General features: G+C 49.0%; 1 protein-coding gene across 2 annotated transcripts; it reads right to left on the bottom strand.

The window, feature by feature from the left end:
- Positions 1–40,950: 40,950 nt before the first annotated feature.
- Positions 40,951–116,413, bottom strand: LOC134521085 (gamma-aminobutyric acid receptor subunit beta-4). 2 transcript variants are annotated; one of them, XM_063347181.1, is made up of 9 exons: positions 116,097–116,413; positions 111,979–112,067; positions 89,032–89,099; positions 64,501–64,721; positions 51,236–51,318; positions 46,814–46,951; positions 45,026–45,178; positions 42,017–42,273; positions 40,951–41,525 (listed from the first exon to the last, which is right to left on the bottom strand). In XM_063347181.1, exons 1-9 carry the CDS (start codon positions 116,174–116,176, stop codon positions 41,148–41,150), a joined length of 1,467 nt encoding a protein of 488 aa, XP_063203251.1. In that variant the 5' UTR covers positions 116,177–116,413; the 3' UTR covers positions 40,951–41,147. The 2 variants fall into 2 exon arrangements, with proteins under 2 accessions (XP_063203251.1, XP_063203252.1); XM_063347182.1 differs by having other exon boundaries at positions 42,029–42,273.
- Between the last annotated feature and the right edge of the window lie 26,995 nt (positions 116,414–143,408).

The raw sequence follows: 143,408 nt of genomic DNA, 5'->3' as shown, positions 1-143,408 counted from the left end.
CTTTTTTTTTTTTTAAAAATTGTGACAATCATTAACTGTCAACAGACCATCAGATAATCAAACTGCCACCAGCAGAGATCACTCTATAGGAGGGAAAAGACCACAAGCTCCATAGGCACTCTCAGGCCAGGCTCAGGCAGAGCCAGTACTCAGTGAACACAGCAAAAACCAGACAGCTTTCCCACTTCTAGCCACACACAACCATGAAGAGCCAGTTTTCCTCTACGAAAAGAGGCATTACAGACGCATAAGGCTGCAACACATCCTTGCACCTCTGGGAGGGTGCAGGCACACACAAGACATAGTTCTGAGCCTGACCTTCCCCTGCAGAGCTCAAAACCTGCTTGGTCAAATCCTGTACCCAGGCATGCAGCAAACTGTCTGCCAACTTGTAGATCACCTTTTGGTACCACTCTGCATCCCCTCAGTATCACATCCCTGAGGGCTGGCGGGGAAAATTAAAGCCAACCCCAGCGCTGAGCTAAGACACAGCCAAAGCCAACTTTTCAGTTCCCCAAGCCACTCCTTACTTGCCTTTTCTTCTCTGATTTTTCTTGCTCCTCCTCTTCCTCACCACCTACCCAACATCTCAGGCGACTCTGTAGCAGCAGCTCCACACCTTGACACCGAGCACTCCTGCTTCAGCCAGCCCCTAGCCAATAACACAACACAGTACACCCCAAGGCTTACCTAAAAGCTTACATCAAAAAACTACTCTCCAACCTCCACCACCAGCCCAGCCCTCCTCCTAAAGCAGCCCCGTCCTGCTGGGCTTTGCCCTTTTTAGCTCTAACTCAGTACAGCTGTGGCAGGCAGGGCTGACTGAACAGGGCTGGTGAACAGCAGGCTGGTAGGCAGCGCTGTTGTATGTGAACAGCAGTTCTGAGATGAGGCACTCCATAAGCATAGAGGGTGCGCAACCAAATACTACCTCTTTTTCCCTTCCAAACTTAAGATTCCAGAAAGTCAGGGAGAAGTATACCTCCTGTTTAGAAAGCATTATTCATGTAGCAGTACGACAGGGCTTGATGCTCCTCTACAAAGTATCTGCAGGTACCATAAAACAAAGCTCCTACTGCTGCTTGCTCCCAGGATTAAAATCGTTTGGGGACTGGGACATAGTTCTCCTAGCAACAAAGATCCTTCTTCTTACAGTTCCTATTTCGTGAGATGTCAGAGCTGTCTATCTGCCACCTCCCAACCTTAAGAAGCACTCCACCCTCCATTTCACTCCAGCCAATCTGGCCAATTCATGGCTCAGAACAGCACACATCCCTTCACTTACTGTTGCCATCTGCAGCACTGCTGCACCAGGGGCAACACTCTTAGTTTCCCAGAAGATTATATAAGTCTTTAACCAGGCTAAATACTTTAAGTAAACATTTGAAGACATTTTCCCATTCTGGGAATTCTTTAACACAAACAGATGGATTGATAGATGCAGTAGATTAGTTTGGGTACAATATGATCCAACATGATACTCAAGTGATTCAAGCAGGGGAACCACATACAATGCACTGCTTAAAGAAAAATAATGTGTTTTCTTATCAAGATGTTCTGATACTAACCCTCTCCTGGCATACACTTCCCATACAACTATACCCTGCTAACATCTTGGCTAACTTGTGGCCAGATGGCCACAAGTCCCTCCATGTTTCTCTAAGTGAGCATCATAGGGCAAATTTTGTTCCCACACACCCTGGGTTACAACGACTCCAGGGGAGACTCTAGTAGAGCATTTCCAGTTGAGGCCAGGGCAAGACTGATGGCACAACCAGCTTTGTCCAAGGAGAGATTTGGACACCAGGCAGGGAGGAGAAGCAGCAAACACAGGCTTAATTTTATATTCAGTCAGGCCTTCACATCTCCTTCTCATTTAGCTCCATATAATAGGCTACCCTTTTCCTAGATACTTTTTTAGACAACAGCTCCTGAGTTTATCCTGGAAGCTGGAAAGAGAAACTCTGAGGTTTCTGCGTCCAGCAAAGCTGCCTGTGCTACCCTAGCCTGGCTCTGCCTGAAGGCAGCATCTCTCTCCCTAGGCAGGCTTTTGAAGAGCTGTCATACCGTGACGTCTAAAGTCCAGCTCATGTGCCTCATTCTTGTATGCCAGCCTTTCACCCTTCGCACTCAGTTTCACTTCACTGTCAGAGCAAGAATAGCTGCTGCAGAAACTGCAGCAGTTGCAGCTGCTAGGGCTGGGGGTGGTGTGACCTCCATGCAAAGGGGAATGATGGTATGGTGGCAGCCAGGTGACCACTGATGACTTTGATCTCCTTCTTCCTGGCATAAGGGTCACGTTTTGGCTGAGGGCTGACACTACCACCTCTTTTTACCTCCTTCACAGCCATTTCACCAAGCCTTCCCCTTACTGAGTGGTTCCTGGAGTGTTTTGGGGGAAGGGGTAGGGCATGCTTCACCCAAATGCCTGCATGGCTTTCCCCACCTGGGGCACTATCAGCATCCTCACTTTTCCCTTGGAACTGCATCTTTTTTGTAGCACTTAGCTCTCTTGGGAAAGCGACTAGTGTACATGATGGTCAGACAGTTTGATAAAGGAAAAATTGCACGTATTGCACCAGAAAGGGAGATGAAAGATATTTTTCAGGCCTCTGGGTGTACTAATAGGCTTTAGTTGCCTGAACCAGCCTCATCTGGGACCCCCACCCATCACCCATGGGTATACTATATATTAAGCTATACTTAATCTCTGACAGAGTTTCTAGCTTTGTCTTCAACTACTCCTGACAGAACGACTACATGGACAATACCTTCCCTTGCCTGATGGTGACCAACAGGCTCAGAGAGCCTCTTACTGTCACCAGTCTGCCTTGTTCAAGGTGGTGAGTTTGCACCCCGGCTGGTGAGGGTACTGCTGGTACCCTCTGCCCCCAGCTTGGTTTTCCTTTGCTTGGTTTTCCTTTCCTGCCAGATTTCATGGGTAGACAAGACGGTAAAGGAAAGATGGAAGGAGAAAAACATGCCCCTGTCCTCACACTGTCACTGGATAAACAGCAAAGGCTGAGCCAGGATGTGACAGTTGTTTGCAGCAGCCAAATCTAGCAATTAAAGAAATAAGTCACCTGGTGGGTTGGGAATACAATGAACCACACTTTCTACTGGTCTGTGCACAGCCCTTTTACTGACCTCAGAAAGATGGAGAGGATAAGACCACGGAGCTCACGTGCTTGACTGTGAGCATATGATCAGCTCGTGGAAAGCTCCATTTCCAGGGTGCAGCTCAGCTCTGGTGAAAGCCTCTGGCAAACTCCTACTGCTTTCAATAGCATGCATGGAGAAATCCAGAAACACCAGGCGCTCTGTTGATGTAACTTGATGGATTTGTCAAACACATTTTTGCAATTTTACCGTGTTTTTATACGGTGCAGAATCATAAGCTTTTTCTGCATTTGGTACAGCTTAAATGCCTTGAATTGCTTATAATGGAAAGCTGACCTTTTGCGTGCTGGTGCTGTACCACATCATGTTGCGGTGGGGATTTTGGAGGCAGCATGTGCCAAGGTTAGGAAGACAGCAGTTTGCCATGGTGGGACTATACTATAGATATGAGTCTTGACTTAGGAAAGTGGGAGGTGAGCTGTAGAGGTGCTGTTGCCGGCTTTGGGAGGATGGGAGCGTGTCCCTGGGATCAGCAGAGCTCCCTTGCATCGAGTTTGCCAGATGGCAAAGGAGAAGTGTTCCCAACCCTTGTCAGATGGCGCAGGACCCATGCAAAAGGCAGCAGGGAGGAGAGGACACCTGCGTGGTGGGGGGAGACTGTGGCAAGTAGATGGCTGCCTGCATACTGTAGGGGATAAATGTGCCTTGCTCTGCCAGGTGGTGTGGCCTTGGGGTCTGAAGAGAGGGTAAGTGCCCCAGAAGCTATGGGGAAGGAAGTGTCAGATCTTGCTAACTGTCGCGTGGGCAAGGGAAGGGAGAACAGCCATGCTCTGCAATATACAAATGCTCCTGTGAAGTCGGATGCATGCTGGGGCAGGAAGAGATGTATTTGCAGTTCCATAGGTGAGATGCTGACCTCTGGGGTCCATTAGTTAAGGCTTTTCACAGCCCAGCTCTGTCTCTAGCCCTCCCCATCCCTGCTGGTGAGGGTGGCCCTGCACAGATCAGGTCCTCAGGGCTCCCTGGTTACTGCTGTACTTGATGACTTCCTTGAAGAAACTCACTTTGTTTAAGCCAATCTTCAGAAGAGTCCCTCTTGGAGCAATTAAAACTTTTTTTCCCTTAAGTAAGGCTTTGGTTGACAGCAGCTGTTCCACTGTCGGTGATGACAAGCGGATAGGAGTGTGGAGCTGAACATGAAGGAGGAGCAGAAGGAAGAGCAATGGAAAGCAGCAGCATTGCAGTGGCTCGTTAGTTTTGGCATCAGCCAAATTGGAAAGGAGGACATGTGGGAAGCAGGGTTAGGCGAAAGTGAACAGCAAAGAAGCTGCTGAACATCTCAGCAAAGACTTTGTACGGTTGCTCAGCACTAGCACCGCTGGTGCTGTTGTGAGGTTATTTCAAGCTGTTATTAGTCCCTGATCCTTGGAAGCCTGGCTGTATCAGCGGAAACAGGGTGGGAGCAGGGTCTCCCGAAACAAGAGTCAGAGCCTCTAACTGCTGCTTTCAGAAGCTGGTGGTGGGTGGTGCTGGGGTTCACCATGCCTGTGACTGAGGTCAGAGCCTGACTGAGCTCCTTTACAGGCCACAGGTAAGACCGGCTATGCTGCATTGCACCTCTTGTCTCCACAGATGTGACAAGGATGTATAGGCTGATGGGGCATGGCGTTATTTTCTAAGCCATGCCTACAGTCCTCTTGGACAAAACAGTGCTCTGCCTTCTTGTTAGGGAACAAATGAGGACTCTTCTGAACACACGTGGGGTCCATACTTACCACACAAGCCAACCCTGTGAAGTACAGGGAGATATTGCCCGTGTTCACATGGACAGGAACTGTTAACTGGGGACAGGCAGTGGCACTCCAGAAGACATTATAGCTTTCTGCTGGAGACTCCTTCCCCATCACATACACATCGTCCTTGTTGGTCCCAGCCAGAGACCATCTGTGGCCTTGCTAATGCTCAGTGGAAAGCAGAAGAGGTGGAGGTGGCGTGGGTGCTCCTTGGACAGCAGCATAGGCGTTGGGTGCTGTAGGAGCTCACTCGTGCTCGTTTCCAAGACTAACCCTGGCTCTTGGACTCAGTGCAGCGAGCCTCCAACATCAGGTACATTAACAAGTAGGCTTTAATGGTCCTCAGCAGGCAACCTTGGGCCTGCCATGCTTCCTGCAGCACAGTTGGGAAGATCAAAGCTGTCATGCTTGAGTGCCAACCTGACTGACGGTGACATGGGGAACAAATACGATTAGGCAGGAGGGCTAAGGCTCTGCCCAGGTCCTCCCTGACAGCGGTGGGAAACTGGAGAGCAGACGGTGTTGATCTGATGTCCTGTCCTGGGTCGAGAAGGATGAGGTGCAGGTAGGGGAGGAACTGGTCCCCAGTCTGGTTTCACACAGTGCTATGTGGGAGTAACTCAGCTCCTGGCACTGCAGTTTTCAGCCCTTCCCGTTGCTCTGAGCACGTGGGGATGGTCTCTTCTCCTCCCTCCCAGACCTCCACTCCGTAATCGGAGAGGCTCTGTGGCACCCTGAGCTTGGTTCTTTTCAAACCCTTCACTGGGAGCCCAAGAGGAGGATAGGGAATTCCCCTGCGGTGATCCCACTTCTGATGCTGACTTTGTAACAGACACTTACTATGAATTAATTATGCATTATTAGCATCCATTATTCATTCCTATTATGTGTACATACATGTGTGGCGCTGAATAAAAAGGGAATTATGCCAAACAATTAAATGGCCCTCCACCGAGAAACAGCCTTGAGAGGAGGGAGTATATCACAAACAGAGGTGGTTTAGTGAGAACTATCATCAAACTGGACGGGGGAAGGAGGAAAACAGACCATGCAGGAGGAAGGCCAGGACAGAAAGCAAAAAACTGGAAGAGACGTATGAATTACAGCTGGCTGAACAGACTATTTTTCATGCGAGTGACTGAACCTAAAGCAAACAGAGGAAATTTGGGTCAACCGTTTTGGCAAAACAAAAGAAGACCCTTAAGATCATTAAAGTCAAGCCTAAGTGGTTCCTTCAACAGGAAGAGAAGAATTTCCTCTGTTGTCTAGTCTGGTTTTTAATGTTAGGGTAAACAAAATTTGCATCAGTTTTGAAATTTTAAAAAAGGCCATTTCAAAACATTTCAGTTTGATGTCAAAACAAAAATATTTCAATATGTCCTGCATGCTTTTGGCTGAAGCTCTTTGTGGAATTTGACCTAAATTTGCACATAGGTTGGGTCTACCTCAACAAGGAAATTTTTCAGTAATTTGGCATATTTGTTTTGATTATTCATGGCACGGTGGGAAGGGAGAGGAAGGAATCACCCAGTGCTCAGAGGAGAAAAAGCAGATCAACCAGCACGTCTCAGAGATGCAGGTTGTGTGCAAAACACCGGAGCTCCAGCAAAGCCAGAGAAGGGAAGCTCAGGTTTTCAGAATCCATCTCAATTGATGGAGATAATTAAAAGTGCCACATTCCCAATTTCTTCTTCCGGGAATTCTCTTCTTTAATAAACTCATTCTAACAAATTGATCACAGCCTCTCCGGTACTCAGCACATATCAAAGCCATTTTTAAGATTGAAGAGAACACTTTGGGTGAAAAATAGGAACCAGTGCCAGACTTTGTAGAGATCTAAATCTACCTCAGCTGTAATACAATTGAATTAACTTGCTCTCTTCACCTGCCCACTACTTAATACGTTCATGGATGTCTGCTTCTGAGCTCTGGTCAGTGGTGAAACCAGAGTCCAAAAACCTCAGGAGAGGCAAGGACCAGTGGGATTTGCCCATGGTGTTCCCTGTAGGCTGCCCCTGAGCTGGGGCGTCCCCGGCAAGCTCAGATGAGTAACACACTGCAGCCACCTATCCAGTGCAGCTTGGAAGCAACTTGTCGCTGTGCTGTTTTGGGATGACTTCAGGCTGAGCCCAGCAGGACAAATACATTCATGTAAACCTTCTGAATGTTTGGGTTCAGGTAGACGACTGCTTGGTTGGGTCTAATTACTTCTCTTGGTCCTTTCCAGTTCTTTTTTCTATATTCTCGGTGAAGTGTTTGTACTAGCATAATTCTAATGAAATAACTAGACAAAGAGCAACTTTTTCACAGGAGCATCCAACATGCCGAAGACCTTGTTTTCTAAACCGATATAATTAAACCAGCTCCAAAAAGAAAATCAGCAAATGCCTAGGTGAGCTTTAACTCCAGGCTTTTAAGTGCATTTCATTAGACCTATGCAGATGCTGGGAGGAGGCCCTAATTTCCTACTGCAATTTAGTCTGAGCCCACAAGGAAAACATTACAGTTAACTCCTTTGCCTCCAAAATAAACACTTAACCCAAACTGAGAGCACCCAGATTGGCATTGTTCACTTGCATCAGCTACCAGTTCAGGCAGCTACCAGGTGAAGGCAGAACCTGAACTACGTGGAGATGGTTTCCTCTCCACAGAGAGCAATGACCCACCCAGCTCTTTCATCTGGCCCATATTCTTGCAACAGTCCAGGTTGTCAGCTGTTTACAGGAAGCAGAAATACAGGGATAGGGCTTATCCTGGACTATTTTCCTGGTGTCCAGTTTAAACAGCACTCAATTTAATGTGGGCTTCTCCTTCTGCTCTGTAAGTAAAGCTGGAGGTGAGAAAATGGTTTGATTTCCTCAAGGAGGCTGGGAAGGAGCAGCTGAGGTTTGCATTATGAGTAACACATCTCAAGGGGGAGAGAGGTCCAAGGCTCAGAATGGCACACTTTGCTGCAGCTACAGCTGGGCTTTGTCATAGTCAGGTCCTGTGGGTAGTTGCAAGTGACTTTTCCCCAAGCTGCAGGAGGTTTTTTTGCAGCTGCTGAAATTCCCAGAGTGATGAGGGCTGAATCAGAGATCCCCACCCTCCCCTTTCTATTCCTTGTGCTCTCCCAAACTTGCATCTCTCATATAACCTTTCTACCCAAGAGAGGCTTTGTCTGCACAGAAAAACTGCATCAGTTTTATATAACACAGAGTTGAAGCCAAGACAGACACCTGCACAAACCCTCTTCTTGGCACCCCTTGTGCAAGCTTTCAGTGCCAGAAGCACCTCCTCCTGCTCCTCAGCGACAGCAATGCTAGTCTCAGGGCTTCATAGCCAGCCCCAAGAAAGGGAACGGCTGCTCCATATCTCTCCTTTGCACTCCTACCTCCTTTGGTCAGCAAGACTCAGGCACCGTCTGGCTTCATTTCCTTTCAGACTCAGGAGAAGGGTGCCAGGGACAACCCCCAGTGTCCTCTGCTAGCTAGCTAAAACAGTGCTGCTGGCCTTGCAAGGGGCTGTGCAAACTCCCATCATGGCCACAACTGTGACAACAACGTTAATAGCCTCGAGAAGGATGCGGAGAGCAAGGCACAAAGCCAAGCACCGGCACCACCTGCCTTTGGCTGGTGGGAGCTCAGCACCGCAGGCGGGTGCAGGCAGACCAGGGGCATGGGAACAGTGTGCATGGAGCAGCCAACGGTGGCTTATCAGCAAGATGCTTCTTGGGGCATCCCACTGAGAGATGAAGCCTTTGTGGAAACAGCAGCAGCATTTTGCAGGCCTGGGACTGCAGAAATGAGCTGTTGGCAGACTGCTCGTGCCCAAAGGGACTTTGCAAAGAGCTGGGTGGGTGGCTGACAGCCCGGGAAAGGAGCCATTCAAAAGCAGAGGGAAATAATTTTTCCAGTTCAGGTGTGGTTTTGATGTTTCATATGCATTTTTTCAGCCTAAATGAGGATGAAAATTTCAAATGGAAAAATAAGTTCTAAAATGGACCAAATAAGCACATTTGAACTCCTGAAATATTGTCCTGGTAATTTTTGTGTTTCACTTCCTTGTTGATCTTTTAAATGCCATGGATTTTGAGCTATGAGTGGATATAAATTTATGGAAAAAAGATTGATCTTTTTGTTTAGAGCACGTTTATATTTTTTTGAAAATGTATAATTTATTGAGACCTTCTCTGTCCCACATCTACTTCTGTCTTTACAGAATTGTTCTTTGATTACTAAAAAAGAAAAGAATTCACCAAGATACCCACAACCCCTCCGTGGCTTCCTACAAGGACTATATAAGGCAAGGCCATGACTACATTCATACACTCGAGGAACTAGAGGACTAGGACTAGTTCCTCTAGACTCCCAGAGGAAATGAAAAAGTTTAGCCTGTGACCTGAGGCTCATCCTTGGTTAGTTCAAAAGCACTTGGTGAACTAAGGCTAAATAGCCTTAGTTCAAGACAGGGCTGGATGAGGCTTTGAGCAACCTGGTCTAGTAGGAGGTATCCCTGCCCATGGCAGGGGGGTTGGAAATAGATGATCTTTAAGGTTCCTTCCAACCTAAACCATTCTATGATTCTAAATTTCGGCTTCATAATAAAAAGTGAAGGAGGGCAGACATCATTTACTCTGTGGGTTTTACCCAGTGGCAGGGATCAAAGGTAAGAAGAAAGCCACGAGTGGGTTAAAAGCAAAGTTCTGAAATTCAGGAAAGCATGGATTTGGCTTATAATAGTTGAGGAGGAAGCTGGTGGAAGACCAGACAACACATTTCCTACAGGGAACCAGTCTACTTTTACCTTCTTGCCCACCTGAAGCTCCACAAAAAGCATTAGGGCAGCACCAAGAAATCATGACACAAACCCCAAACATTCTCAGTGTTGCACAAATACAAAGGAAGAGACTGCCTTGCTCCAAAAGGCTTGCAGCTGCCCATCACCCATCTACAGCAGCCACTGCTGTGCTGGGCTGCCCTCTGGGGGACACCACATCCCCCTGATCCAACCCCAACGTGGTGGCAGTCATCTCCCACTCCTGGTGAGGACACCAGGGGCAGGGCAGGCACCATGAGCAGTGCCACAGCAGTGTTTGGGGAGAAAAGGACTTTTCTGCTTTGCAGAGCAGTCTCCATCTTTAGTATTAGGTGCCTCCAGCAAGCTGGGGAACTGGGAGCTTTTTGCTGTGTATTTATGGAAATGCAATATGGCCATTGCTCTGGAGCCTTTCTTTGCTATTGACCTCATACAGGCCCTCAGCCCTCTGCTTATACTCCCTCCTCTGTGTCCTTGCCACTGCCCTGCTGCCAGTGCCCCCGTGACCACCAGCACCCCTTCCCAGCCCTGGGGCGTGGGGCTCGGCTGTCTGGGGAGGAACGCTTTTCTGAGAATATCCATGAGGTACGGGCAGCTCACGCCTCTGGTGAGGATGAGCACACAGGACAACCAGCCGTGCCATCTCCCCTCCAACCTTGCTGTACTTTTCATTTTTGTCTGGGGAGGGGGGCCAGGGGGAATTTCGTTTTGCTGTTTTAAACACATGCAGGCTCACCTGCAATGAGAACATTGCTGTGGTCATTAAAAGCAAACAGAACACACTGACTCCCAGCATCAACACTGCCTTAGAGGCAGAAGGTGAGAGCTGGCAGCCCTCCAGGGAGTCCATGACTTTTCTGAGATGGGGAAAACTGGCCTATTTGACCGAGGTGAAGACATTCTCCAGACCAGCCTCCAGATAAGGAGCCCAGCCATCTGCTGGGGAAAGCCCAGCCATCACAGGGGAAAGACCAAACCATCTATCCCCAAGACATAAATAACCAGTGCAAGATCCTCAGCTGGAATAAAAGCACCGTTATTCCCTTGGCTTCACATCACCACTGCTGTTTCATCAGTTTTTCACAAGACAAAGCCACATTACCCTGGTCTAATGATGGTGGCAGCCCTATGTTGAGGTTGTCCTGGATAGCCCCTACCACCAGTACCTAAGGCCAACTGAAAGGGACCCCTCACCAGACCCCAGCACGACTGGCCAGGTGTCCTCAGCACTGCTAACAGCAGAGAGACAGAGCTGGAGCTGGTGGGCTCTTCTGCACCCCCAGCTTGGCTCGCAACCCTTTTGGCAGAGGATATGTTATGTCTGAGATACAATGAGGTTGGACTGGGGTGTGGTAAGGCCCCAGATTAGCAGTGTGTTAGCAAAAGAGCACCAGCACCGTGCAAGATCAAGCAAAAAAGGTCAAACCTATTACATCAACTTCCATTTTCACTGAAAATGCATTTACTTTTAGCATTAAAAAAGAGTTTCTCCTGGGGTTAGCATTTTTCTGGCATTTATAGGAAAAGCAGACCACTGCTGTCTTGCTTTTCAGGAATATTTTTGGATTTGTTAAGGCTCCTGAGGTGTCCAAAGCTAAAAATATTATTTGGGTTTTGGTTGTTACTGTTGCCAAAAATAAATCAAAACCAAAGCCCTAAACAGAATCTCATTAGGGGCTGTTTAAAGGTCAATTTAAAGAGTCCCTGCAAGGGCAACCTGGCCTGGAGTTTGGCACGGGTCTGGAGAGGTGCAAGTTCCCCTCCTCTTTGAAGGCACGTTCCCTTCCCTTGCCCTGGTGCCCACCAGAGCCAAGAGCCATTCATCACGGGGACAGAGCAGCAGTGACAGCAAATAACAAAATAACTAAGTCAGAAATCTTGGTCCCCCACAGGGTCTGAAGCTGCTGCACCCCCAGGGCGTGTGTCAGCGCTGGCATTTGGGAATGAGATGAGCACATGGAGAGGGAGCTGGGGGAAGGGAGGGAAGAGACGCAACGGTGCAGATGAGCTGCAGAAGCCATGGTGGGACATCACAAGTTCCCCCGAACAATCTGGTGTATGCAAAGAAACTCATTATAATGGATTCCAAGTCCCGAATTTACATCTTTGAAACTATCATCGTGAGTGAAAAGGTTAGACTATTTTTTTGTTTGTTTGTTCGTTTTCTTAAGTGGCAGCTCAGATTAGAGCTGACACCAGAAGGATAAGCACTGAATTCTGGGCTAAATATTTCATTTCCACAGATGCTGGCATCAACTTGGTTACAAAGAAACTTTTTTTGCATTTTTTTTGTTTGTTTGTTTGTGTTGTGTTGTTTACAGGCCTTCACAGATTTTTTTTTTTTTTTAAATGCAACCTACTGCTAAATTTTGCGGTGTACAAGGGAAAAGATAATTGAGCTCAAAAAAAATCGACTTGGAACTGGAACGAGGCAAGTTACAAGAAAAAAAAATAGGCTGAAGAACTAAAACCACATTACCTCTGCCTTTCTGACAGTTTTCGTGTGCTCAGCTGATCTGCCTCGTGCAAAGATCAAGGAGGGCTTTGCCCTAATTCATGGCAAAGAAGAGATTTTTCTCGAGTATCACCAGAGATGGGGTTCAAGTTTAGGTAGAAGAGACTGCAGCCAGGGTCACGGTAGGTCTTTCAGCTTGCCGTTCCCTGTGCCGTAACAGGCATCACTGACGTCAGGGAGCCCACCTGGGACATGCTTAGCTTTAACAGTCCCAAAGAAATGCTCCTCTGTGGCACCGTGCCTCGGACACGCAGGTAGCATATTGCTTCTGGCACAATCAGCAAAGGGCAGCTAAAGAAAGAAATGATGCTGAGGAGCCACAGCTTCCTTTTGTTATATTTCAGAGAATCACTATAAAACTTCACAAGGGAAATTATGTTTATGCTTCAATGCAGTGAGCAAAAGCATCCCATTTCCCTCCTCTGCCATTCAGGCTAAATTTGGCTCTCCCTGACACTGGTGTCTTTGGAATACATCCACTGAACTTATTCTGGATTTCCACAGCAGCATCTGGGAGCAGAACATGGATCCTTATTTATTCATTAAGGCTACACGGGTTTGAGATTTGCTATTGCAGGAGGAAACTTCCTCAACATTTTTTATGCTCAGTTGTGCAGGATTCAGTGCTACATCCAGGGGAACAGAGCCAATTAGCAGAGACAGGGCTGCAGCCGTCTGCGCATTGCAATCCTCCCGTGCTGCTGCTGAGAGTGCCAGCTTCCAGGAGATCCGACCAGGGTCTTTCCTGGCTGAGGAGCCTTTGACGTCGGCGCTGATGCTGAGGCAAGGGAGACACGGATGGATTAAAATAGCACAGCTATTACCAGCTTCACTCAAAATTCTGGTTCAATTTAAATTCATTTGTCAGGAGAACAAGAAAACTGACTTTTTCTTTGAGCGGCTGTTCTCCCTGCTGGCTCCAGAAGCATCTCAGTGCCAGGAACAGCAGAGTCCAAGGCCTCATGACAGGCACCATTTGGGTCCCGGTGATGGTCCCAAATTCTTTCCAAAAAACCCCAAGTGCTGGTGGCTCAAGTTGCATGTCCCATTGGACAGCAGAGAGATACAAGAGGCCAACCCTGTCCTACTGCCCCAATTACTTTCGAGGTAAGGAACCAGCCCACACAAGGAGAAGTCCCATGGGCCTACTGTGGTCAGAAGACATTCTCTGAGTCAGGAACTGGAGTCCCAGTTTCACCACTTTGGGACAAGTGGCTCGCTCTCTTCCACTCTGTTGGAATTAGAAAACAGCCATTAACAGTACTTTCCACTTTGCAAAAAGTGTCATCTCTGAATGCAATTCTCTCTGCATTTGTGCAGGTTGGGATGTTCTCAGATTGATCTTTAGGAGCTGGTACTTTTTCCCTTACAGGCGCTTTTACATACTCAGTGCTGCAGAGCTTGGGGACATCCAGTAGAACAGCTCAGTTCATTGCTCTAGCCCATGAGAGTGACCCCAGTGTCTCCTCCTCATCCCAGCCTCTGCCCTCCTGCCTCCCCACGTTACATTACTGCAAGGAGACTATTTTGCTCCTTTCCTTTGCTGCTCAAAAAAAATGAGACTAGCATCAGTCCAGGGAGTCTCAATACAAACAAGCTTCTGAGGAAGTGGTTGGCATTTTTATTGCTCCTTCTGAAGGGAAGATATCTCTACAGTGCCCAGCGTGATCCTAGAACTGGGTGGGTTACCTAAGCTCCCTGTGGTTTTTGGAAAGTCCCTTTGCTACCCAAGGCTGCTCTCAAGCAGGGGACTTGGTAATGCTGCTGACGTATCTTTCTGTGCTTCCACTTAGGTGTTTGAAGGGGGAAAAAGACAATTCCAGGACTTCTAGGCAAGAAGAGTTCGCTTCTCTGTGTCTCTGAGTTTCCCTTCAAGAGGACAGGTTGAAAACCCTCATGCCCTTTAGTTTAGAGCTTGCCTCAGCAAAACTTGTTTTTGCAGCAATTTGACTTGGAACATTAAAAAAAAAAATTCCTTCCCTGCCATTCCAGCACATTTCCATTAAATATCTCCCTCCTGCTTTGGAGGCCATAGAAAAGTGAGAGCTGTGTGTAAAGTTATCTCTCCCCCACGCCACGTTGCATGTGGGTCTTGCTCTAGTCCTCCCCACTTGCTCTGCCTGGCTGTTTGCAGCATCACCCCAAACACACCTGCACCCCCAAAGGGAGCCAGTCCTGGGCACAGACAGCTGAGACACGCACCCAAGTGGAAATATGGATGCTGTCTGCAGTTGCTGCATGCCTGTTTGACTGCAGGACATCCAGTGGGGGCTTGGCAGGGCCTGGAAGGAAGACAGTGACAGAACTGCAGGGCAGCTGAAGGATCTGGGGTCCACCAGCCAACCCTGATGCTTGGGTCACACCTTCAGTGCAGCAGAAAGCACAGGAGGTGGCTTGTGGACTTCTCAATGAGGGCAACCTCCTCCCAGGACTTAGATCTCAAACTTTGGCTCTTGTTTCAAGCTAAATTCCCAGCTCTTTGGGAAGCTTATGTAGGAACAGAAGAAAACCTCTCCCTGGCCTCACACAGCCTGCCTCCAAATCTGAAGTAGGATAGGATCTGCTGAGTAACAGCAGCAAGGAATAAGCTAGGACTCAATTCATCTTTGCACTGCTCCCTGGGTGCTCAGGTACCACAAAGGATGGAGAATGCTTCCAAATCTGAAACCAACTACGAGTTGTCAGTGTGCACATGCCAGAGACAGTTTCTACAGCTAGATTTTGGCCATCCTGCCCACCAACAGGAACAGACTCGATGCTGCTCCCGCTGGAGTGGCATGGCCCCTTTGCTTGGGTACCTCAGGCCCCAGGGTGCCAGCTGCTAAACTACAGACAAATACAGAAAGTCTGGTGTCAGTGCCTACCATCTTGCTTCCTGAACATGAAAGTACTTGTTCCCCACCACCCCCAAGCAAGGAAAATAACAGGAATATGATGACACGACTCAGAGGCAACTGCTCCTCCTTTCAGCATGAGGCACATTAATGCCCTGTGCTCAGCAGGGGCTGTCTCCAGCATGTGGGCAGTACGGGGATGTGCTGACAGGCAGAAACCCAGCCAAGTAACGGGTAGAGACACTGCTGGACCTGTTTCTGAATGGGGTCCATCTGTGGCTAACCCATGCCACACACACACATCACAGCCCACTCAGGGGAGCTTCATGCACACAGCCATCCCCTGCCACAGCCAAAGCTCAGCTCAGGATTTGTGGTGGTGGGCTCCTGTATCCCATGTGTGAGACAAGCTCTGCCTGTGGGGAAACAGGGAGAAGCCTGGGCAATGGAGGAGGAAAAAAACATCATAGAGAACAGCCCGTGGGTTCACAGTACCTCTGCTCTAACAGCTACAGGCCCCGTCAATTGGCCTCCTCCCTCCTCAACTCTGCTCTCCCCCTCACCCCAACCTCCGGATCATAAGATATTTTCCTTTCTCCCTCCTCCCTTCCCGATGGTAATTCTTGCTGAACTCATGAAAAAAAGATGAACATGTTTCACACACAGCTGCCCATCTCCGGAGACCACTGGAGCGAGAGCAGGAGCTGCATCGCTGGGTACGCTGCGGCGGAGCCCCCGGGACCCGTCCTCCCCTTCCCTGGGGATGGGGCTGCTCTGACAATGTGCTCGGCTGGGCATGAGAAGGGCTCGTTAGGGTTGAAGGACTCCTGGGGGCCCTGTCCATGGCGCAGGCAGTGCAGCCCCAGTGCACACCTCACTCTCTGAGGAGGGACCCACCTCCTCTCAGTCCTTTCGGAGCCATCCCTGGTCTCCAGCTGCAGAGGGACACTTCTCAGGCATCCACCCCAGCCCTGCAGCACACAGGCAGCCTGTCCAGGGAAAATGAATTTAAAATAGGGAGCTTGGGTTTTTATTTAATTTAAGTGCTGCAGCTACTTCCTGTTACGGAGCTACCTAGCATGTGAAACGCATGCCCTCCTCTAGAGCCTGTCATGAAGTTTGCAGAGGATCATTATTACCCTCCTCTGAGGAGGGGCTCTCCGGGACGATTTTCCCTCCTGAGCGGCTGATGGAGCAGCCTGTGACTCGCTGCATCCCCGGCTCTTGCTCTGACGGTCCTTGCTGCGCTCTGTAAACCTCTTGCCTGTAGAATCATAGAATCATAGGGTTGGAAGGGACCTCTGGAGATCATCTAGTCCAACCCCCCTGCCAGAGCAGGGTCACCTAGAGCAGGTTACACAGGAACACGTCCAGGTGGGTTTTGAATGTCTCCAGAGATGGAGACTCCACCACCTCTCTGGGCAGCCTGTTCCAGTGCTCTGCCACCCTCAGGGTAAAGAAGTTCCTCCTCATGTTTAGGTGGAACTTCCTATGTTCCAGTTTGTGCCCATTGCCTCTTGTCCTGTCCCCGGGCACCACTGAAAAGAGCCTCGCTCATCTGTAACATGATGTTTATCAAGGCTTTTGCTAACTCTGCTCCCTGCCATGCTGGAGTCACATTATTGGATTTCAGATGTGCTCTGGGCCTCAGCTCTCCATTAAAAAGGAGAGGGTAACATATCACCGCGTCAATGGCTGGCGACGAGCACAAGCAGGTGGCTACCAAGGAGCATTCAGCTATCTAAAAGATGAATTCAGCAGATGGCAGTGATTTTGCCTGGCTCCCTATCACTGCTGACCACAGCTTGCTGTGGAGCAGAGCTGACAATGCAAATTTTGAGTGGGAGTAGCTGCATTTGCCCATAATGTCACTTGACGCTATTCTTTTTGTGACAACAGTGCCTCAATGCTCATGAATCCTGACCCCACCACAGGGCTGCTCCCTGCCAGGTGCTTCAGTGTGGCCCAAAGTAGAGCTGGCATCAGGAACAGAAGTGCACCAGCAGGACTTGTGGATTAGCTCCATCACTAACTGCAGTGACACTGCCTTCAAGACTCCTCCCCAGACACCACCTTGTGCGTGAAGAAGTCTCCACTCTGTGCTCTCTTGCATGTCAGACACCTTAGATTGTTCCCTTTCACTGTTCACTCAGGTAACCCAAGCAGGATTTCCCCCTTCCAGGTACAAGAAGCATCATGCTGATGTGGGGGAGCTACGTTGGTGTGCTAATTGCTTCCCACAACTACCTCATGAATGCAAGCCATGGGCAGCTAGTTGCTCGTATGATAGTATATGAAGAGACCTGTGTGATAGCTCTTCAGCTGCTCTCTCCCAAAACCAGGGACCTCACCCTTGAAAAGCACCCATTGGTGAAGAAAAGGCCCTGGCTGCTCTTTCTGAGGAACAGTGCTTTGCCCCAGCCCGCACACTAGCTGCAAAAACATGCAAACTCTTGACCAACCCACCTCATTCAATTAAGTCCCAGAGCTATTGGACCAGAGCTTAAAAAGTAACCAGAGGAGAGAAAAGCAGGATTATTGCATCCCTTTGGAAAGATGTGTTCCCTATGCAGGGAAAGCCTTTTGTTTCCCTCCCTCCTCAGCTTTGGAGGAATTGCCCACAGAGTTTTGATTTGGTATTTCCAACCTCTCTCCCTGATTTAAAATTCTTGGGCCTGCCACACCTTCTGCACTGGAAACAAAGCCTTAAAATAAATTAGAGGAGAAAGGGAAAAGAAAGCACACTGATCCCCCAATTAGCATGAAGCACTTAAGCAGTCAGATCTTTGCATTTTAATTGAAATCACTCCAAACACAAAAAGCTGAAGTGACAAACCCCACAGCTAATTCTGGCTGATTAACTCACCCCGCCATCCCTACACTTGTGTACGTTTCTGGTTTAATTCCTTGGCCTCTGGACACAGCCCGCTGATAAAGGCAATGCTTTATTTTTACTCTCCTCCACCCAAATCTGTTTGCTTCCCTGAACCCTATTCCAGAGTCACATCTGCACACACAAGCTCTTTCCCCCTGGTCTGCACCATGCCCTTGCATTTTGTGGTGTCAGGGACGTACCCCACACTGAAGGCTGGTGGTGTGGGACAAGGAGCAGGTGAAAGCAAGGCAAGACCAACAGAGAGTTCACAACATCTCAGAATAACTCAGATGGGAAGGGAGATCTGCAGGTATCTGGCCTAACCCCCAGCAAAAGCAGGACTGCTTTTGAAGTTAACTTAGGTCCTCAGGTCTGTCCAGGGAAATAATGACTATCTCCAAGTACAGAGATCCCACAGCCTACCCGGGCCTGTGTTTTGATAACTAACTTCCTTCCCCATGGAAATTTTTCCCTTTTATCTAATAGGATTTCCTCTGTTGCAATTCTACCTCTCATCCTATTACTGTGAAAATTAATTAAGACCAAATTAAATCAGAAAGGAGTATGCAGACAGAAGAAGAGCTCTTGATCCTCTGTGAAAAGCAGGGTGCACAACACAGCCTCAGCTTTGAGCACAGTAGACTCAAACAAAGCTGTAAATTCAGACTTCCTGGGTATTTAGCTCCAGATCAAGATGTGTGTAGCTATGTACACCAATAGATACGACTCTCAACAAGCAGCCTCTCCACAGTCTTATTCAAAATGGTCTCCTCTCTTGAGTATTCAGCATACTGTGTTGGATCTTCTGAGATGGCCAGTCTACTCTTCCCACTCCCTACACAACCTAGTGCCACCAGTTACCCCTTTAACCACAGGGACTCTCTATTTGAACCTGAGGTACTCTCCTTCCAGCCACAGACGCCTAACGTAAAATCAGGATGGTGATCAAAAATGATGGTGTTTGTCGCTGCTTGAATCAACATCACCAAAACAACACTGTGTGTGGAAGGGCATGTAGCAGGGGATTGCATATATACCAGAACAGTGCAGAAGGAGGAACCCAAGACTAGAACTGCACATGCTGTGTCAGACTCCTTGTATTATTGCCCCTGTATTAAGTCCTAAAGATGCCATGAGATGTCACATATCAGAGCAGGATCAAGGTGTGGACCTTTGATTGTGATACTGGCAATTCTTTTTTAAGGTCCTGACTGAGAAAGCTGGGACAAAAATAAAGAAGAAAAAGTACTAGAAAAACTGTGTGAGTCTAGGACAGAGCTCTGCAACACATTTATTAAAGAAGACAGTAGAGAAGCAGATAAGGAGTGTTAATCTACTGTGACATTATATAGGAAACTCCCTCTGAAGAGGAATCTGAAGGGCAGAATGACTGGCACCCCACTGCTTCCTGACAAGATGTTGTTCTGGGGTAATCATGGCCCTACTCAGGAGGAGCTGGCTATTGAAGCACCCAGAGGACCGAAGGTTTGCATGACCTCTCTGGTCCACATTATTCCTGTTGCTTCAGCACAGGAGCCAGCATGAAATGTCAAGTTGGTCTTTTGAGCTTAGAAGCAATGAGGTGCTGCAACTGTTGTACCAAGCTCACAGAAGGCTTTTCTTTGCTTATTGTTGCTTTGTAAATTAGTTTTTAATCAAAGTGTTCTTTACTTAAGAGCAATTCTTGGAAGCAAAAGTGTGAGTAGATGTGAGGGCTCAGCTCTCCCCTAGCACGCATCCCTCTCAGGTCCTGCAGCTATCTGCAGAGGGTCTGGTGCAGTACAGCTCACCCCAACAAGCAAGGGAGAAGCAGGTTCCTGGTCATCACCATTCCATAGGACAAGGGATGCACAGTGTCACCTCGGCTCTGCCGCTTCCCATTCTGCAAGTGCTCAACCACACTCCATGCAAGACTATGCAGTCTTGCATAGTCAAACATGCACTTCAAACATATCCCCTTTCTGTAGAAGGGACAGCTCCGACTCTTTATGTTTAGTATATTGTGTTCAAGAATACCGAAGCCCAAAACTGTGGACAAAGCTAAACTTTCATTTCCTCCTGTAGGTAGGGCTCTGCTCACACAAACACACTATTTTTTGTGAGTCAAAGTAAAGAAGCAATTCTCACAGAAGAGTGGGAGATGAAGAGTGTATGGCTTTACACTGAATCAGGCATTTCATACAAAAGGCTTAATCCTTTTTTTTTAGCCCCATAGGAAGAAAAGAAATGAAGAAACTAAGCACTCTCACAGAACTGGGGCATGAGGAAAAATCCTGATCCCAACATAGACTCAGCAGTTACAGTCACAATGTGGGTGGACTCAGCTCCCTCCTCTGCCCAAAGGGGTTGGAAGCAGCAAGTCCCATATCTCTGGGGTGGGGAAGGCATACCAGGCTCCTTCCCCCCGTCCCATTTTGATGGCTTTCCAGTTTACATGAGTAACAAAATGTCCACTGTTGCAGCAGGTAGAGGCCATGGACTGCATCCCCAGAGCACGTTCTCCAACAGCAGGTAGAGAGTGGGTTTGACCTTGGTGCCTAGGAAAGAATCAGGAAATGGTAAGAAGCAGGCTGGCTCAATATCCCCTCTGAGAGCCCACTGCCTGCCTTTAAGGCTTTTTTGGCTGTGTGTTCAGGGAAATTCCTCACCTGTGGGAATATCGTGAGATAGCCCCATGCACCATATAGAAAAGGTCCTGACCAAAGGACCTTGCTGACCAAAGAGAAAAGAAAAGCACCTGCACACATACCCCCCCCTCCCCATTAAGTGTAGTGAGGGACTTAGCAGGGTAAATGCCAAGATGCTCAGGAAAAGGCCACATTTACTTCCCAGATTTCTCACTCCACAGACCAGCCAGAGCAGCAAGTCATGCAGACTTCCACCATGCACGCTACAAAGTAACCACATCCAGGAGACAACTCCTCAAGCCTTTCTGCCAAGGTCCCCAAAAAGGGCTATTTCGTCTATGAAGAACTGAGAACCAACCCAGACACTTGGCAACATTGATCCCTCGCCTCCCAATTAGGCAGGAGGACTGGACTCCCCTGCCAGCACAGCTGGGCCAAGGGAATCAGGCATCCTTCAGCGATCGAAGGGAGACCACTCTGTTTACTCCAGTCCCTCTCAGCCACCTTCCTTCCCTCTTGCTACATGCTGTCGTGGTTTGGGCTGCATTAGCCAACGACAAGATCATAGATGGTCTCCCCCACCTCTCACTCCAAGGAGAGAATGAAGAGAAATAAAGAGAGTCAGCAGTCTTCCAGTACCTAAAGGGGGCTTACAGGAAAGCTGGGGACGGACTCTTTATCAGAGAGTGTAACAATAGGATGAAGGGTAACAGTTTTAAACTGAAAGAGGGGAGATTTAGGTTAGATATTAGGAAGAAGTTCTTTGCTGTGAGGGTGGTGAGGCACTGCAACAAGTTGCCCTGAGAAGTTATGGATGCCCCATCCCTGGAGGCGTTCAAGGCCAGGCTGGATGAGGCTTTGAACAGCCTGGTCTGGTGGGAGGTGTCCCTGCCCAGGGCAGGGGGGTTGGAACTGGATGACCTTTAACATCCCTTCCAACCCAAACCATTCTATGAGTTTAGAAAAAACTAAACTGCTTTAATGAAATACTAATAATAAAATAAAAGAGAAAATAATGAAATAGATACAATATATACAAATATAAACAGAACCATACCAAGCTCCCAGGGACATGTCACCGGCAGACACTGGGGAAGTTCTAGACTGGACTCAATGATAAATGCAAACTGGACACACTCACCATTATCAAAAGGCAAATGAGCTGCTGGTATCCTCCTCAGACATCAGTCATTGAAGAAAGAGAACCACCAACAAAGCAAACCACTGGAGACCAGCCAACCAGGCCCCTTTGCTCCCTCAGCTTTTCTACTGAACATGGCGGATGGGACGGAACACCCCATTGGTCAGTTCGGGTCACCTGACCTGTCCCCCCATCCCCACAGGTGAGACCCCTCCCTGGGGCAACCACCCGGGTCAGCTGACCCTGGTTGCCATGGCAACGAGTGTGGGCCCGGGCCTCTCCGTGCGCAGAGCTGGCTCTGCTTCACCCCAAAGTGGGACACGTACTTACAAAAATAAATAATTTAATTAATCCGCCTCAAAGGAGAAATACAAACCCCGCGTAGGCAATGGATTTTAACACTAGTTGTGTTTCTAAGGACAGAAAACCAAATCAATTACTGGAGCTAAAAATTCATTCATCTACATTAGGAAGTGCATTTGCTTGCTGTTCCAGGCTCTGACCACCCAGGTGCAGTGCCTGCAGGATTTATTTGTGGCATTTAAGAAAGTCCACTGCCTCCACATTCCCCACCACTTCATGAGCAAGAAGACAACAGATCTCAACAGTTTCAATATCAAGAAACACCGTGCGCAAACCTGAACTCTGAAGTGCTGGACACCATGGAGGACATTTAACACACCTCAGGAAGTCCCTTGCATGTGTCAAGACTTCCTTAGAGAACTTCTGCCACCCCACCCCTTCTAGAGCTCAGGGCCTCTTGCATCCCAGCCTTGGAGGGCAGGGCTTTCATCAGATGTGCTTTGGCTGTCTCAGATTTTACCTTTTTAAAGCAAGGAGTTGCCCTAGGAGTCCTGCTACCAAATGCCACTAGATCTGCAATGACGGAAAGCAGAAAGAGCAGAGCTGCTCCAGGAGTTGCGACAATGGCAATCGCAGTACTTAACCAGAGCGGGGCTGGCAATGAGATCAACTGACAGCCCAGTAACTGTGGGACAAACGCGAGGTGAAGACACAAATCCAATACCAATCCCACCAGCAAGCCAGGACAGACCTGAGCACAGACCCTTTAACAGCGAAGCTCATACCCAGACTACGTCCCAGCTGAGGCGGTTCAGGCTAATTAAAGCCGGTTAGGGCAGGCAGGGCCCTGACACAGGGTAGAAAACAGCATGACTTAGGTCTGCATCCCTCGCAGGTAGGTGGTTTGCTTCAGCAGGTTTACCTGCTGGCCTCCAGCACCCAGCCTGCTGCAGGAGGGAGGCCCTGCACCTTCTGCGGCTCACTGGGGTAGCACAGCAGCTTCAAATACCTGCCAAGGAAGAGAGAAAAGCCGTCCTTCTTCCTTTTTCTCTTTGGCTTTGAAGTCCCCCATGCCAAGGTCTGGTGGAAATGAAAGTGTGCTGGTAAAAGCAGTGTAGAAAAGACAGAGCACAATAATGAGCTCTGTCCCTACGTTTTAGTCCCTACAGCTGAAATGGGGAGATGTAGGGCTGAGTTCACAAGAAGCTTCCACATTCCTGAGATAAAAAAGAGAGTAAAGACAAATCTCCATGGGCAAACTTGGCGTGCATGTGAGTCCACCATGGTATTGAAAAATTCACAAGCACATAAACCAAAACAAAGTTATTCAACCTGCCAAGGGACTCTGGCCCCTATGACCTGGTTAGCTGTCACTGGTATCAAGTTCTTCCAGCCCCAGTCTTACTCCTTATTTCTGTCTTTTCTAAGTATAACTGACAACTATGCTTCTCCTTCTTTGCTTCATTCATGCTCTTAGGAACCTTTCTCCTCTCTCATTTTTTTTTCTGCTCTGTGTTTTGCCTTTGTATAATGCATCCTGTCTTCTCCATTTGCCTTCTGGCTGAAACACTTAACCAGCTGAGGTTTCACTCTCCTAAGATTTCCCCTCCTCCTGGAAAGCTTACAGAAGTGCTGAGGCTGCAAGCTTTGTCCCTCCCAGGAAGATGCATGGAGCAGGTAGGGTTGCTGTCCTGGGACTGTGGCGTACTCTCAGGTTAATTTGTGAAATTAACTTCAGACTCAGCAGCTGCTGCGGCTGCTAGTACTTCAAGGGAGAAGGAAAATGCTGATGGTAATAGCTGCCTCTATGATTTATGAGCCATATAGGAACATCTAGCAAGCTCCGGAGAGCTGCATATGGAAGGGGATTTTCCTGTGAATGACCTTCTTTAAGAAAAGGTACTGAGCACATGTTTGAGGGGAAATTGCAAAAAGACTCTCAGTGATGAGCAGTTTCATCTTCCTTCTGCCTGTCTACGCGTCAACCCCCTTGCTGTCGTAAAGAATGATGACAAAGTAGTGATCTGAAGACACTTTCAGGGAAAGGATCCTCTTCTGTAAAACATTGTCCGCTCGCCTCTAAGGGCTGTGAAGATCCTGCTTTTCACTATCCCAATACCTCAACAGGACTTTGTCTATGAACTTTGTGTAATGGCAAGTAGGTCAATATGTGTGCAAATACATAGGGTGGTGAGAAGATGGGTGAAACATCCTCCTCTGTTTTATCCTTCTTGACACCCTTCTGTGCACAACCTTTTCATAAAATTAGAGTGACCCAGGATGGAGAACAGCTTCTGCCAATGCAGCAATCACGTTGTCATAATAGGTTGTAGGCATTTCTCCCTAAGTTTCACAGCAGATACCTTATCCTGCCTCCAAGGACAGTGCAATGCTTCGCCCACTCCAGCTGGACAGTTCTAGCAGTAAATAAAGTCAGCTTATTGGGATGGCAGTCCTATCTCCTCTTTCTGAACCATCACTGGAGGGGAGGCAAGCTCTTTCCTTCATCATGAATCCTTGTAAATTCCCCATGAAGACCACAAATGCTCTCTGATTCTGCCATGCTCCAGTGGATAGGGTACTGCACCAGGGGATCTGGAAACCTCAACTCCACGTTTCTGGGTTTTTTTTTGTTTATACCATTCTTGGGTGCTCCCTCTTGCTCTGCTTACATACCTCCTGGGGCATTCATGTGCTCCTGTAGTGTGAATCATCATCGCTGGTTCATAACATGAAGCCAGGTGGAAACTTTATCCAACAAAAATGTAAAAATGAGCAGTTCTGCACTTCTATGCCATCCTTGCTTCCGCTGCATAAATTATGGTTATTTCTATGTCCAGCAAAGCTGATCAAAAGCACTGTTGTGAGAGAGCCCCAGATAAGAAAGTTAAATTCATCTGTGGGGGTGTGGGTGGTGTGCGCATATATGTATGTTGCAGGGGAAAGTAGCTCAGGAGATCTTGGGCTGGGTACAGAAATACCGTTAGACACAAATATTCAATAATCATTAATTATTTACCTTTTCACTTCTCAAAAATCTCAATTTGGACTTGAAACCTATTAGCTGATAAATAAACATTTAGTGGAAGATTCCTTTTATTTATCTTCTGATAGCAGGCTCCAGCAGTCACACTTAAGAGAGCTTGTCTCCGTGACAGAAACTTACTTTTTGTTTTTAAATGCAAACACAGCCCTGGATGTATTCCCGTGAATCGAAGAACATGTTGTTGTTTTTTTGAAGAAGGACTTAGAACTAGGCTCATGATTAATTCACCAAATTAAATTAAACCAGTTGGCAACTCTGATTTAAAGTTGGCTCATTTTCACCCATCTGACTTCAAAATGGCAGAATGGATTTTGCTCAAACTTTGGGAAAAAAAAAAAAAGAGAGCTTGCCTTTGGGAAAAGGAACAGGGACTAGAAATAGAAATATGAAATAGTAATAGTGTTTGTGTATCCTCCTTGGTCATCCAATGTTAAGCAGAAGAACCGGCTTGCCAGTGGCTCTGCCTGCAGGTGCACGGCTGGGGAGGGATGTCTGTGTCAGACGATGGTGACGTCCAAGTGCAGAATCGAGATGCCGCAGCGGTTCCTGCTCCAGCAGGAGTGTGACCGGCGGTGCTCAGCAGAGTGCTGACTTTACGCCCCTCTTCTAAAAGGAGGCTCCAGCTGTACCTGCAGCACCTGCCTTTAAACTCAGTATTTTAACAAACTGGGCAGCAGCTCCTGTTGCGATCTTCACAGCTCCCTGAGGAGGGTGCATCTCCGCATAGCAACTGAAAGATGAATCCAGTTGAAAATGTACTCATCATTCACCAATAAACCCACAGAGTGAAAGAATATACAGTGTGAGGATGTGGGTGGGTGAGGATGGATCTAGCCTGTGGGATCGGGTACGTGGTAGATGGGCCATCTCAAAACAGTACCGCTATGAGCTCTGTATCATGCCACCAAAATGCTGGTGTTTTCTGCACGGGGAGCGTTCTTGCCTGAGGGCTTGTACAACAGAGATGTTAGACATGGAGCACGAAGAACACAAACTTATATTTGCCATATCTGGTGATACCACTCATTAATTCAACAACTTATACTTCCTAATTGGCCTTGCTTGTTTACCTGACAACATCTCCAAAGAGAGTAGCGTGAGTGCTAATGCTGAACTCTTCTGTTGACACATGAGTGTAAGTACAGGGGAAAGGGATGGGTAGATCTTTTTTCCATATAATGGATACAGGCTGAAGTCAGACCCTTCCTTGACACAGTATAGTGAGCTTTAGGGACCTCTTCTAAATCCTGATTTAGGACCTGACCTGTAAATACACAACACAAATGAGAGTGATATTTAACATATCAGAGGTGAATTTTCCTTCACTGGGCTTAGTATGATGTCAAACCACTAACCAAAGCTGGTGCAGACCCTGACATGATGCTTGTCAGCACTATCCATTGACGGGTGGTTTGGCCCCAAGCATGCTAGCTTCCTGGTGGTTTGTAGGAAGCAGGTTTTACGGTTTAGGTTATTTTTGGCCAAGTAGCCAAAGGCCTCAAACCCAGCTGTTTTGGAGGTAATAGGTCCTCAGTTTCAAGGAGAAGGAGCCTTCGTCCCTTCAGCAGACATGTCCGGGGATGCTGAGTTACTTTTGCCTTGTGGTCGCAGCAGCCTGCCCAAACAGGCCCTGCAGTGGTGGAAAAGCCCTGTCTTCCTACATAGGCCTTTTGGTGTAAGAAACGGAGTGACAGAGCTGGCTGTTGGAAGGGAATGTGGGCTATCTCGAGGCTGTTCGTGACTGAACAGCTCTGTTTGGGGGAAAAAGTCCATGAGGGGGATTCAAGGTTGAATCCTCTGGCTGATACTGCATTTCCCACGGGCTGGTGAGAACACATGGAACAGTTAATATTTAAACTGTTGACACAGTGCCCGATTTAGACAGCTGCTTCAGCGTCACCCTCATTTGGAGAAGTGTATTGTCTGGGGGAAAGCCTCATGATCTAAACAGCAAGCACAAAATGTCTAGGCTCCCTCAAACCACGTGTTTGAGTTGCAGCTGAGTCGGCTCCGCTCCTTCTTCTCTCCAGGCAGAGTGTGACTTACAAGGGCTTTTCAGCACAGAGTCTATTAGATGAGACTTCATGAGACAACCGGCTGGAAAATACGCGTTATTCTTATTTTTTCCTTCAAAAAATCTGCATTTTTTCAAAAACTGTAAAAAAAAAAAAGTTAAATCATGGTGATTCAAATGCAATGCTTTTCAGCTGCCTTGAAATAAAATACTTTATTTCATTTAAGTTTTAGTACCCATTTTGCTCTCATTTTTTGTTTTTCTGAATTTTTCTCCTTCTGCCTATGCCTGCCTGAAATTAGTCAATGAAAATGGTGTTGATACAGGTCAAAACATAATTTATTCTTGGACACAAAATGCTCCAAAGATATATGAACAAAAAATGAAACCTTTTTGACACTGAAGATTTCACATGCATTAAAGACATTAGTTTGAAATTTCCAAAACAAATCTTTTTTTCAGAATATCTCTTTTTTTCTCAAATTTAAAATGCTCTATATTCACTTTAATGCATGATAGTTAGCAGAGCAATGCACTAAACTCTGCCTTGCTGCTACCTTCCAAATTTTTGGAGGTTGATTTGCAGTGGTATTTCCTGCAAATAGAGTAGGACGGAGTGTATTGAAATTCTGGCATGCTGTTATAAAAACTGATCTTGAGGATTTCTTCTTTCCAACAGCAAGAGAATTTCCAGAATAAACCAACCTGAACATGCTATTTATTATTTTACAAACTTAGCATATTACTTTGGATATTACTATTATGCAACTTAAATGCCCAAGCCATTGAAAAGTCAGAGGAACTGGGATGCTTTAATCACTTAAGGGCTTTTGAAAATGTGGAACTCTATCGTTATTTGAATATTCAATAAGTTTTCTAGCACCATTATTGATAACAATATCCCTGCTGTTATTAACAAAAAGTCCTTTCAGTACCCCATAACAGAGGTGGGCAGGTGTTGAATTTAGTGGGGCGTTTTCTTGCTGCAAACAGTGTAGACCTGCCCTGTCTGGGTTTCCAGGATATTTGGGTATATACCGCTTACTAAAGACATGGATCAATATAGCAAAATTGATGAAATTCTAATCTAGACAAAATATTCTTCATAAAAGGACAGAGGGTAGTTATCTCGGGCAAGTGTGGCCCCTGAAGATTGTCTATGGATGTGAAGCGGTTATTAGCACCTTGTCCTGAACTACGACTAGAAGAAACCATTAAAGCTTTTTTCCCCTGTTGCAGTATGATATCTTGCCATGGAAACCCAGGGGACAATAGATTAAACAAGAGAGAACAGGAAGGTAAAGTGAGATTAACAGGGCTAAAATCTCACTTTAAATTAAATGAGACAGCAAGATGAGGAGTTCTTCCAGCAGCTAAACATACACATAGTTATCTGTTTAATAAAATGAAGGTAGGAGGAAAAAGAGCATCACAGAAGGTCTCCGGAGTGGCAGGTTAGCAGGAACTGTAGCTCACCATCACAGCTTGAAAATATTTCTGTTGTGCTGCTCTCCTCTGCTCTACTCTCCTGGTATTTAAGCATAAAAGTGGCAGACACTATCCACTTGCCATTTCTCTTTTAAAGCTACTAAATAATTGGCTTTTACTGTTTCTATTAGGGATCAAAGCCTCTTTAGCTTTCATCTATGATTTTGGTGTGGCTAAGACCCTCAAAAGTTTGGACATCTGAGACCGAGGACCAGACGTCTAGCTCACATGTTAGGTTTTGCAAAGCTTCAGCTTTAAGCAAATATGGGGTCAGTGGGAAGGGAGTCCAAGAGGAGCAGGCAGCGATGGTCCCAGGGCCTCCCCACCGCTGTGGCTGTGCCAGGAAAGGGCAACCTCTCAGCTCAGCAGGACTTTGGGGCTTTTAAAGACAAGATCTATCCTAATGGCTGGTGAAAAGAGCTAAAAGTTGAATCGTCATATTTGAGGAAAGCAAGGTAATGGTTTTATATTATATATAGGCTTCAGTGAAAAAAAAATCCAAAGGCAAAAAAGAACCCTTCCTCCCCATCACCTGCTAAATATCATACAATCGGTTTGCTGAATGGGCTGTGGCTTTGGTCGGTGTTGGAGAGGGGAACAAGAACTGGATTTCACATGTTGAGTGCTGAATGCAGTTCATGGTACAATTTCTTTTCCTGACTTTTGATCCCAGCACCCACACTGATCCCACTGGCAGTAAGTCCCAGCTGACAAGAGATACGGGTACCTGAATGCCCAGCTGGACCATATCAGACAGTGTAAATTTTCCTATTTGCCTGCTTGAACGGCAAGGGAGACAGCATCTCTGTTTCACGAATGCAAGAATGGTCCCATCAGTGGCAAAAGCAAGCTTCCAGCGTCCCTGTACCACTCACTATCCCTATACTTTTAATCCTTATATGTATGCTTACAGAGCAAAGCCACAGAGATGTGGAGCAGACCACATTGTGAAGAACACGGCCTGGATGGAGCATGGACACCCAGGGCAGCTGTAGTGAGGGTCTTTGCAGGGGGTAACGTCACTTTGCACTATAGAGAAGTGCCCCACAGCCCCTCGCCGTGCTGACACACTGCAGCACCCCAGCCGCCCAAAGCACTCACCCACTCTGAAAGAGCTGTCCAGACAACCTTACTTGCACATCCAAAAAACTTCTAGATGCCCTCAAAAGGCCAAGCCTTTTAAACTTTTTAAAAGAAATTTGGGAGCTCAAGACTCAGCCTATTAGCATGAAATAAATACCTCAATGCCTTACTCATTTCTGAAAATGGTCCTGTCTACTCCACTTTCGGCAAGCATGACAAAGTCTAAAAGTGCTTGAGTACTTTATTTGCTGGTGGAAATAGGACTCAAGAGCCTTTGAGAATATAATCTCTCCTCTGTTCCTCAAGTTAGGGTAAGTTACTCACCTTAAAGTGGAAAACAAGACTGAGGATTTATTCTAATTTTCCCCTCTGCTTGAGGCAGTGTCATAGACCTTGTGCATATCCCAGCTCTTGGTTCAACCCAGCAGAACACTTGGACATGCAGAAAACTTTGCTTAAGTCTTAGCAAAGTCCTTTGGACACACATTTCAAACGGCATCACTACAGTTATGTTTAAAGTTAAGGACAAGTTTGAGTCCTCTGGATGGTAAGGTTGGTTTGCTTTTCAGAGGCCAATAATACAGATTTGGCCTAAAGACAGTGCCTTGAAAATGGAAACGTGTAAGAACATTCAAACCACCAGAGAAAAAGTTGACTTTCTCCTTTAAAGGTTGTATTTTATAAGTGTTACTTTTGTTCTGGGAAGGAAAAAAAAAGCAAACCCAAAAGCCCAAGAAAGATTCCTAACCAATTAATAATTAACAGTGTTCAAGTACATTTATGTCCACATACAGCATTTGTTAAAAAAGAAATATTTTTTGTGTTTTAACACCTGTTTTCAAAAAAAAAAAAAAGAAGAGAAGAAAGTAATGTACACGTTACATTATTTTGGCACTGGTATGGACCATTTTTAAAAACACTTGTTGTTAGTATTTATAATGGTTTGTACAAAATTGTAAACTATTTTCAAGTTTGTTTGTTTTTACTTTTGTTCATCCTCACCTTTCAAAAACTGTCACTGCAGGAACAAAAATACCCCAAACAAAACCCCAAAATAAAATCAAGGCAACTCTCCGTGCCCCTTCCCCCTGCCCTCCTGCCCACTCTCCCTAAAAGAAGACGAAGGAGACAGTTTTTGAAAGCACCCGGCAGTAATTGGTGAGCACGACCTTCCTGGGAGCCCTCCCGCGGCACCGCGTGGGCTCCGGTGCCTCTCCGACTGACACAGGACAGCTCTGAGAGCAGAAAGTGCCACCCACCAATCACACCTTCCCACCTCTAGAGTAGACAAAGATGGCTCTTCAGGTCATTTTATTTTATTTCTTTGTTGTTTTTCCCTTTTTTTTTTCTTTTTCCCCCCCTTGTTTTTTTTTACAAAAATTTCTACATCTAAATCACTTTGCTAGAAACATTATTTTTCTTTCCTTTTTTTTTTTACATTAGTTAAAGCAGAATCTGCTTTTGTGAAAAAAGACAAGGATCAAGGTCTTATTTCATGCAGAAAATGCAAATTAAAGATCATAAAAATGGGTGTTTTGTTCTTTTTGTTGTTGTTTTTGTTTTTTTTTTTTTTTTTTGTAACGCTGTACAGGATGCAATGCAGCCACTCAGAGTATGTTAAGATGGTTCACAGCAGTCCCTTTGATAGCACACATTGACATTGCTGTTGATCTCCCTGTCCCGTTGTCATTGTTCAGTTAGTTGTTTGTCTGAATTTCAGGCCACATAAGATGTCCCCACTTAGAGAAAACGTTGCAGCTTCTTCGTCTTTGAGAGGAAGATGTATGGGTGCAGTTTCAGAGGATGGCACATTGGCATAAATGGTCTAGATTTTCCTGGGAAGGTTGCTCCAGCCTTGGAAGCCTAATCTTGTTTGCCTTCATACCTCTTGGCATAACTTCCCTGTAGTGAGCACATCGCAAGTGGGCATTCATCCTTCAAAAACTGGTTTCTCTTCTGAAAGAGGACGCGATTTCATACAAAGACACAATATTATGACATGCCAGGCGATGGAAAGAAAAAATACCGCAGATCAGACAACTGTCCTGCCACCAGGGTCATGTGTACTTGCCAATGAACGGGATGTTACCGGGTAACTCTTGAGGCCCTCCTTTATTCACAGTTTTTCCATTTTCTTCTTCAGCACCTAGCTATTAATCTTTCCAGGTGTTAGAAACTCTTCTCTGTGACAACTGCTGAGCCTTTCTAGGGGGTTGCTCACTACGAATCTTCCCTTTTGGTCTGCCAAGCACATTGGCCCCAACCTAGTGAAGCTGTCAAATCCAGACATGGTTATAAGCAGATGCAAAGTCATCAGGCCTGCTCCTGTGCTCAGAGTTGAGCAAGGTTTTGCTGGACTGGGGCACTGTGTGGGTTTAATCCCATCGTGTTTCTCTGCTTTACCCATCTCCTTCTATCTTCAGTGCAATTGAAATGGGTGAATGGAAGGTTGGGGTAACTTCACCTCCCTTGCTAACCTCTTCCTTCATCATCGCTTAGCCTTCTCAGGGTCTGAAACTCAAGGATTTCTGCCCAGTCTCTGCCTGTAAGAGGCTCTGGAACACATCTCCTTTCTCTTTGCCTCCAAATTCATAGGGCACAAGGCTGGTGAGATCTCTAACCACAGCCTGGAAGCTGCACTAGCAAAAGATATGTTCCTGTTCAAAACACCCCTGATGAGTTGCCAGATGTCCCTGAGGCAGGTGGCACAGTGGTCCCCAGAACTTCAGGTCCTGTGGGCCACTGTTTCTGGAGAAACAAGGTTAAGCATCACCAGCTATGTCAGTGCCAGCTCTCTCACAAGGTGCGCCTCCTCTTTGGCCTCCCACCTGACATCATGATATTGTGCAACAGCCGCCATTGCAGTGAGGAGTTACCTGCTCGCCTCCTGCACTCACCCCTAAGACCCTCTGGTCTTGTTGGGAATGCCCATTGCCTCGACAAGGCTTGGTGCTGCAGCAGCACAGGATCCATGGCCCTGGGCACAGCCAGGGGATGGTAATGAGAAAGAAGAGACCAAACAATTGCACCATCCGCTCCTACAGGTAAAAATAAAGAGGACCTGCGCAAGGACTGAGTGGGGTCAAGTGAGTCCATCCCACCGCGGGGCAGAGCATCTTGTCAGCGAAGAGGCAGTGCCGGTTTCTTTCTCTGCAGAGAAGAGTTGAGATCAGCCACAGAGAGAAATGCCTCTGCTAACCTGAGGCAGGGCATTCCTGATGCTGAAAAACAGGCCATTGCCCCTTGTCTGAGTCCCCAAGAGGCATAGGCATCACGACAAAGGCAATGACGTTTTCCTTCCTTGTTGGCCTGGCTTCTCTCAGCCTGTTGGTCCCCAAGCGCCCCCCACTGGGTTCAGCAGTGCCAGGGCTATCTGTGCAGCTGGGCAGCGTAAGCCACATGACGGCATATCCAGGGAAGGACACTGTGGTCAAAGACATGTCCAGAGGGTTGCGAAAGTCAGGGAAAAGATCTTTGACCCTCCTGCCTGGACGCTCTGTCCAATGGTCGAGTCACCAAATATGACCTGTACCCAGCATCTGAGTATGGCAAATAACCCTGGAGCTGCCCCACGTCATTCAGCTGGCATAGCACTGAGAGCTGGGAGGCGTTAGCCTTTAAAGAAGGCAAACCAATACTGATCTACTGTTTGAAACACATACTGGAGGAGGAATTATCACCCTCTTAAAAAAAAATAATGTTATTTACTCACCACTGTGCTATATCTCATCCTTTCTCGGGGCAAAGCCTACCAGTGTAAATGCAATGATCAGCCTGTGCAAATGACAAAACGTGCATCCCTGTATCATAAATGGGTCTGCCACCTCTCATCTCCCCACTTTGTCATATACATATTTAATACTACTCTGTAAGTGATTTCTGCCTGTGGCACTGGCAAGTTCTGGTTTAGATGGGAGCAGGCAGCCCACAGTATGGAGCTGAGAACAGGAGGTTTGGGATGGTTTGAGTCCATTGTATCTCGGGTGGGATGACCATCACAGCATAAGGTTCTTGGAGTAAGGGATCGCTTTTTGTTCCAGGGTTTTCTAGTCTACAGCCCAATGGGGTGCAGGAGCTCAGGCTTACACAGCTCCTCCTTGTTTTGTCTCTTCAAAACACCTGTACTTGCTCGCCCACCAGTCTTGCTTGGCTTGCCCATCAGCAGAAATGGCTGAGTGAGGGCCATGTGGCTCCACCATACTGATGCCAGGCATTGAAGGCCAGGCTTGATGAAGCTCTGAGCAACCTGGTCTAGTTAAAGATGTCCCTGCTTACCACAGGGGGGTTGGACTAGATGACCTTTAAAGGTCCCTTCCAACCCAACACACTCTATGATCCTATGATTCTATGCACTCTAGCTGGAGTTGGCAGCTGCGGTGGAGAGAAGCCTTACTGCTGAAGAATGGCCTTTCCTAAGAGGATTGAGACTTCCCTCTGGTCTGACTTCCACATAAAGTTTTTTTTTCTTTTAGCCTCACTGCAGTAACACAAATAATACAGCATTCATTGGCCCAGCTACAGAAAGAAGCCACGCTTCTGCCCTATGGAGGCAAGACTGTCATAGAATCATAGAACCGTCAAGGTTGGAAGTGACTGTCCTCTGCTTTTCCAAAGCACTAAACATAAGACAGACGTGCCATTTCTCATATTACGTTTTACCCTTGACACTCCTCCAAGTCCAGACAGAGATGGATTGTAACACAGAGGGTTACCCATGTCTCAGACCCACTACCATCATCATCCTTGGCATTCCCTATCATTCATTTCTGCTAACTGGAAGCTGCATGGGAACCAGGTGTCCCTCAGTCCAAATTCAATCAGTGCCCTACACTTGGGCCCACTCATTTGTACTTCTGACCTTCTGTACTTATGCTGAAGAATTTGTCTCTGCAAGGCCAATGGCCACTAAAACAGATAACTAAGCTTAACACAAGGACCCTGCTTTGCACTCATTTTCAAACCCATCCGTTACGAACAGCCAGAAACCTGCAGGCAAGGTTCTACTGAATTGCAAAGGGTCTCAAGATAAATCTTCTCACATGGAGGGCTTGCTTTGTACCTCTTCTGAGCAGCTGTGCATTTCCTAGCACTTGTCACCTTAGACTAAGTCACAGGGCGGAAAGCAGCAGCAACAACAGGTTCTCAAAGAAAGTTCAGGCTCATACTGCCTTTACTCCATCTGCATTACTTCACTTATGCAAGTGATACCTGGTATCATCCCCTTCACTATATCCCAAGATACAGTAAGGTATAGTGCTGGTTGGCTCTCCAGGCAGAGACCACGTGCACAAACACTGAAAATTTACTTACATACCATGACTTCCACCTCTACTGCCCACCTCTTCTTTACTGCTCTTGGAGGTGGAATGGGGAGCCAGCCCTAAGGTCACCATCCTGGTGGGCTGCGCCTCCGTGCAGGCACAGGCACAGGCACAGGCACAGGTTTGCCCTCTAACCCCTGTGGGAAAAGTCTGGGGAAATGTGTTATAGTATCAGCCTGGAGGACAGTGCTTCTTTATTACACTTGTCACCTTTCAGCTGTTCTTTACTTCTGAATGTACAGAACCATTTTTATTTGGTTTACATCAAGACATTAGAAATCAAACATCTTTTTTTTTTTTTTCAAAAAAAAGAACAAAACAAATGAAAAATAAAACCCAAGCCCCAACACTATATACATCTTCTCCTCCCCAGTCTCCGCTTCCCTCCCTCCCACCCTTCCTCCCTCCCTCCCAGCATCTGTGTTAGGTCCTGCTTCCAACACATAGGTTTCATATCTCTCACCCGACCCATGCCCCCAACCCAATTTCCATGTCTACTGTAAAGACATCCCACCCTGCTTGGTAAGCCCAGTCTCATCTCCAAGAAAGCATTTGGTAACCTGCATGGCGTTTCTTGCCCAGTTGGCTCTGATCTCTGACACCAGGGTAGAGCTCAGCTTGGCATGGTGGTTTCTCCCCTGCGCATCCCAGCCCAGCTCCTGCAACATTGTCCAGGTGCAAATGATTGTCCCTGCCTAAAGGGACTGAGCTCATACTGATGGTAGAGCACTGCCGCCTCCCTCTATTTTCTCCGTTCCTGACCTCACCATCTCTCAGAGACCATGGTCTCTGCCTGCCAGGGACTGCTGCAATGGCTGGGTTTCCTTGAGCGCTGACTGCAGCTGCACCCAGCCTGTCTGACTCAGTGGAGGTCCCTGGTTTTCAGTGCTCTAGTCCCTTCAAACCTATTGTATTGCACATATATTTTCACTACCTCTCTCCTATTTGCTCTGCTTCTGAAGTTACAGCTCTCTCCCACCAACCACCTCTTCCTCATCCCATCTTCTCCATTAGGATTTTGGTAACCACCTTCCCTAAAGCCACTTCCCTAAAGCCTCTGGAGTCTGCAGCTCCAGAGGTTTCTCTTCTGCCTGATAACAGCTCAGAGATTTAAAACCCCTTTGTCCTTCCGACAAAAAAGAAAACAAAACCAACTCCCTCCCCCACCCCTTATCTCCTCCTGCCAGAGCCTCTGGAGCAGATCTGGTCAAACAGACTGGCCGGATCAGTTCTTTGCATGGCTCTGTTTCTGGGAAGTGGATGTCCTGTCCATCGGACAGAGGAAGTGCCAAGCCTTGGCAGGTTCCCTACTTATTTGCAAGACATAAGCTGCTGGCGTGGTGTCAGATGTGCATGCAAGAAAGCTGGATGCCAGTTAAGACCTACAGTCCTGTTTGTTTCATGCACTGTAAACTTATCCTATATACACTATGGGCTGGTTTACGCTTGAGGACATAAAGGTATACCTTTTCCTTTTACCTTAGTAACCAAAGCTTTACTTTCATCCATGGAATAGCGTGGGTTTGCTACTAGGGCTCTTATTTTCTTCTTTTGCTCTTTCTCTCATTCTCTCTTCAATTCTTAATACTCAAGGTGAAGGGAGGGATAGGAGGGGGACAGGTAGGATTACAGTCCCAAGGTCCTAGTTCCTAAAGGTCCCTGAGTGACAGCACTATACAGTATCAGAAAATGAAGCGATAGAGTTGTGTTGGCCATGTATATCCTGAGAGAGATTTCATTTCTATTTCTCCTTTTTGTTCTTCTCCTCCACCTGCCTGCCTTAGGCTGTTATGCATGGGAAAAGTGCAAAACATTCTCCCCTAGCCCAGCGCCCTCAGGCAGCCTGGAGCGTCCCTCATGCTACTGTTACAGTCTCTGCTAAAAACCATGACCCAGCAAGCAGCAGTCCTGCCCCAAGCTGCAAACAAACCAAGCCCCGATCAGAATTGCCTCCTGCACCACTGCAGCGGAAGTCAGAAGAAGCTCCACTCTGGAACAGCACTCACTCTTCCCTCCCCCTTTCCCCGCTGCTCCCCCTTCATGAAGAAAAGGTGGTCATCAGCGGGCACACAAGCTGCAGCGTAGAAATCTCCTCCACCTTTCCAAAAACTGGAGCTTTGTACCCACGGCATGAGAGGTTCATGCCTGTCCTCATGGCTGTGATGGCTTGAAACCTCTGAGCCTTGACTATGATTAAAATGCCTTTTTCTCCTTACTATCTCCTTTCTGGATCACTGGACCTCAAAACAAGACATGGGTTTGTTGCCTTTCTTAGGGGTGGACACAGACAGCTATGGAGGGGGAAAATGGAGGTGTCACCTCGGTTCTGGAGGAGGGCGTTTCTAAAGGCATTCAGCGTTCTTCCCTCATCCCTGTACGGGAACACATTTTCTATTACTCATCCGACTCACAGGACACTCAGTTGTTCTCCAGCATTCTGCCCTGTCACCAGAAATTATAAGGCAGTTCCTGAACTGTGAAAAGTCCTGACCGCACACTCTTTGGCAAAGATTATTGTGTAGGACCAAATAGTCCAGATGTCTGGATACACTAAGAGTGACTCTATGAAGTAAAACTCACCTGGTAATACCAGGTCAGAAACATTCAAAGAGAGAAACTAGGATGACTCCTGATAAGAAAGAGAACCCAGCCAACAGAGAACCGAGGCAATAGCAAAGGAGGCTGGCTCCCAGTCCCAGCAGGTGCAGAAATCAGCTGAGCAGTGCTTTTTCCCTGGAAAGCTTTTGGATTGTCGCTATGAAATTCTGGGCTCAATCTCTGATTGATGCCTCAAATATTAAATACTGTCCCCCTCCCCCCGTGCCTAATCTCTAGCCACTGGAGGTCTTGGGCTGTACATGCAGGGTATCGGATGGGGTCAGTCAGGACCCCAGTCCATGTGGGGCTCAGCACCCAAGCAGCAAAGAACATCGGTGGGTCATGCATCATCTGATCTTTGGCACCAGCTAAGAGAGTTCTCAGGTGCCTAAATCCTGCCACACATTTGTCAGGCTTTTACTACAACTAGCAAATTATTGGAGTTCCTGAGTCAACTCCCTCAGCTTCAGAATTTCTTACCACGTGGCCATTTGTTCTCCCTCCAATCTTAATAGGCTTCTTATAACTGCCTCTTTTTTCCCCTTCTATCGTTCTGACCACCCTTTACATTGCAATCACATATATAAAGGGTAAGTATTTAGAGATTATATTTAATCATCAATCAGCTGGTTAGACTCCCCTTAAAAACTGAACCTGCTGATAGGCAGCCTCCATCTGGGAACTGCAGTCATCTGACATGCACATATGCACCTACGTTATACTGCTGGTGTCATAAAACACAACTTTATGACTTCCATTAAAACATTTAAAAGCCATTTCCAAATAGCATCCCACTAGAAAGTGTAACTTTCTCCCTTGGCCAAGCTTTAACTTCCTGCATATCGGGTAGATAAAACCACCCGATCCAGCCCTAGCCTGATTGTCCAGCTCCATTCACTCTTGAAACTCTTATTCCTATACAGACCCATCTAGATCATAAACTGCAATAACACTGGGCAAACCCATTTTCTACAGCATCACTCTTGAATGTAGAAACCAGCAAGAGATTGCTCTGCAGGGCAGCTGGGAATCTAAGTCTGATTTAACGATTGTGCTAAAACCTTGGTGGGTCCAGGGAGGCCTGGACTGAATGTGTGCATGCATGAACATGAGAGAGGGAGACAGAGATTGGGGGCGACTGAGAAGGATGGAGGCTCTACTTTTATCCTTAGGATTCTATTAGTAGAAAATGCATAAGACACATTACTGATATAAAAATAACAATACTTATAAGCCCTGACCCTGCTTCATCCAAGTCAAGGCAAAACCTTCCATGACTTAAGTGTTACTAGGTCAGGCCTATAGTGATTCACATTTTCATAGTACTGTACAGACATAAATTAGTGAATGAAAAGATGTGCATTAGATGCATCTGTCATCTGAAAAACAGGAATTTCCCTGGTCTCAGAGGATCACTCTGCTCTCCCAAGCAATGGGAATCAAGGAAAAAGGAAGAGAATGCTAGCAGGAAAATAAAAGGATGGTTGAATTCAAGACAATGCGTGTGTGTCTGGAGCGTAAAAAGCTCCATCAGGTAAGAACAAGGTTCTCATCATTATTCCAGGAATGGCAGAATGACCCTAAGGTTAAAGTTTTGCACTTGTGAATTTATTATTTTCATGGCTTTTATTAATATTATAAGGGAGATAATAAATCATCAGTGATTGCCAAAGTGGCCAATAATTCAGTGATATTCCTGAAAGTCACTGGCTCCTTTGGAAAAAGTTGACCTTGCTGTCCAAGGCCAAGTTACCCTTCTGTACCTTTATAATGAGTGCCTGTGGATGGAAGCTGCTACAGACTTAGGGGCTTCCATAAGCACTGACAAGCTCAGCGTTCTCATTGCAACCTTCACCCTGCCCAATCTCTGAAGACCATCGTCTTCCAGTGGGATGATGCTCCATGGAACTCTACTGCATCCTTAGTTGCATCTTCTGCAAGAAGGGACACAGGCTGCTCTTCTCTACGCTCTGCATGTATTAACAGACATAAAGCAAGGCCTGATAGAAGCAGTACAGGTCAGAGGGTGCCAGCCCACCATTTGGTTTGGAACTTCTTAGGAAAAGGGATAATTATCATTTCCTGATTTTTTCATCCTGAAGCACAACGAAGTTAAATGACAGTCACCCTTTCCTGCACCTTGCCATAGGCTCCGGTCACTCAGTGTGAAGTCCCTTGTCTGGCACAAAGAACAGGTAGAGGTGGGGAAGGGTTGAGTTTTCAGAGACCTGCAACTGCTTTTCTCCCCAACCTCAGTAAGAAAGATGCAGGGTGGGAATGATTAGGAACAGCCCCTCCTTTCAGGACTGAATCAGCTCAGTCTACTAGAGATCAGATGCCAGTGGTGGACAGCAGCACTGTCCCGTTGCTGATCCCCAAAGCCCTCTCTTTCCTCAGCCAGTATCTATTTGCACAATCTATGTCCCCAGCTCTGTCTCTCCAATACAAGCTGGGACTCCGATCTCCAACCTCGCCAAGCTGCAATGAGCAAACAAAACCCTGCTATTTCCCCCCAGAACACTGCCGGTTAAATGTCATCTGTTGTTCTCTTCCTACAAAAGACATTACAAAACCCCCCTCCCCGGCTCCCCTCCCCAGAAAACATGCTTGCACACACACGTCCGTACCTGCATACACACGCACATACACACACGCAGATGCGCCGCACGCACACGCACACACTCATACAGGAAAAACAGCTTGCAAACTCCTGAAGGTGGAAAAAGGCAACTTGCAAATGTGCCTTTGTTTTTGATAAGCTCCCTCCTCCCCCCCCTCCCACAACCCCACATTGCCCCTTCCCTCCCAAATAATTGCCTCGTCCTCCCCCCTTCCCAGCTCTTCCAAAATAAATATTCTTTTTATTTGTTGGTTTAAAAGATTCTTTTAGGCTTGTAAGCAAGAGAGAGGGAGAGAGAAAAAGAAAAGAGAAATCTCATAGCATGAGAATGAAACCTCATCATCTCATGAATCCATGAAAGAATAAACATGAAGGGGTTAAGAGCAGTGACAGAAGAAAGATTAAAAAAAAGGAATAATACTGAGAAGAGAAAGATGAAATTCAGTAGTGAAATGGAAGTGAGGATAGCGCATTAGTGAGCACAGCCAAAGATAACCTATCCTCCCCACCAGTTTTTGATTCAATTTCTTTAAATCTCCCTCCCCCCCCCATTTTTTAAACTTTTCCTGGTTTTTTTTTGTTGGTTTTTTTTTGTCTTTTTTTTTCTGTCATTTTTTCTTTTTTTTTTCTTTCTTTTTTGGTTTTTGGTGTTTTTTGGTTTTTTGTCTTTTTTTTTTTTTTTTTTTTTTTTACAATGGTTTAAGTCCTTCAGCAGGAAACCAAAATTGAGACAAACACATCCCTCCCTGAAACCAAACCCCCTCCCTTAGACCCTTCTCTCCCTTACCCCCCCAACACTCCGTGGTTCTACATGTGCTGAAAAGAGAAGAGTAAGCTTAGAATAAATCTAATGAACCAAAGGAATAAATGATAATGATAGTAAAGAGTAAAACCCAAACCCAAAAGACCACAACACTCCTGTGTTGTCATTGTCTGAGTGTCTGTCCCTATCTCTCTCGGAGGCTGCAGGCATCAATTTACATAGTACAACCAGTAAACAAGGTTGAAGAATCCAAAGGTGATTGGAAAAATGATTCGTGACCACTTGTCAATGGTGCTGACGTCTGTCAGGTCTGGGATTTTGAGCTTCAGCTTAGATGACCGCCGGCGGAGACGGCAGTTGGCACGGTTGCGGGCCGCGGCATGGTGGGTCAGCGGGACGTGGCGGTCCAGGGTTGGGTGGTGACCAAATCCATCCCGAGAGGCCAGCTGCTTGCGGAACTGGATTCCTGAGCCTTCAAAGGACATGACAGAGTTTCGAGAGTCGCCAACACTGCTCATCATGTCTGTGGCCAGCAGCTCGTTGTTCATCTCCAGAGTGCTGAGGAGGATGTTACCATAAGGGTCAACCTAGAACATGGAAGACAGAGAGAAAGGTAGCAGGGATGTCCTGTGCACGACACACACAGGGGCACACCATCAGGTGTAATTTTGAACTGCTTTCTGTGTAACACCACCACTGATTGGGTCATTTGTGAGCTCTGAACCTGGACTTCTGCATTTTAAAATGTTATCCACTGATGCTGGAATTGAAGGACTAGCCACATGTGCTTGCAGCAAACTTTTGAGCAGGGTAGTGTGATTCTGCCAACACAGTAGGACCAAAAGCCACAGGGGTACTTTTGGGTACACCTGCCCCATGCAAGAGGATGGTCCTGAAGAGACTGGCTTGAGGATGATGACAAAATGATCAAGGAGAAAAGATTCCCAGTAATCACCAGACAGGGGAACTGGAGTTCATCTCTCATGATGAGGAGAAAGGCTGCTCCACAGCTCACCCAGGACTGAATGAACAGTGGAGAGTCTGAATTCTCCTGCCACAATGAAAGAAGGGGACAAACCTGCTCTCTCACCCTCTTCTCCTCATAACGGTGGCGCTCATTGTTGGCCTTGCTGATCCGTTCACTCTGTTTCTTTTGCTGCCGGGGGCCTCGCCCGAAGAATATGTAGTTGACAAAAGCATACTCTAGGAGTGCCAGGAACACGAAGACGAAGCAGCCCATGAGATAAACATCGATAGCCTTGACGTAAGGGATCTTGGGGAGAGTCTCCCGGAGATGGGTGTTGATGGTAGTCATTGTAAGTACCGTGGTGACCCCTGTAAGGAGAGGGTAGGTGCTCTGTTACCGAGGTGGGATGGTTTCCTGAAATGCCACTCTCAGCTTCCCCATCCCTTCTCCCAGCTGGACAACCTCAAGAGGGATGGGAGCAGTGCAACTGGGAAGAAAATTGTCATTATTCTAAGCCCAGTTGCCCAGTACAAATCACTGCAGAAAATAAACCAGCTGCCAACACTGGGAGAAAATGTCAAAGCTGAGTATCATCAGGATGATGGGGATCAACATCCTGTGGACCTTGGTTCTTTAAGTCCTCCCTGATCCTCCGTGTTTCCCTCAGTGTGGTAGGAAGCATTCAGTTTTGCTCTCAGTTTCTCAACCTCTTCTCCCTTTTTTCCACGTCATGAACTCATCAGGCTACCCTGGGCACTACTTAATGCCTTAGTATCCTTGACATGAATTTGTAATCTGCTGTGTCTTTCCAGTGTCATGAATAGGAGAAAGAGTGAAGAGATTCCCTCTTCATGGTGCTCGCTCTTTTTGCCTGCCTCATAGGCTTCTGTCTACATCCTTGACCCCACCAATTCCCACCTTCCTCTCACCAGCTTTACCACTCACTACTTCAATTATAATCTCCAAACACCCCTCCCATGGTTCTCACACTCTCCTTTTTAGGCCTACTCATATTTCCTGCATCTTAAATAAATATTTCTTGGCCTCATTGAACACTTTTTTCCCCATCTACTCAGTGTCCAAGAGCCTGGTGCACCATGATTACTCTCACAGCTTCAGTCCTCTTCTGTGGTTTCTTCTCAGCCTCTTCCCTTCTCTGGACTGTCAGAGTGGCCTCAGATCTGTCTCTTTGACAGTCTTCTGCCAGCTTCAAAGAGATGGCAACGAGCCTTCATGCTTCTTTTGTGGGCAGTAACTTTTCCTCTTCAACCTGTTCGTTTTTTTCCCCACTTCTCTAGCTCAGCTGTGCTGCTTTTCTTACTACCTTGCTGATCTCCTTTTCTTCTAGCATCCCTCCTCCTCATATTTCTGTTGGGAGCTCTCTTAGTCTCCACGACCTCAATTTGCTCTTCTGGTTTCAGCCCTGCCTCTACTGTGATGGCTCTCAAATCTCTCTGGGCATCCTGGACACAGCCCTTTTCACCCTCATCATGTCTTTAGTGTCGTTCCTCATAAAAGATTTAAAGAACTAATTGTCTTCAGTTCACAGAAGACTAAACAGAAGGGGGATATATTTATATACATACAATATATTATATTGTCTATAGTCAGACAGTAGTCTAAAAATCCAGAAATCTGGGGCAAAGAAAGGGGGAATAGAACGTTCTCCATGTCTCCATTAAGAACTGGACAAATTGCAATGGAGACTTAGGACAGAGGCAAAGAAGAGCTTTTTGACTGTATGAGCAGGTAAATCTGGAGATAAAGGTCCCAGAGGAGGCTGTGGATTCTCCTTCCTTGAAGCTTTTTAAGGACAAGTTAGGTAGAGAGCTGTCAGGAACTGTTTAGGGAGAGCTATTCCAGTTCTGATCTACAATGTTTTTCTTCTGTCTTCTCCTTTGAATCCAGATGTCAGCAGATATTCAACAGCTGTGCATCTCATGTCCACCCTTCTGCTTGTACTTTCCCTGTGCCAGAAATGTCTGCCATGGGCTCTTTTTCTTCTCTCACTGATTGTACTCTTGTCAATGCAACTTACCTTTTTAATTTACCATGTTCTTCTTGTTCCCTCCCTGTGTCCCTGCTCCAGAATGTCCAAGCAAGCACAGCCAAATCATCTATTTTATATCTTTGTACAAACCATCCCTCCTCTGAATCTTCTCAAACTCTGTCTTCTCCTAGAGCTAATTTAAACCCCCAAGGTTTTCTGTAAGACCCAGCCTCTACCTATGCTTCATTGCCTCTCTGAGACTTTTCCCACTCACAGATGAAATCCTTCTCCTTCCTTGGCTCTCCAATTTCCTCTGAACTTTCTGTCATGTTGCACAGCCCCATTCTCATATGCCAGCCATCCCCCCTTTCTCCTGTTCCTTCTTCAAAATCCTCATCTGCAGTCCACCCCCACTTCCCTTCTGTTGCTTAAAAGCATTTTTTTCCTCTTACAGGAAAACATTCCTATTTAGGGGAGCATGTGCCTAAGAAGAACTTGGACTTTAACTACTGTTCCACATTTGCATTGGTTATGAAGGTGTTCAGCTACAAAAAGTGTCTGTACGGGGCCTAAACTATCATGAAAATGTGTAATGGCACTTCCTTTTTTTTTTTTCATCTTTTAGCCGTTCATTCACCATTCTTACTACCCTTTGGCCACCCATCCTCAGCATTTATCATCCAACTAACTGGTCCTGGCACACCTGTTGGCTAAGAGGTGCCCAGACTTCTCTTCTTAAGAAAAGAAGTACAAACCAGAGTGAAGGAACTGGCGGGCTCATGGCATGTCAGTCTCATGTCTGAGATTCTGTGACCATTTATGCTTTTGTTGCAGAGCTTAAACTTGCACCCACAGAAATTTATGGTAGAACTTTTACTGATTCAAATAATACATAGTCAAGCTTGGGAAGTACTGATACTTCTGAACAAAAAAAGTAGCTCTTCTGTCTGAAAATTTGAAGTTTGTTCTCAGAAAAAACATCCTTCCTTTGGAACGACAAGTTTGACAGACCTATGCGGCTCGCTTAGCTGATACCTCATAAAGAAAACGGTATTTTCTTTCTTACATCTGTCCTAGCTGATCCCCCTCAAAAAGCCACCTTCTTCAACATATAACGAGAAGGTACATACCCAGTGCCACTCGTGCAGCAGAAGCATCGTAATTGATCCAGAAGGAGACCCAGGACAGGATGGTGATGAGAATAGATGGCATGTAAGTCTGCAGGATGAAGTAACCAATGTTCCTCTTAATCCGGAAACTCAAGGATAAGCGTAGATATGAACCTGTCAATGAGATATTAAAGGGAGATGTTGTTTGAGAGGAGGGCAAAGATGTATTTATGGTAAGAGCTTAGGTTAGGAATTGGAATTTTATTTGGAAAGTGTTCTCAAGAGGCAGGGATAATGAGAAATCTCTCTTTTATTCTTCTTTTGGTTTTGCAGACTCATCAGTTTTCGGAAGGGTGCTCTTCAGTGTCTGCTCACTTGGCGCAGGATATTAAGAAGAAAGGAAACTCTACATAAGTTACGTTATTATATCAGACATCACGGGAGAATGTCTTTTCACTGCTGAAATTGCTATTGTGGTACGTGCCAGTTTGATACAGGCTTACACAGGAGACTTTAACACTATATCTGGATGCAGTGAGATGATTTTCCAATGTTTCATGTGCTAGCTTTTCCTCCAAACAGCAATGAAGATCTGAATCGTATTTTTCCCATGCTGTTCTAAAAATGGGTTATGGTCAGACTGGGCAAATTCATATGCAAATAGACTACTGTTAGTTAATCTAATTTTTTTTTTTTTCCCCCAAGTTGTTGCAACTTCCTCCTAGTCTTTTAGCAAACCTAACGGGGATAGTGATGACAGTAAGTATTTTACAGTCCTTCCACTGGAGCAGGGTCATTTCGACAGGGACAAAGCAGGGCCTCTCTCATTGCTGTGAAACAGTCCAAGTCATTCCTCCTTCCCACCTCTGTCCCTTAGGCAACACAGCAGCCTGAAATATGGGTGTAATCGTGGGCTGGCGGCTAAAGTAACAGGAGAACAACAGTCTTTAATGATCAAGGAGGTATACTGGGAAAAAGGAGGTTATGTTGTCTCACCATTACGTGCCATTTGCATAGCGTGAACACAGTATTCCACCAATCTTTTTTTTGAAGGTCTTTCTTACCTATTTAGACTGCAAACTTCTTTTGGAGGAATACCGCCTCTTGTTGTGGGTCTCTAGATTACCATTGCAATGGGACCCTGCTCCCAGCGCGCCCCCGAGGCACTGTTGTAACAACATCACCATCTGCCACTGCCACTCATAGACTCTAGCTGTGATTTCATGGCATTTCAAAAATTGTCCTATTTAACAGGTGTGTGGCATGCTGTTTCGGCAGTGAACTCCATGCCAGATCAAAGTGAAGACAGAAACCAAAATCCAAACCCCTACAATTTTCCAACTGGCAATATCTGAATCTTCCAAAATATTCCCTCCAGATCTCTTTGTTGCCATGGACAGGTGGGGTTGCATCATTTCATAGACCACTTTCTTTTCAACTCATCCATTCTTCTACTCACTATTGCACCTACATTATCTTCGAGAGCCCATTGCAAACCACATCAAAATAAGGTCGGGCTGAGAACCTTCTAAAGAGGTTCTGTTTTGATCTCAGTTGGTGTTTTGACTAAGAAATGAGAAAAACTGCAGCAAAAAAACCAAGATCCCAGTAAGTCTCTGAAGAGAAGTAGCCAAATAAAAAACTGAACTTGGTGGGCATAGAAGACGTCTCTTTTCCAAAGGAACAGTCCCCTAAGTTGAAGCCTAGATCCTGTTAGTTTCTCAGCAACTGAATCAAAGGAACAACCACATTGATGTTGATCAGCAGAAGGTTTGCAGATTCCTATGCATCCCTTCAGCAGAGACTCACCGGTGGTGAAGACCACTTCCCTGCTGACCAGCCTCTGCTCAATAATGGTGAACTGGGGCAGTTCTAGCACCTCCATCCCCGTGACAGCAGAATCATTTCCTTGCCAGAAGAAGACAATGTCATCAACCGTGTAACCATCTGCAGAGATGAAGAAGCACAGAGAGAGAACTAAGCTGACAAGCTGGAGCAGATGACACCCCCATTTTCGCTAAGGTGGTATGGAAGAGGATCCAAAGGAAAGCCCACACCATCAGATAGCAAGCATAGCCCCTCCCTGCTGACGTGCTTTTCTTTTCTTCAGCTGAGCTTGGCAGTACAGTCCCCAGGAGAAGGCGAAAAAAACGGTCAGAACTCCCAATTCTGTCTAGAATTCAGCAGAAAAAGGTGAGAAGCAGCCCATCAGACCTTGACTCGCACTACATGATCTCCATGGCTGACATGACAGGGACTTGTGCATCAGAAGCCTCTGTCAAATGCACCAAACACGGCATTTCGCTTTCCAAAAACTGCCTCCTTTAACCAGAAGGGGGAGACCACACAATATATTCTGATGGGGAACAGGTAAACAGAGCATCCAAGTATTAAAAATTCCCAGAGAGAAAAAGATTTACAACAGCAGCTGAAAAGAAATTTGAACATCAGAGCATCTCCCTCTTCTTAGTACTCTCAGTCAAAATTTGGAGCCGGGAAGTGGATGGAGTCTCTGAGATGGGGCTTTTACCAAGTGCTGGCTGAAAAGAGCAGTAATGGGAAAAGAGAGGAAGGGGGGTCAGGCTGGTAACAAATTCTCATGCCTTGCATTTCTGGGTAATGGATTTATTACCTCAGCCAAGGGTACAGCCTCTTACTTCAACCCCAAACCATACATGCCAGACAGGGCTGCACGGGCTGGAGGCGCTGAGGAGCCCAAAGCCACAGTCCCGGGAGACTCCCCAGATGCTCTGGACTCATGGGGAATGAGGCTCAGGGGACAAAATCATGCAGCTCATCATGTGTGATGTTCACAGCCCTGCCCGTTGCCCCTGTGGGCAAGGATTCATCTCCGCTTGAAAATTAATGCCACTTGTGGCAAGCTGGGTTTTGAAGCACTGTGGCTCTTGCTGCACAAGGGGTGGCCTCTTATTCTAAGCAAAGTGCAGAGCTGCATGGGATCACCTCTGCGCGCAAAGGAACAGTAAGATACGTACAGGTTTTGGCACGGCATGGTGCAAGGCTTCCTTTAGAGCATGAACTTCACCTATGCCCACAGACAGCTTTTACTCACAACCTGCTCTGCAGCACAACAGCCTGCCTTATCCACAAGCCCTGGCAGCAGAGAGGCAGTTGGCTAGCGATACCCAGCAAGGCAAACACCCGCTAGGGAGGGCTGCCACCAAACCCAGCACCAGTGTATTAGTGGGATCAGGGGAGTGAAGAGCTGTTGAACGTGCCGTGGAGGAAAGGTTCTCCTACCTAGCCTTAGGGACCAAGGGTTACCCCAGATCCGAGGTGAACCTTCGAGAATGGTGTCATCCTGCAGCTCCTGAGTGGTCAAAGAGCTGAGCAATGTGGTCTCATCTCATAGCTGACCCTGCTTGGAGCTGGGGGCTGGACTAGAGACACCCTGAGGTCTCTTCCCAAACTGAATTATTTGATGACTGCGTAGTCTCCAAGCCCACATCCTGCACTCTCAGTCATTTCTGCGCTTATTCATGGGTGCTAAAAAATAATAACAATCTTCCAAATGGCATGCCAGATCTGCTTCTGATGTAAATCAGCTAAGCCACCGCTCCACCTCCTCCTGCCATGGCATGCTCCTGCTCCCAAGGCAGTAAGTGGTAAAGCACCCACAAGCCCACGGAGACTCAGGACCCTTATGTTATCATCTCATCTTCTGCAGACGCTGGGGTGTCACAGGCTATTGCACTGTACCCCAGCTTCGTGCAGAGGAACTGGTGTTTGCATCTGGCTGCAGCATCTCTCCCAGAGCACTGAGACCAAGTGTGGAAAGCAGCAAGAAACAGCCAAGCCCCCCACTCCTCCCGGTGGTTGATTCCAGCGGCTCAAACGCTCTCGCAGCTAAAAACATCGTGTATGATTTTACATTTGAATTCATCTGGCTCAGGCTTTGAGACTCTGTTGGTTACTCTGAATTTTCCTAGGAGGTTACCGAGCCCTTTCCACCCAGCGCTCCCCTTCTGCAGAGGTGCACCCAGCCTGTAAACAAGTCACCTCGCCACCTCCTTTGCAGTAAACAAACCAGATTGAGCTATTGAGGTTTCTCGCTGCAAAACATCTGCTCTAGCCCTTGAACCACTTTTTAGCGTCTTTTCTCAACCTCTTCCGATTTCTCAACTTCCTCTCTACATTTTGGCAACCAAATATAGACAGAGCCCCTTTCCCCGTCTCACCAGCGACATGTTCAGAGGCCAATCGATTCCCTGCTCTGACTCACGGCTCCCCTGGTTTATATAACCAAGGCTCACTCCAGCCCTTTATGACAGAGCCCCGCTACGAAACCTCCAGCAGCGATGCTCGGGGCTGCCAGCCCTTCTTCCTTTCCCCCTGGTCGATACCCGTGCGGGTACCAGTCCCTCAGTCTGGCAGCCTGGCCCGCGCTCCCGCACCCAGGCACAGACCTCCGCATTTAGCTGTATTCAAATGCATTCTGGATGTATTCAAATTGGGAGGTATTCAAATGTGCAGCGAGCGAGCCACGCAGACTGCTATCTTCATCATCCACAAATTTAACAGCAGTGACTTCAAATTTACTTCCTGATCAGCAATGAAAATGTCAAATTACAGTAACTAATTTTAGGAGATCTCGCAGTTAACTAGCTCTATTCCATTTATTCTATGACCTGCTGGTATTGGGTACCAATTTTTTGTATTTTTTTTTTTATTTATTATGGCATTATGCAATATGAAATCAAACATGTTTTTCAGGAAGCCATTTTTTAAAGTGATTCTAAAGGGAAAGGTTGTTCTGTCTAAAAATAAATGCTTCGCTTTGATTTCTAGCTTTAAAAAGAAAACCAAATTTCCATTTTACTTCTAAAAAGTAAAAGAACTTTCACAAAGACAAGTCATTTCAACCTGAAATATCATAAAGTATTGATACGACGTCTTAAAACGTCAGATTAACAGCCTGTTTGCTGCCTGCCTCCTCAGGCTTTTGTTGAATCCTGGCACACAGGTAGGCAGGGGTATATGTGGTGAGGGCTATTTTTGGGACGGAGGGATGGGATCAACAGGCACCACCAACCCTGGCTTATCTCCTGAAGGTAAGTGCGTGCCCCGAGATGCTGCGGGGAAGGAGACCCAGCTGCCCGCTGCAGCTTTACAAACCCAGAACACCTGCACCACAAAACGGCTATTTTGGTGGGTTTGTTTCTGTATTTTTTATATATATATAATTTGTTTTTTAAGCCAGCCGTAAAAGGACTGTTATTTCAGAGTTGCGTGGACTTGGAAGCAAACAAAATGGAACCCTACGGATTTCCAATGTGCAAGTGTGTAAAAGACAAAAGCTCTGAGGAAGGAAACGATTGAATCTCTTCATCTCTGCGCGGATCTTAGAAATATCGTAAGGAAACGTAGCTTCGGCTAACAAATTGGCTTGACATGTCCCATTAAGAACAAAATCGCAACATGGGGAGCTGCGGGTAATTCTCTGCCTTCTGTTTTCTTGGTCGTACTGTAAACTATTCTCAAAATGCTAAGGAGTGCCAGAAATGACATGTCATTAGTGCCTCCGGCAGGACCTAATTTACATCCCATTACCCGCCACGCCAAGTGCTGCGATGGCTGCGCATCCCGAGCAACCCGAGGGGCGAGCGGGAAGGGGGCTCCTGGGCGCAGGCAGGGCTGGTAAGGCAGCACGGCGCCTTCCAACGATGGATGCTGTGGGACCTCTTTTATGAAAAAAGCAATTCTCTGATAATCACCACTGAAGCTGCATCATCATTACTGTAAGATCTGCTGCTCTGGACCGCTCCTGCGGGGATACTGCGGTGCATTTTTATGAGGGAGAGCCGGACCTCCTCCGCCAGCGCGGTCAGGAGAGGCTTTCCATGGGAGTCAAGGGAAGATCCAGGTGGGGAAGGATTGAAGGAGCACTCGGGTCCCACCTCGCATGTAGAGCGAGGGCAGTCTCCCCGGGCTTTTCTTAGGGATAAAGGAGGCTTCCACCACCCCCCTGAGGCGAGAGCGGTTCTGATGCCCAGCCTGCTGCTACGGCTCTGTTTTCCCGGGCATTTCACCCACAAGGTCCCCTCAGGATGTAGTTTGGATGAGGCAGCCTGGTCCTGCCCCAGGGGACATCCTTTGGTAGGACTGGCCTGTAACACCCCTGGGAGGCATCCCGCGAGCGGGGAGCTGTGGCTGGGGCGGGTGGCATCGGGTGGCACCGCGTGGCGGAGGGCGGGCGTGAGGCATACGCACAGCTCTCGATCTCCAGCGTGCAGTTCTGCTGGTCCAGGGGGTACCTCCGCAGGTCCATCATGCATGCGGCCGTGGTGGTGATCCTGAAAGGGGAAGGGAGAAAAAAATATATCAGTTGTGTGGTTTTTGTTACCAAAAAAAAAAAAAAAAAAAAAAAAGGAGAAATGAAAGGCAGATGTGAAAGTCAGGCAGCATTTGGGGCCGCTGTTTCCCTGGAAACCAGGGAGATCCGTGGTGGGAGGTGTGCGGGGCTGGGGGCTGGATGCTCACCCTCAACTGCACAGCTTAAACCCTTCGTGACTCACGTCAGCCAGGCAGTATCTCTATTAACGTGGTGGGGAGGGATTTGTGTTCCTCCTCTGTCTCTCCCTTGAGAGAAACAAAGAAACCGCGAGCAGGCAGAGCTACGGGCAGGGGGAAAAGAGGAGAGGCATGTCAGTTTGTAAGGTGGAGACAGCCGACACGTGTCCGTAAAACAGAAGATGCATTGATTAAATTGCCCAGCAACGATCTATGGAGAAGAATAGCTGCCCAGATTATCACCCCTCTTTCCTCCTGAGTTGCCCCAATGGCCCTACCTGCAGCCCCCCACCCACACGCTCTTCATCACACCCACTTGGGCACTGCCAAATTGAAGCCCCCAGACCCCATCGACAGGGCCCTTCTGCTCCTGCGGGCACGGCCCTGCTAATGAGCTGCTCTTGCACAACCCATTGATGAACCGAGTAATGAAGATTCATGAAAGACACATGGGGGTATGTGTGTGTGCATCCCCCCCGAAAAATAAACATGGGGAGAGGATGAGGGTCGGTGTTGCTTTGGGGGTGTCAGGGCAGGAGGTGGGGACAAAGCGGCACGGTGCCTGCAATAGGGTTCACGTGAGGGTGCGAGGAGGGTTTATGTGTGTTACATGTTGTACGTGAAGGAGCATCGCTCTCCGGGATGGGGAATTTTGGGGTGGGATAGACGAGGGAAGGGGGCATGAAGCAGGGACAGCAAATCGCCAGCTAACTCGCCAGCCTGGCAACACCACCCTGGAGTTAACAGGCTGTCCTTATTTCTCAAATATATTGCTCCCCTCGCCCTTTAATGCAGTTTTCTTCCTGTCCAATGTATGTGTGCAGAGTGCTAAAGAGACGGGGGGAGAGACTGGTGCATTTCCCCCTCTTTTTTTCAATTAACCATCTGGAAGGCATTAATCAAGCTACACATTTTTTACTGTGTAGGCATAACCAGTGAACTGTTAACGAGAAAGCTTTATCTTCTGAGCCCCGTGGCCTGGGAGAGAGAAAAGAGAGGAAAAAAAGAAAAACAAGAAAGCAGAGAGGATGAGATGGCGAACCCGCAAAAAAAAAAAAAAAAAAAAAAGAAGGTGGGGAAAAAAAAAAAAAAAAAGGAAAAACCATCAATGATAGAAAAAGAGACCAGAAAGGGGGAGATCGGGCGAAGCTGGACAGCAAATTGGAAAGCGGGGGGGGGGGGGGGGGCAAGCAGATTGGAAGCGGGGGGGGGCAAGCAGCCGCGGGGGAGGGCTGCCCCGGCGGGGGTATCGGGGCGGGGGCTGCAGCGGGGCGGGCGAGCGGCCCCGCAGAGCTGCTGGCTCTTTAAGAAATCTCGTGTGCTAAATTTATCTCTCCGCTGTCTGTGAAGACTGTTTGTAGGAGATGAAGCCTTGAGGAGAGCCTTTGCCACTGCCTGCCGTGCTATAAATAGATCCGAAGAGACGGAGGGAATTTATATATATCCTCACTGGGTCTAGAGACAACATTGCAACTGCCCTCTCTCGGAGCAGGGGGCCCAAGCGAGCTCTTAACCCTTTTATCTGTAACGCGGTTGGGGTGGAGGAGAAAGCTCAGAGGTGGTGGTGGTGGGGGGAAGGAGAACAGGACAGGAGCCACTTCAAAATTACCACCATGGCGTTGGGATTGCGTGTGTTGCTTTTACCGCCTCCCGGTTTGGCATGTCTAGGGGGGCTGCTGGAAAAGCAACGCCTCTCCCGCCCCGCTGCAGGGTGGCTGGGCACGGGAGACCACGGTGGAGGAGCAGATCCCAAGCACACCTGGGGGGAGCTGCCCCTTGCCAGGAAAGCCCGGAGTGGCAGGTGCAGAGTCCATCCTAGCCAGGCACTGAGACCAAAGAGTCACGAACGGGTATGACTCATCCCCCTATGCCGCACACGGCATATACTGTATATATTATACTGCACCCGTGGGAAATAGCGGTTACAAATGCGTTTTCCTGTTTTCCCTAAAGTGTGAGATGCAAAAATGTATTAAATGAAAATTTTCCACCCCATTTGTGGGACCCTGCGGGCCAAAACCTTTCCATAGCGTCCATCCCGAAATCGCAGCCTGGCTAGCTAACTTGGCCACACAAAGGACATCCAGGGGAAGCCTTTTCTGCTTCAAGAGGGACCTTCTCGCCTCTCGACAGGATTTGCTTATCACCTGCAGTGCTGGTTGGAAATGCAGAGCACGACACAGTGAGCTATGGCTACCACGCTCCATGCGCCAAATCCTCCTCACGCTTAACAGCCAGCATAAATCCAGAGCCACTCCAGTGATTTTTGCAAGATCACACCAATTTATAGCGGCAGAGATTTACATCAGGGCAGAATTTAGCCCTGTTGATTCAAAAATTAGAGAACCTCGGGACAGGTGGGACACAGAAAGGAGGAAAACAACATTAAGAGGGTATCTGTCCACAAAAGCCAGATGATTTCTCTTCCCTTCCAATTAAAGGGCAGGTGTATCCACACTGTAGAATTCAGCGTCCTCCAGAGGTATCCCAGTTGGCTGCAGGTCCCAAACTCCTGGTGATCTGCCCACGTGACGCTGCTCGGGCAGGTGAGAATTGGGACCAGGTAGGGTGAAGGTTTTGTTCTGTTTTCAGAGCAGAGGTAGCACAGCCGCAGGTGTCTCTCCTGGGCTGTAGCCACCTGCTCCTCTGGAGCATTTCAGCTGCGGTGCCGTACCCACAGTGAGGTGCTCCTGGTAAGCCCAGGGACACCAGCACCACAGGAGCACCTGGATGCGGGGCTCCTGCAGCATGACAAGATGCAAGGGGCAGCTGGCCTGGGGCACCAGGTTCAGCTCAGATTCTGCCTCTGGGCTTCCTGAACCCTCATAAACCAGCCCTACGTGGGATAAAGAAACTGGTACCCCAGAGAGGAAGGAGGTATTTAATTCTTTAGACTTCAAATCTCAAAAAGCATCCTGGACACCAGCCTCCCTACCCCTCCCAACCTCCATACCCCTGCTTGAAGTCCGTGGGTGACCCACAGCACCACAACCTGGTCACTGCTTTATACAGCACCTGCCACTGTTGGTGAAATGTCCATCTGTGGCCTCTGTGACTGACTGAACATTTACTTGGCTCCCAGAGAGGCCAACAAGAGGTTTCTCTAGCTCCTTTGGTGGCTGTGTACTACTGGGGAGGTGGGACTCAGAAAGGGATGAGAGGCTCCACGCACCTCTCGCGGCCAAAGGGGAATGGGAGCAAAACTCAGGCACCCCAGCAACCTTGTGGGGTCACAGAACATGCCATCTCTGGTCCAGAAGTCCACAGGACCAAGCTCTGCCTCGTGCTATGATGGATATAAACGTATTGCTTTGATACGCTCTGAGCTGTTGTGTGAAGGGATGTATTTGTTTGGCATATAGAAGACAGCATGGGGAGGACCAGATGGAGGGATCGATGGGGGGAACTGATTCTAAGGAGCTCTTGGGTGTCTCAACAGGGTTAATAGGCAATAAAGGTGGAAGGAAATTGAGAGGTGGAAAAATGAGGAGAGGATCAAAGAGGGATGACGGCACGTGCAGTGATGGGGGAGGCAGGAGTGAGGATGAGAGACAGGAGAGCGGATAGGGCAGGACAGGAGGCCATTGGGGTAAGGGAACAGAGGAGAGGGATCAGGGGAAGCAAGGGGTAAAGCAGCCTGGGGAAGGAGAGCTGGAGAAGAACGAGAGGTTAAAAGACAGAAAGCAGAGGAGGAATGGGTACTCACTCTGTGAGAAAGGAGATGAGGAGACAGAGAACAAACCATTGCTCTGCAAACAGCTCTAGACACGGCACACTGCCTCCAGGAGACGCGACCAAAGTGAAAGGGAGCAGGGAGCGCGGGGGCCGGAGGGAACGCCGGGGAAGGATGCCACCTTCCCCGTGGCGTTAGCAAGAGGCGCTGGCGCCCGGCCAGGCTGTGTCTTCTCCCTCCCCCTCCTCCTCTCCCCACCTCCCTCCCCCCTTTTTAAATTCAAAAATTTGTGTGGTGTGAAATTTCATCTGCTTTGACGGCGATTCACAGAGACGCTGCCCATCGGAGGGGAGAGGCTCGCCTGCGCTCTGCACGATGCGCTCAATGAAGCGGTCCCGCTCCCTCCAGCTGCCAATCCCGGCCACCACCACCACCCTCCATCTCCAGCTCACATTCCCCTTTCCTCCCTCAATCTCTGCCCGCTCTGTGGGCCTCCGGGACAGCCCCCCTCACATGTCACAACCTTTACACCTCCTTCCCCTCAGAAAACACATACATGCCCTTGCCCTAATCGTTTCTCCCGAGGTCTGTAGGCAGTCGTGCTATCAAGCAGCCAAGTCCTCGCTGCCCTGCCACTACACAGCGGCAGGTGGACACAGTTCATGGTGGGGGGATACAGGGCTGTGGAGAAACCACCGTAGATCTCAAAAAAAAAAAAAAAGAAGAAAAAAAAGGAAAAAGTGGACATGCATTCATGAGATGTTGAGAAACTCTGGCAGGCTGTGGGCTGATGGAGATTCCCCTTCTCTGCCAGCACCCAGTGGGTCTAAGCAGAAGCCAAAGTAGCATGGATACCTCCCTCTGGAGAGCATCCTTCAACCCCAAGAGAAGTAGAGACCATCTCTAGCAAAGCAGCCACGAAGCTTTAAGTCACACAGGGTGAGTGCTAGGTCTGTTTGTTACAATGAGGAAAGCTCTGACCACCCGAAGCTTGTATTGACAAAGCAGATGCTGGCACAGAACCTCAGCCTGCTGTCCCTCCGCTGCTGCCTGCTCTGCCAGCTGAACCCGGCAGTAGCAGAGGACTGTCCCGCCACAGCTGCAGCTCAAAAGGGGATGCTCAAGTTTCTGCAAACCATCGGTCCTCCACAAATACTTCAGTTCTCTGACATGAACACCAACAGCCGTTTCATTCGCTCTCTGATCCTCCTCATCACTGTTTACTTATTAATGGCTTTTTCTGTCTTATTTAGAATGATTATATAAGTTCACAGACACGGAGCAGCACAGAGCTCCGACCTGCTATTAAAACCTGCTGCGGTTGAGTGTCTTCTTTCCATCTCCTCCTCATCCTGTTGCTGGCCGCCTCCAAGGTAGCTGCCCTTTCAGCTCCTGCCCTGGTCAGATCACTCCCTTCCAAACTTCACCTCTGAAGGCCCTCAGCCACCTGTTCATCCTCTAGATCATCTCCAGTGCATCGGGAGAACCAAATTGACCAGCTACAAGTGGAAGGGGCAAAAGATTACTTCCCCAAAATACCATCTGAATTCAAAAGGAGCAGGTCCAGACTCTCTGAGGAGGACTGGGTGGGAGAGAAGGGAAGACTATTACCTTCAAGGGGTTCCTAAAGCAAGTGGGGTTCCTTTCTCCTTAAGCTCATCCTTACAAAATAAACTACTGCACTGCCTACATCATAATTGCGTCTATACCAACAAACCAAACATGCCTGGTGCTGGTTTCTGAGGCCAGTGTCAATTGGTGTGGAACAGCCTGTGTCTACACTTTAATTCTTACCCTGCAGAAAAAGGGTCTGGCTGCATGCAAAATGCCTATTGACAATGGTCACCAGCCTTGGCCGTGCTCTAATTGGGAAATGCTCAAGAGACTGTTCGTGGACACAGACCAAACCCAGGAAACAAACTGAGTACGTGGGCTGCTGATATCCAGTGCCCAGGAATGTTCCCTGATACTTTTGGCTTCAAAATGACGCGGCCTAAAATTCAGTATGGGTGAGCCTAGGAGGAGTATAGCACAAATGCCCCCAACCATTGCCTCCCTAATTGAGGGGGAGACAGGGCCAGCAGTTCAGGAGCTCACCCTGTTTTGCAGGTATGGATTAAGTGTCATTATGCAGAGACTAACACAAACACTCTCACAGAAAAACATAAACGTTTAAGTTGCTGGTTGCAACTTCTTGGATTTCAGATCTCCCGAGAAGCTGAAGATGCTCCTGCCCCCCCCCGGGATACGGACTCCCAAAGCTCACAGCGGTTTGCAGCAATAGCGAGAACGGATGGAAGGAGCTTGGGTTTTGCAGGACTTGTGCAGGCTCGCCCCAAGGGGCAAGTTAGATTCGTAAGGGAATTCTGGTGCCTAAGAGGAGAGAGAGAGAGGCAAAATTGCTGTTTTGCTGAATGTGGGGAAAAAAAAACAAAATTGAATTTTTACTCCGTACATTCTCAGTGTCAGTCATAAAAACATGCTGGCAAATGTCACCTTCTGCCTGGCAGTAAGCACAAACTTCGAAGGGCCTGGAGGGATTTATACACCCGTGGTGAATTTTGCCATTCTTTTAACATGGTCTGATCTTTGCAAACTCCTGGAGGTCATGTTAAAACCAAGAGCAAGGCAAGGATATGGAATATTTTCCCCTTGTGTCTGTTTGCCTAAAACTGACTCCATAAGCCTTGGCACAATCCTACTAAGGTCACTCTGTTTCCAAAAGCATCTGTGCTTGCATAGGCATCCTTTGATAAATAACAGTGTGCACTGCACTCAGATGGGCGAGAAAAAAAAAAAAGCTCTTCTAAACTAGTACTCAGGGTACCAGTCATCTAAATCAACCGTTTTTCCACCCTGAGTGAGTACAAAGCAGAGCTGCCTTGGCGGCAAGGTTTTGCTTTTCTGCCTCTTTATTCTATTCCAAATGCGCTGTGCGTCTGGCAAGTCGTCAACTGGATTAGGGGACAAGAGAGACCCAAGTGGAATGTGTTTAAAAAGAAGTTCTTTTGTTACGGTGGCTTCAGACAACGGTGACCTGCACTTAACGGAGCAGGAGGTCTCTTCCTGCAACAGCATCAGGCTGGGATGAGGTTGAATTAATAAAGCAGTAACCCATGATGTAAACCTGTGGGATTTGGCAAAGAGTAGACAGGGTCCAGGGATGCGCTCAGGCTGGTGGCTGCGATAGAATAAGCAGGAAGACTAAGAGATGCTACCAGGATGAGCAGGGGGTTCGGGGCACACAAGATGTTCAGTGATCTGTGAGGAGACAGGGGGAATCAGCTGTTTGTGGATACTCCCCGACCGCTATTTTTGCTAATAGCCAGGTCAGACATAAGCAATGTAGCACAGGCAGCAATTCCATCCCTGATGATGCTTGACTCTGTTCTTCCAACATTAAGGATGGAGAAACAGCTCTGGCTTGCTGCTTTATGCTGTCTTGATGAGATCCAATTTCTTCCACAGCTTCCAAGATTATTCTGAAATTCAACATTATTGAACTTCCTTCCAGTGTTTCCAGCTAAGTCCCTCATCCTGACCCTAGGAGACAAAAACGCAGAAGGGGATCTGTCCTCAACCTCAACTGGGGAGCTGAGCTCCTAATTAAATTCTCATTTCCCCTTGCCCACCTAACAAACTCTTCTCCCGCCCCCACATCTTCGTGCTAAGGAGCTGGCCCAAGGCAGAGCTCCGTGGTGGGAGCAGTACAAGGCTGCAGGACTAGCTCCAAGGGGCTGGATGGACTCTTTGCACCCAAGCTGCCAAAGGAGAGATTTCTGCTGCCTTTGCCTAATCTGCGGAGGGAGCAGGCAGAGCTACTAGAGACAGGGTAGAGCCTGAATCATCTCTCACATTTCCAGAGAAACCTCTCTCAGGGAGGGAAGAGGAAGCACAAATCGCAGATTTCTTCGCTTCTGGCCTGTGAGATGGGAGAAGAAAATTGCTCAGTGGTCTCAGTACAGAAAAAACTCCTGGGTCTTAACCCATCAGGCCACCTTCTCTGCTGAAGATCAAATGGCATCCATGGAGAGAACAAGGACATGACTGCAAACAGCAGGCTTCAAGTGAGACAGGAGCAGGAGAAACCTTTCTACCAGCTGGAGAACCCAATAACCCCGGGCTGGGCCCTGGGGAATGTAACACAGACGGGGCTGTGTCCTGGATCAAGAGGCAGGTTGGAGATGGGAGCCATGAAGAAGTCCCCAAGGTGAGCTCCAGCAGAGCCCCGCCGTGGGGAGCAGCAGGGCAGACCTGGAGGCACCGGCACAGCAGGGTGGCATGGGGGGGGTCTGACAGCGTTCCTGGGGTTGGATGAGAGAGCTGGGGGGGATGCTTGACACGCATCTGTTAACCTGCGCTGCTTCCCTACGTAAGGTGAGCTTAGAAGCGCTGCTCTAACTGCTGCCTTGCCCAGGAACAAGGTCGGGTCCACAAGCGGGCCAGCAGTAACCTGCTGCAGCGCGAGGGCTGACGTCCCCCAGGAGCAGCTACCGTGCAGGGAGCGGCTGAGCGATGGAACTTACCCCCGTGACAAGCAGGAACTAAGCGCTGCCAAAGCAGATACGCCCAGCCTATCTCAATTTAAAACTGCAAATTTTGAGTTGTTTGAAGTATGACAATTCTCTCCCCCTCGCTTTAAGCACTGAACAGGTATTCACACTGCTGAGGATAGCAGGGGTCTGCTTCCCCAAGAGAGCACTCCAAGGGCAGTGTCCCTCTGTGCCTTGGGACCTTTGCATGCATCCGAACTGCCTCATCTCTAAAACACACCTCATTGCGGTGACTATTATGGAGAGGAATAAAAAACCCAAGGCAAAACACACGCACATGCTCCCCACCACCACTACCACCTTCGCAGGAGGAGATCCCTCGTTCTCTCTGCACAGGATTTAGTCTCCATCATCAAATTCCTCTGCAGTTTTTTTGGTTGCTCAGTTTACATCGCCTGGGCTCCTCGCCAGCCCGGCACTGCATCCTGCTTGCTGTCCACCCGGCTTCGCGCCTGCTTCATCCCAGCATCCCAGCCCGCCCGCTCCCCCTGCAAGCTCAGGGATGCAGCCTGGGCTCCTCAAAGCACCTGGTTTGCTGGTATCCACTTTCGTCCCTAATTAGAACGAAACCAAATGGCTTCAACATTTCCCTGACGGCTGTTTTAAAGCTGGTTTCAAATATGATTTCGAATTACCATATGAGAATTTCAGCATTGTTACAGTTGTTTCTATTTTTAGGTCTCTGAAAACAGATAGGAAAATACTGGTGACATCAGCATTTGACAAGTGTCAACTTGTTTCACTACCAAATGGATGCTACATGGTCTGGAAGAGGAAATAAAAATCTCAGACTGTAATGTATAGCTCGTATGTGTGATAATGTAAAGCTTATTAGGCAGGAGTGGACTAGACAGTCTCTGGAGATCCAGACAAAGCCCTTGATGATTCTCTACGTTACTCTCAAATATCAACAGTGGTAGTAAAGCAGCTTGAAATAGTGAGGGAAATATTGACATAAGTGAAAAATTCTCTACGTAAAATTAGGAGTGAAACATCAACATTCTCTGAAATGCTTTTTCTTAAATGAAAAATTTCTCCCTAATTTTTTGTTTAAAATTTGATGAAAACCAATGCAATTTCTGACAAAAAGCCATTAGGAGGGAGAATATATTGAATTCAGCCAGTGCTATTCAGCTCTTCCTCACAGATTGCTTTGTCTTTGTGGGTAGCTCCTTTAAGCCTCCCTTCATGTTGCAGACTTTCCACACCATTTTAAGCACTTTCCCTGCTGCGTGCCACAGGTGACCAGCTCTCCTGCGCTTCACAGGCACTTTTAATTCCTGCAAGGTGTCTGGGGGGGGGGTGGGCCCCGGCGAGTTCGGGCACCATCACGCTAAGTTACACCGCCTAAAAACCCTGGCAGCTCTGCCAGTTTGCGTCCTCCCACCGCAGTGTTTGCGGAGATAAGAGTGCCCTCTGGGCTGGATCCGGGCTCCAGGCTCCCACATTTGGCCTCCTGGGATTTTTTACCGTCTGCGAAGGCGTTGGGGAAGGAGGGTAGGCAGCACCAGTCCCCACTCCAGCCCCGCAGCAGCCCGGCATCACCCCCCCGGCACAGCCCGCTGCTGTTTATGCATTCCTTTTGTTGGAGACCTGGCAACCAGCTTTTAATCCGAGCCCAGTGTGAATTAATTTTGGAGTAAGCTTTTGTATCGAACGCTTTCCTAAGATGTAGCTATATTACATCTGCTGCCCTCCCTTCATCCACTAATTTGCTAATTCTACCAAAAACAAGCACATGCTTTTCTGACACACAACTTTCACAATGGAGCGGAGCGGAGGAATAAAGGGCTCCATTTACTCGTGCAAACAAGTTATCTGAAGCCTGATCTGGTTCTCACTGAAGTCAGAAATGAAATACCCATCGACAGCCGTGTGAGCTAACTTGGACCACTGGGGTCTGATCCAGCACTTGGGTCTGATCCTGTCGGTCCCTTGAACACTGCTGAAGGCAGGGGCCTGCCGGGGTGTCATCCTCCCCGGTCTCTGACATCAGAGACTGCTGGAAAGAAAAATGACTGTTGTGCCACAAATAGCATGATTGAGTCACTTTGCTACAGGATCAGCTCAAAGGAGGGGGAAGTGACTGGCGAGAAGGTAGCAGGAGAAGAGCTGTGGTATCTCGCTCGGGGAAAAACAAACAAGCAAACAAAGGAAAAGAAACAGAAATTGCCTCTTTTGCCCTTCTTCCTTTAGGGCAACTCCATTTTATGAATCCTTCTGAAAAAAATGCAGGAAAAGACAAGAACAGGCTTGAAAACACAGGGGGACCTGCACTTTTCTTCCTGTTTGCAGGACAAGCGTGGGTGCACTTTTACGGAGATAAAGGGAGCACAGGTGAATATTCAATGGCTGTTTTCTTACCTGCTTACACCTGCCGTGCACATGGCTATGTATTTTTGAATAGGATCACAGTTATTTGCACCTGCAAAACTGCACCTAGCACTTCTGTTGTCGGCAAAATCGCAGGTGCGGGAGTCAGTACAGAAAGCAGCCTTAAAGAAAATATTGCCCGTACCACTATGAGTAAAGCTAGAGCGACTTTGAGACTCAGGGCACCTGGCTTGTCCCCCCCCAAACCCCAGCGCTTTCAGGATAGGAAAAGCCAGCCGTCCTGACCCGAGGTACCGTTTGGGAAAAAGGACCTGCAGTTGCTGCGTGCTTTGTTTTTTGCAACTGCCGTTTTCTCCAGGGGCAAGAGAGCAGCTTCCAGGAAAACCAGCCAAAAGTTAAAACAACCCAGGCAGCTCTTACTATGGCCCTGGAAATAACAGGGGCAAATGGCTGCCATTTCCTTTCTTTTGGCCCGCATGCAATTTTCCTGGTCTCACCCCTTTACACAGGTCATGCGAGGGAGCCGAGCTCCCATCCCTGCCGGAGGGGAAGGGAAGGGACAGGGCAGGAGGTGCTCGTGTGGTGTTCCAGCCCGAGCGCAAACCCTCCAAGGACTTCCACTGCCCGTCACCTGCGCTGCAGGGTTCACACTGCTCATTATTTGAGTTGACTAAATGGCAGCTGATAAAAATACCGCTTCTTTTGCTGTGCAGGTGTGCGCAAAGATTTCCCACCAGCCTGGGGGAGGCTCAGGTGAGGTGGCCCAGCAGCAAAGAGCAGCCTGAGCTTAACAGCACCCTTTGCCCCCTCCCACCCGACAGGCTGAATTTATGCTCCTACCTATCCCAATTCAAACCATCTTCTTGCCCAGCCTTCGCTCTTGTTTTAACACACTGAGGAAACTTGGGGTAGTCAGCCGTGGGAAAGCTGCAATCTTTCTGGCGGGCCAGTAAAGCTGGCTCAGGGCTCCCTGGCGATATCAGCCAAACAACACCACCGGCCCGAGGCAGAGAGATGGATGTACCTGTCCTGGGAAGGGAGAGGCAAAGCTGGGACAGAGTCACACAGTTGGGTTTGTTGCACATTTTGCTGTCTCTGGGCCTGGAGCAAGAGACATCCGCTAATTGGAAGGGAAAAGTAGCACATACATCACCCCACGTACCACAGCCTGTCCCGCAGCACCAGCAGCGACTGCTGCTCTCGTGGCTTCCCAGGGCTCTGCCATCAGGAAAGCACAGCCACCTTGCTGCCCTGGCAGGACGATGCCCTGGGCAGCCTCCTACTCTGCTATGCCTACAGCCAGCCCTACCCTGCCCAATACAGCCCTGCTACTTAAAGAGAAGATAAAAAAAAAAAAAAAATCATAAAAAGTCAGACCTTGCTACAAAACACGAAGCAGCAGAGGAGCTGAGAGCTGATACTGTAAATGGGAAGGGTGGGTGTACCCTCTTTGAAGGAGAAAGGTCTTTCCTCCCCCTTTGCTGCACTGGGACGTAAGCCCAGAGCTGCTATCGCAATCATTTGTGAATGTGGAGGCAGGTCTAAAAAGCCAGCTGTGAATTTTCGTAGTCGAAAAGGGAAAAAAAAAACCCAAAACCTAGGAGAAAAGCTCAAAGCAGACAAATACAGGGTTGGGAAAAATCATTGCCTAGATTTCAGCTACAGCATCCAAAACCTGCACTCTTACCTATAGCTGCAAACTCCTCTCTTAGCCCTCTGCCTCCTCCATTTAACTTTCTTACCTACCCTGGCATCTCCGCATATCCAGATAATACAGTAAGGCCAACCTTTACCGCCTCCACTGCAGACAAGCACAGCACTTTCAAAGGCTGTGGACTTGCCTATGTTAATTTGTTCCAGACACCACAAAAAGCCTCCTCACTGAGGACCATTCCCCTACTAGATATCAACTTTCAAGCCTCAATCTTCAGAATTGCTCCGGTAAAGAGACATTTTTTTTTAACTGTGCAGAAACATGTCTCCTATCTCATACTCAAAAATGACTGAAGTGATTTGACTCAAATGCTACAGAAATTCAGCCTTAGATACAAGAGTAACGAAGTCTCATCTCCATAGGCCAAACTTGCAGAAAATTATAAGCAACTGAAAATGAGTGTTTCAAATAGAAGCGTTATGCAACGTGAATGACAGTGACCTGAAAAGCTCAGAGCAGACTATTCCCTTCTCCAGCATTTGTCTGTAACAGCACGGGAAACTTTGGAGGCCTGAAGGAAACAACCATTTCCAGCTTGGGAAAAGAACAGATACTTCAAACTGTACAACACTGGAGTGTCTTTTGGGCTTTTAGGTCCTTGCCTTGCCAGAATGTCTTTGGAAATGGAGGAAGTTTACATGATGAGATGTCATTCTCAATCACAGCCAACAAAGATTCCCCTTAGACTTACCTCAGGCCATACAGGACAGTCCCATCAGGGTGGAGCCGAATCATGCGATTCTTCACCGTCACCCCATGCAGAAAAGACTTCTTGTCATTCAGAAAATAGGTGTCAGGCAGCCACAACTGGTCAGCCACCCGGTTGTCCAGGGTCAAGTTGAGAGGAAGGTCGTTATATGCCAGGCGTTTGTCCCTCCAGCTCTGCTGGAAGTACATGGTGATGGTGTAGTCCTGGGAGAGAAACATGAAAACATCAGCCTGGTTCCAGGATAGGCATGTAACAGTCCCTTCACTACTACCACTGCTGAGACCTTGGGTGGGTCTCCAAATTCCTTGGCACCCAAATGTTTGTGTCCACATATCCACCAGCTGGGTGGACTGTGCTTTGTTCTGGGAAAAGGGAAACAACCTGAGCTTTGTAGGGGACAAAATGACATTACATGACACCGATCAACCCAAATTTCATCCCACTCGCGTTGTCCCAGCCTGCTTAGAGTTTGGCCAAAAACCGAGTATTAGTTAGGACTACAATAGCACTAAAGGATGTCAACCAACAGTGGGCTACACTGTGCCAAAGACTTGAAGGACTGATCTCCCATTTAAGTCATGGAAAGGTGTCTGGACACAATGCAGTCACGTTCAGCCACCGCTTGTTACCATACAGTTGGTAAAAGCCAATCGTATTTTGAGCAAAAACTCAGGAGATTCCCAAGGGCACGTGGAGAATCTCACCTCGAGGCCGAGGTTTCAAAGTCAAGCCAGGCCAGCCGTGACAAGCTATTAGCACTTGCCTCGTTACATGAGCTAAGTTGGGAGTTCATTGCGATTCTCAGGAAGGGACATATGTGAAGGAAATCTGTCACCAGCGGAGCATGATCCACCGGTAAAGGGCAGTTCCTTAACCATCCCCAGCTAGCACAATGCCATACGCATCTCCTGCTCAACAGTAAAATGTTGACACTTAAAACTGCTGCTAAGACAACAATTTTATAAAGAGCCGGGAGAGCTGTTTGGTGGCCCACAGCTGTAGCCCTGCAGAAACCATACGAGCTGCTGGACAGTAGCAGCACATCCAGAGGAGATCCAGAGGCCCCAGATCAGCTTGTTCAGAGACACAGTATTGTGGCGCCATACTAGAAGAACAATTATTTCTTCTCACGTCAAATGAGCAGTACAGGAAGGGGTCTTGTACACGCCAATGACAGAAAATATTCCCACGACAGGTCTTAAATAGGCTAGGAGCCAAGATTTTTGGGGGCAAACCAGCTAGCATTAAAATAGCAGGTTGTTGATTAGGAAGCAGGCACAAGTCTTCCTGAGAGCAGCCTTACAGAATTCAGTGATTTTTCACCAGTCCTTAAATTAAAAGCATTTTTGCAAATGCATGCGAGTGACCTAGAACAGGTGGGGCCAGAGACAGTTGTCGCTTCCCAAGCAGGTGCCTACGGTGCCACAGGAATCCTCCCGACCACAGATTTGCATGATGGGCGTTTCTGCTCTCCAAATTCCAGCTGTCTTCAAGGGGCTGGTGAGGACCTTGCTCGTGCAGCAACATCTGGGCTGCGCACAGAGGCCTCCTGCCTGCCTGTCTTCTCCCACTGACTTCTCCTGAAGCCAGGTTTGATTAGCACCTCTGAAAACAAGCTCAAATAGTCCCACATTATGGGTATGTCAGCTTTCGGGGATCTAACTGTGATTCAGAAATCTAGACCCATATGCATACCCGAAAGGTCACAGAGTAAATCTGTGGTGTAGACTGGATACAAAAGATATATCTGTCACTTTCTGTGTTATATTGAAAAGAACAAAAACACAGTGACAGCTTTCTGGCCAAGAAACTGTTTTGCTTTGCTTTTTAAAGGACTGCTAAACTCCTGCCTCAGAAGCCTCACTGTCCATCTCTCAGAGGCATAGACATTTTCATTTTGGTCAAGACCTTGCAGAGGAAAATGTTCTCCCCAGTACCCCTCCCAGGGTGTCTGGACCTGCATTGCAGTGAAAGCACAGAGGAGCAGAGCACCGGAGTTCCCGGAGCCTCTTACCCTCCTTGGTAACAGACTCTTCCCCTGCCTGTGGGAAACTCAGCTACAGAGGCATCATTTCCATCCTCCCCCTTTGAGAACTCTACCTGCACATCCCGACAAGCTGCTTCACTGACCTGCATTTTCCTAATCCTTGACAGAGCCCTGCAACACCTCACCCCTAACCAGGCCGCCCCGCTGCCATTGCAGGCTCCTGCCAGCCTCCGAGCAGCAGCAGACAAGAGGTGGCACTCACCTCCGTAAGTCAAAAAGGGCAAGCTGCTTACAAAGTGAACAGTCGTTAGCACCTAAGAGATACACCTTCTAAACACATCTTCTGTATTTCCGGGATTGATGGGAACAAACTCAGAAGGGTGCAGAAATAGAAACCTACACCCTAGCCATCAGGCTGATGATGTTCTTGAGGTGCACAGACTTTCCTGGGGAAGAACAGCCAGCCCAGCCCTGGGCTGAGCTCTGCTCTCCAATCTTCCTGGGCTTCTTGGCACAAGAGATTTCTTTGGGCAGCGTCATGGAGGTCTGGAGCACTTGATAATCGTGGTTCATCTAGTGCCTGCTCCACTTCTCATTCTCCTGCTCTTCCTACCCCATCTCATTGTTGAACAGTGGACAGGATTTCTGGGCAGAAGGAAAAGAGCAGGACAAGTGTCCACACCGCGAAGGTCAGTCCTCCCTGGGACAGGGGGCCGGAGCAGGCACTGATATGTCCCACTACAGCAAGTGAGAGGGACCAGTACTCAGGAGAGAAAGCAGTGAGCTTGTCTTCCCCTTTATACCCCATGGTCTGGTCAGGCAATTGTGAAGCACCCGCGTGACACCCTGGCATCACCACCTGGCCAGGCTCCAGAGCTGATGCGTTCTTAATCATAGCCTTCCTTTCAGAGGCAGATAAAATAATGACCAAGGGTGACATCGTTCTGCAGAAGCAGAATGGCCAGATGGAGCCAATGCATGCAGTGGTTCAGAAGTTCAGGAATCAGAAGTAATGAGCCTGATTTTCCTCCAAGCCTTGAGTGGCAATCCCTTTGTTGTAGGGTTTTATCTGTCATTGGTTTCACAAGCCTACTGGTGCCACAGACACCACAAGCTGTGTTTCCCAGCATCACCAGCAGGTAGAAAGTTGGCCCATTTACCAGGCTCAATGAAGAGCTTCAAAACCAAACACACCTGGAGACCGTACACCCCTCCAGCTCTTCCCTCCAGCTCACCACTGAAGCACTTTGTGGGACAAGACAGCTGAATTTCCCTGACGCCTGTGCCCGGGATAAACCAGGGGGCACATGTACCCAGTAAACAGCTTTCTCCATCGCTGCTGATGGAGGGGAAAGCGGGTGGTGCAGGCAACTATGACTTTCTACTTGCCTCTAAACTATCAGCCTCGACCCTCTCCACGCTGCAGCTCCAGTAGCAACAAAAATGCTTCCAAATTTCTTGTTCCAGATTCCTCTGGGTCTTTCTGGAAGACCATAAAATGCTCAGGCAGGGCCAGAATCTGGCCAAGGTCAGTCACTGCCATGGGCAAGGATGGGAGAGCTTTGGAGGGAGCTCCCAGCTCACCCTGCCAGGTACGCCTACTGCACCGGGGAGAAAAGGCAGGACCCATGCTGGAGGGAGCACGCTTGTGCCAGGCCACCCTGTGCAACCTCCTGCTTCCTCTGGTGGCTACTGGGAGAGTAGAGGCAAGCATGGAGGAGGGGAGATACATCATCAGAAGCCCCGTGCATGTTGTGCTGCAAAGACCTTTGGAAATCGTTCAGTGTGAACCTAGATTTTAGTTTTGAAAAAACCCAGGCTGGGACAAGGGAAAGGGGGCTTCTGAAGGGTGGACGTGACCAGCAGTCACGCGCTTCCACCTGGTCTCTGTTTTCTACCCCCAGGGAAAGCAAGTTTTCCAAAGATACCTGCAAACCTTCTCTAGCTAGGCTTTGCTACTCTAACTTAACTGGCCATGTCAGCCTGTACCTACCCCGACCCATTGTGGGAAGCTAAAATGCCGTCACCAGCAGTGCTGGCAAGGGGACAGCCTGTTTCAGACCCAGATCAGCCCTGCTGAGCCTCACTGACCGACAAATCACACGCCCCTTATGCCAAAAGAGCTTGTGTGTTTCAAAACAAGCTGTTCCTCTCTCCTCCATCTCTGTTAGCCCAGTGGTAGCCACATCCCTTGGTCTGTCCCAGAAGTCCGGTACCCAGTAGCTCACAGTCTGCGCATCTCCAACGCTGCTTCCAGCCTTTTTATTTACCGCAGCACTCATGCGCTGCCCTCCCTGCCTTGCAAGGCAGCCCTCGTGGCCCAGCTGCGTGCGGGGCCGCGCTCAGCACAACAGCTGCCCTTCAGCCCCTCACGAAGCCGAGGTGGCACCTGAGCCTGCTGGAAAGCTGTTCAGCATAACCCTCCCCATGGGACCTCCCCTCCACATGCCTCCATTCGGTCTGCTCCAACGAGCAGCTTCTTGGGAGCTATCAGCCCCCCTCGCCTCCCCCGCTCCCTCCCGGGTTTGGCAAAGGCTTTCCTCTCTTTTTCTCTCCTCCTCCTTGCTGCGTGTGACACACACAAAACAAAGGTGAGAGCAACATGTGGAGCTGGCAGGCACCGGTGTTGCAGAGGTGCCTCCTTGCAAGGAGGGAGGACAGCTTATGTAGAGGGCCACAAAAGGCCCAGAGAAGGAAGAGGAGCTTACCTGGGGGCCTCACATGCTGAAATGACAGTGCGTCCTACCAGCTGCTGAGGACAGAGGGCTGGAGCACCTCTGCTGTGAGGACAGGCTGAGAGAGTTGGGGTTGTTCAGCCTGGAGAAGAGAAGGCTCCGGGGAGACCTTAGAGCCCCTTCCAGTACCTAAAGGGGGCTACAGGAGAGATGGGGAGGGACTCTTTATCAGGGAGTGTAATGATAGGATGAGGAGTAACGGTTTTAAACTGAAAGAGGGGAGATTTAGATTAGATCTCAGGAAGAAATTCTTTACTGTGAGGGTGGTGAGGCACTGGAACAGGTTGCCCAGGGAGGTTGTGGCTGCCCCATCCCTGGAGGTGTTCAAGGCCAGGCTGGATGAGGCTTTGAGCAGCCTGGTCTGGTGGGAGGTGTCCCTGCCCAGGGCAGGGGGTTGGAACCGGATGATCTTTAAGGTCCCTTCCAACCCAAACCATTCTATGACAGGGCCGCTAGCATCCATCTCCAGGTAAGAGAAGGAGACTGATAATTACAGCCTTTCCTGAAACTCAGCAGACACCCCAAACCAAAGAGGATGTAAGAGGACTGAACAATGAAAGGCTGAAAGGTTGACATGAGAGAGACATGGACGGAGGAAGGTATTTCCTGCAGAACCCCAGAGGCAAACAAATTCAGTGAAGCATGCACAGGGATTCCCCAGTTTCTCAGAGGACAGGGTAGGTAAGTCTTAGGGAACAGCAGCTGGGGCACAGCAAGAAGGGAAATAAGCTGGCATCATTAGTACAAATTCAAGAATGAATTTCTGCTGGCTCATATTCCAGACACCTTTATTAGCATCTACCACATGAGCCCCTTCATCTTACAGAGCCCCTTTGGGAGTGCAATGCTCCCCTATGCTTAGAAAGCAAACCTGGACTCACCCTGGACCCTTCCCTACTTGTGCTGGCTCTGCGCAGTCTGGGGGCAGAAATGAGCCCACTGTCACGGAAGACCAACGCTGCCTCTTGGAGCAGAAGTGTCCCTGGAGGAGGATGCCAGATCTGACCCTGAGGGGAACAAACCCTCTCGTGCAGAGGAAGGCAAAGTTTAAGGAGGCTGAGTCAGTGAGAGGACATGTGGGTCCAGAAATGGGGAGTAATACAGGAGAGTGGGTCGCTCCTGGCACTGTGAGCACAGGTCGGTTGCCACTGAAGCACTGACAAACCAGAGGGCAGGAGAAAGCTGGAGCCCCTGGGGGTAGCACATACTACCTGAAGCCATCACAACCCAGGTGAGGACCTGGGCATGTGACCAGTCACTTTTGGGCCAGCCACGCGCATTGAACAGTGTGCAGGGAGGCGCCCAGACCACCAAGGGACACAACACTTCAGGGTGGGAATCTGAACTTCCTTCTCTACAGAGGAAAGAACAGCGAGGAGTGGAGAAGGACCAGTTAACAACTGGGGACCAGTTGTCACCTCAGTAACAAGGGCAGCACTCTGCAGAGAGCAGCTTCAGCCTGTAACTGGAAAGCCACCTAAGGCACTCCTCCTTTGCACGCAACAACACACCGTTAGAGTCCACAGACTCAAGGATGCTCCTTTAGAGGACAGCATCGTGTGTCCCTTTCTGCTCACTGCACCGAGAGAAGGGCTCCAAAATTAAAAGGAGGCCTTCTCCTGCGCGGTCTCATGTCAGCATGCAGAACACCACACAGCATACGTCCCAAGCGGTATTCTTACAAGTGCGCTCGTGCTGATTTTGGAAACACAGTTGTACTGTGTCAGACCAAAAGTCTTTCTACATTAGTATCCTGTCTTCAGTAATAGTAAAGAGAACAGCAGTGAGGAATAGAAGCAAAACAGGGTCTCTGTTGTGATACTTAATTCTCCAGCTATTTGAGGCTTAAAGATCTCCTGAGCCAGAGCTGGTACCGTCTTAATTGAAGATACTCAATTTCTCTTCTGAGAGTTTGTGTTATCTCCTAGAATATTCAGCCTTTGGCGTCTGCAACCTCACGGTAGTGAGTTTAGCTCTTCACTGCATTTACTTCACTTTAAAACAAGTACAAATCAGCGTTAATCTTTTCTGATTCCCGGTAGTGCTTGCATTAGGTCAGTAAATAATCACAACCCTATGCTTACAGGGTCTTACCCCTTTTAGATACTTACGGGTTACTGAGCAGAACACAAATAACTACTGATAGAGGCAGGAAGCAGCAAGGCGGGGGGAAACTGTTGCATGGGTTAAACACAGAATAGGGCTGTGTGATGACAGTATCTGACGTTCTGCAATGGGCTGTTGCACAAGAACAGACGGAAGGCAAGGTAATGGAAATAACTTTCCACAGACCCTGTGGAATTTGCTGTTACAAAAGCATGAAGCCAGGAGCATAACAGTATTTTGGAAAGTCTAGGCATCAACGTGGAAAATACAGTCCAAGTCATAAAAAGAAGGGACTAACAGGAAAGAATAGCCCAAGGATGCAGAGCCTCCCGCTGCCAGGCAGAAGCTCCCTCTTCCTACAGAAAGTCACCAGAAGCATCCCTCCTGGGCAGGCTGCTTCATAAACCCTCAGCACAGCTCCTGGGAGGCACGGATCGTTGGCAGGTTGGGTCAGATAATTTTCCTTTGTGCTGTGACCTAGAGCGCCCCCAGTATTAAACTTGTCCAGAGGCAGAACTGTGCATGCTCATTGGGAGCTACACTAGACTCAGAAGCCAGGATTAGAAATGGAAGGAATAACGTATGTGAAAGGGTCAGATCTTTGCTCAGAATACAGTATTTCTGGCAACATGGATGTCTCCTCTGCCTAGTCCACTTTTGTGGGTAACAAACGACTCAGATACCTCTTGGAGGGGCTTTGAAGACAAAGGTGACTATTCCAGGCTGTTAGTGGAAGTTGTGTTTCACCGGGCACTTGTAAGGTACTGGAAGCAGTAACTTCTCTGCGGGGGAGAGTGCACGCTGCTCTTTGGCTGCTGCATGACTTTGGGCATGAGGGATAAAGGAGGATTTGCAACTTGCCTCTAGCACTAGCTGTGCCACTTGACTTTCTTCCCCCCTCATTTCCCCTCCACCCTGACTTTGATAAAGCACCTCCTTTTGGCGAAGTGACCAAATAAAGGTCCTTCCCCACATAAGCAAATGACATATGGTCTCCTTGTCCAAGATCACAAAAGAACATTAGGAAAGCCAAGATGCTCCAGAAAGAGGGAGAAAAATGGAACATCTGACTTAGTAAAAACCAAGCTGCCACTGCCAGAGACTAATGAACAGTTTGTTGGCTTCAACTTCTTTGATGATTAAACACCATCTCCTGTTCCCGTCATTCTTGGGAAAGAAATTAAAGGACAAAGTAGTCCTCAAGTGTGTTTCATTTTAAGGAGGGGGTAGGGGAAATAAGAGGAATTATTTTTAAGGGGAGGAGACAGGATGTGCCTGCAATCAGTTGCAAAGAACTGGAGCAGCATAAAATGTGCAGGAGAAGGACAGAGCAAGACAGCCACCGTTCTTCCTTAGCAAGCTCGTTTAACAAAACTGCTTTGTCCTCATAAGGGATTGTCCATTTCCACACAGATAAATCAATGGGTCCCAGACCTTAACGAGCACCGGTTAATACCTGATAGCAGTTTTCCAGCTCTAAGACAACACAGAGTCGATTCAGACTCTCACTTTTGCTTATGGCAAGAGGCAGCAGCTCTTGTACTTACTGTACTTTCATGGAGAGTATTCTGCCAAAACACGGCTTTTAATTTCTCTTTTGGTGCAAGCCAGCGCCCAGTTTACAAGTCTGAAGTTTTGCATGACAACTGTCATACGTAAAGTGACAACTATTTTAGATACTGCCCTTATTCCCACATTTCATCTTAGCAGGTGAGAATGCCACGACCTTTTTCCACCTCCCGTATTTTTTGAAGAACCACATGTCAGCACTGACTTGGGGCTCAGGAAGGGCACCTTCCACCTGCAATCTCTCTGCCAGTAATGCAAGGGGTAGGAACGTGTTGGCTTCTAGGATGTGCTCTATGCCCTTCTGTGCTGCAGGTCCTTGTGCTCTTGAACTCATTTTCTTAGGACCTGAGAAATACTTTGCATGGAGATGTTCCCCTCGCTAATCTGATCTACTTTTGTAGTAATTTGCATGCGTTTAATTGCTGAATGCATGTCCAGAAACTGGGACAGATATCAGCTACATCCTCAACAACTAGGGGCGTGCAAGTGAAGCGTCACTTTGTTGCCCTATTTCTCTCCTGCCATGCCCTATCCCTGTAGCACCTGCATTGGTGCTGGTCCTGCAGGTATAAGGTAGAGGACATACCTAGCTGAGTCCTAAGCCAAAAGGGCATCGATCTGCCCATGACAAGGCTTTCAGGCTTCAGAGCCTGTATATCGATGCCCTTTGTGAGCAGGAGGCAGCACCATATGTCATCTGCTTAACAGCCCCAGTCATGCTGGAAGCAGAGGTCAAGAGGAGAAAACCAGAACCGACGGGCACAGGGAGGAGTATCACCTGCTCTAAGAGCACATGCGAAACAGCAACCTTATTCTGTGTTACAGGCAGCACTCCCAAAATCACCACCTGCAGCATGACATCTTCCTCAGGCAAGCTCTTAGAAAACAATGCCAGGCAGTTTCTATTCTTAAGCCATAAAATCTGTGAGCTACTGCATACCATTTCTGCCAGTCTGGTCTCCTCACTCGGTTCCCTGTGAACTAATAGCTGGGCACAACCCAGAGCCCACTCTACCCCCAAAAGCGGGATTGTTTGACCTTCCCATTTCTCCATCGCCAGCTAGCTCTCACTCCAAACCTCATCATAACTTGAGAAATAGTCTTTCCCCGAGATTAACCAATTAATTAGAAATGGTCAAACTCATTTTTGGTTCCTATACCTTCCCATGCCAAACCAGCGCAGAAGGGCATACTTTGTCCAGACAGCCAACTAAGGCCAGAGAAGCAAGGCCATGCATTAAGTTCAGAAAAAGGTGATACATGAATTTGACCAGTTTTCAGGCAGAAAGTCAAAGGGATGGTGCTTACACAATACTCTCACTGATAGATGGACTGGGAACTGGTAAGGACTCATTGTAGTATCAGGAGAGCTGAAAACAGGTAAGATACATAAACAAGGAGACAGCTCAGGCAGCAAGTCCCCAGCTGAGTAATTTCTTCCAAGAAAATGACAAGTTAGAGGGGTGACTGGCTTGAGATAGTGCAGGGAGGGCAGCAAGCTGACCATCCCTCTATGAGAAGTACAGTGTGTGTTTTCCCCAGTGAAGTCTGTTCCAGGAATGACATGGGTCCCAGGCAGTACAGGTAACATGGGTTCTTCCCCCTCCCGCAGATCCTTAAAGGCTTGTTGCTTACATCTGGAGACCAAGTCATATGAGGAGAGGCTGAGGGAGCTGGGCATGTTTAGCTTGGAGAAGAGGAGGCTGAGGGGAGACCTCATTGCCCTCCACAGCTCCCTGAAAGGAGGTTGTGGAGAGGTGGGTGTTGGCCTCTTCTCCCAGGTGAATAATGACAGGACCAGAGGAAATGGTCTGAAGCTGCGGCAGGGGAGGTTTAGGTTAGATATTAGGAAGAATGACTTTACTGAAAGAGTGGTCAGGCACTGGACCAGCCTGCCCAGGGAGGGGGTTGAGTCACCATCCCTAGAGGTGTTTTAGAAACATGTAGGTTTGGCACTTCAGGGCATACTCTAATGACAGAGATTGTAGGGCGTATTTTGTGTGTGTGTATGGTTGGACTTGATCTCAAAGGTCCTTTCCAACCACGAAGATTCTGTGATTCTGTGATCTGTGTTCTGCTAGTGCATCAGATATCTCCAAATGACTTCATCAGACCATCCCAAATCCCTTCTCTCTCTCACCATATTTACGTAAGGCAAAAATCTTAACTTAGCCCCTTTTGTTGATTATCTTAACCTCTCTCTAGGTATGCACAAGGTCACCCGTTAACACAGTGCGAGACAAACAAGCATTAATGCACTATCTCCATGGACGTCTCAGAGAAGTGTTATGATCATGCATCGCGTAACTGGGAAAGGGAGTCCGAGGGCATGCTTATATTCAAACAAACTTTCTGGTTTGAAGTGCTTGGTAATTTAAAACCGATTATGCTGCCATAGGCTTCTGATGACCCATGACAGGAAAACATGGTGCTTTCAGACAGGCCATCTTTGCCTTCCACTGCTTGCCTGCACTGATCTGATATGCTACACAACTGCCTTCCGCGCACCTACAAGCCAGGGGACAGTGCTGGTGCCTGTTTCCCACTTCTCCTCCCCTCTCCCACCTAACTTCTCCCAACTCTTCTTTTCATACTTTCCCAGCACTACCCTTACTGCCTTACAGCATGTGTTGCCAGTGCCCTCCTGCATACACATATGGGCATATCTAATATACAGCCATTAAAGCTCAAAAATGTTTTTAATAATCACTCTGTATTTAATTAAACATGCCACAACTAGCCTATTAGAGTAAATTAAATTTGAGTGAGACATTCGAAGAGTGACTGGTGAAGATATCAGTTTCCAAAGCCTTCAGAAGGACAGGGGAAGAAAACTGGATTAAGCCAATGGAAAGGCGATGCCAGAAAGCCAGCAATGCTCCCTAAACTTTTTCAAAGGGGCTTCACAGCCTCTGCATGTGTCCTCAGACAATTTTCACCTTGTAGTGACTTTTTTTACCTCTTGCTTGCTGAGAGATGCTCACTTCAAGTGGCTAAAACTCAATAAGCTTTCTAGCAGAAGCAACCTGGTAACAGAAAAACATAATTTCTCCATAACGTTCCCAGAACTCTTCACTTCACCTTTTTTTATATTTAAATGAAACTTCCTCTTCACTTTGGCAAGAGTTTTAATGGACACCAATCCAGTAAGACTCTACCCCAAGCAGGAAAGGTTCTGCAGCCCTCCACATAGACACTGGCTAGTAGAGATCACGGAGAATAAAAGCTAGAGGAATGCAGAATTAAAGCAGTTAATAAAGCAGCTTAGTAGCCCAATGGAATTAGGTACTCTAGAAAACACCTCTGGGTATTGATTTCAGTTCTCTCGATGTTATTTCTGTAGGAGTCTTTGGGCACTTTCACCTGTGCCTCATTTTCTCTTATCTGTAAAAACAAGCCACTGATGCTAACTTGCCTCCGTGCTGCAGTTTGGGATCCCCACATCTCCAGGCGAGTGTGTAATGAACAGAAATGACTTTTCCTCCCTGTGGAAAATAATTAAATAGAGCTTGTAATTCCCTGTGGCAGACAAGACCACCAATGCAGTTTGCGGCCCCATAGGTAGAGAATTATGTTATGAATGAAGCAATATTACTACTTTACATGACAGAATAAAATGCTGTATATACAGCTTTGAGCACTGAAACCGTGAGACTCTGCAACAGTATCAGGGCACACAGCGCTTTAAAGACACTGTTTTACCTTAGAGAAGGAAGGTTTGATGTTCCAGGTTCCAAAAACTGCCACAAAGATGGCATTTCCCAGGAGGTAGCCAGAGGCAAACAAATCTTTTAAGTGATGTAAGACAACTAACAAGTCCTGGGTGGAACAATCGCCTCAACTAGGCTGGCACAGGTTGGCTTGGACAAAAGGTTAGAATGGTGTTTATTTTCTGCAGAAAGCAAAGTTTGAGCATGTAGGAAGGATAACTGGGAGTAAGCAAATAAGATGATGAAATGCAGAAGAGCAGAACATATTTCTGGCAGGAGTTAGGTCAAGGGTGATCTCCTAAGGGTAGACGATGGCAGCCCTGTGGTTTGAAAAACAAGGCCTACTTTTCAACAAGCCCCCTAAAAATGGATGCAAACTATGGCACTTGAAAACCCCAAGACTCCTGCACACAGAGACACGGTTCTGTATCTGGGGTGACTGCTTCTACATATGAATATTCTTCATAGCCGTATCTGTGGCCCCTAAGTTGGCAAACTCGATACGATTGAGTTATCGTTAGAGAAAAGGGCTAGCAATCAAGTGTCTCAACTGTGGGGCACACAGAGCACTGTATAGTCATGCTGAAACAACCCTAAAGTACAGGAGTATCAACTGATCTGTTCTAGGAAACAATTTCTACTGTCAAGGGTACTGACCAGACAGTGTATCATCATGGATTTAGTCTACCTCTGCCTCCGTCCACGGGTTAGTCTGCCCTTGGATATGCCAGGGTAAAGCCAAGGGAACCAGTCCAGGCTGACACCAGCAGCAGTGCACGCAGTATGGCCCACACTGTCATTCTTCCACTTTAACAATCCAAGTCTTGGCCGCAGGATCATAAACCTGATGGACGGGTGCAGTGTAGTTAACTGACAATGGCATTCGAAATGCAGCTGTAGGAAATGCTCCTGATTCTGCTGAACAAGTCGAGCTTATTACAGGACGCACAAAGAAAAAAAAAAAAAAAGGGAGATTTCAGCAGGCTGTGGAGGTCCACAAGCGAGCAGACTTTGACTTCACGGCCAACTGGATGGCGGAGAACAAGCTGCAGTCTCTGTCCATGCTGAGTGAGTGCTCTCTGCAGTACCAGGACCAACAGTCCCGGAGCCAAGGAGCTCTATTTGCAGAGCTGGCTGAAAGTTATTGGCAGGGAGCCCGTATGAGCTCGGTAAATAAAGTATCCAGATAATAAAAATACCCAAAGGCACTGTTTAATTTTTCTGAGGGTTCTGATACAGCCAGTAATATTGAGAGGGAACAGAAATCTTGCAGACAGGAACCGGAGCACAGTGCAAAGCCATCTTTCCAGAAGAGTAGAACGCAAGGCACCTGGTAGGTCTGATGGCTCACAGGCTGTACAGCTAAATACCTGACTCTCATTTGCAGGGTAAACAGCTTAAAAGGAAGAGGGTTTGTGTTCAGGAACTAGACTCAGACAAGAGCTTGTGTATTGTAAAACCTCAAGTCCCCTTGAACCTTAGCTGCAAACTCTTGATAGGTAAATGGGTCAATACTTTGTGTATCCATGACCTAGGAATGCATCAGAGGGGATGGACAGGGAGATAGAAGGCACAGGCTGCCTTCCTCTGCAGTCACGCTGAAGTTAGAGGAGATACTGTGGTATAAGGTTGCTGCAGCGAAAGAGAGAGATGAGGTCCAACCTGTAAGCGGTGGATATGGTTGGGGTTTGCTTCTCTCTTCACCAGAGCCTCAGATGGGAGCTCAGTGCCCCATGCAAAGAGGGGACAAAGGATGTATAAGAGGACATACTCCATATTGGTCACCACCTGCACCCCAGGTAGTAGGTGGCCAGCTGTGCACGCCTTGCAAGCAGCGAAGGGGCCAGTGGGTTTTGCCTTTTACTCCCTCCTCTGCCATTCTTCTGGCTAGAGATAGCCTGAGGCTTTGCATGTGTCAGGGCAGCAGGGTCTGCCCACATTTCATCCCACATAAATGCACACTCCCCTTCCCCAAAATGATCCCTTTCGACTGACTAGAGGACCTTTCTGGATCTCCAAACAGTTCAGCAGATCCTCTTCCTTTTACCATCCCTTTTCCTTGAATGTTCATTTTTCTCTGTAGCCTAGCAACTCAGCACAGACTCAGAATATTAACAACTCTTGTCCCCACACATGATCTTCTCCAGAGGCCTGAAAAATGCGATAGCAGAAAGGCTGAGAGGGGTAGGAGCAAGCACGAGAGATGTAGGGAGCATGCAGAGAGCCTCTACCAGCATTCAGAAACAGCAAAGCTATTCAGCTGTCGTATCTGCCACTTTCACTTAACATGTACATAACATATAGAGCTATATATAGCCCCATTTATTTACATATTCAAATAGCAACACGACACGCACGCACTTGTATTTGGATCTAGGCTCTAAATTGAGGTGCTGGCACTCTTGCGCACATACACTCTCTATTGCTTAGATGCTTTAAACGTATATATGACAGGATGTCAGAAGGTCAGATTCTCAAGATCTAATTTGGTTTTCAATCAAACCAGATGAAGCTTTCACTTGTGGGAAGGTACTTTAGCATTCTGCAGTAATCCTCTCCAATGCTGCAGCATTGCTATTGAAACAGGTGGCAGTTTGGAACATTGCTCTTAAATACAGACAGCTTTTTAATATATATATAAAAAAATATATATAAAGGCTGTGGGAGTTCTGCCTGTGTAAAAACCTGAATAAAAACTTAAGCATGAGAAAAAAAAAAGAGACATTTTTATCCTGGGCAAAGTTTTCGGCAGTAGCAATTCTAACTACTACAGGAATGCTGGGGTGCGAGCTGAAGTGGTTCATACCACCACACAACACTGACATGTTCGGATCTAAAGATATCTTGGCTGATAGAGGAACAGATGGAGTACTGCAATACATAGCACTGTTCAGCTGAAAGCATGCTGCAAACTCTATAGCCATGGACTCGCATCCTCTCCAACATGACTTCTCTCCTGCCGTGGGGTGGAGTCGCCTACGAAACGCAGGGTGAACTTAGCCTCTTCAGTGAGAGAACAGAAATGTTCTCGTTTGGGAAATCGCCTAGTGAGCAAAACACGTGAACTCTGCTCCTCAGTACTGGAGCAGGGTTGACTCAGCGCTCCTGAGGCTTGAACTTGTGATGCTGGAGGACTTGCGGAGCTGCTCCTTAGGGATAACAGCATCATGGAAAGGTGCACAGGGGGGAATAATTTGCAACAAGCATTGCATTGCCACCACATTTTTTTTTGTACTGCAAAACTCAAAGTCTAGGCTAGGAATCAGCCGGTCTACCCAGCAGCTTTTCCATAACCAAGGATTTCTAGTTATGCAAAGAGCTTTCTGCAAACTCTCCCATTAAGATGTCACGTGAGCCCTACGAGATCCCTAGGAAGAAGCCAGCATGGTAGAATAGAAAGGCTTAGGGACAGAGAGTCATTCTCTAGTCCAGCAGTTCACAGTCTTTCTTCAACTGAGAGCTTGTTTGAGCAAGGTCTCCACAGTTCACCATCTACTGATCCATGTGCATGGCAAAACCATGCAATTCAGCCAACAAAAATATTTCATTCAAGGACATCATTCATGTTCAAAACATCAGAGCCCTTCAGCACAAGCAGGGGAGGTGCCTTTATAGGGGAAGCAATAAAGGGGCCCCTCACATGAGGGCATCTCCAGGCGGTACAGCGGCAGGGACCTGGCAGGACTGCTGCTTTACGAGGCTGCTCTCGGCAATGTATGCACTGAGTCCTTGAGACCTCTGTCTGGGAAGGAACTGCTGGTGCTTTGTGCAGATCCTAGCTTTCAGCTGGCCGCAGCGTTTGCAGAGTCTGTACGGTGATCTTTGGGTTGTTACTTAGCAACTTGACTCTAAGATGTAGTGAATTTGCTGGGCTGTCTCTGCAGTCAAGCAACACCAGGACCAAGGGCACAGGGAGAATTTTGTCATAGGAATGGGATAATCTGTGAAATGTTATGGAAGACACATAAGATTTTCCCCTTCTACAAGTTGCCAAAAATGCAGTAAATATTGACATATGAGTCACACTGACCTATTTTCTAGTTTCTAAGTCAGGACAGTCTCTTTGCAAGCAGCTTCAGAACCAAGGAATGGGAGGGGAGTACTTCAGGCCCCTTAACAAGTTTGCTTTATTCTTAACTATTTTGTACAAACTCTTGTGGAAGGTCAATCCCTGTCTTTTGGGCAGAAAGAGGACCACCTGATCATCCACTCCCCCATACCATCACACTGCAGAGCTCCCCTAAGGCCAGACGCTTTACTTGTCCTCATGCACTACCTTAGTCCAAGAGATCTTTCAGCACAATCAGTGGGATTTCTGTCAAAGAAAAGCCTAACTTGGTGTGAGCAGATATCCACATCTGATTGTTGACTCTTTAGACTGTATCAGTTCTGGTGAAAGTCACCCTGAGCTTCAGCAGTCACAGGATGTCACCACTGCAAGGACAGACAAAGTAACCTCAAATCTAGCAATGTCAGGTAAGATGGGTCCCTGACATCTGCTTAGTTGCAAAGACGTTTCTAGTTCAGTATGTTTCTACTCTTACCATCTATCAAGGTGAGCCGCAGAGCAGGCAGTTGTACCTACTGCCTCCAAAAGAGACCAGCTCAAAGCTGCGATGTCTCGAGTGGTTTGGAGGTTGTTTTCCACCCTGCTGCAACCATCTTTTATTTCTCCAAACATCCCTCTAGCAGAAGGAAAAAAAAAAAAAAAAAGCATCAAGATGTTGTTGCTTTCCTTCAGCTAGCCAAGTGGTCGTGTGTTTGTGCACGAGCTACTTCCTCTTGCTGGAGAAGTAGAGGTGTGAGAAGGCCACCAAGGTGACTATACACAACTGATGGCAGTGTGCACAGGACGCTGCACACAACTATTGTGCAGGACTGCCCTTTGCACCCCCTGGTAACTCTCCCCTTCAGGAAAATGCTGTTTCACATATAGAGAAGTGCCACTCTTTGACTTCCCAAACAAACAGCCATCCAACGCTCTGCAGCCCTGCACACCAGGACGCGAAGCGACAATAGCTGCATGACCTAAGTTGTACTGAAGCAATCGTTGGCAGAGGAAGGCACAGACACTTGCCAGCTCTGGAGAAACCTTCCATCTCAGCTGCATGTTTGCAATACCTTTGTTTAAATCACAGCACATAGAAGCCCTAACATGTGGAAAAAGCACATAGCCCCTGCCTGCCCACGCCAGCACAGAGCCTGGGGATACCTCACCCTAAGTCAGAGCTGTACCATTTTTACCATGCCACACTGGTAGGATCTGGCCCTTCTCCAGCACCGAGGCCCCACAGCACCCTCTGCTACCTGCAACACTGCCATCCCAGGAGCCTACAGCCATCCAACAGGACTACAGCCCCTGCAATACCATTACAGCACGCCACTATTAGCTCAGCACCAAAGCTGCCTCTTCGTTTTACCATATTTTTGCCGTCTTCAATATTCAGCAGCCTTAAATACCAAGACGTAGTGTGCACACAAACTCTCAGTTTAGATACCACAGTGTCACAGGGCTGGAGATACCCTAGGCTACAGGAAAACATTTACAGCACTGGAGTGCCATGTCATACTTGTATCTCTCAACATATAACTCCAGAAACCTCTGACTGTAGGATTTAAATGCTTTAACCTTTGATTTTTTTAAAATGTTCGGGCATCCAGGGATGTAGAATAGACTGGGAAATATCTGTGTGTCATTTCTCTGTTGAAAAGAGACCGAAACAAAACAGAATAGAATAAGAAAAACGCTGGTATATTTGAAAAGAATATATGGAAGTATAAGGTACAGTATAATAGTAGAAACCTCTTAAAAATAATGTTTTTTAAAGCTCAAAACGTCTATACCAATGGAAAAACCTTTTCAGGATCATATTGCAGCAAAGTTGTTCCTGTCCATTATTGGAGGCACCCAGAGGGTCTGCTGAGGGCCTTGAAAGGCTACTGCCAGAGCTACATAAGCCCCAAAGAAACCAGGGTTTTGCACACACGATTTGACTGTCAGAACACTTCGAGAACGGATTGTACGTAATGCATCCAGATCCACAATCCCACCTGGATATACATTTTCCTGCCTCTCCCTTCCCCTTTCCTGAAAGTGCCCAAAGTTCAAGAGCTCTGACCAGAAGGTACAGCCTGAGAGGCTGCTGCATTGTGGACCACGGAAAGCCTCTGTATGGAGCCTAGCTTTCCACACCGCCTTCCATCATCAACTACACCCACTGCACAGCAGAGTCAAGCCCATGTGTTACTGTGAATGGGTTACACTGAGATTGAGATTCAACTAGTCAGTGCACATGCATATTCCAGCAAACACAGAGCTGCAAAGCCTGATCAGGGCAGATTCCACTACAAAGGCTATTTCAAGCACGCCTAATAGATGGAAAATTTGACGTAGTGAGAAGAGTGATGCCCCACCGACGATGGCATAACAGGTTGTAAGATGAACTGTCCTGGTCAAGAACACCACTTTCTTTTGTGTTAAATGCCAGCTTAAAACCCTTGCAGCTCATCGCTGTCTTGGGACATGCTTTACATCTCTTATCAACAGGGGAAACTTCTTTGCCAAACAAGATAGTTTGTTTTTCAAGAAAGCTTCAGGAAGTTGGGAGATAGCAGACATGATGCTTCCCTCCATAACCCCCAAGATGCCGTACGGAATGCCAGCGCGAGTGCAGTCACTCCGACAAAACAGCAGGGTGGCCACAGGTGATACAGGAGCAGGAGGTAACGAAGCGAAGCGTCAAGGTCAGCTTTGCCAAGCATCCTGCACCAACCTCTAACCTACCTGCACTGCAGACTGTCCCCCAGCAAAAGGTATCGCCAATGCCATGGGCATCATTCCTTTAACATGTATATTCCCGCAAACATTTCTATTTGGAAGCCTTGCTTCTTACACTAGCCCTCTACAGCAATCCTCTTGTAACTTTTCAACTTGTCACCAGGTTTATAAAACTTTAAAGCTAGTGCTATAACAAACTGAAACGATGTTATTGCAGATGTAGGAGAGCATCTTGGGATGAATAAATTATAGGAGCCACAAAGAAATCACAACTATAACGGCTGGATGCTCCGAGCTGTCTACGGTGTGCAGACACACAGGAGGGAGCAGGTTTAGGACTGCACAGATCATAGGGCAGGAAAATTGAAGCGTTATGAAGGGTAACCATCTCTTATTTCAAAGGCATACAAAACCTCTGGTTGTTTTCCTTATTGAAATAGTTCATTAATGCTTGAAGGGAGTCTGAACTGCCTAGTACTAGAAAAATATGTCCCAAAAGATTACCTAGACAGAGAGAAGGCTACAGTTGGAAGTCTTAGCCTCTAGTCCCACCATGCAGCAAGTACAATATACCCCAAACAGGCCAGTCCTCAGCTGTCTGTTGAAAACATGCAGGAGTGGGGAAAACTTCCAGCTTCTTCTGAAGCCATTGATGCCAGATACCATCAGAACTGGATCCACCAAAGCAGGTTAGACCATTGAGCTGATCGTGACTTTGGGCAGCACTCAGGCCGTGTACCACAAGGACAGAAACCTGCAGGCTCCTTCAGCTGCAGAGAGACTTGAGCTCCAGGCTGCCTGTGCTCTTCATTCTCCTGAGCCAGAAGTACTTGAGGAACGACTGAGGGAGCTGGGGTTGTTTAGCCTGGAGAAGAGGAGGCTGAGGGGAGACCTTATCACCCTCTACAACTACCTGAAAGGAGGTTGTAGAGAGATGGGGGCTGACCTCTTCTCCCTGGTGACAAGTGATAGGACAAGAGGAAATGGTTTCAAGTTATGTCAGGGGAGGTTTAGATTAGATATTAGGAAACATTTTTTCACTGAAAGGGTTATTAAACATTGGAATAGGCTGCCCAGGGAGGCGGTGGATTCACCATCCCTGGAGGTGTTTAAAAAAAAAAAAAGGGTAGATGTGGTACTTAGGGACATGGTTTAGAAGTGTTTTTTGTCAGGGTAGGTTAATGGTTGGACTTGATTATCTTAAAGGTCCCTTCCAACTTCAGCAATTCTATGATTCTATGATTCTACTGCCAGACTCCCCAGTAACTCGGGTACCTTACAAAGAGGTCTGAACACAGCACTGTCCAAGTACCATCAACAAGCATCTATAAATACCTGCGTGTTGTTCTACGCTTACTGAAAGTCAACCACTTGTAGCAAAATGGCATTCACCAGAGAACTTATCCATCCCATTTCCTTTAAGGAGAACTAGGAGAGATACCATCCTTACATTCTTTGCTACATAATGCTTCCATTCTGAGCTACATAACATCATTATGAAGAAGTTCCTCCTTTCAGCCTGCCTTTAAATCCCCAACTTGCAAATTCGGACAGGATATGAAAAGACTCCAGCTAGGCCTTTCATCTTCATGGATCAGCACTTCCCAGAGGGTCTGCCAGTCAAATGTGCCCTCCCCAATACCTATTTGGCCTGGCCCCTGGCATCCTTTCCTATGCATTTCAATTGATGTCACTGATCTTGGCTCAGCAAATAATCCTTCTAATCACTGACAAGAACAGAGGCTGCAGCTCAGCGTTGCTTAGCAGGGCTAAGAGGAGTACACAGTAATAAAGCATTACTCTAGCAAGTGAGCTTGAAAATACGGCTGACCACACACAGGCAGCAGCTGCGACGAACAAGAAGGTGCCATTTTTTTAGAATAAGGACTTCAGTTTTGGTCCCTCATCATCGGGAGATCATTACAAAGCCAGCACTGTACCCATGAACGTCCTGCACCCTGACATGGCTCCATCTTCTGAGCTGGAAAATGGCACAGTATCTGGGCGTGACCCTCAAGGAGATGGAGGGGCACCAACTTTGTATAGCAAGGCACCAGGAAACACATAGCACGTACAGGCAGCTGCAAAGCATTTTGTATATCAGAGTCTCTGGGAACTTCCAGTGTAAAGACATAACTGTGCTGCCTTTGCAGAGAGCCCTGTATCCTCCAGGACTGAAATGTCACCACATCATCATTTTGGGAATACAGTTCCCATGGGAGCGAAAGCAAGGAGTGCTCCTTAGATCATTGGTGGAGTTGTATTCCTCCACAGCACCACATCCAGCTGGACTCCTGTGGAAAACAACTTTTTGAATCATGCAATGGCTAGTCACTGACAGCACTTGTTCCCCGCCATCACGCAGCTAGCAGACGCCAAGAGTCCCAGGGAAAGACATGGGAGAGCTGGGGGCTCTCCTCAGCCTGCCCAGCCCCAGGGCCATTGTTCCCAAAAGGATGTCTGAGGATTAATTAATTATCCTACAAGGGGCAGTAAGTAATAACACTCCTTGTGGAACAATAGAAGCTATTTGGTTGCCATGGCAACGCAGCTTCACTTGTGTGCCTTTAATTTATTCATTGCACAGTTCCTTTCCCAATCACACATGATGCCAAAAAATGACTTGTTTTTCTTGTTATCCATGTCCAGAGCAGGGGTAAGACACAGCCCTTTCCCCAGGGCATCTGTCACACAGAAGAATGATGCACATAAAATCCCTTTAGCCTGGAAACTTACATCACATGAGAACTCTTCTGCTCCCTAAATGTTTGTGCTTTAAGATGATTCTGATTTTTAAACCCTTTCTGAAGCTGCCTCACCATGGTTCTTAGAGATCTTGAGTAGGTTCTCACACATAGTCACTTTGTCCCCCATTTCCCCCCCTGCCCTGCCCCAATATATGTAAGGAGGATGGGCAGGAGATTAGGCTTGTCAAATGGAACAGAGAGCCAGGAGCAATAATCAAAGGCCCAGAAGCGCCTTCACAGTATCAACAGGAGTGTGGCATGGGCAGTGCCCGGTGCCCAGCCTGATTACAGCCACGCCACAACCATCAAAGCACTTGATGTCCATCAATAGTGCTGCCCAAATCCTGCAAGATCCAGAGCAGCACGTGGGTGAAGGTCCATGCCAGGAAACCTGCTCTCCGCAGAGATATTTTTGTTGCTGTTTCTCCACATCCCCGAGCACACACATTTTGTGGTGCTGAGGGACATGGTTTAGTGGTGGTTTTGGCAGTGTTAGGTTAATGGTTGGACTCAACAATCTTAAGGGTCCCTTCCAACCTCGACTATTCTATGCTTTGTCTCAGCCATCCTGTGGCAGAAGGAAGCAGGATTTCACTGGACAGGGGGGGAACATCACATTCACATGGCAAGGGTTGAAAAGAGTTGCTAAGAGAACAGCTACTAGCCTAGGACACAGCATGCCTGGCCACAGCTGCTCACAACAGGCGTATGACAAAGCACTTGACCAGCCTTTATAGCCCACGGACATGTCTCCAGCAGGAGGTTCATCCTGAACCAGCCTCTGCAGTGCTCACCTATCGTCTCAGGTCTACAGAGGAGGACCAGGGCACTTGTTACAGGTAAGGTGAGAACCAAATCCCCCACTTGCTCCCAGTTATGTTTGTGCAAGGTGGGGTCTTAAGCTACAGGCCCAGACCCCAAATTGTTCATGCTGGCACTAACGAGGAGGGTGACGGCTGGTTCAGCGCATAGGAAAATTCAGGTCCAAGTTGAGACCGGGGGAGGAGATGACTCAAAGTTGAGCTCTGCCCTGACAGGCAAGATAGATGGAACTAGGTTAAGCCATCTGGTTCTTCTAAGTGGAGCCTAACCTCCAGCACAGCTACCCAATGCAATGGGGACATAGGTCAGTACGTGAATTTCTGACTGTACACACTGTCCAGTGTCACCATTTCTAGACTGAGGTGTAACATGATGCTGATAATTGAGGTAATCCTGGGATGATAGTAGAGTCTGCAAAAGAAACTCTTCCGTATGAGAACCTGAAGGTTCACAGTTGGCGCTTCACCCTGGGTCATATCAACGTATACATTCAGAATCTTCAAGCAGTTTGCAAGCCAAAACGACAAGTGAGATCATCTCGCCTCCCCTCCTCCCCGCACCATGCAACAGCAGAATAGCTGGTGGGCCAGAGAAACAGGGCAGGAGAGTCCAGAAACAGATAAATAGGACAGGAGCATTGGGAGACTAAGGTTTTAATTGACTTGAACAGCAAGAGCTCTAAACTGGCCTAGGATTCTCCTGCATAGGTCAGGAACTGAGGAACAGCACAGCTGCTGCCAGGAGGTCCCCATCAGCCTTTCACTCCACCCAGCCTCATGGAAATAAGAGGAGTTTGGAGGAAAAGCCTCTGAGCAGGAGGGAGGAAGGCAAGGTCAGGCAATGATCAGCATGATCCATGTCTTCTGCTACGTGCTAAGGGTTTCTGAAAGACAGATAGGACAAGTCTGGGTGTGTGCCCAAACCATGACCAAAAGAATTAACAAATTTCACTTCAAACCATTGCTATCTGAGCAGGTAAATTTTTTCTTCTCAGTGGTATGAAAAGCTCCAGTCTACCAATGCCACCCAAAACCAGATCTCCATTAGATGCCTCCCTTTCCAGTACGGATCTCCAAAAAAATGCCAAAATACCACCAGCAAGCATGAGAAGCCCCTAACTGTTTTTCAACCTGTCAGGCACAGGCTGACAGTAAAGCCACCACTGTCTTAGTGTCAACCGAAAAATACAATTCGCATCTACTCTTTTAAGGCGTAAGCATTATGGCTTGGCGAGGTGGCTGTGCAACTGGCACAGAAGGATACAGTGTGAGAATCTGCTCTGGATAAGATGCCACTAGCTCCAGAGATGCCAGCAGAGATCCTCCATCCACACGTTCACAGGTAACACCAGGGATACTTCAATGTGCCAGTATAGACACTCACTAACCCTACTAGAATTTACCCCACATTAGGAAGTGAACTACAGTCTTTCAGCACATCCAACCACACCACAAGTACCACCAGCAGGGGTAGATGTGTACCTCAGAGGTCCTACGTGCCAGTCCTCTCTTGCAAGTGTTGTTTCAAGTGAGTTCAGGATTCTTTCAGCCTGGGGCTGGGCTAAGGGTGTGGGGACAACTGTCAGGCAGTCACAGTGACACAGGCCACTCGGTGGGTGGAAAGAGCAAGGCTCAGAATGAAACCAGTACGCTGAGAAAGAAATTTGGAGAAAAACCCCTCATTTCCTGCAGCTAAGTGTTTGATTTTCTCTTTCATTGCATGGAGAAATCGTCCTTGAATTCATTATGCTATAGTGAGGAAGATTTCTATCTTAAATCGGAGTTCCCATCACCCCTCAAAACTCTGTGTCCAAAGTAGAAGGAAAAAAAAAAATACTTCTTCAGTACCAGACAAATGTTACACTTCCTCCAACAACTTCCCAGCGGCACAGAAGATCTGTAGTAGGAGGTGAAGGAAGCAGAGGTGTGACTACCCTGCTTTTCAGAAGTGCACCCTGAAATCTCAGGTAGCTCCAAGAACCCATTGTCTTGATAGCACATTCCAACCGGAAAACGGAATAACAGTTTATTAGGATTTTTTTTTTTCTTTCCACACTTACCATGTTGACTTCAGAGATCTGGTCAATGCTGGAGATATGGATGCTCATTCCCACTGTGACAGGGTTACCTGAAACACAAATGGACTGCGTTAGGACTGTATTCAAGTGCTCCTCCCTTATCTGCTATTAAGAATTGCATAGAAATGCATGGATATGATTTGAAGCAGCCTCACGTTCCCCAAGTATCAAGGATTTCCAAGGCACATGTGCTCAGATGATTAGAGAAGAGTAGATTTCTCTAACTCCCAGTCTTACAGACTCACCCCTAGAAGGAGTGCAGCCTAAGCTTGATTCTTTAATTCCTGGAAGTTAATTACCCCCTAGTTATACAATTATCTCTAGTTATTCCAAATAGTGCCTTCAGAGACCATCAGTAGGCTCCCAGTGGGCTTGCATAAGGTGTTACTGATTGACCATACAAAGAACATAGCAATCAAGCCCATGCAACACATGGGCAGGAAAGATACTCCAGCTCACTCCTCCATCGCTCTGTCTGCTCTGAGTGCTCAGTCTGAAAACCCCAAGTGAATTTTAATACCCAAGGTACGAGCCAAATACAGGGACCAGATCTATGAAGTGAGAAAGCAGCATTTGTATAGTGTTTTTTCAGAGCAGCGCTTGGATTGGAGAACAGATTCCACATTTTACTACGGGCATCAGGGCACATGTCACCCCGCATCCTCTTGCCTGCGGCCACAGAGCTGTGGTAGACGTCTGTGCACAGGTTTGCTGGGAAATTCAGGCATTCCCTTATTCAGCGATCAAGCTACCCTCGCACCGCAGTAAGGGCCACTGACTGTGGCGTGCAAGATGAGCTTGTGAGAAAACACCGCACAAGGGCAGGCACTGCCGGACCTCTCTTGCCCAAGAGCTTTACTACCACTTCCCACAAACCTGTAGAATCAGAACAGACACCAGGCATTTCAGCCACTTCTTCCAGATGCGGAGGCGTCCCAACTAGACCCAGACTCACACTCGGTTCCACATCACCCCTTCTGATTAGCAGGTCCCCCAGCCAGGCAACAGGACATCCCTTTCCGTGGTATTTAGGCCGCATAAAACAATCTGCAGAGATACACATCCGCTACCAAAGCCAGCAAAAACCCTCCTGTAGCTTGAGATGGAGTTTCTGCATTCTACCCTTCTCCTGTCATCCCCACAGCCCCAAAGCCAGAGCACAAACCCAATCCCACCACAAGCAAAGCTCCTCGTCTCGCACACGCAAGGTGGAAAACGTTTCCTTCAATGCAGTACTAGAAAGGGAATGGCAAGCAGTCACGCCACTCAAGGTATTAACTCTTCCATGGACTCATTAGTAGATCTAAGTGCTGAAATATTTACAGATAATCATGAAATGGCTTAGCAAGTAATTAGGAGATCGGGGGAGAGGGGAGAACCACACAACTGGAAATGAAGTGATTTTTTAATTATGTGTTACCAGAAGAAGGGAAGTAGTGTCATTAGGGCTGCCTTGTGATTGGGTGTACTGTTAACCGAGACCCTCTGCTGCAAATTAAGCAGCATTATCCTTTAATGGAATATGAACAACACTGAAAACATCAGAATCAACAACTGTAATTAGGCCCTGCTATGCAAATCTCCTTAAAGAGGCAGTGCTCTTCTCCAGCACTCCCGGCTTGCTGTCGGGGTGCCGGAGGCAGGGGTGCTCAGGAGACCTTGCAGAGCCTCTGAAAATCCCTACACGGGCACACTCCCAGCCACATCTTTGCTGTGCTGCTACATTCATCTTTCACAAGGGAACCAGGTGGGAAAATAACCAAGAGTTACTCTGGGGAGAGTCGATTCTCCTGCATCCTCCCTTGCGCCAGAGGCACAGGAAAGCTTTTAAAGGAGTCTCACTTTGGTGATTTCTCTTTTTTTTTTTTTTCCCCCTGAAATCAGGGGCTTGTGATAGAAGCTATAGCAGGAGGATGAAGTCACCACTGACCCGAGGGTCTTACAGACTAACTGGTTACAGGAGGAAAGACAGGCCCATGCGCAGGGCTGCAGCAGAGCTGGGGAGAAGCCAGCTCCTGACTCCCGAGACATTCTACCATGCAGTGCTGTTTCCTCCAAGGGTTGCCTTACTGCCTGCTTTGCTTCCAGCCTGCCACCATCGGTACTTGTGTCACTGTGGTTGTGTGTCTCCTCCTTCCTCAGTGCAAAAAGTGGTTCTTTGCCCACCTGCCGTGTAGGAGACCCACTGAAACCACCAGGATGGGTGGTTGTAGCAAGGGAGCACTGACAGCGCTGATATACAAATATTTGTCAAATACAGAGTCTATCCAATCTAATCTATCTGTCTAGACATTTGTGCTGTGTTCATCACCATGGTATCTGAGCGCCTGAGGTCATGCAGTGACTCAGTGTCAGAGCCGTGGATAAGATCCAAACCTCCCGACTCCCAACTCCAAGACAAACGCTGGAGCGGAGATCAGGCTGCTCCCTGTCAGCCCGGGCTCGGCTGCACCCAGCGCGCAGTCAGCAATGTTCCTCTTGGCCACTCTGGGCACCGCCAAGACCTCTGGACCCCATCATTCACGACAAGTGGGAGGCTCCACTGCCCGCTTGCACCCCCTGGGGTGCGCGCCCATCAACACACAGGCAGAAGCGTGCGATTGTTGTACAAACACCCTAAAGATGAAGGTATGCAAAGTCCTGCCTTTACTGGACCTACGCTTAGCTTGATCACAGGGAAGCCATTTCATCTTCTCCATCCCCGTTGGGGGACTGGCTCTCAGTCTCCCCAGGACAGGGATATGCGAGAGCATAGACACAGCCAACAGAAAAATCATGCCCTACCTCTTACCGCAGCCCAATGAAAAACTAGAGCGGCTGGTGTCCAACATTCAGGCTGTAAGTAGTACACAAAATAAACAAAGGACATCAATTCTGCCAATGTTAATAGCTTCAGGCAAGAGGGATACAAAAGTAGGGTATTTAAAATATGGGATAACGTCATCTGTGAATTTGTCCAAAAAGGCAGAACTCTGCAGTTGTGGATCTGAGTCAAGGCAAAAGAAGCAAACCTGATATTAAAGGTCCATACTTCTATCCATGCCTTGCCAATGGGTGCAAAAAATTAGACCCCTTAAAGAAAAATCTTATGCCTAGAAAAGATTTGTGGGCAAGATCACAAGTGAGGGAGTGTGAGAAATCCTGCCACTTTCACCAGTGAACGGCACCCTCACATGTCCCCGTTTCTCACCACCACGGGAGAAATCACAAACATTTTGTCCTGAAAGTAGTTGGATGCCTGTGACAAACGTACTCGGGAAGTTGGAAGGGAAGCAGACAAAAGAGTTATAATAAAACCTGTCCTTTTTCTGCAAGTGATACTTGTCAAATATAAAAACAGTCAAGGTAGAGAACAAGTTGTGCTAATCTGCAATATTTTCCCAGCAACCAGTTATTACTTTCACATTTTATTTTATAATGCTCAAAAGCCCCAGAACCTAGAGTCATGTTGCTGCAGAAGTAATTCCTATGGCATGACTGCAGAGGAAAAGTCGTGTTTTCGAGCCCGTGTCTGCCTGCACTACAGCCAGAGGTGATGACAGCTGGATCAGGACATCTCTTCTAGATCTCAGCCTGGTACTTCAGCTGCAGAGAGCAAAGACGACAGCCCAAAATTCAGTGCAATGGGTCTCCAGGCAGTGGATGCTTACTTGGGCAGCTGCCCTGCACTAAGGTCCAAGCTGCCCTCTCTTCACTCCTACGCAAGGAAGTTAGACTAGAGCAAGCCTGGGTTTCTCTGCCATCGCATCTCCGACTGCAATACAGACACAGCCAAAAAGACTCAAAACCAGCAGGCAGATAAACAGAGCTTACTTTATATTATCATCTACTTGAAGCCACACCATTTTCATGAACTCCAGCCAATGCTTTGAGGAGTCTGGTTCGTGCATTTCTGACCACGTGAACTTGGCGATGCTGGCAGAGCCAAGGCTTGCGGTTGCTAAGGGACTGGCATCAGCCTCAAACCTACTGTTTAGCCTAAACTACAGGAACAAAGGCACTAACAGGCATCTTGGGAGGTTGCACAGCCCTTATCTTTCATGGAAGCAGACTGGAGTTTCTTTAAGGCACCAGTGTCAGAAATTCCACAGCTCCCTTGGATAATCTCTTCCTGCATTTCGCGGCACTGAAGGTTTTTCCTCAGCATCCGAACTAAACCTTCTTTGCAGTGTAAATGTAGTTTTGTCTCATCATTTCCCCCAGTGATAGTGAAAGAATAAATCAATCATCCTTCCTTAATAACAGCTTTTATGTACTGAGAAACCACGACATCCCTCTCCCTCCCCGCCAGCACTGCCTCGCCTAGATCAAACGCACCTGATGTCTTCAACCTGTCCGCAGAGGTCATGTTCTCCAAAGCTCTGACAATTACAGTGCTGCTCTCCTCTGGCCCCTTGCCAATTTGTCTACATCTCTATTTTAAGGCATGGTATCCAGAAACCAGCCACCGAAGCAAAGATGACATGTCACCAGTACAGAGAAAAGAAAAAAAAAAAGCAACCTCCCGGGTCCAGGGTTCTCACAAAACCACAGAAGCCCCCCCAAACCCACTGCACCCATCCTGGGAGCTGCTCACTGTGTGTTGGAGGTTAGAGGTGTCAAAGGGCAGCCTAGCTCTTGCCATTAGAGCGCGTCACGCGTGCAGGAAGAGGGAGTACAGCACTGTCTCTTTTGGACAAGAGGGAAGATTATTCAAGACAGCTTTGTGCATGAGCCCCAGCATTCCCTGCTTGCGACCTGCCTGTGGCATCACCAGTCTCTGAGATCCCTGCAGCGGCAGGAAAGCTGCTTTAAGGTCTTCTGCTGAGTAAACAAAGCCAACCAGAGAAAATTAGATGTTTCAGCCGCTAAACCTACATATAGAGCAGGTCTGTGCCTTACCCTGCAATGGTGAATACCCACGGGCATAAGACTCCGTCCATGCAAAACCCTCCTCCTCACCCCCAGCTCTCCAGCAGCCAGAGGACAGGGGTGGCACTGGGGCCCAGAAAGAGAGAGTCCCAGACAAGGTTGCCCTGAGCTGGCCGGCAGAACTGTTTCAGCAAACGCAGGGCAACACAGCCAGGCATGAAGAGGGCAAGGTTTGCTGATATACGTGCCTACAGGACTGCAGTGCCTTACTTGCATTTTCAACGACACCCCCCCGCCCCCCCCCCCAAAAACAGGATCAGCAGTTAGGATATTCTCAGGCTTGCCAAAGGCACGACCAGCACACAGACTGTAATTTCACTCGCGGGACTTTTTCCTTCAGTCTTATCCTCGCTTTCCTGAACAAGGGAGATCTGTTCAGTATCTACTTGGCTCTTTCTGCAGAAAATGGTTTGCCCAAGCCGCTGCCTCTGCTTTGTTCACAGCACTGAACCTCAGGGCACCCTGGCTCTATGTTTACAACTTTAAAACCACAACCCACGTCACTGCTACGTGCAGCGATGAGTTGGTTATACAAGGGCTGACAGGCACGGTTAGTTAGGAGGCAAGAGATCCCAGGTAGTCAGAGGTGCAGAAGGCAGCACATTCAGCACAAGGCTCACCACTAGCTGAGGAGCTGCTGCATGGATGCGACCATACAATCTCTTAAGAAATCCTACTCCCAAAACAGATACCCTTGAATCATTTTCAGCTGATGAACTAGTTAATCCCGGGCCATAGTTTTTTTTAAACCCACCCAAAAGATAACTCAGGGGCCAGACTATTGTCAGGACACTCAAATTCACTGTGGAGGAGTCTATACCTACCCCCCAGGACAGGGAGAACTGAAACGCTCTTGGGTTTTCACCATGTAGAAGGATTGTAAGAGGAGTTCACAAATTGCTATCTGCATAATAGCTGTGCTCACAGATCAAGCCTGAGGCTCTGCTGCAGCAATTAATAGGGGAATATCTAAAAGATGCCATCCCAGAAGGCTACACAAGCCAGAACACAAAGAAGTTTCCCAACCCTAATTTTCCTGTTCCTTTCCTTTTTTTTTTTTTTTGGCTTAGGTACAGCATCAAGCGCAAACTCAGTAAGTGTTAACATCGCTTCAGGAGCGAGAAAAGTTAACCATGTATCATGAAAGCAGAAGTGTTTTGGGAACCACTTTCAACCAGCGTCTCTGATCTGTGGTGACATCTAGAAGGGCTGAGCTCAGCAGGGCCTCTTAAGAACCTGTTTAAACTTTTCCAACAAAATCTAGGTTTAAATACCCAGTAAACACTCTCCAACCTTTTTTCCACTTGTTTTTTCACTCTTATTTCCATGACCTCTCCCGCACCCAATGCTATGCCCTAAGCTTGGCAGGCACAGCACAACAATCAGGAACAAACACATTCAGAGGCTGATATCAAAGCTTTTCCCCTACCCTTAGCAGGTCACTCCATGACATCTGTTGGATTTAAAAGAACAAAGCATACCATGACATTATGCTTTTGGCCACTGTCGTACATTACCAGAAAGAGAGATGGTCTCACGGCAAGTCAGCAAATATGACATTGCCTTCTTGCCTGTGGGGAAACAGGGAGTATGAGGGACTTGCTACTGCTGAGAAAGCTCCTCCACATGCAGCAAGCATCGTATTTTGGAGCTAAAAGGCAGGGCCCTGGTCTCCGGCATATCTGGGGCTGTCAATGCCTGCTACTTCCCCATGGATTCATTGTTCTGCCGGGGCAGGAGGGGTATCTACCACCACCGATTCTCATGGAGATTGCAGGTAGCCTCTAAGTAGGTCTGGCAGAAAACAGTTTCTGCCGCTGGTCGTTTCCTGCATTTTGCCACATTTCTTCAGGGATCGCTTGGCACTTTTTAAGCCGCTGAGCCTGCGCACAGAACAAGATTGTGCTTAACCTTGCTAGGCTTGCCACCCATCCGCGTCAGACCAGACACAGCAATACCCTGTGCAAGGAGGCTAATGAGGATTTCCAGCCTGTGCCATTCCGGTCTCTTGGTAGCCTGGCTTTCCACTTCACCCAGTCAGATGACCGAGTTTGCACTCTTCATTTAAGATGGGGGAAATACTAGGGATTTCCCAAGAGAAATGAAAAGTTGGAGCAAGCTCTCACCAAGGTGGTGATATCAAGGACCGCACACAGAACAATCAAGGGAGGGTACAACCATAGCATACCTCTTAAGCAGAGCTTTGGAATACCCAAACACTGAACAAATAAAGAGCTTCTGTAAGAGACAGGCTTTCCTCCAAGCAAGAATAAGGCCAATTCTTGAGCAAGGAATGAAGAGACGCAGCACTTGCAGAGCAGGCAGAACTGACCACTCAAGAACTGCTATCCTGTGATGCTCTTTGCGAACACACAGGTTAACCTTGATAAAGGCAGCCACATTTCCAGCATGTTGTCAAAAGAAGTTGTCCCTGTAGATCTGAAGAGATAAAGAGGATTTTCTCACGCAAGCTGTGCCTGCTTGTGAGCCAGTGCTGAGGGATCCTTTTGGAGGAACAATGCTTTCCCGACGCAGATGCAGCACTCATTCTGTGACTGTTCTAGGGAAAGCAGAGAGCTAAGGAGCACAATCTGTGAGGCACAATGGGTTACCTAAGCTATCTCATGGGTATTTTTAATGGATTAGTAGGTATTAGAGTGGGATATTGCAAATATCCCATGGAAATTTGGAAGTGAGAGAGAACAATCAACTGGCTGCAGAAACAGTGTAAAGGTTGTCCCAGAGGTATTGAAGGATTATAGAGGAAGCTAAATCAAGGTTGATTTTAAAAGATGTTGGTAGACAGCTACCCAAGCTGAATAAAAACAAGGTCTCAAATGTACAGGCTTAAAAACGGAACAAAGGGTAGACACCAACCCTTACAGCTTCTGTACTCTGGGTGGACTCATCTCAGCAGAGCACCTGTACACACACAGAGGGCTTTCAGCATCAAGTAAAATCACTGACTACTCAGAATAACATTTGTTCTTGGGAGAGGCCTAGGTCAATATTCAGGAGGCAAATTTTTAAAGCTGTTTCATCCTCAGCAATGAAGACAGTCTTCCAAAGCCTTCCATGTGCGTATCTCTCGCCTGGGTGATGCACACTTGGTAAGGTTACAACAAAGTGAGAGGAAAATAAGTTCACAGGTTTGTCAAACTGCATATTTTACCTCATTTACAGACATACACGACTGCATCACCTTACCAGACTTGATCATTAACAACCTGGCAACACCAGTAGGTCCCAAGCAGTCAACTCTTTTCAAGAGTAACATTACCAGGAACACCCGTTCCCAACTACCACCCATTCCTTGAAGCAGGCAACACCCGGCTCGGACAGCAGCCGGTTCACTTTGCAGGGCTGCCACAACCATCAGCTTCTGTCAGAGCAGGGTGGTTGCAGAAAGCAGATCCAGATCTGACCGTTGGGAGATGCAGGCAACGCACCTCCTGGCGCGCTGTGCTACTAGAGTAAGGACTGATCACCTGCCCTCCTCTTCCAGGGACATTCCTGCTCCAAGGCATCCACACAGACCAGCTCTCTGGTTTTGAAATCTGCAGGGCACGCACTTTGTGTTTTCTTTTACATCCCTCCCTGCAGGGGAGAGCACTTCTACGAAACATTGCATTTCCCTGTGCTTACACCAAGTTAACCCTGGGAAAGCAGATGCACTGCGCACCCCAGATCACTTCAGCTCTTACCCTGCACCAAGAGTAGTGGCAGGAGGGCAACAGGGCTTCCCGAGCAAGCACGCGTTGTAGACTGACAGCAGATCAACACAAGCCAGGCATTTTTTTTTCTTTTTTCCCCCAGCAGCAATTTGAAGCATCAGACCCACACTGATCAGCCACCCCCACATTTCTCCACCTGAGAAGTCTTCCCTCCTACCTCTGTCAGGATCCTGGCAGGCAAGTGCATGTCCCCTGTGGGCCCTGGCAGTGCAGCAGTGGGGCGCAGCTCTGGTCGCCTGGGAAGCTGTGGGCGTCTTGGGAGGAGTCCAGCCCTTTTGATTTCACTCAGGCCCTCAGAGCTTATGTTTGCTCCGTCTCCTCCCAGCCACCATTTCCCCAGCTCGGGCAGGCTCAGAAGCCTTTGGCACCCTGCTGTTCCTCATCGCCTAGCCCACTGCCTGTTACCCTGCTTTTTAAGGCACAAAGGCGGCAGATCTTCAGAAAGGGTAGCACACAGACATTAAGTATTTTGAACCCCACAGGTAAATGTGCAAAAGGGAGCAGGGTATTTAATCATGTCCCTACAGCTTTCTGCCAAAGCACACTCACCACAAGCCTCAGTGCAGGCAGCTGCCCCATCCTGCCTGCTCTCCGCTTCCCCAGGTTAGTCTCAGAGCAGACCCACTCCCAGGGCTCCCTCACAGCCTGGAAAACACTCTTTATAGCCCAAAACACTGGATTCCTGCACAAGCACCAGTGCTACAAGGTCCACAAATGCACATACATTTTTAAGCATGATTACAGCTGAACCCCTACTTCTGGGACCCCCACAGCGCCATGACACTCCTTGCAGGAGCCCAGGAGGCAGGAGTGCAGCAAACTACCCGGGAAAACTGCAGCATCCTCCTCCCACCCACAGCCAAACAGCTCCCAGTGCCAGGGGTGGTGCTATATGTGGGACATCCCATCTCACCCCATCCCATCCCATCTCATCCCAGCGCTCACAGGAGACTGACACAGGATCCAACCACCCAGCTCCCTCCCTCCCTCCACAGGAGCCTTCCACTCCCCTTAGGGGGGGCTACCAGGGTGTCAGGCAGGTGAGCCCATTTAGAAATTTTTCCTGTGTACCAGCTGGCAGCTGTGGAAATTTCTCCCATGTTGCCCATCAAGTTGTCTCACGTCACATCTCCCCACCCAGAGCACAAAGGTCCTGACCCACCTTTTCAGTGCTGGGCTTTTCTGGCACATTACCAATAAACGTCTGCTACATGGAGGAACCTCTCTCTTATATGCACTGGAAGGATCATCCCCCAGACAACTGCAGACCTGGCCTGTACTTGAGGATGTGACCTGTCTGGGAAAACACTCTCACACATTACCAAATCCTGAGCCATCTAATCCCCTTAGCTGAAAATGAGCCGAACAAAATTAATTTAAATGGGTTAACACAAGCTTCTCTGTTCATATCAAATCCATTACTCCGTCTTGGAAGTATTTGTAACAACAACAAAATATCTGGACTTGTCATTTTTATCAAAGTGACAACAAGAAGGTGTTTTCCTTTTTCTCCCCCTGTTTTCAATTTTTAATGAGATAGTCACACCTCCTCACCACTGTTTACAGACTCTTGTCTTTAAAGGATACCACAGAACCTAACTCCTGGATTGAATCCAGTTGGACATGCGTGGCATGCGGGGAAAAAAGAAAAAGAAACAAGATGTCCAGCTCAGGACATGGTAAACTTGCACAAGTATTGAAATCAGGGATGGGACATCCAGGAGCAGCAGGGGACAGTCCTGCTGTGGGCCCCTTGCCGTATTTCCATGAGATGATTTTTTTGGTGGTGCTGGACGTGGTCCTTCATCCCCCAACACAGCGCAAAATCAGTGGCTGAGGTCTCCAAGGGAGAGAAGGTCACTCCTTTCTTGTTACTTCTGTCAGGTCCTTTGCGGAGATACAGCCCTTTCCTGGTGCCCATCTTATCTTTCCCAACAGAGACTGTTACTAGGGCTTTTGTTAATGCTGACTTCAGATGCACCCCACCACCACCTCCCTGCACTGAACACCCAGAGCTTTCCTTACCCTACGAAGGGCTCGGAGGCAGAGCTTTGGGGTCACAAGGTGCCCAAGGCTTATGCTCGGTGACAGTCAGGACAATTTACAGTGCAAGTATTGAAAAAAAGGAGTGAGTCAGGCCTGAAAAATATCATGACATTCACATTAAAATCATGAGTCTGAGTTAGAAATCATGAGAAGCAAAGCAAACACAGAAACAAGCCTCCCCCTTTCCAAATGTTATATATGGGATTATATGTTTTCATCTCCCAGTTTTTGAGCCTCCTGGATGTGCCTTGTTCAGGTTGTTATGTTTTTTCTCCACAGTCTCAAGACAGAGAAAATCTTACAAAAATCAGCGATGACTGAGAATTGCAAGGGTTTTGTAGGGAGAAGAATTTAAGTTTGCAGGTTGGTCACTTTTGAAAGATTGACCCCTGCGCTGGTGTTTCCATCATTTCAGTAATGATCAGTTTGCAGAAGTGTCCTGTAAATTCAGCAGGACAAAAGTTACCAGGTTACCTTTTACCCCAGGATCCCTTATTAAGAGATAGAACTAACTGCCATTTGTTCACCAAAATAATTGCTTTCACTCAGGATGCATGGATGAGCGAATCTTGCAGAGCTTTTACATATATATTCATCTCCAGCAATTCATCAACATAATAATCACGCATTATTAACTTGAGTACTCATCAAATTTTTTTCTCTAGCTTCAAATACTAGCAAGGAGCTAGTGTGCAATAGGGAAGAAAAACATGTAGAGGAACTTGTGATGAATGTTCTATTTTTGCTATGAAAGAAGGATAAGAAGAAAAATTCAGCTCATAGCCTAACCTCTCAGCTCACTTCCAAAAATTTCTTACCAAGCTGAGACCCTTCCCCAGAGGCCAGAAGACTGGGCTTTCCCGCAAACCTTCTCCCCAGCTGGAGTTTCCCTCTTCAGGAGACAATGTCCCAGCAGTGAGCTCCCATCCATAACCTGGGTGGCCTCCTTTCCTGGTGTGACAGCCTCTGCTGTTACACCCGGAGCTTTGCCACCTGCAGTGGGGACCCCCCGTTTTTACACATTCCCTGCTGAACTTCCCAGGGCAGCCCCCAAACCTGGCCTTTCCCGTGGCACAAGCTTCCCCCAACCTGGAAAAGTGATCTGCTGCGGTCTCGCTAATGCAAAGCTCCTTAAAGAAAGTAGCCTGCAGGTGGATTGTCTTGCTGTGGCCAATGAGTAAGATAAGAGCAAGAAGAACACCAGGAAGCTGCCTGGTAGCTGAGGAGGTGTGTTTGGAAAGATCTCCTGATCAGAAAACCCGTCCTGGTTCTGCAACACAGCTGCCGCTAAGCCCTGTGGAAGAGGAAGGTCGGTGCTCTTTGCAGGGGTTGGTCTGTGTAGTAGATAAAAGCCTACCATGGCTTTTAGTGGCTGAAATGACCCTGTGTGCTCAGACAGTGGAGTCTCTCACTGGGAGAGGGATGTCCCTTCTTGCTGACAGCCCATGGTGAGACTTATTACAGAAGCACAAGAAGAGTGAAGGTTGGAACGTGCAATAGCCAGGACACCCTTCCTGCTTTTTCCACTATATGACATGATCATACACAGTGAATATATTATCTGCCACGTATAATTTTTTTAAATATTCAGCCAATGATCAAATTTTCAAAATTTCAGTTTTTCTGAAAAAGACGGTGGGAAACGCTTTCCTGCTCCATCCACCAGCAGGGGAACTATTTGTGAAAAAAATTAATACCCGTTGCATGTGAGAGCCTTCCCTACGGCTATATCCCTTCCATTTCTCTGCAGCAAGAAGTGGACCCACCTGCCTGCTCCCTTTGGGGATTTCACAGGCTACCGCAGTCGGAGGAAAGGTCATGGTTTGGTGACCAAGCAGCGGACCAGAGCGCTGAAGGTGCTCAAGTCCATTCCCATGAATAGAGAACAACAGTCAGAAGCAGAACTTCCCAGTGCTGTTCCTTGTGCTGCCACAGGTTTTCTGTGTCATCCCCAACAAGCAGCCCCCTCTTGGTGTTCCCTTGATGTCAAATGGACCTAGCGGTGGCCCATCATCCCACAGGTAGTGGGGAAGATTTGTTCGTCAATGTTTGTACAGCAAAGAAGCCTTGCTGCTATCTGTCACACAGCGCCCGTAATACTACCTGAAAACAAATTATATTCGTGCATAATCAAAATCACATCCAGCTCAGCCCTGATTCAAGAATCCTTTTTGGCTGGTGATGATGTCCAGAGCAGAGAGAGCACAGCTTGATTTCCAGAGCCCAGGCTGAGCTGGCAGAGCTGGCAGGTAGAAATATCTTGTTTTGACTGGTAAACTGAGCAAATTTGACATGGAAACCACTGAGGGAGAATAAATATGGAACAACAAGATGTAATTTTTACAGAGGCTCTTTTCCAACGAGAGCTGTACTAGGAGCCATCCTAGACTTGAAATAAGAGGTCCTGAGGTCTAGGCAGGGAAATTCAAGCCATGGTAGGTTTGGCTGAGGCTCACCCCTGTCACAAGCACAGACATCTCTAAGTGCACAATTACTTAATGGTACTATTCCTGTAGGACTGCAAAGAGCAGGAGAAGCAGGAAGGGGACAGGGGAAAGATCAGAGAAGAAAAAGAGATTTTAGCTCTGTCACAGAACCAAGGACAAGTGCCAAAACCAGAAGAATAGCCTATAGGAACTCATGATCAGTGTTCTCCAAACCAGCCTGAAATTCATAGCCTGCTCAAAGCAAACGGTGGTGCTTTTCTGACCGGGAGGAGCTGTGTTTCTTCCTATTTAACAGGAACAGGATCAATGACTGGATCTCCAGAACACCTGTTTATTTGACAGATCTGTTCATGCTACAGGGCTCCACTGTACAACATTTCTCTTTCACACGTATGTGATGTGAATTCCTTTAATGGGCTTCATGCCATCATTAAGCACATCATTGTCTTGTCCGTGTTTCTAGTCATGTTTTAACAAGTGCATGATATTTCACATGAAATATCAAGATATAAATAGACACTTAACAAACCCCACCAAGGGCTATCCGCAAGAATGGATCTGAGAGACTTCCGCACCAAATGCTGTCACTACTGCTAAAGAACCGCATTACATCAGTTCAGCCTGACACTTTAGTAGCCTCCGACTTCTTTTTTCTTTAAACCAGACATAGGTGAGAAAAGTGACATGCACACACAGTCTGTTTTTCATGTAGCAGTAAAACTACAGCATATCCCTCGCCTTTTATATTTCGTGCTATGTGGGTTAAAAACATTTCTCTGCCTAACTGGGATATCGGGAGTCTTAGGAAATGAACAATGCAGATATGTAAAGCTGCTCTGATGAACAGCTCTAGGGCTGTGAGAATGTATTTTGAGTAATCAGAAGGACTTGTACTAATGGGTTTTTGCACTCTTTTTACATTTTGCTTTCAGTGGCAGTCCCTCGAAGGCAAGTTTACCGTCAGGAATAGTCTCAGAAATGGTGAGCGTTATGTAGATGTTAATCACGGAGAAAGACGGGTCCAGGTGAGATGGAAAACATCCACCAGACTGTCTATAAACAGCAATCTGCTTTTAATCAGTTAATTAATTAAGAACTATTCAAATTATTCTACTAATCAATAACTTGAATGTATTGTATTCGGTCATAAAAAGTCTATGACTAAGAAAAGAGGCAAAATTCATGGAATAAATGCTTTGTTAAAATGATGATGACGTCTTTCTTTTAGAGAGACATCTCAGAGCCCCTCATTAGCCACGGTGGGCTACCATGGACCAGCTCCAGTTGTGCTGGAAGGCGGCTGTGTCAGGGTGGAACGGAGCGGCAGGGAAAGGCTCCACCAGCCAAGGGTGAAAAGGAAGGAGGAGGGCACTGGATGCAATTCTCCTACGTGGGATTTGGCACAGACACGAGAATCAACATCTCCTCCAGTTTCTGTGGAAGTATAGAGGCTTAATGAATGACAGCAAGCCTTCACCGGATACTAAATCCAGAAAACTGTGCCTGGTACCACCAAGCACAGCTCTAGGGCAGGCACACAGATTGCTCAGAAGCCCGAGTCCAGTTTGACTCTGGGCTGAGATTTGGGGGAATTCATCTTCATGCTGCCATCATCACACCACCCAAAACTCCCTCCTCTCCTCTCTGTCAGACCTTCCTGTCTCTGAGGGAGGATAATAAGGATCTTGTGGGGCCACGGATGAATGCACAAATATCCTCAACATGCAGCGAGAAGTTCGCAAGCGCCATCACACTGGAGGAAGGGTCTAGTCTGATACTCTAAAATATTATTGCACTCAAAAAAATGCAAGCGAAAACAAAATGGATGAAAGTTATGTGGAAGGATGCCCACTGCTGAATGGATGTTATGGAGCCAGTTCTTAATTAAACAGTCCCCAGGATCCTTGTTCATTCCTTTTCCTTGTTCGATAGAGGATGGATTTGCTCTGAGGATGACGCAGGATTATATACCAGCGGATAGTGCTGACAGTGGGGTCCCTGCCTGATCTGCTGAAGAAGCTGATAGCCATGCGGTGAGTGAGGGGGAGGCATCCAGGAAAGAAAAGAAGATGTTTGTGTAGCCGAGTCCTGTTCTCCATGACTGGAAGTACCACAAGGGGTTCCCACGTGCTCCTTCCCGTGCAAGTCACCTAAACCTCACAGGTTTTCGTGAACTCTGCCTGTCTCTCTCTTGGGGCACTGGGGCTGAGCACTCACAGCTGTGGCTGAAATCAATAGGAGCTGTGCTTTGAACACGCTGTGTGCTGACTACAATGCTGCTAAGTATTGTGGAAAATCAGGTGTTTTGGCTGGGCACCCCACAGCAGGGGTTACTTTTGACTCCTGGGAGGGGAGGTGTGAACACGTTCGTGCTGTACTGGTGTGCTTGACAACAGCTATAAAAACCAGCTAATTCTGTGTCATTAACAATTCTGAATACAGAGCAGTCAAGAAAGTGTGGGTCCAAGATGGTCTTTGCCTGCTCAGTCCCAGGCTTTTTATCAGACGTGCGTCTCACTCCGGTCTGCCTCAACCTGTCCTAATCACCTGCCTTGGCCACCTCAGCTAGTCCCCACTGCCACGCTCCCAGCCTGTCCCCCTCTCGAATGAAGGGAACAAGAAAGATCAGCCCCACGTGTAAATGTCACCTCTGGTGTGCTCCGTGCAGGTGTTCAGGAGGAAGCGACTGTTAGACCTTGCCTCCTGATGCACCTGCAGAAGGGAACCAAATACAGCTCCAGGGAGCAACCCCAATTCTGGCTTTTCTGAAGTCCTGAGTGTCTGACTTTACAGCCTCAAAGTCCTTTTCACAGCATGTATTTCCTATAAAAAGAGCAAAGTGAAAAAAATAGAAATTCCATCATGTGGCAATGTGTTAACATCCACATATGTCCCAAGAAGGACTGGATCCTTTCATTTCCTGCCACTTCAGTTAATGAAGTAAGACACAACAGCAGGAGGTTGTCATCTTCCTTCTGGATTAGCCCTAGAGAAGATGTGACCCATGGTCTGGAGCCAGAAGTCAAGTAAATGGGGGAGGAAGTGGGTGCTGCACATCTGCAACCAATTTTACTGACCAAGAACATCCTTTTCTTCACACTCTTTCACAGGAAGGAAAGTGGGATTGCTGGCAGGCGTGGTGGCATATCCACCTTCCCTTTGGCCCTGGGTGACACTGGGTTTTGCAGACTTCTCCAGACAGCTCCTGCCTCTCCTTCCTCAGTTTACTCTTTTCCTCCCCTCTGATCCATGTTCCCCCCTCTGCTTTCAAATCCAGAGCTGCTCCTCAGCCCTGCCTGGGTGTAGGGAAGGAAGGATGATATTTCCCGCTGTAATAAGGCTCTGTGAAGCGCAGCATTTCAGGTTAACCCAGTGTCCAGCTTTGGGCAATTTCTCCTGCGGTCAGTGAAGGAGATGGCCCTGGCGGGAGGAATGCTCTCCTGCTAAGTCTCAATTCCCTGCCCCACAGCATGCAAAACAGTTGGCTCAAGGCATCTCAAAGGTGTAGGGAAAATTGAATCTGGCTGCTCTGAGATTAAAACATTTTTGCCACAGACAGGGAGGAGAAGAGAGCAGGAGAGCTGGGGACTAAGCCCTAGAAATGTAGATTTGCAGCTCCTAGTGGCCCCAGGGCAGGTAGCCCAGGACCAGCGCCTGCCCCCCTGCAGGGCTGTCCCCTTCCCAGCCCCAAGCCCTGGCCCTGCCGCAGCAGCACCACCACCCTGGGATGCTGCACCGGCACCGGAGGTGGTGGGACCACAGCACTAGTGACAGCCAGGTCGCTGGTGGCCCTGGGCCCCCGCCTACCACACACGCACCCGGGCCAGCCCTGCTGGAGGTGCTGCCAGCTTCACCTCCCAACAATTTAGGAGAGGGAAAAAGCCCAGCACGTACCCGCCTCAGCTCATTCTCAGAAATATCTGAATCATTTTGCCTAAAATTTCCCCCTTCCCCTTCGAAAAGTCAAAGCAAGCTAGCTGCACGGAAAAAAACAGAACCACTGTGGCCGAACCTTATACGCAGTAGAAAACAGGGACATTTTCGGGAAGCCTTAACAACGTGCGATACCGCCAGCCTCGACTACGTAAGAAACCAAATTGCCGTTCCTTCCGGTTCAGGATCACCAAGACCAGCTGTTTCCCAGCCACACAGGGCTGGTGGGCCAGGGCTCGGGCCCCCCTCTGCCTCCTGCCGCATTCGTGCCAGCCAAGGCGGCCGCTCAGCCTGCCAGCCCCGCCAGTTTCGGAGCCCTGAACTACTGACGACGCTTCACTGCAACACTTTATGCATCAGCAATCATTTATTTTTACAATTCTGGGTTTCAAGTGATGCTGTTACGCAGGGGAGGGCTGAGGATTTAATCCCCAGGCCCACTGAATTTGGAGTGGCCTTTGAAGAAGAAACGCGGGGGAAAGAGCAGGACGTGGGGGCAGGCTGGGTCCCCAGGAGGGTGCAGGTGTGATGGAGCAGAGGGGGGCTGAGGGCAGGAGAGGCAGGGGAGAGAAAGGAGGGAGGCCAAGATATTGCGGCTAAGGAGGGGTTTGGGTGTCAAAGGAGAGGGGCGAGACTGGGCGAGGGTGACGAGAGCTGGGAAGCCAGCTCCATGCCGCAGGGCAGATGAGGAACAGGACACAGGCTTGTTTCAATCCAAGACCCCCAAAGAACCAATTCTCCCTAGGAAAATTTGAACTAAAAAATGGGGCAGGGAAAGCTGTTGGATCCACAGGCATGGAAACATAGGATTTACTATGTAATCCCGAGGGCTTCCTGGTCATTCCTTTTTCACCAGGCATTCTCAGACACTGTGCACACCACCCAGGAGAAACACTAGGAACCCCGCACTCCAGGTGGGGACAAGGAGCAGAGAATGCCCTCGCCTTGCTTTCGGCTAACAAGACCTGTAAATGATGCTGGGAAACCATAAAAGGTCCCCGTTCCATCCGCTCCTGGGAAGCGGAGCCGTCCACCTGAAACTCGCAAAGTTTTGGGTTGGAAATGTTGCACCAACAGAGAGCAGCTGAGTCACTGAGCTCAAGTGGGATCCTCCTGCCATTCCTTCATTGCCTTCTCTACCCTGGGGCAATACAGTCTTCCTTTGCTTTCTTTTTTTTTTTTTTCTTTCTTTTTTTTTTCTCCTATGGAACTAATGCTTCTGAAAGTAAGTGCCTAAGAGCACTTACACGAGCAGGGTGCTGCTCTGAAAGCTCCCGTGGCACTGCAATGCTTCCCAGAGCTCATCTGCAGCGTTCCCTGCTCATCCAGTCCTAAATTGTGAGCATCCTTCTTGCCTTACTGTGACCTGGCTAGCAACAAGCCCACCGAACAGTGCCCCCCATACTATCCATCCCCCAGGCCAGTGCCAGCTGGATGACACCCACCTGCGATTTGATCTCCCTGTGAGATACGCTGCCCTGCTCCCCCAGAGCTGAGTGGGCTCCCCAGCACACCCTGCCAAAAGACCTCGCTCTGCACCACTGCTGATCTTGCAGTACCAGGACAGACATCTCCCTCTTCAGCAGACCAAGAGCCCTGGCTGGATCTTCCTCCTACTCTGCAGATCCCTCCTCCAAGATCCCCACCACAATCCTGGCCAGACCCCTTAGACCCGCTTTGCAATGGCCTCCCGTCCTTTCAGTCCCAGGCCACCTCCTTGCTCAGCCCATGAAAACTTTGGGCTTTGTGGTCCCTACATGTCCCACCCTTCCACTGTCCCACATCTCTCCAACCTGGTGTGCTACTCTAGGGCTTGGGGGATTGTGTCTGAGAAGTAAGAAGGGATCGTCCAGGGCTCCCCAGGCCAGAAGGGTTATCACTTGTGCCCCAAGGACTGATGTTCCTGCTGGCCCTTCAACGCCAGCACCTCCATCCCACCTCACCTTGTGCCTGACCCCCTTGGACTGCCCCACTGTCCTGGGTTGGCTTTCTAGAGGAGTTGCTCCCAGATTTTTCCATCACCCCCACATGGGTCCAACTTTCCCCCTTTCTCCCGTGTGTCTCTCCATCCAGCCCAGCTCCCCAGATGAGCAAGACACACTCATTGCCACAGCACCACCCCTGAGAGCCGACCTGCTCATCCGCCTAATGGGTTTCCAAGGGGGTGGGGGAGAGGGGAGGAGAGCGAGTGGCTGACGCTTCTCAGCCACTCAGCTCGGCCTAGAGCTAACGAGGCATCTCAAAATTAAAAAGTGAACTGCAATCCCCAGCAGGCCTGTCCTCCTTTTGGCATTAGTCGGAGTTCTCTTTCTCTCTCTCCCTAAAAAAAAAAAAAAAAAGAGGACTGGGGAGCCGTGAGTTGCATTTGGAGCCGTTGAAGCACCACGTCCTGGGGACAGTGGGGGTGCTGGGACGAAGTGGGCAGCCTGGGGCTGCTGTGCCATGTAAGCACTGGCTCTCTTAGAAGGGCTGACATCTGCAAGATCTGCCTCGCCATAGCAAATGGTACACAGGAACAGGCTCTTCCAGACCCTCTGCACCCAAAGGTCCCCAGCTCCCTCCTGCTCTGCCGGCAGAAACCAAATGGTGGTGGGTGCGTGGAGGAGGAGTCCCAGGCTGTGGAGGTGGCACCCTGCCCGCAGGGCTGAGCCGGGTGGCGGGGGGGGACAGTGCAGGGGTGATTGCCACCAGGCACCGATGTGGGAGAAGGATGGCAAGAAGGAAATAACGCTCCTGTTGGAGGAAGAGATGGGGAAAGCGAGCAGGGAAAAAGCAGAGAAGGGAGGAAGGGAGGGCAGCCTGCTTTATCGCTTTTGTGGGCTGCATTTCTCACATGGCAATCTGCTTGGTAAAGACCTTTCTCTGCCTCCCCGTCTGGGGTGCCCATCACCGTCTGCTCTGATTTTCCTGCCCTCAATGCCCTCATCCTTGAGCGGCAGAGGGACAAGTGTTCTGGCTTGTAGAGGTGCTCTCTGGAGCAGCTCAGCCTGGCTCACAAGAAGCTGAGTGGTAGCTGCTTTGTTCCAGTCCTGTCCACTCCTCCTGCCTCTCCAGCCAGACCCCTTGGTCACTGCTGGGCCAGCCCCGAGACAGCCCCATGCTGTTCCTCCAGGGCAAACGGCTCTAAGAGGGACCTGTCACCCCTCCAAGACGCTGTCTCGGCTATTTGCGGCTCACCCTAACTGGTCTTCCCGGGGCAAGAGCACAAGTGGGCAAAGAGCGCTCGCCTCCCCCAGCAGAGATGGCTTATATCCATCTTGCCCAGCTGGAAGGCAGCTGAGGGGTGGCAGGATGGTCCAAGCGGAGCACGAGGTGGGATGCGGGGCAGTGTGCTGGAGAACAGCCCAGTCCTCAGGGTGCTGGGACTGGGGTTCAGTCCAGTCCCCCGCGTCCCTGAGAGATGGCAGGTCTGCGTGCACAGCGCTTCCAGGGCTTTGCCCAAAGTCTGCCTTTTCCAGCTGCACACAATTTATTAGGGGGAACTTTGCCGTCTCCACAACAGGGCTGTGGATGAATTGGAAGCCACAAAGGGTTAGACACATCCCACTGAATTTTTCCCAGGAATGGATTTGGCCCAAAATCTCAGAGAACTGGTGAGCTCTGGGGACAGTAACGGTTCAAGGAAACTTCCACCCCTTTGCCCTGGGTTTGTAATGCTAATGATCTCCAGCTTTCAGACCCACCTCTCAGCCCGCCCTTCCCTCATCTGTTAATGCTGCAGGGGAAATTTTGTCCAGATAAGGTTACCCTCAAGGGGAGGGTGCCAGACTTGCTGAGAGTTGGGGCATCCCTGCACGCTGAGCACCACTGGTGCCACCTGGGACGTCACACTCACGAGCAGAGAAAAGGACAAGAAAGGGTCAAAGGCAACAGTGAGACGAGTGCAGGAAAGAGGGTTACCACCATCTGTCTATTTCCCTGCTTGAGTGAAGGAAAATGCAGTTTGTACTTTGGGAATTCAGAGTAAAATCAAATGAAATGCAATGGTTGCCCAAACCCATCCATTTTACAGTCAGGAAGGACGCAGTGCCTGCCGAGCCCAGCCCGTGCTCCGCACAGACCTGGCAGGATCAGCAGCATCGCCTGCACCGAGCCCTGCGCCGCCTTGCCCAGGCTGAAGGAAAGGGGTGATCCGTGTCCTGGGGGGGCGGCTGGCTGCCCCAGGGACCTGGCATCAGAGTATACGGGCTGTGAAATGGACCTGGGCTGCTGGACCTCCAGCCCCACGGCTCCCCGCTGCACCCCTCTGCTCTGTGCCTCTGCGGAGCCAGATCGCCTACTGTTTTACTCGATCATAATCATCTCAGTGGCTTACAAGATGGTTTTCTTGCAGTTTTTATGTCGTATCTGCAGTTCTTCCCCTCATAAAATGTGACTGCACCAATTCCTGTGGTTGGGACTGGTCAGCTAATAGGGACACTTCACGTTTCCCAGATAGAGCCTTTAAATCAAATCCATGTTCAACGGAGAGAAAGGAGAGGGGGAACCTCTCTTTCCTTGCAGAGCGCTGCAAGCCTCCCCACAGCGTTCCCCACTGCACTGGACTGACCTGTGCACTACAGAGGGACGAGCATCTCCCCCACTCCACAGTCTTCCAAGAGGAAGCGTGGTGCTTCCACTCAGTGCTGCTGCCTGAAAGCCCCTGCTCCACGCCGGAGGAGAGGACGATGGTGAGGGCGGTGGGGACAGCAAGCGCGGGCAGGGAAGGCAATCTCTGCCAAAGATAAAGGGGCGGTGAGTAAATGGGGGCAGGTTTGGGTGGGGTGCAAGGAAACCAGAGGTTTCAGGGAGAGATGAGTTCATTCATGGGGTCATGGGAAACTGGAATACACTGAGGTGACTTCAAAACCTGAAGAAATCAGTGGGAATATTCACCCACCCCCACTTTCAAGGAACTCTGCGTCAGGCCCTTTGGGAGAAAACATGGTGATACCCTTGTATCACCGTGGACTTGGCCCTGACTTCTCTCTCCCTCGAGAGCAAAAGCATGAATGTGCTTCCCAGCAGTCATCTGGAGAAGGACAACTCGATGTGGTTCCTGTGCTCCTGCAGGCTGAAGATCCCCCAACTCCACACATCTCCTCGTGAGAAGGAAATAGCATTGCCCAGAAAAGACTGAAAACAGCCAAGCTTGGCAGGCTGAAGCCAGAAGTCCTCCAAAACCCTTCCTTGTGTGGTCAGCTGTGGTTCTCCATTGCCTGCTCCCCTCCAACAAAGGGCCTCAACTGTACCCTGGAGTACGATGGTACCCACGGATTACTTCATGTTTCATCTTCACCAGGACAACAAAGAGAAGGCTCTTCCCCTTCTCACAAGAGAGGAATTGCAGATCCTCACTTCTCCTACTGAGTAAGTGTCGAGGCCACCAGCTCCCCAGGGAATATTTTATCCCATTTTGCTGCTGAGGGGGCAGCTTGGCAGACCAGCCGACATGGACCGAACGGACAACCCAACCATCTGCAGGGAAAACAGCTAAAAAACCTGGCATTGGGCACAGAAATGGAGGAGGGTGACCTGTTATCTGCAATGGAGGAAAGTTTGAAGTAGAGGAAAAGCAGAGTGTCCCCGTCCCAGCAAAACATTCCCAGAAACATCCCACCATGGACAACCCCCCAGCTGTCTGCAGAAATTGGTTATGGCAGGAGGAGAGGAGCTGGTGGGAGGAGGGGGGAACCAGGAGGCGAGAAAGAAACATGAGGGAGAAGGCAAGGAGGAGATGGGGCTAGCAAACAGCATGGGGGGGAGAAATCAAGTGTGAGCATTTCGCGAGGTCAGTGTGTGTTGCAAGCAGCCGAGCCGGCAGCACAGACACGCGACAGCCCCCATGCTCTGCTCCCCGCGACCGGCCATCACCATACCTCCAAAGTCAGGCCTGAGGCGGACGTCATAGCCCTTCAGCAGTTTGTCCACAATCTCTTTCACCACAGAAATATTCCCAGTGGATGGGCTGAAAGACAAAAGAAGAGAGTCCTCGTCATCCCAGGTGCCACCATCCCTGCGGGAGGGGGTCCTGTCTGGGCAGCACTGCCAGAGCATCCCTTGTGCCCCATGGCACCAAGGCGCCCGTGTGTGCTACAGACACCCAGCCGTGGGCACAGCCTCCCCGTTTCCTTTCTCCTCTTTTCTGTCCCTGGTGCAGCTCTTGCCCCTGGCCTGCACACGAGCCCCGCAGGGATGCCAGGTGTCCTGGGCCATCCTTGGGGATGGCACAGGAGTCTCAGCAGGTATTTCGGTTCCTCTTCTGCGGCTCACCCCAACTCCTGGGTACTCCAAACTCCTTCCCCCCGTGCTCCCTCCTGGTGCTTGTCTGCATCCCAGTGGTCCCACTGGGCTGGTGTCCCCCTCAACGCGGGCGCCACTCACCACGCGCACCCTCTCCCTGGCCACCAACTGGCACACTTGGGGTGCCTCGCTGTGCCCTGCCCGTAGGTGGGTGAGCACACACGCGCGCGCACAGAGGTAGAAATGATCCTTTCTGTTCCAGCAAGGCGTGCACGGGGCGGCTGCAGCCTCCCCCTTCCCCTGCCACGCCGGGCACTTGGTCCCACTCCCGCACCGCACAGCACAGACTTGTCACACGCTGAGGTCCCCACTGCAGGGCTCCCCCCTCCAGCAGGTGCCCTGCACTGTCACACATCCCAGTGCAAGCCCTGCCTCTCAGTGACCCAGGTATTTCTTCATATTATTGAAGTAAAGGAAAAAAACCTGCTCCTTTTCTCCTATGGCCTCAACATACGGCTGATCTTTGGCACGTAAAAATTCATCTTCTGTCACACGGCATCACGGTGACTTCTTAGCAACGCAAATTAAGAGACAGAGATAGAGAAGGAGAGTCCATCTTTTGCTCTCTGCGCCAGGGCAGCGATCCTTTCCCCCCCAGCCCTCTGATTTGCAGGAAGGGGGGACAGCCGTCCTCGCTAACACTGATCCAGCTCCTCCAGCCATTTCAGCAAGAAGGAAGCTCCCTCTAATAACAGCCCGAGAGCTAAAGCAAAACTGAAGGTGGGAAACCAGAAAGCAGAGGATGCTAAAAATACTGAACCTATTCAGGGCTGCGGGGTATATAGGTTTTCTGCCTGAAAACCCAGCCTCTGTGCCACCCTCGTCCCCTGCTTTGCATGAGAATGGAGACCCTGCCGGTGACAACTGCTGCTCTTTGCAGTCACCCACCACAACAGCATGTCTCCCTGTCAACACCGCCTCCCACATCCATCCAAGTCAGGCTGGAAAGCTGCAGCATAGCACTGCCTCTGCCAGCCAGCCCCGTGCCTCGCCGGACACTGGGGTTTGCGCTGACACGTCCGTGTGTCTGCACATACACAGACAGACAGACACACAGACACACATGCTCTCCTGACTGTACGGAGGATGTACGGACTTTCCTGCCTGTGCACACGGACACGCAGACACACGAAAGCGCTGGAGCTCAAGGGTACAGCTGTGAAATGTGCACAAACGTGGGTGTGCATGTGTGCGACCGCATCCGAGTCTGCGTGGGGGTGACTGTGGGTGCAGACCTTGCCCCATCAGGTTATGACGAGACCCTGGGCTGTGGACACATTTGATGCAGGAGCACAGAAACAGGCATTTGTGGGTGCCTGAGACTGGGTTCCCAGGTGCCCAGACCCTCTGTATCGGTGTGGGTGGAGGCATGTGGGACCACTGGGGAGTCTGGGCATGCGTTAAGGCTCTGGATGCACAGTCTGTGTATGTGCAGAGATTTCTCAACCGAAGAGGGATGTGCAAATAGGAGACAGAACACTTCCCAGGCCCAGCTTTGGTGCATGGACAAACCGCTCAGCGCTTGTACTGGGCGGGGGGAGTGTCTGAGCTGCATTCCTGAGCATGCAGCTTACAGGGGTACAGCTCTTCGTTGCATTGCTTTATTCACTGTAAAAAGGCCAGAGAGGTGTGCACAGGTGGACATTTTCAGAACACCATGTCTAGGCTTGCAAGGTCCGCCTGAACCTGTGGATTTCTATGCAGGTATGTGAGGTTTTGCAATGGTCTTGTCTATTTATGCTCACTGTGGATTAACAGTGTGCACCAACATTTGGTCATCTCTAGACAGTCATTCCTAGGTACACAGATTTCCATATTTATAGGTTTCCATGTTCATAATATAGACACTATGCATTCCTCAAGGAATTTAGACACTTCTGTTTAGCTTCATGCAGGACAAACTCAGGAAGCAGTGTTACCTTCTTAATTTAGGCAAGGGAATTGAGGCAGAGACAGCAACCAATGTGCCAGGGGCCCTGCAGAAAGGGGCACAGTGGGAAGCGGGATTTAGGGGCTCTTTCCTCCTCCTCAGCTACAAGGTGGCCCAGTGAGGGCATAAACTGGCATCCTGATTAAGGCCAAGCTCTCTCTGGGCTCCTTTTGATCCAAAAAGCCACATCCCTCCCGCTTGAACAGGCAAGTTGTGCATTCGCCCAGCTGTGGCCGAGCAGCTGCGTGTAAGTGCTATTCCTGGCAAATGTGGGTCTGCATCCGCTTAGGGAGCACGTACAGCCAGCCTGTGAACTGAATTTTTGAATACCGTGTCCCTGACCCTCCGTGCTTTGCATATACGCTACACTTGCAGCCAAACAGCTACATACATGCGCACCGTGCTGCTGGCTGGGGTGTGTGGGAGTAGCTGAAGGCATGGGCACATGGGAGAGTGTTTTGTCTCCAAGGTGCGCACAGATACACATGCAGACTATGGGAAAATATCAGTCCAGATACAAACACACATGCAAGGACACGTCTGCGCAAAGGCTTTTGATACGGGCATTGCTCTTTACATGTTTGCTTGGACACTAAGCGTGCCCGCGTCTGTGTCCACGCACAGTGGAAGCGTGCATGAATGGTGTGGGTGAGGTGGGCACGAGTCTGCGCGTGTGCATGTTTATAACTGTGGGAACATCAATCTTTGTATATACGGCTCCGCAAGGCTGTGGCGGGGACCTGCATGTGTGCGTCGGGGACGCGCTGCTCAGCGTGCACGGCGGAGCAAGGGAATGCCACAGCTCCCAGCTCCCTCCCCAGCAGACTTCAGCACAGAGGTACAAACCCACCTGTGTGAGGAGGGAGGGCGAGGAGGAGCAGGCAGCGCTACTCCCGTGTGTGAAGGCAGCGGATAAACGCCCGCCATGGGAGCAAACAGGTGTGCTCTGTGCACCTTGTCCAGGCTGGACGGATGCCTGGATTGCTTGGATCACTCAAGGCGTCTACCAGGAACAGCTGCAGCTCGCGTATGCGGGGTATCAGTGCAAACATTGACATGGCTACGCGCAGAGCAGGTAAAGCGTGCTGCGCTCTGTAGGTGTGTTGCGATACACGTGTGTGCACCCGAACGGGCACGGATGGATGCGCACATGCAGGGATGCATCTGAGTGGATCACAGAGGATTATGTTGCATGCCATAAATCTGCGTGGAGGCACAGGCGTAGGCATCGCCTCCCGTACACGGCAGAGCCAGGGCTTTGGTAGGGGCACAGGGCGCTCGGGTGCGAGTGTGGCTGCGTGTGTGCCGTGTGCGTGTGCAGGCACAGGCATGGCCAAGGCAGCCCTGTGCCGGCTGCGTATGCAGACAGCTCGGTGCCGTGCACTCCATCGGCTCCTGCCGTCACCATGTTCCCCAGCAAAACGCTTCATTTTGCCATTTTTCCTCCAGATCGTGTACCAGGGAGGTGGGGGGGTGGGGGTGGTTGTGGGAGGGGGGGCGACGACACACACACACGACGCGCTGCAAGTGGGCTGCGAGGTGGGCTCCGTCTGCAGCCTGCTCCATATCTCATGTATGAGCATCCCTCCTCCCCCTAAAATGACACGGGCTGGGAAATAACAACAGCAGGCAGCAGGGGAAGCAATTTGGGGAAAGAACCCCCACCCCTTTCCCACATACAGATCGATGGAGAAAACCCCAAACAAAACAAACAAATCCTGTATCAACCCCCCTGTCCCCGCAGCCTGGGATCGCAATCCTTACCTTTGCGCACAGCAGGCGAGACAAAGAGCTGCTAAAGCAGAGACAATTCCACTCAATCTGTCTGCCTGAAATGTCCACATTTCCACAAAGACGAAGGAGGAAAAAAAAATCTTTGGAGGGGAGGGGAAAGAAGGATGGATCTTCTGAAATCCCCCTCCAAAAAAAGGGGGGGAGGGAAAAAAGAAACCAGCCCCCCCCAGTTAATGATTTCCTAGAGAAGAAGAATGATGACAAAAACTAAAAAATGTGGGGGAAAAATATCCCCCCCCCTCCTTCAGTGCCAGTCAAAGAATTCGTTTCTTCTTCCTTTCAGCATCCTCTCAACAAGAGACATCCTCTGGCAATGGAGAAAATCCCAAGAGAAAGAAAAATAAAATGCCCCAAAATGGGCTCAGCACAATGTGAAATCGAATCTCACAGGTACGCGGAAGATGGAGAAGAAGAAAAAAAATTAAAAAAAAAAAAGAAAAAGAAAAGGAAAAAAAAAAGAACTCAGTGTCCCCTGAGCACTCCACTTGGATTATTTTTCCTCCTGCTCTTTTGCCATCCGGTTCTGCAGATGTTGCATGGCTCCTGCTACCCACCTTCAGAGAAGAGGAGGAGGAGAAAGAGAGCGAGCGTGTGTGTGAGTGTGTGTGTGAGTGTGTGTGTGTGTGTGTCTGAGGGGGGGGGAGGTGTGAGTTATCTAGCAATATGATTTTATTCTGGATTTTACCTACTTGCTGTCCTCTCCCTCGTTATTTTCCGAGAGGGAAGGGGAAGCAACCCAACCCCACTCTGCTGTTTTGGGGTTTTTTTTATTTATTTTAGGGAAATCTCAGGCTCATCACTTGGAAGGTTTGGGGCTTTTCTGAAAGGGTTAAAAAAAAAAAAAAGGAAAACCAAATACAGCCCAGTAAATAAATAAATACATATATGCATGTGTAGAAAATAAATAAATCCCTGTCTGCGGAAGGCGCTGCTCTCCGAGGGAGGACTGGATGTCTCCCTAGTGCTGTTGCCGCAGCTCCTGTGGAGTTTTGCTGCTCATTGCAAAGTCACAAGAGGAGGGGAGGAGAGAGGGAGTTTGTGGATGGGGAGGGGGACTCTCCGGGCAAATTGGGATCCTGACGTCATGGCTGACAACATTAACCCCTGCTGGCTTGCAGTGGGGATTTTTTTTTTTCTTTTTTTTTTTTTTTTTTCTTTTTTTCCCAGGGAGGTGGGAGCAGGGGAGGGGATGGGAAAGGTGATGGCATTTTGGCAAGCGGGGGGGTTGCGCCTGGGCAAGAGTGGCTCAGCTGCAAGCGGTGATGGGTGCTGTGGTTGTCTGAAATAGTCTGATCAGCAAAGGCTGAGCTTCTTCCTTCAGCCACAGAGATAAAAAAGAAGGTGATGTGCTGAGACTCTCTCTATGCCACGGGGCAGGGTGGCCTGGTGGCCTTCTCCTGGGGGAGATCTGAAGCCTCTGGTGGGGCTGGAGACTTCCGCAGGCTAGGGAAGCCCAGCTCAGCAGGGATGCTCAGCTTTCCCTGGAGGGTGCTGTATTATGGGTACGATACAGTTTGTAGGGAAAAGGGAGCCTGAACTTCCAGAAATGCTGCTGAGGATCATCTGGTGCTGTGGCTTTGCCTGCTGAAATGGTAACAGCCATTGAAATATTCACAGTCACAATCTCCTGTGCAGCAGACTCTGAGTTTTATCCTAGAAAAATAATATAATTAAGGAGTTTTACACCTCTACATCAGGCATGCAGTAAGGTATTTCCGTGGAGGATTTTTTCCTAGGAAAAAGAAAAGACCCGGAAGCACTTTGAATGCAGAGCAGAAGCCGTGGCCCGAGGAGGAAAGGTCTGATCTCTCACACCAGGACCGTCCTGGACGCTGTCTTCTCTGTACCTCCCTGGCAGCCCCGAGCAGACCCTCCCAGCAGGTAAGTCTCCTCTCCTCTGGTGCTGGCTGACACCTATGTGTGGATGGTCTCCAAAGCTGTCTGGGCCAAGAGGGCAGAGCAGGGGTGTCACTGCAGCTGGGCAGGATGAGGACCAAAATGCCTCTGAAGGGGCACAGGGCAATGCACAGCGGCTGCCAGGCAGTACCCTCATCCTGCCTTTCTCTGCGGGGAGATCTGCCCCAGCTGGGTAAATCCTTGGCTCTGGGGTTCAAAATGCTCACTTCCCTCATGCTTGGCATGGCTCTTCGTGGTTTCCTCATCAGAGACACGCCACAGATCAGGTATTCTGCATCCCCTTCTCCCACAACGGGGGCTAGAGGATGACCGTTTTGAAGAGCTTCCCCATTACAAGCCAGACTGAGCTATCGTGATGCAGAGACATCAAAACAAGGAAAAGCTGGGTTGTGTGATGCACTGTCCTGGTGTTGCAGCTTGGGCCATCTCCCCCATGGCTCCTGTCACAGCAGGGAGGTCCTGGGGGCAGCCAGTATGTGAGGCTTGTGGGGAAGAGGAGCACTGCAGGAAGGTTTTGCATCTACAACAAGGCTGTGCTAGAAAGGGAGAGGGGAAAAAGTCTTCTCTGCTGCTGAGGGTGGTGGAAAATGATCTCTGCTTGGTTTAGAGCCTGGACCACCCCTGCTCCTCCAGACTTCTGTGAGTTAAGCTCAGAGCAGTGATCTGCCACTGTGTTTTCTCGCAGGCCGAAGCATCTAAGTGGCACTTGTCACGTACCAGTGAATGTGTGTGGAGTCAGGGTCTGGGATGCAGCACGCTACCCACGGGCTTTCACCACAGACCTCTCGCTGTGGCCTCCCAGTTAGACGCAGGGACTCGACCATGACATCCAGCTATGGCTGGTGCTATTTAGCTGCATTGTAGCCCCAAGCAACTGCTGCCTGTCTGCCAAAGCACTGCGCTGGCTGCTGTGCCAAGGATGTGTGCCCTCAGGATGTCCCCTAGCTTCCATATGCCCTGGTGTCATGGGCACGACACGCTTCGTCAACTCCCCTAGAAGCTTGTGGCTCCCTGATTCCTGTGGCTGGGGGCTTCACCTTTGCTAAAGGGTTGTGGGGAGGTGGGCCAAAGTAATAGGGTTTCCCCGTGTGCCTGTTGAAGGTGAGGAACCAGCCCGGCAGATGTGGGCTGTGCTGGGTCAGGCTCAGCCCCACCTTGAAAAGCAGCCGGTCCCACCATTTCCACAGGGCAGTTCGTCTCCTCTGTGCGGTGACTTGTGCCTCACCCGGTGTGGCTGGCTCCACAGTGCAGGGCGCAGCCAGCCGTGGCATGGATATGCCGGGGTCCTGCAAGATCTCTCCATGTGCATGTGTGCCACCAGGAGCCCTGAGCCCGGGATGAGCTGCCCTGGCTCCTCTCGGGTTGTACAGGTACGGTATTTACCGCTGCTGCTAGCACACAGGTCTCCTGGCAGCAGTGTGTTTCTGAAGCACTTATTCTGAATTAAGCTGCTGGGTACCAGTGAGGAGCTCCTGGGGAGACGAGAAGCACTTGCCTTTGCCAAAGCTCTGGGCACCAGAGGCCCCATTTAGCCCCTCCTGGGCCCTTCCGCTCCTGCCTTTTCTGTCCCCTTAGCACTGCTCTCTCCCACCAGCTGTGAGCGCGTGTTACTGGCAAAAAGGTAAGTGGAAAGCAAATGTCAGAGGCATACATGAAGAGGAAAAATTATGCTCACAAATGGTGACATTTGTGCTTGCAAGTTCACCCAGTCGGGAGCAGAAACCGTGTCACATGAATTATCTGACCACTCAGCCACAACGGGGAAACTTTGGAAAGCCGGTGGCTTAGCAGTGAATGCATTCAAAGAAGCTGTTGTGTGCTCTTGAATAATCTACCTGAAGCCATGTTCATGAATAAAGGACTGCTTCGGAATTAGTCACCCATCTCTGCTGAGTCTCATTAAAGCTGATGCACATTGATATGTGATGATGCTCACTGAGGTGTTTGTTTCTTGCTCTCTGGGAGATGGCTGTCCTTGAGGCCCTCCCAGAATCCCAAATGCTGGGTCTCCCTCCCCTGCTGGGGGCTATCCGCTTTCCAGTGAGAGCCCAGCAACGGGTTTTTCTGAAGTTCATATACTGAGTCCAAAAAAAAGCTGTGAGAGGCTGCTGGAGATGACATGCTGTGGCTGTAATCACCCTGAAGAGGCCATGGAGGATTGTGTTCGTGGCCATTTGCTGGCCTCCACTAACAAATAATTCATGTTCACTCCTCTCTTACTTGTTGCTCTGCTGCAAGCTCCGTACCCTGACCGTCCTTCTTATCCTGTGGCCACCGCTGACTCCAAGTTGCAGTCAGTGTGACGGTGTTGTGCCAAAAGCCTCTACAGATCATGGCTTATGTCTACAGGCAGTGCAATTTCCTGTTTTAACTTTTTTTTCCACCCCTTTTTTTTTTTCTTTTTCTTTTTTATTTTTTTCTCCACGATGTCTTACGGTTGAGCACTTGCTTTGTCTTCATCTGTGTGCTACCTCTGTCTTTGGGTTCACGGCATGGGAGGGAAGGACCGGTGCTGTCCTGAGGGTTTTGCACGAGCCAAGCAGTGAGGCAGTGAATCAGATTGTCTCTACCTTTTAGCAAACACAGGGAAGGAGTGGGAGGCTGAGCTTTGCCAGCACCAAGGCATGCTTTAGACCTCCTCTCCAAGCATGCAGATGCACTTAGCAAATGGATTCTGGGTAGATATTTCAGTAGAAAGCATCCAACATTAGGAAATACCATCATCAGAACTAGCAATAGGGAGCATCCAAAATACAGGTCCACCAGTACCATTAAGCTGTGTCACCTCTTGCTGCAAGGAGATGTCATGTGTCCCTCACAGCAGGGGGAGCGAGGAGCTCTTTCCCTTGCCATCACTATTATCACATAAGTGCTGCTTTTCCCAAGGGCTTGCCATCAAGGTGGAAAATCTTTCCAGTCCCTTCTTTCCACTGGCAGGATGGCTGGCTCTTCTGTCAAGCCAACAACTCCCAGCAGAAGATGGTTGTTCTTCTAAAGGAGAAAAAGGACAAGAGAAGAGAAAGCAAAACAAACCAGGCACTAAACCAGAAGTTTCAAGTCCTGCAGGAAGGGAGAAAATATTCCGTCTCAGAGCTGGCTCTCCTGTGTCAAAGGTGGAAAACACCCTGAAAGTAAATGAAACGTACCTCATGAGGTGGAAAAAGAGAAGGGCAGAGGCAAGAGAAGCTTTCCCACCCAGTGTAGCACACAGCCTCTGTCTCCTGCTGCAGCTGTGGCCAGGACTGAACTCACCAAGCCAGGGAGCCTTTGCAGATCCAGCAGGAAAGGTTTTCTCGCAAGCTATCCTGCAGGACAAATGCTCCATCAGCAATTACAAGGCCACCTAATCACCCTCAGGCATTGACAAGAGAAGACCACAAGTCACTGCCCCCATGCACTGATGGGGCTGACAGCTACCAGCAACTGCTTGGATACCTGGGTCTGGCGTTTCGGCAGCTCTGTGTCCTCTAACCCACAAATCACTCCTAATGCATTAGTCCAGGAGCCCCTCTGCTTGGATACACCATATGCTAGATGTTACATATTCCTGAGGAAATATCCCAAAGACATAGTTTATATACAGGGTTCCCCATTTTTGCTGAGTTAAATATCCTTCATCACTCTGCAAGATAGTGCAGGCTTCTCCAGAGTCAGTGGAATTGTTGACCATTTTTAGGAACCATAGATGGGTCGACTGGTAAACAGAGCTTTGCATGCAGTCATGTATCTCCTCTGTGCTCAAACCTCTTTTGCTAGAGGATGGAAAGTGTGGAGGGAAGGGTGAAAGGATTGTCCACGGAGATGGGTTTGTGCACCAGCTCCCATTCCAGCCTGTCTTTTAGCTTATGAGGCTGCAGACACAGTCTACTTCAGGCTTTCCTTCACTTGAAAAACGGTATGGCCAAGTGAAGGTCCTTTGATTATGAGAGTGCAGAAGTGCTCTGGTAACTGTGATTGTTGAGAAGGTTTAGCTTCCACATCTACAACGAAAGAACAGCCCTATGTGTGCCAGTCTCCCCATGCTGCAGCCTCCTGCCATGCACAGACAACCTGCAGGGTGACGGTGACACCATGCTGAGTCTGTGTCACAGGGACAATCTCCTCCAGCCATATCTGAAGGCTGGTGATGGGGGAGGCAGGTGAGTCGGGTCCACAGGGCAGTCTTATGGCTGACACGCAGCCGTAGCAGAGCTGTGGTACCCCGGGAGGCGTGAATTCATTCCTGCATGCGTGTTGAGGGATGGAGAGCCTTAGTCATCTCGTGAATGCATGTACGGCTGGATGTCCCCTGGCTACTGACTGCCGCGGAGATCGGGGGCAGCTCCTGGGCGGTGTCAGCCTGCCTGGCCCTGCTTACTGCGGTGGCGTGTCATGGACTTATCCTGTTTGCACGTCTCACCTCGGGGCTGCAAACACAATCTCCTGATCCGTGGCAAAGGCCTGCTCAGGTTTGAGATTTGCACATAAAAGGCCCCAAGTTTGTTTTCTCTTCGCATTTCCACAATGGTGGTTAGGAGCAGCAGCAACGCCCTTTGGGACTGGCATTTCTGTTCATATTATGACTGGCAGCGTGAAGGGCCCAAGGCAAGGAAAAGGCCCTTCAGCCCCTGCAGACAGTTAAGAAGTGCCAAAAAATGCCTCCCTGCTCATTATCGTTAACGATGGAGATCTGCTCTGACACGGAGTGTGTATGTTAGGCCCATGTCTCACATGAGGCATCCCCATTTCAGAAGGTATAGCACCCCTTGCTCCTAGCAATGCTCCTTCCCATTTACACCAGCACAGAAGTCAAAGCTCCTGGTCTGAGTCATGGAGATCCAACAAAAAGTGCTGGAAGCAGCAGTGAAGTGGATTGCAAGGATCTAGGTAAAACCACCACTCTTGAGCACTGCATGGAGGTGCAGAATGTTTCATCTCCTCTTTCTCCCTCTGTTCCCGCAGCTCTCGTGCTCTGAGGAGGACCGGGGCTCAACACCATCACTCAGGAGGAGCTGTGAAACCCAGTTGCTGGTCCCCACTGGCTGTGGGGACAATGTGTTCCCAGAGCAGGTGCCACCTGGAACTGTCTCCTCCCAAAGCCCTGCAGCATCCACCACCTGCACTGAGAGGCCACAGCAAGTGTGATAAAAGAGATCATTCCTGCACACCATGGGGCACCTGCGCTCAGTTTCCCCATTAACCTCAGGAAGGTCAAGCCCAAGTCTCCTGTGTCCCACACAAGTAGGAGAGAGTGAGTCCTTGACCGTATTATTTTATCCCATGACAAAGCTCATGGTGGTGTCCTTCACATAAGCATAAAACTGCATTCAAAGTTTCCAAGGTTGAATGCACCTACTTCTTTGTTCATTATAAAGTCCTGTTTTTATTTTTCAGGTGGGAAATGGAGGCAGATACTAGCTTAATTACCTGCCTACAATGCACAATATCAGTCCTTTAAAACTCCTGCCTCCTATTTAACTATTAGAGTATTCTCTTTGTAGAAGATTTAAAAAACTCTGGACCTCTGTAAGATGACATTTGAGATTAACAGGAAGAAAAAGACAGTAAGAAAGAGAAGTTTTCCCTGAGTTGATGGTTTAAATTGAGAGCCAGGAGGTTGTCTGTCCCTCTGTGAGGGACCAAGAACCCAGGAAAGCACAGCCAGAGCAATGCCACGTTGCAAGGGCTTCTCAGACCCAAACAAGATGGACTTGTGCAGTTGAAAAGACAAAGGTTAGTTCTTTGGGTCTTTCAGTCACTGGGATATTTCAGCTCAGGGATGATTTCAGAGAGTTTTTTAATACATAGTTCAGGTTCAGAATGAAAAGTTGATGCTTCTGGCGATCAGATGCACAAATGCTTCAGTAAGGGAAGAGAGGCAGGTGCCACATCTGTGTCCTGGGGAAGGCTCCGATTTTGTTCTGAGCTACAGAGACGGGGCATGAGTGATTATTTTCATGGGAAATCCAAAACCGGGTGGAAAAACTCCCTTGGTGCCAGGTAGCACAAATCCCAATGACCTCTTCCAAAGGGGTTCACACCACAGTTGCCCCCCCATGAGGGACGGCGCTTACGTTCCTGTGGCCCGGTGCCTGTAGAGCCTTTAGCACAGTACAGTCCTGTAGGCAGGTCCATGGAAACTACGACAGCAGAAAGTCCTGCCCCGCAGCACTGTCAGCCTGCAGCTTTCCGGCATCACACCATGCCAGGAAGCCACTCTGCTCAGCTGCTTCCCCGGAGCAGACCAGGACCCCCTTACTTATGCGCTGGATCGAGAGGTTGTGCAACTGGTAGTGCAAATGCCCCATTCCCAGTTGAGAGGTCTCTGACTTCTCAAATTTGGTCTCTCCTAGTTTTGACTGGACACCTAAGCCAACTAGCAGGCTTGTTTCTGTGATGGAGACAGTATACTGACGCCGGTTTTTAGTGTGGAAATGCAGTAGGACACATCTGAAACGTGCTTGCTGAAGGCATATGCTGCTTTGGGAAAGGCATCCTTCCTCTAGGACTCCTCCTGCCCGGGACAGGGTATTTGCAATATGTTCTCACTGGCAACATGATGTGTGCTCCTCATTAGCTCGGAATTCTATGTGAGATAATATTCATGTGTACTTTCCCATGGAGTTTAACCACTGCAGTGGTTGCAAGGGGCTTTGGCTGACAGCTCTAAAACCGGTGGCTGAGAGCTGAGTGACTTTTACGACCTGAAAAGGGTGATAATTGTGCCAAAATTTGCTCTCAGGAGTGTTATATGGCTGTCATGAAATGCAATTTGTACATTACAGGATGGAAGACAGCGAGACATGTGTCTTGCTCCTGAAATAGGTCTGACAGTCCATCAGCCTGCTGACAACAAGTAAGCTCAGGTCATGCCTCCACTTCTGAAGTCATCTTAGCATTCACTCTGTGGATGTGGAAACATAACTCCTGTGTAAGTATGCAGAGTACCAAATTAAAGCCTGCAGACTGCCAGTCCTGCGCAGGCTGAAGGTGGGGCACTTGTTAAACACGTCCCTGTGGGAGACAAGGATCATGCCGGTGTTTCCTATGGCTCCCACGTGTCTGACTTCCAGCCGCTTGTGGGGCTGTGCCCAGAGGGAGCCGCTGCCTTCAAAAAAACCCCCAGTGTGGGACTACCCAGGTGCCAACCTCGCAGAAGGGAATGTAAAGGGGGGAGCTGTGTATTAAGTACGTCTCCACCTTGGAAGAGAAAGCAGCTGAGACGGGCTCTGTGTTCCCTCTTACTCTGGTCAGACGCTGCCTAGATCCGAACCAGTGTAACAGAAAACACGGCGCTGGTCCCGCAGGGTGGCACAAATCTCGCTGCCCATCCCTCGTGACTGCAGCATGGGAGGTAGATGTCAAGCATGAGCAAGCCACACAGAGAGGACAAGGAAACCATGGCTGCTCCCAACAGGAGTTACAGGTGTCTCCTTTCTGCCTTCACCACCCCACTCTGTCCCAGCTTTCCTGCTCCGGGCAGAGCAGCACCCCAGCAAAGCCAGCAGCCGACAGTGACTGCTGGAGACCCCTCACCCTCTGAGACCTGCCAGTCCCCATGTCTGCAAAGTCCCTCTTTGAAGGAACAGGAGGAAAATCCCCTGTATATACAGTTTATTTCGGAGCTTGGGAGTGAAATCCATGTGATGCTGTGTTGCCTGGCAACAGGCTGGGAGTGATGGAGCACAGGGCAAGTCTTCTCCAGGGCTGTGCCGGAGAGGAGCATCTCCAGCCACAGTGCCTGCACGTGTGTGCACACAGCAGAGGGAAGGGGAGTGTGCTCCAGCGGAGAGGGACGTGTCTTGGAGCACAGGCACAAACACAAAAACGTGAGAAGAACCGAGAGGGAAACAAAAGTTTATCTGAGGGTAGGGGAAAAGAGAGAAGTCAGAGAGGGAAGAGGAGCCCAGGGAAGTTACCTGGACACTCACTGAGCAGCAAGGGCTCTTGGCTGTCACCTCCCTGGGACAGCTGCGATGTCTCTTCAGATGTGTCCTAGCTTTGACCCAAAGAACTGCAGGAAAAAGCAGTTTTCTTCTGAGCATCAGTAGTGTTTCTTCACCTCTAAGGGATTCACATCCTGCTGCCCTCAAAGCCCCCGGAGACTTCAGACAAGTTGCAAAGCTGATTGCACTGATTTGGGGTAAGGGACTTTTTTTTTCTGAGCAAGGAGCACCGACACAAGGTTACATCGGGAATAACAAACACCGCCTTTCAGACAAATCCCAGAAGGGATCCCACCCCTGGTTCAGCTGTCCCAAAGCGACCACGCTCAAGGCTGAGGGGTGAGGCTTGGCCAGCACAGAGGGCGTGAGTCTGATCTTCATTTCCTTCACTTTTAACCGCTTGGAAATAAAAAAGGAAAGAAGGAAGGAAGGGAGAGAGGGAGGGAAGAGGGAAGGAGGGAGAAACAGGGTAAACAGACAAGGAAAACAATTGGTTTCCATCCATGCGAAGTGCTTTTGGTCTGGTTAATCCTTCTCAAAGCCACAGTTCTCCCTGCAGCTCTGTCCTCCCATTTGCATCCACAACTTTTGGGGATCCCTTTCCCCACATCAACAGGCAGACAGGAGAGGATGCTATGGCCCAGGTGAGGGATGGCAGGGAGGGGTACAGCCAGCCCCCGGGAAGATCCCCAGGGAAGGCCACCATGCCAACTGAAGTGACACTCAGTCCTCCCTCCTAGGGAAATCCCAGCCTGTTGGTGGGTCACTCATTCACCACTGGGGATCCCTTCCCAGGGGATGTCTGCAATCCCCCTTACCTGGAGCGCAGCACCATGAGTCCTGGCTGCAGATCTCTGCCCCGGACATCCCAAAGAAATTATTTGGAGTGCTGTTTTGTCTCATGCATATGGCTTCCCCACCTCCCTCTTCTTGCATTTCGGCTGGGTTTCAGTACAGAATCAGACAGGAACCTGACAGCTCAGCCCTGCACATCAGTCCCCTGATGCCACACAAGACTGCCCCTGTACAGAACACAATGCAAAAGGGACGTCAGCCTTCCCTTTGGCCACCCCCTGGCTTTCTCTTTTGCTTTTTTAGAGTAACCACACTATCTCGCAGTGTCCTCAGGAGGAGGCATTCATGCATGTCGCCTCTGGGACACATAAAACAAGGTATCTTGTTCGCGCTTATACAGTGAGGGAGTAGAAGGGTTGTGATAGACTGTGGTTTCCCCGTGCTCGGCTCTAGAGTCTTAATAATTGAGATAAACCTTTTAGCTCCGTTCTTTCCATCCTAATGCTTTTCCACCCAGCCTGACTGAAAACAGCGTTGTAACAGGACTTTGACCTGGCAGGAAATCCCAAATCCAGTAGTTGATTTATCCGAATTTGGAATGATGAGTGAAAATACTTTTTCTAAGTGCAGCTGTTTCTGAGATGTTCAGGATAAAGTTTTGTTCTAGCTGTACTTTTCTCGTCTTTTCTAATATGAGGCAAAACTGAATTTAAACTGATAAAGACTGCAACACTTATCAGAACAGAGTCTATTACAATCTTCTATCATGAGTATTAAGGAAAAAAATCAATCTCTCTCTGCAGAACATTTCCATTTTGTACCATAAATGTTTTCTGAGCAAATTAATCTATTGCTTTCTCTTTAAAAATTAAGGATGAGCACAGCACCCGAGAGCGTAAGGCGGGGGGAGCGTTCCCTGGGGCTGGCGCTCGAAGGGTAAAGCATCTGCGAGACCAGGACGTGGACTGGTCACACTGAGTTTGTGTTGCTAACCATGTCTGTCCTTGCAATAGCCTGAGCTTCGTAAAGAAAATAACTTTTTTTTAAGAGCAATACCCAGAAAACTTGCCAGAGAGGAGGGTTACAGCGTGTTCCCTGTGCAGGCTGGAGAGGAGCTATGAATCCTTCCTTGGCCGTCCTCATGCTGGGCTGCTGTCCCTCTCACTCCACTGCCTTTTTCTCAGGCAGAAAAGTCTTTTCTCAGGAAGAGCTACCTATAATTGAAGCAAGAGCTGAAACATCTGATTTTCCACCAGCCAACACCTCCTGCTGCAGCTAGCACCAGCCTAAAGTGAGTGCAAAGACATAACACTTTAGTAGCATGTTACATTTGCTTTATGCTGGTGCCAGCTGCTGCAGAAGGTAGAAGAAAGAGAGTTGAAGCTAGCACAAGAGCTTTTGGAAAGCTATTGACATAAATTTAGGCCACCCCTCATGTGTACTGTGAACCAAGGCATGGATAGAGGGGTGCAAGCTTTCTCAACGCATGCCCATTTTTTCTTCAGCAAGGTGCTTCAAATTGCTTCCGTTCAGGCTCCAAACTGATGTTTTCTGTGCTCATGAAATCCATTGAGGGGAAAAGTTTCCATCTAAAGAAAGTCCATAGGGAAAATTAACTTTTCCAAGCAAACAGCAGGGAGGCAAGAGAACAAAGCAACTGGAAAGGGAAGTATAAAGCATTCCTGCAACGCTGCTCGGTACAAACCTCCTCCGGGAGGGAAAGGCAGTTTTCTTTATGAATGGGAAATAGCAATGGCCATAGCACTCAGCCTTCTTATGGGATGTGCAGGCAGGGGCTTGCATGGAGGAGCAGCACCCAGGTGAGCAGAACCTCTGGTCTGTGCTGCCCTGGGACCCAGCGAACCCTGGCTGCTGGCTGGGTCATTGGTGGGTGCCAACACCGGGGTCTCGCTGGCCTCTGCCACGCTGCCACAGGCTGCCATTTGACCCTGTTCCAGTTCCTGGAAACTTCATCTTTCTCTTTGCTTTCTTTGGAGTTTGTGTCTCTCATTTGCAAACCAAAAGGCTATATAGGAGGGGACCCGAGGCTAGGCTAAAAGACAGACAGGCATGCATGGTGTGGTTGCACATTTGGCTGGTCATGATTTTCCAAAGCCAGCAGCTAGCCATATTGGGCTCGCAGATATCCGTGATGCATCTTGGTTTGTTTCTTTAATTGAATAAAAGTAAATCCCACTGCTGCCTTCCCTGGGGGCCCTAGCGGATATGTCCTGCAAAGCCTAAATAACCCAACGCTCAAGCTAAATCCAGACCTTCACATCTTCTTGGGTCCTCTTTGAAGGAGGACACAGCACAACACTCACACTGAAGCGAGTGACCTGTATTTCTGCTAACCCCTTCCTCCAGTTGCTGTTACCCAGAGCAGGGGCCACTTTTCTTCCACAACTGGAGAGGACAAAGCACTTTGTAGACATAACCATAATGGACAGCCTCCAGGATCAAGCCCAGGAGCAAAGACAGAGCTGGATGCCTGTGTCCCAGGGAATCTGCACCTTTGGCTGTCTCAGCCTACAACATTCCAGGAGAAGCAGCAGCTTCCCAGCCTGCTTCCCAGCCCACCATCCCAGCTTCTGGCTGTGAAGTTGTTTTCCAGACCGCCAACATAACAATTCTTCCAGCAACTGCTGCCCAGTTCTGCAGAGAAAATTGAACCAACAAGTTGGTGGTGCCCAGAGATTTAATCACAGAAACACTGGTTGAAAGGGAGCTCTGGAGACCACCTGGTCCAACCTTCCCTCCCACTGCAAGCCACCCACACTTTGTAACCAGCAGGCAAAGCAAGGGACACTCTTGATCTGAGAGGACTCTTGTTTTCCCAGTCTCAGGTAAGGGCGGGTTGTCATGCCATTGCTTTCTCTTCTGGCACAAGACCCATACCCCTTCCCCTTCCCCACACTGCCATGCTGACACTTTCCCCCCCCCCAGGGACAGAAGGGAGGACAGCTTGGTGTGAGCTTGGGACCAGGCAGCAGATCCGCTGCTCCCTTCTCCTTGGAGTCGACCAATACCTGGGGGGAGGCTGTTACCTCCTGGTGGTGGCACTCACATTTACACCCACAACGCTTCCGCGAGCATCTTCACCCTGGGGGAAAGCAGCAAAGCTCATCAAACTTTCTCTTCTTTGTTTCCTGACTAGCCCTGCAGGACACCTCCCCGGGAAGGCGGTGTTATAAACATGCTTTAAAAGAAACCCTGCTGGCACAGGGCTGGGCAGCCTGGCTCTGGGGGTGCCTCTGCTCCCCGCTCCCCCCGAGGAGGAGAGGAGAGAGAAGAAATAAGCAGGCAGGGGCCCCGCAGCCTGGCCCGATCCACGGACTCCCTCCAGCCCTGCCCGCTCCCCTGCAGCAGCAGCGAGGGCAGGAAGGCGGCCAGGCATTGCGGGCAGTGGAAGAGCCGTTTGCTTTATGATATCGAACTCGCAGTGGAAGCGCAGGGGTCAGGAGAAGGCTGTTTTTCATGCCAAGATGTCCCGATTAAGTCAACCACCGATGATGACATCTTAAAGGGGCTGATGAGGGGTAAATCATGTCCCGGCACTGGAAGCCCTGGGGAAAAATTACCGAAAAATGCCCTGGTTAGGGGTCAGCATCAGCCGGGCACATGCACGTCCCTCCATCGCCAGCCCGCGGCCCCCAGGAAAGCGGAGCGTTCCCTCACAACACAGGGGATGACAGCCTCTGTTGACATGGCAACGCGGGATGCGGCAGCGGGGACGGCCGGGCAGGAGTTTGCAATCGGCAGAATGGGGAAATGTTTGATAGCTTAAAAAAATACCAACCGCATGCACTCTCGCTCCCTCCCTCTCTCCCTCACTCACTCCACCTTGCGCTGCCAAGTTGAATAACGATGTTATTGTGGTGGGAGAAAAACAGCATAATCCGTGTCCCGACTGTCAGAGAGAGGGGAGAGAGAGGGTTTAACCACTTTCCTTCTTGATATCCCCCCATTTTCATCCAAATTTCTCTCCCTGGGAAGGCAAAGCTGAGCGGTCGACAGGGACCTGGGGTGCAAGCAGAAGAGTCAGGGTTTTTTTGTGCCATGACATCCCACGAATCTCATCACCACTCTGGACTGCTTTACCTTCTCCATCACACGATGGAAAGGGTGACTCTGAATTACATTTTTTTAAAAATGGTTCAAGATCCTGGGCCTTTCAAGCATTAGGTGATACTTGCTCACTATTAGAAATCATGCAGTGTTTCCTAAGGAGCAGAGAAGAGCGAAGAGGTAGAGAGGTTAAAAAAACAGGTCTGTCTGTATGGCCAGGACCTTCACTGCTCCCACACAGGATGTTGGAGAAGACACCAGGACTCCCCATGCAAATGGCAATGGCAGCAGTCCCTAATCCCACCCTGGAGGTGACCTCCCAACCCGAAGGGGTTTGTCCATGCACCCGCAGCAGACAGGCGTGTGTTACCCTCATGCATGTAATTTGGGACAGCGCGACACACCACAAGTTCCACACAGTTTTGGCTAATGCCAGGCTAAATATTCTGCTGCTTTTTGCCCAGGTATGTCAAGGGGATGTTTCAATCTGTTTCTGGTTTCTCCCTGGCCAGGACTGCAGATTGGTCCAGGTTGCGCTTCAGGTCTCTTGCAAGGGTTCGCTGGGGTTTCCCTCCAGCCTCTGAGCAGCATCCGGCTCTGCAACGAGTCTGTGAGACTTTTACTTTACCCCAGCGCTTTGTGCGGTGCTCCTTCCCAAACCAGAGGCTACAGCATAAAGCAAGAGATGATGGGAAGAAAAGCCACCTGTGACTCCTAAAAAGGCCTAATCATCAGGATACCCACCCCTGAAGAGTTTTGCCTTATGATGTTTCAGCTGCGTCAGGGCCCTGAGTGCACCACCAGGCCCCAGTTGCCCCAACCAGACCCACCTGGGATGTCCAGCAGCACCCACCCACCCATTGGGCAATGAAGCCTTTTAAGATCAGGCCCACAGTGGTACCTGTTGCTTTGGACTGTGCTGTAGTTGTCTCTGGATCTGTTTCTTAGAGGACCATCGTATGTATTTTGCAGCCCTGTCTGTGTCTGGCTTCCCTGGATCTGATCTCTTGCCTTGTGTAAGAGGCTGCCCTACCATGTTCTGGTATGGTGGGGCTGCATCCCAGTTCTTTGGCTCCTGGTTTTCTCCTGCTTGTGGAGCAGCCCTGCTCTTGCTGCTTCTCCAGCACTCAGTAGGAGCAGCTCTCTGAAGATCCTTCTATGGCTCATACCCAAGGAGGAAGGCAGATAGCAGATGTGCTTCTGGAAAGAAGGTACCAGTTCACTCTCCTACACTGCCATTTCTCTTGCAATGCTTCCCAGTGGGGCAGAGCCTTCCACTCGGCAGAGCAGGACCTGGTTCCTGCTCCTGAGCAGCTCTCAAGGTAATAAGTGAAGACATTTCCCTTGACAAGAGGGGGACAAGAAAAGAGGAATTTCCCAAGGTCGTCCAGGAGGTCTATGTCAGAGATCAGTGTTTTGTCACCAAAATTAAACTTGAACTTAAGGTAGGGTTTTAGGCTGTAATATTTTGCATTCAGGCTTGGTCGGGCATAATCCCAAATAGGTGGATAGAGTCATGTCCCTTTTTCACAAGTGGAAAAGGGCAGAAGGAATGGTGAGTGAGGAGCACGCAGCCCAGGTCCCACAGCCCCTGGGCTGCCTTGCTTGCACCTTCTGCACATGCAGGAGCACCACAGCTTTGCCAGACTGATTAGTGTCTGGGTGTCTGCACCTGCGTGGACCGACAGGACCCTAGCATGGCTGTGGGGTTGAGGGGGTGTCTCGGTGCCAGCAGCAGATGGAGATGTGCTGACTCTCACCAGGGACTGAGCTTTTGAACCCCTTCCCCAGTGCTCTGCTGGCACAGCAGCCTTTCCCCCCTGCGTCTTGCAGACAGGCTGAGAACAAACCCCAGCGGATTTCCTTGAGGACAGGTCGTGTGGTTTTGTGCCAGTGCTCAGCCCTGGTGCAGAGCATCCAGCGACAGCAGAGGAAGGAATCCCGCTTCTCTGGAGGGGGATGGGGCTGTTGTTTTCCTATACCTCTACCACATATACAGGGGAGAGAAATCCACTCCAGCAGCTCGTCACTGCGCCAGGACCAATAGCGGGTGGCAGAGGGAATCCCTTTGCAGGGGGAAGCACTGCTGAGCCCAGCCAGCTCCTGACAGGGATCCTCTACAGAGCCCCAGTGAGCAGCATTCTACCTCCCCCCTCGTCCTCCCCGGAGGAGCCTTTAGAGTTTCCACTCTTCTGTGTTCTTTTGTCTCTCCCAGCACAGCCACCTCCCTCTCCTGCATTTCTTCTGCCTCACTCCACACCGCTCTGCAGCTTTCTCTGCTCAAAATAATTTCTGCTCAGGGAATTCCTCTCCCTCCCTCCCCGCTTTCCTGCAGTATTTCTCCCTGGCCTTTGCCCTAGGAGATGTAGCTGAGCATTAGCCCAAACATCATCTCTCACCGGTGATCTCTAGCAGCCTAGATGACTTTAAAGCCCTCCTGCAAAAACATCTTGTTGCAAAAACAGGGCATTAGAGAGGAAGGCTTTGCTCTCCAGGTGGGGTGTTTGCTGAGGAATTATTCTAAGCTCTGATTATCTTAGCAAAGCGCTGTGTTCACCCAGGGCACTCCCAAGCTGAGCTGGAACAAAATCTGAGCCTAGGAGGAGCAGCAGCAGCCTTGGCACTGCTGCCAGCATCCATCTCCTCTCCAGCCACAGGGAGGTGCCAGCCTCCAGCAGCAAACCGTGCCCACCCGTGATACTGTAGGGAGCCCCTGTATCCACCCCACAGACTGCAGTAAAATCGTCTGTAATTAATCACCCGCGGATCACAGTCAGCGTATTTACTGATTGGTAGGTGCTGTGTTTCTGTGGGAGACCTCACAGGTTGGCCTTGGCTGCAGAGCCGTGGGGCAGGGTGCTCTGGTCCTTGGTGGGGGACCCAATGTCAGCAGTGCAACCAGGTGCCCTCGGAGGCATGGGTCTAAGGCACCCAGACCCTGGGGTTTTTTTTTTTAGTCCCTGCTCTAATTAGGTGCTATTTCTTGCTTCTGCCTTTTATTTTAGCTTTCTCCCTTCTGCAGTGAGTTGCTGAGTTTTGTGGTTCCTCTGCGAAGCGTTGAGGGGACCTGAGCAATTACTGCCCCGCTGCAAATGTGTTGTGTTTTGCTTATTGAGCTGGACCTAATACTTGGCGAGCCCTAAAGGCAGAATGGTTGCCAGGGTGCTGTGCGTGCTGTCGCGCGCGTGTGTGTGTGCGCTGCAGCTGCGGATCAGAAATTTGGTGAGGTAAGAAAAGGAAGCTGTATGTATAACCTTTCTTTTTAAATACTATAACAGTCTAACGCAGGCTCGTGATGGGGGTAGAGTAGCTATTTTTAGCAAAATGCTTCAGGTGAGTCGAAACTTCCCCCTTTGTTGCCTGTGTCTTCAAAGTACTTCTTTCAGCCTGAAGAAACAAGGCTAATAAGCCTCCCTTGCTTTTCATTTCTCCTGGCAGTGAGTCTACAGTCCCTTAGATGCTGCTGCGAATTTGGGCACGGTGTTCCAGCTGCAGCCTGGACTGCTCTGTGTCACAGTGTTAGGTAATAAAATGAAGAGATATAAAATTATCATGGATATAAGAAAGCTGGCAAGCTCTGTATGTGGTCTTCCCTTGAAAATGGGCTGGGACATATTAGCTGCTACTCTTCGGGGTTTCTACGGAGAATGACCTGGATTAGCTTAATGTGTTGCAAAGGAAGGTGATGCTAAAGCTGTAGCTGCCATGAAGATGTGGGCCGTGGCAGGACAGTTAGGAGGGTGGTAGCCTTATGCCTTTCACTGTGGTATGCCCTCACCCAGTAAGGGTAATGCACAGAGGGGGCTGAGGCTGCCGTGCACCCAGGGGGTGCTCCCAGCTGAGGAGGAAAACTGGGTTGGTAGAGGGCCATGCTTTTAAATGCATTGGGTAATACTGAGGATTGTTTGGCTTTTCTCTAAAAGATGCTTCCCCCCAGGTGACTGGCAAAGCCAGCTCCCTAGGGACAGCAGTCCTGTCTAACCCAGTTTTATACCATGCACTTAATGCAATGAACCTCCTCATTTTTCTCAAAGATCTTCACTTACAACAAGATCCCTTGGCACTTTTTTTTTAAAAAAAAAAAAAGCCTTGCTGACATGTCTTTATTGGGCTGCTCTTAAACCTGGCAGAGATAAGCAGCGCAGATAAGAGCTGTTATGCAGCTTGCATTCAGTTAGTAAATATTAATGCTGGCTTTTTTTAGGGTGAGTGGTGTATTCTGACCTTGTTGGCAGTTAGCTAGTCCGGTATAAGAAATGGCTTATAGTGCTTCAACTTTTGATAAGGTTTGAGCTCTTGGAGTTTGAGGCCAGCAGGGGTGATTTGGTAAGTTCTTCTATCTAGGGTGTCCTGAAGTTTCAGCTGGTTAACGGTCCTCAGCTGATGAACCCAGTAACTTTAGCTGGCAGAATAAGTGTTTGGCAAGGCCAGCTTGTTTAGAACGGCTGTATTTTGATTTGCAGACCTGTTGTAAACAGAAGCTCCCATCCAACCAGATAGATGAGGAACGCAGTTGCAGGGAATGCAGTACTTAATCACCTTTACCATTAAAAATGTTTGGTTTGTGAATTTTTTTCTTGGCTAATTTCAAACTCTGATGGCCACTTCTGGTAGAAGTAAGTCTTGTTTCTCGCCTTCCTCCCCCCATGGCTAAACTAACTCAGCACACTGCTGAATTTAAAGGGCTTTGTGTTTGAAGCTTCACTTTTAATGATGGTGAGCACCTGCAGACTCCTAACACGGGTGCAAGGTGTGGGAGTTGCTTAGCTGGGAGAGCAGGTCTCTAACTCATGGGAGTGTTTATTTGGCATTTAAGCTCTCCCCGATGGTGGCTGATAAGGATGGCCTGTGCTGGATTCAAGTCCAAGGGCTTACAAGTGATCCTGGGGAAGACCTAGGGTGAATGCCAAGTAGTCTGTGCTCGGTGTGACGGTATATTACAAATGCAGGTTATCCTCACTCCAAGACTCTGTCTGATGCACAGACGGGAGAGGAAATCTGTGGCTGAAGCTCTAACTGAAAGGCAGGTGCCTCTCAAGGCTGCCACAGAAAGCAGGTCCCGATGGGTAGCAACCCTCTGTCCTGTCTGCCGTGTCTCGGCTTGATGCTGCCAGGGAGGTGTCGAAGGTTTCTCGGGCCCTTTTTACAACACACCTCCTTCATTAAGTTCTGCATCTTGCAGAAACCAGTGTTACTCGGACCCAATAAAAAACTTCATTGAACAACAACAACAAAAAAAAAAAGCTGGGCATCGTGTGGTGACATTTTCCACGGAAATACGTACAATGAAGGCAATTTATGCACCTCTATCATACCTGGTAATGTATACACACATTTAACACAGGAGAAATTGCCTGCTCCAGAGGGATTGAGGGCTGTTTGGCAAAGTAAGCACTCTGCTGTCAAATGAAGAGATCAGCCATGCTTCCTGGAGTCAGCAAGCCTCCGTTATATTTAACCCAGCAGTTTTCACACTGGGAGAGTAAGTACACTCTTTATATCTCATTTCTGTGCCGGGTGCCATGTTGCACCGCAATTGTGACAGAGGTGATACGTTCCCCATTAACACCTTTACAGGCTGCTTAGCACATCTGAGGCTCCTGGAGGGTGGGGGAGAGGAGGGGGAGGCAAAAGCAACTGCAGAGCTTGGAGCCTCTGGTCGTGGTTTATAACCAAGCTCTCCTCCCTTCTCTGGCTGCCTTTCTGACCCTGACCTCCTTTCAGCCCTGCAGGTAGTGGAGCAAGTGAAGAGTTGAGCTCTTGGGTGTTAGGGGTGGGTGAACAGACTAAGCAAATGGAGGAAGAGGTGCAAAATCCCCATCTAAGAAGTCTGGGACAGCTCTGGAGGCTGAAGAGGTGCTGTCCTGCCCCTTGCAGGGCTTGGCTTTGACCAGGGTGGTCACCACTTCCTCTCAAGCCACCTAGTTCAGACTGGGAATGATTTTGGTAGGCCAAGACTGACCCAAAGGAAACTGAGCAGTAAGCTCTGTGGTTGCTCTCATGTCCTCACTCTCCCCCAGCCTTTGGTAACTGCTGCTCCCCTGATGTGGTACCTTGTGCTTAGCAGGGTTGGGGATGGTTCTGCTCCTCTAGGGAACATCTGGGCTCTGCTTGGGGGCTGCTTTGCTTTCCCAAGAGCAGAAAGACATGAGGGATGTGATGCCCCAGCCTGGAAGAGGGGGTTTTCCAGGCGTGGGGCTGAGTGCTGGAGCAGGGAAGGGAGAGCAGTTAAGGCACAGGGATGCTGAATCCCCTTCTCACCCCAGAAGTGTCCCTTCGGGCAGGGCTGAGGCACGCTGCTGTCACAGCACAGGCAAAGGGCACCTCAAATGTCATGCTGCTCATTATTTCTCTGTACCCTGGGGGAAGGTGTAGCACCCAGAGTCTTCAATTAACATTAATCAACACCCCTTCTCCTCTCCTCATGGAGAGCTGTGAGTGGAAGCTGACAGGGGAGCAGGAGCAGAGCTGGAGTGTGCAGAGCCTCTGCTGGTGGTGGTGGCGGCGGGGCCTGGAGCACTGTGGGACGGGGGCTTTGCAGCCCACGCCGACATCCATAGGGGGGGAAGGCCTGGCTGTTGCAAGATGAGTGCTGAGCTATTAACTCTGCTTTCCATCCCCAGGGGAGCGCAGAGCAGCCCATGCAGCTACCTCCTGCCCTGCGGAGGGTGAGGGCTTCCCTGTCCCTCCTGTCTGTCCCATGGCGTGAACAGCTCTGTTTAAAGGTGTACATGGAGAGCACAAAATGCTTTACAGGAGCAGGCTTACAGCACCAGTCTATTTTAAAAAATAGGGGAAAGTGAGGCGTGCTATTACAGCGACATAGAATCACAGAATTGTCTAGGTTGGAAGGGACCTTCAATATCAGCGCGTCCAACCATCAACCTAAGCCTGACAAAAACCATCGCTAAACCACGTCGCTAGTCTGACAGTCAAAACCTTGCAGGCTTTCCCCAGCCTAAGCAGGGTTAGGAGGCTACCTGGAGCAAAGTTGTGAGAGTACAAGGGGATTAAACGTGTCACCTGTGTAGCAAAGGCAGTACGTATGCCTACTGAGGCCTAGGAAGGGATGCAGATGTGGAAAAGACGCAAGACAGCAGGGTCTGGGAATGGCTGTAGATAGGCAGCTGGCCAGATGCACGCTGCAAAGAACAGCACGTGTCCTGGCTGATAGAGAACCGCCGTCTGAGAAATGGGATTTGGGGCATGGGGTGGAAATGGGGGGGAATGCTGGCAGTTTCATTTCAGGTTAATGAAAATATGATTAACAGTTGTAATTAACTGATGAAATGGTGGCGAGTTCTCTGCCCCCTCCTGATGATTTATGAGGTGCAGAGACTGCCTGTGTCCATGGTTTCTGCTTATGGCAGCACTCTGCAGCATCTCAAACTTTTTGTCTCTAACTCAGGCCCGGAGGGGGGTTTCCGTGGCTCTTGCTGCTGAGGCTGGTGTGTGGAGCTCCTCTGCCTCCCAGGCTTGCTGACCCTGACCCCAACCCTGCCTGGCTGGGGGATTTAATAGCAGGGAAGGGAGTGCTGGGGCAGGAATTGAGAGGGGATGTTGATCTGTGACAGAGAAGCTGCCCAACAGCAAGGTCGAGAGATGAGGCCTTGACTCCACAGCTCATGGAGGGCTTGAGGGCTGAGCTGGTCAGGCACCTGGAAGAGATGGCATTCCCTGACCTCAGGGGCTGCCTACGGATCTTACCCGTGCCCTAGAACTGTAACACATGCTGAGCCTCAGAGACCAGAGGGGCCTGGGGCGTGCTCACAGGTTGGAGCTGGTGTCCCAAGTTCACACTGTGGGCTGGTTGGGCTTTTGTAGGTGATTGCCGCCTCAGCAGGTCTTCCAGTCTCTCTTCCTCATTCCCTCATTGCTAAGGTCAGATTGCCTGAGGGGGAGGTGGCCACAGAGCATGTGGGTGCCATCTCAGGAGTCACAAAGTGCTCACCTGATGCTGCCCCATGGGCTGAATTAGTGCCCCTTTCCTTTTGGTGGCACACTCATGGGAAGGGCATTACTGCAAAGTACCCAGTGATCCTTCCTGCCTCTGTTTTGTCCAGGCAATGGTTAACAGACTGTATAAAACAGGAATAAAAGCACCTGTGGAGCTGAACTTGTCAATTTAAAAATCAAGATACACTTGTACAACTATGTGAGAACAATACTACAGGAAAGCACTGCGTGCATGAACTCCTAATATGAGTAGGGCAACTGCATGGGTGATAGGGAAACAACTTTTTTTTGTTTTATTCCCATATGAGGGCAGCATTCGGCCCTACAATGAAGACAGATGGCACTTCTGGTGCGTGTGCCCAAGGCGGATCAGAAACTGGTGCTCTGTCCCGTCTGAATAGCTATTGCTTTCTCTGGAGCAATTGTTAAGGATGTGCTTTTTGCTGTAGAAGGGAAGAACAGGGCAGGTGAGCTATATTTTGTTTGTCTGATTGCATATGTATGATCTAAAAAAAGTGACTATCCATTTCTCTAAGGATACCTGATGAGCATTAAAAATACAATTGCAAGAATAATCAGGTCAGACTTCAAACAAATGCAGAGGAACAGATCTGTTGAAGAAACAGATACCCTGTTATGTCACACTTTGTCTGAACAGTTCTTCAAGGCTGATCTGCCTCTTGGAGATCAAACCAAGGTTTTTCAACCCCACTTGCCCCCAAGCTGTGAGTAGCCAAGGAGTGCTAATGGGAAAGGAAAACCTATGGGTTTATGGGGACTCTCCAGATCTTACAGCAGTGCATGGCAGGTGAAGGCTTTCTGAGAAGCCTTGTGCCTCTGTGGCTTATGGTGGGTGCAGACACAGGGTTAGGGTCACAGTGGGTTGGTGGAGGGGATTATCCTGAAGGCAATGAGCTGACCTGTCTTCCAACGGGCCTTGCTGCCTGCTTGGCAGGGGGAGTGTGAAGGAGAGGCATGGGCCTGTTGCAGTGAGCCCATGGGATGCCTGCAGTAGCATAAATCGGCAAATGCTCAGTGCTAAGTTGTTGTCTGGGCACGGTTGGGAGCTGCGGGGATGAAGCTTGTTTGTGCTGAAGCTCTTTCTTTCAGCAGAGCCAGGGTTAGAGGTGCTGCCCGCTCTCTGTGGGATGCTAACACAGGTGTGGGGAGACTGAATTTCCCTGTCCGTCAAAAACAAAGCCAATGATTTCCCAGATGTCCAGCTGGGACAATTGTGTGGGCAGGGAACTTCTGCAGATCTGCAGTTGCTGGGAAGGGGTTTAGCCCTGTGGCTTCACTCCTTCCCTTGCAGGGTAGGTTTACAGGCTGGGGTCTGCCCTGCCTGGGGCAGCAGAGCTTGTAGCTCAAACCCTAACTCTACAGAAAGGCAGCAACTTGAAGGAGGAACTATTCATAGCTAAGCTTGTTAAAAAAAGGCCAGATACACAAAAAAGCCATCTTGGAGTCACTTTATCTGCAGAGGGACACTTTCATGCATCACTGGGATGCAAATGCTTGAATAAACTTCAGTTTAAAATGTAAGTTCATCTGGGAAAGCAGAGGTCTCCTGTGGACATGTCCACTTACCAGAAATGCACTGGTTGACCTGAATGGCTGTGGCACATGTCTGCAGGTGACACTATTATTGCTTTACAGCTTTTTCTTAGCATGTGAGCAAGTGAGCCTAGCGAAGGCACTCTGGGAAGTGTGTGTTAAGGGCTGCCAGAAGCGCTGTGTAAAAGCTGGGGGGAAGAAGCCTCTCTGAGAAGACAGGTCTGTGTCCATGCAACTAGAGAACTTGGATTTTGCTGGAGTCCAGAGAGTGGGTCTTGAATCAGTCTCCTTCCTTAGGAACCAGGTGCTGGTATTGCACAGAAATTCCCAGGGAGCTCCCTGCCTGCTGATTGATCACTTCTCTGCAGGAATAACTATGCATAAATAAAACACGCTGTATCTCTTTATACCCGGACCCCTGCTTCTTCTGCTCTGCGGCGCTCATCTGGCGATCTGCTGCCACCAGCGGCGGTGCAGAGGTTTCTGCCTCACGGGTGCTTTGGTCTGAAGCCGGGATGAGTGTTTTGTGGCCGGGCTGATGCGCGGACGAGCGTCCGCCCCTGCAAGGACGATGGGTGGGGGAGGACGGAGGTGTCTCTGCCGGCTGCTGCTCTGAGAGCCCCCGTTCCCGTTTAACGGGGGGGGGGGACGCCGCCGCTGCCTGTGTGGCCCCGTGGCAGGGGCTGTGCGGGTGTCCCCGGAGCCCTGCAGCAGCGGCGCTTGGCTGGCAGAGGGCAGCAGAACCCGCCGAACCGGCGGCGGAGCCCGGGCTCTGCCCCGCTGCCGGCCCGGCGACGCCCGAGCAAAGCCGCGGCGATGGGCACCGTCTGTTGCGGTTAGCCCGGCCTGTTCGCTGGGCTCCTGCAGGCCCTTTCCTCGGGCAATCCTGCGGGAAGGCGCTGCTGCTGGCAGCGATGCCCCTCGCCCCCGTCGCTGTGCTGCCGGCAGCGGGCCTTCTGCTGGCCCGCAGGCACAGAGAGCGGCAGGGTCTCAGCTGGAGCGAATGCATTTCTGCCCCGTGTTAGGAATCAGCCCCATAGCAGTGTCACCCCCCCCACCCCCGGCAGGACTCGTAGCTTCTTCCAGTACCTAAAGGGGGGTCTACAGGAAAGATGGGGCAGGACTCTTTATTAGGGAGTATAGCGATAGCATGAGGGGTAACGGTTTCAAACTGAAAGAAGGTAGACTTAGACTGGATATTAGGATGAATTTATTTACCCTGAGAGGGATGAGAAACTGGAACAGGTTGCCCAGAGAAGTTGTGACTGCCCCATCCCTGGAGGAGTTCAAGGCCAGGTTGGTTGGGGCTTTGAGCAACCAGGTCTAGCAGAAGGTGTCCCTGGCTATGGCAGGGGGGTTGGAACTAGATGATCTTTAAGATCCCTTCCAACCCTAGCCATTCTACAATTCTATGACTGTGGCCTGGCTGGCCCTTCAAGCATATCTACTGCTGCCATGGCTCCTGATACAGCTGTGATTTAGGGAGCTTTCCTTGCGCTACAGGTCATTCCCCCTTTCAGCTTTGTCTGAGAACTGGGAGGGAAGCGGCTGGGTTTGGCAAAACAAGCTTAACAGCCTGTGGTCTGTCCATGCCGTGATGCCCAGGAGGAGGGCTGCTGCACCCTCGCAGGCAGCACTGTAGCTTGCTGGCCACAGGCTGTCCCAGGACCAAGGCACAGTCCTGCCCCAGGCGTAGGGGTGCGAGTGTGACCGGCAAGGGCTGTGGGTAGAGCCTGAGAAAATAAAGAGGGAGTGCAGGGGGGAAAACCTCAGTGCTGTGGTGAAGGGAAGCCCTTAGAAACGTGGTGCAAACCCCTGGGCTCCCCATGGTGTGCTGCTCCCTCACCACAAGCTAGGCAGGGCCCTGGGACGCTGCCTCTCGGCCCCAGGGCGGCACAGGGGGCTGGCCCGGGGCTTGGCTCTGGATGGAGCTTTTTCTCTCCAGAGTAGTTGACTCCGGCCTCACATTGATTTCCATTTGAGTCAGACACTTCTTAAAAGCCCCAGAGGGAGCTTGCACAGCATCTGTATCTCTGCAGTTTCCAGAGCGAGCGTCTTGCCAAGTATCTCGGTGTGTCAATAGCTGAGGGAATCCCTCAGTAACCTCCTTTTTACGGATGCCTCTTTCTAGGCCTACTGCAACAGGGCATTCTGGTGCTAGTCACTGCCAAAGGACAACAGTCCCTTTTGGAAAGCGGTCCTGATCTGCACAACCCGGTGCTGCCCCACATGTGGCTTTCCTTCTATCAGCGCTTTAGGAGAACCTGCAGCTGTTCTCACGCAGGCTATAATCTCCCCAAACCTGGGTAACTTTCACAGGTGTTTAATGCCACCATAAAACACCTCCCGCAGACTGTGGTGGTGGCTTTTTTTGGCCCTGTCTTCAGGGCCAGGCCCAGGTCTGGGTCGGTTCCTTGCAGCACAGGAGTCGGTGCACAGCACTGCCCGGCTCTGCAGCCTCTCGGCTTTGTCTGGGAAGGGGCGAAGGCAGCTTTCCTGTTTCTCTTAATTGTCTCATCACAGGGCTTGGTTTTGTAAACTAGTTGATATTATCAGCCCAGGATAAAAAAAAAAAAGTACCTTTAGCAGCAAGTCCTAAACCTTTTTTTTTTTTTTAAGAGGAATTTCTTAGCACAAGAATTGAAGCTGCTTCAAATGGGTAGTTTCTTCATGAGAAATAGCTTTCTCTTTCTTTGAATTTTCTCAACCGTTTTCACCTGACAAAGATTTTTTTGTTCTGGTTTAATTTTTTATTTTCTAATGGGAAGACTTACTAGGCCTTTCCACCTTCCTCAAAGCGACGGAAACCCCTCTCTGCTTTTCTAGTTGGTAAAATGGGAGTGAAGAAAGGGACTAAGTTGGTAGCTACTTGCTCAAATATTCTGACTTCTTTGTCGCACAGGTGAAGATAGAAGGATGAAAAGGAGAAAAGAACTGAAAGACATTGTTCTGTCTCCTCTGAAAAATTCATCTTTCTTATTGCTGTTCTGGCTGGTAGGGAGCTTAAAGTGGAAATGTAAGACCTGGAAGAAAAAATGCAGTTTTTTCAAAAGTTTCATTTTACATT

The sequence above is a fragment of the Chroicocephalus ridibundus genome, chromosome 9, assembly GCF_963924245.1.
Source record: "Chroicocephalus ridibundus chromosome 9, bChrRid1.1, whole genome shotgun sequence".
NCBI classification, from domain to species: Eukaryota; Metazoa; Chordata; class Aves; order Charadriiformes; family Laridae; genus Chroicocephalus; species Chroicocephalus ridibundus.
Note: the sequence above shows the minus strand (reverse complement) of the source record. Positions and strands in the feature narration are given on the sequence as shown.

Excerpts from the sequence above, each read along its gene's own strand:
- LOC134521085 (XM_063347181.1), bottom strand. The coding sequence starts at position 116,176 with ATGTGGACATTTCAGGCAGACAGATTGAGTGGAATTGTCTCTGCTTTA. Across the intron at positions 64,722-89,031 it reads AGATCTCTGAAGTCAACATG|GACTACACCATCACCATGTA; the intron begins GTAAGTGTGGAA and ends TTTCTCTCCCAG. Across the intron at positions 42,274-45,025 it reads TGCTGCACGAGTGGCACTGG|GGGTCACCACGGTACTTACA; the intron begins GTATGTACCTTC and ends CTCTCCTTACAG.